Source organism: Periophthalmus magnuspinnatus, chromosome 11 (genome assembly GCF_009829125.3).
Source record: "Periophthalmus magnuspinnatus isolate fPerMag1 chromosome 11, fPerMag1.2.pri, whole genome shotgun sequence".
Taxonomy (NCBI): domain Eukaryota; kingdom Metazoa; phylum Chordata; class Actinopteri; order Gobiiformes; family Gobiidae; genus Periophthalmus; species Periophthalmus magnuspinnatus.
The window spans coordinates 6,341,834-6,486,012 of NC_047136.2; the positions used below are offsets into that span (position 1 = coordinate 6,341,834).

Here is a 144,179-nt window from a genome sequence, read left to right on the forward strand (position 1 = left end):
TACCTCCCTGTCCGGACTAGAGCGGCCGGCTGCCAGGACATTACAACAAAGGTGCTCCCGTCCCCCGGTAACCTTCCATGTCGCTGTGCGCTCTGGGCTCACATTTCACACTCCCAGTAACCAAGCCTGAGGACTTCCACGTTTGTCACATTAGCCGGCTCTATGCGGCTCACGGGTCGTTAGAGAGTACAAAACATTGTAAAACATCATTGTAGAAGTATGTCTAGGCATTTCATTTGACCATAAAGCATTGTGGTTCTTAACATACCAGAGATCTTTTCCTAGAGCTGCAGCCTACGTGTGAGTTCAACACAAGAGTGAGTTATAACATGCAACATAGAAGACTGTCATGACAATTACATCGACTTAACGTTTAATATATGAAAGAATTATGGAGCTCAATATTTATTGTATGTACATTTTCTTTATCTATTTTTGCCATTTTTATGTAACAACATAACACTTGAGTTGAAAAAGTAACTTCTATGGCAAATTACTGGTTCATTCTGTTGCAGCTCAGTCCTTTAAATGAAACAGTACATTTTAAAATATGTTTACTGAGATTATACTGCTTTGTGTCGGAGGTATAAAGTAGTATCAATATTATCGTTTATCACAGTATTTCTCTGTAGCTATATATCGTGTTTCAAAATGTGTTATAGTGACAGGCCTAACTGTTAAAATATTCAGTCTATTATTTACTATATACTCCATATAGATGGAATTGTCTTAAGACAAACATATGGTGCTCTCAGTAAGGAGCAGTATAATAGTCGTCTAAGCTTTGCCTTGATTTGCCTATCCATTTGGGTCAAGTTGTCAACAACCAACTCGATAAAACATTCCAAGACATGAGTAGAATTTCCATTGGATCATTTACATGTCAAAGGACTCACAGGTTATAGGAGTGTCACTGGCCGCTGAATGAAACGTTGGTCAGCTGGTCACGATGACAAATGTTAAAGCATGATATATTGCTGAAGAAAATATAGACGATAAATGATAATACTGAAACTCATTTAGGCCATTGACACAAAAACCCTGAAGTAGAATTATCCCCAAAAACTATTGTATTTTTTAACCATATTATACAAATTGCAATAAATAAACAACAGAATTAAACACTTAAGTATTTAGTTTGTACCTATAAAGTCATAGAAATAATTCATTCAACCCTCTACTGCTCAAATCTTATTGTAGCACAGAAAACTAACTAAAAAGTTCCACACTAGTGCAAAAAAAAGGAACAACGATAAAAATGATTGTTACATCGATCATGCACTGAACAATAACTCAATATAGTAATTATCTTGACAGGCTTAAGCTTTGGAACATACTAACTGAAGGCAGGCGCCATCGGCCACGCGAGTCCAAGCGGTGCCATTCAGAGTTAGGCCTGTAATATAGCTCACCACAGGCAATTTAGGTCACCTGGCTCTGAGTCACCAGAAGGAATGTGTAATTAGCTTACCTGTTGCACCAGTTACTCATTCACTCACAGTAGTAGGAGGGGCCACTGTTACTCATTTGTAGTAAATAGCGATTAAAAAGTTTTAAGTTGAACAGAGAAGACTTTTGGAAGGTCATAAATTGAAAAGTGAGAGCCATGGGAACGTGGTGTGGCCTTCGGTGTCACAGCTGCTTCAGCCTACTTCCTCTCCATGTGGGTTTCCTTCTATCAGTTGAAACCACATTAATCGCTGGATACAAGGCTAAATCATGAGCAACCTTTATTCTAGTTCAACATGACATCAATGTAACTGTAAGCTAAAAATTGTGTGTCAAAAGTAGGCCTGTCATGATGGTTACCATATCGACTCAATATATGAAAGCTGGAATATATTTTGGGTCTCAGTAGTTACTGTATGTACATTTTCTTTGCAATAGTGTGGACCCTTTTGTCATTTTTAAGTAATAACATAATATTTTAGATGCAGAGAGTAGAATACATAACTTCTTTTGTTAATCATTAGTTCACTCTACTGTTTATTTATGGCAGCTCTTTTTAATGATACAGTCTATTTACAAAATGAGTACCAGCCTGCTTTGTGTAAGTGTCATAAAGTAGTTTCAATCTTATCATTTACCGCAATATCTCGGTGTAGCAATATATCGTGCTAGAACACAAAACCGATACATAATAATACATAATAGTGATCATAATCAGTAATACGTGTAAGCATGAAGTAATGTCACAAAAGATGATAATTACAATAAATAACAGCGCAACACAGAAGATGGATTATGCAAATATTGATGACGACATACGTGAAAAGACAATATAGAAAACGGCAATATGAAATGAGTAATAACAGACAGTATCCAAACCCAAGTACAGGTTTATTCTATTAATAGTATCGTTCATATTTGCCATAGAGCAGGTATCAAGGGGTTAGTCATAGTCACGCATATGTTAACTATGTGTGCACGATCACAGGGCGGAAATGTGTTCAGCTCAGATTACGATTTAGCTTTAAAAACACACGGTAAACGACTTAAAACACAACATGATCACGCCCACGAGTTATAAATTACAAAGCCAAGTCGTGTGGTGTGTTTTCCATGTCCGAGGTTGTCTAAATGTTAACCCCAGGTCCGGATAACACATTACCTGGAGTGTGATCAGGGGCATGCTACTGTCTCACCGGGCGCATTCTCACCAGCGGCTAGCAAGGGCTCTGTGCTCAACAAAACACGGATATTTTGATCAAATAATGACACAATTAATCTCGTTAGATGTCAGAATTCCTACACAAACACAAAGCCTGTCCTTTTCCCCACGCTTTTATCTATAAACTGAAGCTTTTTGGCCCTGGAGGGAAGCTAGCGTAGCGCCTAACTAGCTAGCATGCTAACTGAAAAGATAGCAACAACTCGTTTATAATAAGCTTATAACAATCTCTTTATAGACGCAGACAGCGATGTTAAGGATGTAGTAAATGGGTCAGCACAGTTCTGTACATGAACACGAGAAAAACAAAGACGATGACAGGGTTTGTAATAGGCCAAGTACTTCGCGTTATATTCAGTTTAAACCGCAACTTTCGCGTCTCGCCCCTTGTGTTGGTCCAAACGGCGAAAAGCAACTTTTACCCACTGGGCTTTGTAGCGTTTACACTGTTAACTCACGATTTAAACAACGCTATTACAGAGTCCTAACAGTTCTTTAGAGTTTTGGTTACTTACAAAGAGCAGACTGAACATTGAAATCCCGTGACTACCCCGAAGAAAGTGGAGGGAGTGTAGAAAGCGATGTCAGGTCGCCTTTTTGTTCCTCTTCAATGTGGCAGCCTCGCTTCTCGTTGGAGGTCGGAATCTGTTGTTGGGGAGGAGCCTCGCCGTCAGTTTGACCAAACCTTTACGTTCTGTCGGAAATGGGAGTTTCAGACTAGTGTAACGTGGTTAACTGATACAGTTGTCAAAAATGAAAACACTACAACTTTCCCATCTCTTTTTAATCATACTAATTATATTAAAATATTACTATTAACTAGTGGCCTAAAACTTACTGAAATACAATAATAACCCAATGTATTTTCACTATACGTGTTACTGTTCGGATTTGAATACAGTCCCTCAAACGTAGCGCGGGGCAGTTGTCGTCAGTTCGACGTAAGACGGATCCGGGTGTATGATGACAGCTCACCATGGTGACGATAGTTCCAGAAAATAACTGGACTGAAAACCAAGCAAACCCCACGGGGCTGGCATGAGATCATCACGGAACCTGATTCTCACAGATAAAATATTATATATAATATAATAGATATTTCTTCAATAGACATAGAATAGTAACAGATGACAGAATGCATTAGTTATATTTTCTTTACTGATAATTAGGCCATGTATGGATTCATTAGACATGGAATAAGGGTTATTAAAGGTCTAACCTCAATCTTGGAATTCCATCTCCCTCTAGTGTTTGTTTCTGGAATGAGACGAATCAGGTGAACGCAATTTAAGAAAAGAACAAGGACAGGCCTGTTCCAGGTATTTCATGTTATTGGCTCCTTTGGAAATTAAGGCGAAGTATTTCTGAGAAACGGTTATGGAAAGGAGTGGTCCATTCTAAAGGAGTAGTACATTTGTGTAGTAAAAAAAAAACACCAACATAAAATGATATTTTCTTGGCAAGAGCATATAATTGAAAGTCTCACACAAACATGAGGGATGTAATTTATTGATATGATACTAATACAATCAAGTACTGCAGATTTTGTAAATGCAGACAAGTGTCTGTAATCAAAGAGTGCATTTTTAAAAACTATTGCTTGGAGTGCAATAGGTAATAACACATTGTATGCTGATAAATGGTAGCCTACATTACACAAACAAAACTTCACAAATAATCCTTCACAAACAACGCTTTAGTGCTAAGTACAAGTTGTAATGCTTTTTATGTATCATTGCTGTATTAAATATTTGTACGTTCCAAGCTTCGGTGGTCATGTGACATCCCTGTTAAATTATAATTTTGTATAAATACATCTTCATCAGTTTCATGTGCAAATGGGAATAACTGTTTGTATTTATTTAAATCAAACAAATATCCCTTAAACCAAAGTAAGATTTTTTCTGATTTACTTTTATATTTTTATTTTGAAAAATGATAAAAACTGACACTTTCTGCAAACAAGTGACATTGTCTATGAAAACATAAAATAGGAGTACATCTACAGTTTCAAATAGCCTACATCACTATCTTATGTTCAAAATGTAAGTTGTCAAAATGGCAACATACAGCACAGACATAATAATGTTTCAACAGCCTTCTCTGTGCTCATTAGGACAAACGCTCATATAACATGTCAAATAAATGCGAATACTGGTTTGATTTTACAAAGCTTTTTCTTATTTACAGAAGGTTTAGCAAGCGACACAGACTTGTGGTCCTTCAGATTGGACTGAATACATTCATTCTGACTGAAAGGGTCTTTTATAATTATGTTCCATTAATACAGTGTTGAGGAATTAGTTGTAATGAAATAGTCATTATGGAAATGTCTACTACAGACACATTATTTTGTATTTATTTTGCCACTGGGGCAGACGGAACGATGTTTATGGTTTTATTCCATGGAAATTAACAAATAGTCTAATATCCCTGTTCCAGAACAACACTTTACAAATACGAAGTAGCTACCTGCAAGCTTTACCTAATCCCTTTACCTATTAAGAGTAAACCCAGGTTCATCTTCACTAACTACAGTTCATGTTTACACAGATGTCCCATTAAAGGTTAAACAATAATCCTGTTATGGACACCATAAATATGTATGTATGAGGATGCAGCAATACACATGAAGATGAAGATACAAAAATTGCAAAATCTTTTGAATTTTAACCTTGTAGAGCTCTTAGTAATTGTTATTATGTATTAAGTATTGCTTTGCATCGCTAATCACTCTTTAGGGATTTCTTACCTAAACTTGTATGTAGTGCACACTACAGTAACTGTATGGATCCTGCTGTTTTCTATTCAAAAAGTAGCAAAATCAGCTTCTTATTTAAGAAGGGAATGACTGCAGCCAAAGAAACCAATCATGCCCTTAAGTCCGAATTGTGTTGCTCTTGTGGTGTCAGAGGATGCGGGCGAGATGTGCAGTCACATGGGAGTGCCTGTTACTAGCACATTACAAAGTTAGATAATTGACAGTCAGAAAACACAAACATCAATGACAACATCACATCATTCAATGTCAAAACATCAAAAATCTGACAATATAATTATTAAAAATATCACAAGAATCTAAAAAACACAATACAACACACACTTAAAGACACTAATGCCGAAATTCAGAATGGAACTCTTTTGTACTTATTTGCACTTAACTCCAGCCCCACACTCTATTCTCAGGGCACAGCACATCTGATTCTTAGCACCTGCTTTGTCAGTAGATGGGCTATTAACCAAACACTTGTAAATACGGCATAAATATGAACTCAAATTGCTTTTATTATGATTTATTTTAAATGTGCTGCTATTTAAAAATGTGTGTAATAGTAATCTGTTGGTTGTTCAGAGGTGACATACAAACAAGAACTGAAAATGTAAGACTGGGTTATGTGGGACAAAGTAAGAACCCTGAGAAGGATGAGTGTATGTATTCTGTAGAATAAAGGCCATTAGCCTGATCGGAGGGCATCTGAACATATACTTGATCACCCTCCTTCAGCTCGAGCACAGCACTACCAGACGCCTGGTCCATGTAGCCTTTCTTGTATTCATCATAGGTGTAGGTAGCTGGTACATTGTTTTTATATAGAGCAACCCACAAACTAGTTCCCTTTACATGCATGTGGTAAGCAAAGTAGTAGATGCCAGAGAGAGGTGCAGTGAACATGCCAGTAGACGTGCTGTAGGCGTTTTGCCCATTGTATAGAGTTCTGTCAAACTTGATTGGCATTCCAGAAGGAGGAAATGGTGTAGTCAGGATGGCTGTGAAGGCTGGTGCAACAGAGGCTGAGAGTGGTACCTGGCTGTATGCAGGTCCTTTCCTATCTCCTGGTACTTCGTCTCCTTCTAACTGAGAATCTGTGGGACCAGCGACAACTGTTTGCCCATTTCCTGCAGGACCTGGAGGCCCTGGTGGTCCTGGAGGCCCTGGGTTACCATTAAGACCTGCAGGTCCTGGTTTTCCTGGAGGACCCTGTGGACCAATAGGTCCCTTCTCACCAACTTTACCAGTCCCTGGAAGTCCTGGAAGACCAGGCTCACCCTTGGGTCCAGGTACACCCTGTGGCCCCATAGGACCCATGGGCCCTTGAAGACCAGGTATACCTGACTGGCCTCGAGGTCCTGGAGTACCCATAAATCCTGCTTCCCCTTTAGGTCCTGGAACACCACCTGGACCTGGATTTCCAGTTAAACCAGTATGTCCTGGCTCACCTTTAGGTCCAGGTTTTCCAATTGGGCCACTGAAACCAGGGTGGCCTTTTTCCCCAGGTATGCCAGGCTTTCCTGGGAGCCCGCTGTTTCCTTGTTCACCTCTAAGACCAGGTAACCCAGGAGGACCCTGAGGGCCAAGTTCCCCCTTTTGCCCTGGTAGGCCATGTTTTCCAGGAAGCCCCATTGGACCTTGTAGACCTGGTGGTCCCGGTTGTCCATCAAGGCCAGGTTCTCCAGATGGTCCAACCATTCCTGGCTCACCTTTATCACCTTGGAGACCAGGCAATCCATTATGACCCTTGTCTCCTTTCTGCCCATTTAGACCTGGTTTTCCAAAGCCAGGAGTCCCAGGGAATCCAGAAAGTCCTCTCAGACCAGGCTCACCTTTTGGACCAACAGGACCTGGCAGCCCTGGTAAACCATCTATACCAGGTTTTCCCAAACCCCCAGGCCCAGGTAGTCCTTGAGGACCTGGAGCCCCAGCCTCTCCTGGTTCGCCTTGATCTCCAGGAAGTCCTTGATCACCTTTAACACCTGGTGGTCCAGGTAAACCCTTTGGACCAGGTTTTCCAATTCCTGTGAGCCCAGGAGGGCCCATGCCGCCTTTAAGTCCTGGGGGTCCTCTAATTCCTGCAGGTCCAGGCTTTCCAATTCCATCTTCACCTTTAAGTCCACGGTCACCTGGTAGGCCAGCAGTGCCTTTAAGTCCTGGTTCTCCTCTTGCTCCAGGAGGACCCCTGGTACCTGGAAGTCCAGGTTTACCATTCAGTGAAAGGCCTGCAGGACCAGGCAAACCTGGTTGTCCTGGTTGACCTCGAGGACCTGGCTCACCACGAGGACCAACTTCACCCTTGTCCCCAGCTAAACCCTTTGGTCCAAGTTTTCCAGGTAGACCAGGGAGTCCAGGCTTTCCAATCCCTGGAAACCCAGGAGGTCCAGGAGGGCCTGGAGGTCCATTAACTCCAGGTTTCCCAAGTCCAGGCTTTCCTGTCAGTCCTGGAGGTCCAGCTGGACCTCTGGGTCCTGGCTTTCCTTGAGGGCCTGGCTCCCCCTTGACTTCTATCATGGGTGGCATGTCTGAAAAAAAGAATCCAAAATACAGTAAGAACTAGTAACAACATATTTGTAGTGGTACTTGTATCTTTGTCAATATATTTATAGAAGAGATGGCGATGGGCTTAAAACAAGCTGAGCAATATTAGTATATCAAATGATATACTGATGCTTGTTGTATTATAACAAACATATAAATCCCATACAGTTCAGAAATGACAAGTTCAAGATTAAATAGAGGCAATAATTAAAATAAGTAATTTACTAAATTTACTGAATTTGCTTTTTGAAGTTTGGTTGCTTCACTAGTAAGATGTGTTTCATTGGGTTGATTGTGAGATTTTAGGATCATCACTAATTAGCAGGTCCAGGAGGGTAAACAGGAGTGCTGTTTGTTCATCCGGTAGTCAAATAAATTAAATTCACCATGAAAGGACTTCTTTAATAATGAAAGGACTTTTGTCAGTACAGTCATATCATATGAGTGGTAACATATAATTACTGTGTTGTTATGTCCATGGTAAGAAAATAACATCTAGATCAAAGGGTGAATAATATTTGACAAAAGAAGACATCATTAAAATAAATTGTAAATAACATGCTGTTTCAGTTTTTATTATGTAGGTGTAACAGAATATGCACAAACAAACGCAAACCCTAAGGAGATCTCAGAGAGTTAAGACAGAGGGAAAGGAAGAAAGATGCAGGTACTATCCACTTAGTCCCTACTGGGCAAAAAGTGAACTCATGATTCATTATTTAATCTATCATCTATTTGCATGTAACACTGAAACCATTTTAAATCAAAATTTGAGCATGCACATGTATTATTTTCTTTATTTATCTTGACTATTATCTTGACGTTCATGTCTGTTTTTAGTCTTAGTGTTATTTGCATAAATGCAGTATGGTGGAATATATGTTTTGTTGTGTGTAGCTGGGATTTAATTATGTTCATGAAAGCCACTGTCTGTCACTTTTTAGCCCAAATATAGACTAAAAGAAAAGCATGTGATTTTGCATTTTGACTGTGTTTACTGGATTGAAGTCTTTGAGGGGGTATGCATCTCCACAAACGTAACTCCTATTTCGTATGGAAGCCCTCTCCTGTTGCTTCCATGGAAATGTTGTTCCTTTAATTATAATCCTGTATAGTATGGCATAAAATGCGCGACACCACCAGAAAGTTACACGCTGTACCTCTAATATGTACTGTTCCTTAAATGCTTGATATCCATTATGCATCTAAAATTTCCAAAACATTACTTGTCAATGGTCATACTAGGTACTATGAGATACTGCACTAACATGAAATAACCAGCAGAGGGGAGTAAATGCATTGTATTTTCTTCTTGTGCAATGAAAGAGTTGTTTACTTTGAAAACCTCTACAAAGAATATGTATGGTAGAGGTTTTCATCATCAGCCAAAAACAAAGTAAACCTACAAAAATACTTAAATTACTCACCAACATAATGTCCTTTTCCCTCTCGAAATGGAGGTCCGATTGGTCCTTTCATCATGGGCTGCATGTACTTCATGTGGGGTATAGGTGGATAGCCCCCTGCATGAGCACAGCCCCACAGCATCAGAAGCACACATAGATGGATAAACAGCATTGTCACCAGGATGGCAGCCTTTCAAAAGTCACGCACAACTGGAAACACAGACAAGAGAAGGAAACACTGTTCAAAATATGTAAAGCAGATGACATAATATGGAAAATTGAACATACATTTAACATCCATTGAGACAAATATAACAGGGACATTTATATGATAATACTGTTCCTGAGTATTTAAACTGAACTGCATGTTTCAAAGTATGTTAAAGCATAACAAGGGTGAAGCAGAAAATACCAGGACCTATGTACAAAAAAACATGTACAACAGGCCTGCAAAACATGTTCTCTGAAATAAACGCATCTTCAGCGACACAAACGACTGACAGGATGTACACTCATGAATATAATGTGTGCTGTCTGTCTCTGATCAAACATTATAATGGTATCGTTTAAGACAGTGGTGGAAATTAGAGAGGAAGGTGTTTGGGTCTGGCTGGGTGGCTGTTAGTGAGGCCTGTCTGCTAAAGGGGAGCACAGCTTTGAAAATGGTGTAATATTAGTCATCTCTGGATGCCCACTTGGTTCAGGGTCACACTGTGTGCAGAAGCTGAGGAAACACACTTCCAAACAGCAGCTGGGCTTTAATAGAGATCAGACCAGGCCAGGCATTTCACAGACTTCCACAATCTGTTTATCAAATATTTTCCCTGAAAAGCTCTGCAGACATTGTTTAAAAACCTCATGCAATCCTCTCTGGCTGGCATCTATGAGCCACTGTGAGAGCAAAACTACAGACTCACGCACATAGAACACCCACATGCCAAATCTCTACTGTACATGAAATCCCTGCCCATACAAGTACATACTGTACACAGGTACGGGGAGCTGCCTCCAAACATGATCATTTCAGACACATTTAAATGATCAAAAATGTGCATTGAAACTAGAACCTGTGGTTTGATTCCATTTATGTAAGCTCAGACTAAAATGTGTGATTCAAAATCATTTCCAAACAAGAATTCTTATTTTATATGAAAAAAAATGTTTTATTCTAATAGATTCTGTAGCAAATGACAGCATATCAGTAAAATTTATTTTACTTAGGCAGAGAAAGGCTGTGTGGGAAAAACTGTAATATAACAAAAACTATTTAAATTCAAGGGTAAGAATTTTTGTCTTGCCAGGATTAAAATTTTAAAACTAAAAACAGCAACAAAGGCAAATGCTTCAAGTGCTCTTCAAGGATTTAAGACTGATCATTTCGTTGTCGTTGTGTCCTTAGGCAAGACACTTCACCCACATTGCCTAGTATGAAAGTGGTGTGTGCGTGAATGATAGGTGGTGGTTGGAGGGGCCGATGGCGCAGATTGGCAGCCTTGCTTCCGTCAGTCTGCCCCAGGGCAGCTGTGGCTACAATAGTAGCTTACCATCACCAAGTGTGGAAATGAATGAATAATGACAATAGTGTAGTGCTTTGACAAGCCTGTAAAGCGCATTATCAGTGTACCAACCATTATTATATTATATAATAATAATAATAATGGTTATGCAACCATTATTATTATTATTAAGAACAGACGAGCTGAACATGGCTTTTGTGAAAAGTAGTGAGGCTAGAAAAGATCTGTGCCACTCTGTAAAGTGTACAAAAAGTGACAGGTCCTTAATTATGAAATGGACAACACTTTTCAATAGCATAGGATCATCCTCAGGACTCAGTGTCAATCACATCATAGTAAAGTGTCATAGTAAAGGGCTGATCCTAAAGGACCTCAGATGTCACTGGCACATGTTCAGCTCGTCATAATTTATTTTTGCTAGGCCTGTACAATATAAACAATGTATTATGATTATAATGATGGTGATGATGATGATGATGGTGGTGATGATGATGATGATGATGATGATTATTATTATTATTATTATAGTGTACACGAGAAAATGCATTTTGAGGTTCTGCTATTAATCCCAGCAGATATCAGGGCAGACTCTATTCCCAGGCAGCATCATTGAGTCTTTGCCAGACAGCAGCAGAGCTGAGTCAACTCATCATTGACACAATGAAGTAACGGAAGGTAAGATCAAACTTATTCTCAGCCAAAGGAAATTTGTCTTGACAGGGAGAGAAACTTGAGCTGCTAGCCAGTCAGTCAATGTACGATTGTACAATGTACAAAGAAAAAAGTGACGTTACTGTTCACATCTAATCACTGAGATTCATTTATCAGGATTAGGCTCCACATACAAAATATAAAAATAATTATTCAGCAGTAATTAAAAATATACATATACAATTGATTATTTGAGTGACACTAGGTCCCCTGCATTTGACCCATCCTTCAGTGCCGCTGGGGCACCTCATCAGGAGCAGTGTAGCACTGTGGGACCCATCTCCAGATGTTGCTGTTAGGCTTGGTCTTCACTGGAGGATTGCATCTACGGTACATGTTTTGGGTTAATGGGGGAAACTGAGGTGCCCAGGAGAAATCCACCTTGACAAAGTGTTAACATGCAAATTCCGCACCGAAAGGTCCAGGCAACCCGAGAATCGAGCCCAGAGACTTCTCGCTGTAAGTTTTGTCTGAGGACTAGCCTCTCACCCACCGTGCCACCAACATGTGTGCACAGAAAAAGAGACAAAGTAATGAGACTATCTCAATCATTTCAATCAAAATGTTCTTTAAAATCCAGTCCATGCGACTTTGACAGTTCAGGATCATGTCATTCACATTTCTTGAGTTGTGACGATGAGGGGACACGCTTGATGAGTGTGTGTGTGTCTGTGTGTCTGTGTCTGTGTCTGTGTCTGTGTCTGTGTCTGTGTCTGTGTCTGTGTCTGTGTCTGTGTCTGTGTCTGTGTCTGTGTCTGTGTCTGTGTCTGTGTCTGTGTCTGTGTCTGTGTCTGTGTCTGTGTCTGTGTCTGTGTCTGTGTCTGTGTCTGTGTGGGTTCGCTGCTCTCAAAGTGAGGAATGTTCTGGAGTGCAAAAATAACCCCGAGTAATCGCACACCATCAAATATTCCATTGTTTTGTGCCAGAGTCTGAAACACAATCTGAAAGTGTAGCTAAAGGTTACATGGGAGAATTTAGTGGTTTTAAAGTCTGTTCTATGTAATCAATTGATATGTGGAAATGTATATCAAATTGTGAGTAAACATGTGTTCCCCTCCGTCTCCTCGCCTGGCGACTCTAGAATGATCTCTTTGTATTTTTTCACTGATATCAGTCTGGTCCCCTGGTTGTGCCTCAAGCCAGAGCCAAACATGATTGTGCAATTAGGTTTGTTTTCTTTCAGTGTCACACGTCAAAGCAGTTCATCCATCACATTGAATAAAATTACATATTTCTCTCACCTCAGACTAACACAGTTTAGTGCTTTGCTCATTGATTCTATAGAAATCCACAATATTTTTCACTCCCCTTTCATTTTTCATTCATCATAAGCAGCCATATTTGTTTTGAGACTAATCCACATGTCAATCATGCCCATCTGAATTCAGGGGGATTCACTGGTGACTGGATTCACATAAAGTATTAAAGAACTGTGCTTTGTGGATCCTAGGCAATCTGTCTCCCAGGTGCCAAGTGGAATTGAAGTAGTGACTGATAGCACAGTGACTCAAGGGGAGGCGATTCCTGCAGAGGGCAGTGTTAGGCAGCTTTGGAACATAAATAGTAATATATAAATAAAGAAAAACATTGCTGGCTTAAAATATTGTGGATGAGTTCATGGTTCATTATAATACTAAGTGCTGTTGCATCCAGTTTGAGTAGAATGTTACAGTATGTGCTTCAACAAATGCCATTCTCACATGGTAAAGGAAAATTATTCTAAAAAAGTGAGACTTCAGACCCTCTTGTGGCCAAAACTGATCTTGGGTAGGTCAGTGCAATACATTATTTTCAGTCAAATCCTGATCAAATAGTTTCAAAACGTCAATGAGTAAAGGTATTACATTTCTATATGATACATGACACATTCGAACCACCGTGTTATCTTTAATGTTTAAAAAATGCTATATTCGCCAAAAACTCCATATTAAAATGCTTAATAAATGAGTCCCCACTTCCTTTGCTCCCTGTGCTAAGTCACTCTGAAGGTTACAGGTTCAATTCCCATTTTTCTGCGGAGTTTGCATGTTTTTTCCCGTGTCTGGTGGATTTCCTCCTGGTACTCCGGTTTCCCCCATCAACTCAAAACATGCACAAAAGGTAATATCTTCCAGCCAAGATACCAAGCCTAGCTCAAGATCTGGAGATGGGTCCCCGGGGGCTATGCTGCGACGCCCACTGCTCCTGATGAGGTGCCCCAGCAGCGATGAAGGACGGGGCCATAATCCCCTGCCACAACATTACTATCACGACACAATCCGGCTAAAATGTAGTGTGTTTTGTATAATGCTGTTGTATGGAGAATTGGCGTGCAGAATCAGGGGTGACATAGACTCGTGGGCTGAGTCTTGGACAGGATTGTACTTCTAACCATAAGGAAGGTTCGAACAGGGCCCAAGGGAGATCGCAAGATTATTAACATGCATGGATGACATATAAAACTTCTTCAGGAACGTTTTTGATGAGGAAACGACGTTATAACACAGTAGAAAGTGCCAAAAATTCAGTTCTGCATAATACCCCCTCTTTAACTTTTTGACAGGTCTGCAGCCAATCCCGCGGTAGGCCACATTGTTTGGAAGAATAAACCGGAATTTCCTTTGTGTTAAACGGCACTAGAGCGAAAAGCATTTATCTGTTTAAGTTGGGGTTTATGCTTGTCTGTTTAAGTCGTATCTGTGTTCACAAACCTCATTAGAGAAAGGCATATTTTTATATTTTAAAATCAAATCGAAAATCACAGTCAATCTATGGAAGGAAACTTTTGCTCAAATTTAAGTCCCAACAGAATATTCATCTGTATGGCAACTGTTTTTGTTTTGTACTAAGAGTTTACAGCAGACTTGGAGGTGTTGATTTGTACAAATTCAAAACTTTATTGGGTTGATCGCAAACAGATTTGGAAGCATATTGGCATGTCAAATGTTAGTTATGGGGCTATCAGGAGAATGGACAGTGAGGATTCCAAATGGGCGCACGCAGCTATTAATTACAGGAATAAAAGGACACACAGTAAATACACAACGGTCAAGCATTTGATCCCTCTGTTGACCCAGTTCAGCTCCATACGCCGCCAATCATCTCCCAAACTCCAGCCCAGCCAGCACCACTCCAGCGAGCACAACAAGACGCACCGTGACTGGCAGCAAAACAGAAAAGGAAGCTGATATTTTTCAGTCCTGAGCCGAAAGAAAGAGAAGGAGAGGGAGAAAAGAGATTATAATTTAATAAGGGGCAGGAAATCTTGGTCAAATCCCCCTGAAGCAGATGAAATGCCTCTACGCTCCAGGCTACTGGACTAGAGACGGACTGAGCTCCATCTGAATGGGCTTCTGGCAGAAGTAACAACGCAGATGACCAAAAAGCATATAATGGGCCAGAATGAAAGCCTTGAAAATGATGATTTAAAGCCAATTTTTGTATATAATTAAATATTAGATTATAATAAGGTCCAATTCATACGTGTTCACATTCACTATATGTAAAACACTTGGCACCAATGAAACAAATACTATAATCTAATCCACAAAATAACTCTGAGAATATACTGTTTAGAAGGAAAAAAGTGCAGCAATGTGAGGCGTTAGCTGTATCCACTTCTCTGCTGGTAATTATTCCTTTCTGATAACAACCAAAAAGCAGCCTCTTTAACCTTTGGACCATTGTTTCAAGTTTCGGATGGTTACAGATGGTTAGAGAGCAGCACCAGTGTTAATCATTTAAACTGTGGGTGGGTCAGGCTCCAGTTCTAAAACACAAAACACTTGCACACACATACATTAACCAGACCACCAGCACAGAACTGTCTGAAGCTCACCCCACCCATTTGGATCAATGCACCTCTTTATGGGCTTGTGGCTAAGAGTGTGGTTGGTGTAAGAGGACCCAAGCAGTTCTCCACGCTCACACCTTCAAAGATCCAGAAATGAGCTGAACAAACACGACCCAGCGCAAGACGCGTAGAGCAGCCTTCAACGAGGAGTGGCTGACGCTGGGGAAAACAAAGGCCCAAAGAGAATAATAAGACAAGCAAAAGTGTACAGTTAGAAGGAGTCGAACGCTCATTTGGAACATTTATTTACGATTGAGGCTTTACTGGTCTATGGTCTGTGTGGGTAGACGTCTGTGATCCACAAGAGAGCAGCAGAAGTCAAATTTGTCTACACGTGTTCAGTGATTCTTTGAAATAAAGTTAAAAAGGAGAAGCTATGCTAATGTAAATATTAAAAAATGATTAAAAACAAGTATGCTATGGCTAAACTCCAATGCTTTAACATGACGCAAATAGTTTCAAGTTTTATGGCTGAGGAACTTCTATATCTTGATGACCTTTTGTGTTTGTGAGGTGCTATTTGCAACCTGGGTGATATATGTAAGTGGATTTGAAATGTAGCTTGTCTAACAGTTCATGTCCTTAGCTATATATACACATAGACCTGTCAAGATGATTACTATATTGACTTATCGTTCAGTATATGAAAGCTGGAACAATATTTTTGGGGTCATAATTCATCATATGTACATTTTCTTTGCACTACTAGAACATTTTTGGTAATTCTTTAACAATATGATGAGACTAAATCACTTCTATGACTTGTTACAGACACAAACTAAGTACAAAGCGTTTCATTCCCCTGTTTATTTATTGCAGCTTGTGTTTTTTTTTTAACAGTATTCTACATTTCGAATAGTTTTTAGGGGATAGTACTGTTACAGGGCATTTGTGTCAGTGGCGTGAATTAGCTTCAATATTATTTATCGTCTATATTTTCTTCCGCAAACTGAATTATGAGCAATATTGTGCGTTACATTGGGGTTTAATTGTGAATGATTTATTGTTTTACTGTTGTGATTGGTTGACTGCTCTTAAAGGGGCAGTCTTTTAACTTATGAAAGAGGAGCATGTGAGAAAAAGGGAAAATGGACGACTGTTGGGGGCGCTGTGGGAGAATTTGGCCGTGTAGATGGTCCGGATACAGTTTCTCCAATGGGGTTGTAGTTATCTAAGTGTTTATAGCTCTAAAGAAGGCACAGAATGGCCACACACGAAGAAGAAGAGAAGGAAGCCACGCGTCGGTGTAATAAAACGACTGCTTTCCCGCGGCATCAGTTCAGCAAGTGTATGAAAATCCCCAAATAACTGATGTTTATAATGTTTTTTTTTCTAATAATTGCTTATAGATAGCACCCAAATCATCACTTTAGTTTTACAGGGACCTGTTTGAACACTCTAAACACAACTGTATATGACCATTTCATAAGATCATTTCATAAGACATACAATGAAGAAGCTCAGAGGGATCAAAACGCTATATTTATAAAACTGAACCAAGAGTAAGACAGTGTGCGGGAGTCTTCTTAAAACCTTTCAGTCGAGTGCCTCTCCTCCATCGCACCTGTCGCTCGGTCAGGTGTGCAGAGTCCGAGTTCACCGCTACATCGCACATCAAACTTCGTTATCGTGACAGACCTAACTGCACTTTTCCTTAAACATACCTCATAATCAAACAATCAAAACCAAACACCCTTTAAAAGAAGATGATTTTAAAAAGATGTTTTCACTAATTCCACTCTGGTTTGAATCAGCCATCTTCCACACTTGTGCAAACCAGACCAATTTCACATGTCGTTATTATCTAAGCTTTACCTCATTTAAACTAAACCTAATTGACTACACTTGCGTTTCCTCTTTGCTCCTAGACATATTTTCACATGTCAGGCAGAAAAGGTTTAGCCAAGAGCATCACAATTTGTTTCAATTATCACACTATGCTGGGAGAAGAAGACAAAACAAATGGTACAGCACATTTATTTAATGAGATAAATGTGTGTTTGCTGGGCCAATGCGCAGTCAGCACCAATTGTGAGTCTGTTTTAAAGATACTCGACAAGCTGAAGACTGGCCACACACTGCGCTAGATAGGATGGAGAAGAAATCCAGGTTTAACAAGGCCCTGTACTCCCTGTGTCACAGATAACTCAGCTAAACACATTATTCTTCCCATTCTTCCCATAAAAACACATTTGGGTTGGGTCCATACTCGTGTCTTCATGGAGCTGGTTAATTAAAGAAAATTGTTCTCGAGAAAATAGCGGTTAATTACACATGTGCCGCTGTAGTAAACACAAATAATCAAAGCAACTGTTCAGTGAATGGGCTGTGAATGAGTCTGGGGTGTTCCAATGAAAGCACAATTGTATATTTGTGAATGAAAATGTGTTTAGACTACAGCAGATATCTAGTGTAGACGGTACAAAAGATGTTCTGTCTCGTTTGATATGTACTAACACTTTGCCAAATCAAGGGAAATGGTAAAAAGCGGAAAGGCATTGACCAAAACAGTGGAAACATGTATATCTTACAGCTGTTCTGGGGTTACGCCTTCACCAAAATCACCCCAAAATTTGTTTACATTGATGCCGAGTTGATGAAACAACCTAAAATACTGGCTTGGTGAAACCGTTGCAACCTATACTCACTAACAAGCTCACAAGCAAACAAACCGACACAAGCTGCTCAAGTAGGAAATTGGCTCTCATTAAGAATCCAAACAGCATCATAATCCAGACTAACTGTGCACAAGAGGGCTTTTTGGACACGTTGGTCTTCTCACAACACCACTAAACAATGCCTCCCATTTAGGGTGATAATGACACCAAATTATGTTTTTGCAAGCCTCTAGAAATGTCCTAAAACGTGCCTATAAATATCTTGGACAAGGTTTGATTAGAGCACAAAATTCTGTTCAATTTCACACTAATCTGGAGTCTTAGCCAGTTTTAAAATAGACAAACACAGTGGTAAAGTAAGAAAAAGTTAGCCACACTAGCGTCTTGGACTGGTGACATAATGCACTGAGTCTTATATCAATGAATGACAACATATTCAGCCTACAAATACAATGTACCTCCCACCTCTACCGTTTGTAGACCAGAAGGAGGGAAATTCTTATTAGTCTGCACTTAGTTTGAGTAGATGGGCCATTGCTTGGATAATCGCAGGACCAAAGCAGGGCTGAAGTAGCGTCTTTGTCTGGACTTGGCAGCTCCGGGGATGGGAGGATTGGTGGGAGGACTGTGAGAGTCAGACTGGAATAAAACTTACACCACAGACATGAAAATGAGACACATCCTTGGACAGCACAGGGCCGAGGGGGAGGATGGAGACAGCTCCTAGCTCCGAGCCATTGAAAAATACAAACGGAAACATGGGCGCTCCTCGTGGACCACTTTACAGTTACTAAATAAACACCGACTACTTGGATGCGGAGGTGATGCAAGCTCATATTGGTGCATTACTGCGTGAGCACAGTGGACATGCAAATAAAAAAGAGAAAGTGAAGTTCAAATCATGGCAGTTTTATGTGTCTGAGATGTTCTGTTTTCTTTACATGGTTGAATTATTTAAAACAGGACATGACTGGCTACTATGGGATGGTAGTAACTTTAAACTTAATCCTAAAGACTTTGGGTATTAAGGAAGAACTGACTTTTTTTCTAAATGAGGCAAATAAACCAGACGTCTGCGGCTTTTGAAACTCCATGCAGCCAGGTGATGTCAGACAATCAAATCTCTTTAAATGGGAGTTTCAGCTGTGAGGAATGAGGACAGGTGATAAAGAATATTATTACACCATAACAACAATTTACTTCCACTCCACAAATAATAATATTCAGATACGAATTTATATCGGTTGGTTTTGTGCCACTAGAACCGAAATCCAAACAACCAGAATCCAAACAACCTGAATCCAAACACGCTTGATTATGATTAACCGTGTGGCCAAGAGTACATTCTGTGCATACACATGACACATACTCTGAGGGTCTGAGGGAACCTTGTGAGGGAAACGATCCCTTAACAGTTCTATCAATCAGTTTACTTTTCTGGCGCAGGAGAATTTCTACAACATCCATTTGTTCTCATTTGCAACTCGAATGAAACCTGTGTTTAAAATACACTTAATGCAGACAGTATTTTGTCCCTCGCCTGAACTCATGAACAATCAGAGAGTTATTTTGAGAAAGGGCGACACAGTTAATTACACATGATTACATATGCAGAAATACCTCCAGTGAGACAGAACTGTGCCCTGTGAGAGCTGATGAACTTCTACACGTTGAGACACACACGGCTTTCAATACGCTAAGCTGCTGTGATACATTTATGTCAGTGATGAACAAGTAATATCTATTCTTGTTCATTTTAAGTTACCATCTCTGTATCTAGTTTCATATTTCACAAAAAAAGCTCTTGATTGTTAAAACCGAGCATTCCATGTAAATCATTTTTTAAAAACTATAAAAAATAATGTGTACAAAACCACCTTTGACCACTCCAATAAAAATGACCAATTTTAACAGTAATCTCCGAGAAAGTGCAATTTGCGAGAGCATTGCTGGTGTAGCCTCCCTTTAATATAATGGAGTATGCAGCAAACAGACCCATCTCTGAGAAACAGCATGAGGGGGAGAGGGACTGCAGCCTGGAGCCTCTGCTAGAGCAATTATCTTGTTTCTCAAACCTGCCGCTTAATGGAAATCCTAAGCTGTAGCCAAACTACACGCCTGTCTTTAGGTATGAACCTCCTGGCCCATCCACGCCCCCTTCTTTCCTTCTCTCATTCCTCCAAATATTTTCATAGCAGATCTGAATTCACTGGCTCACTATTAGTTCCACAGGTGCAGAGAGACAAACTCCATTGAAGCGGCCTGGGACATTCCTCCACTGCACTTGCCATGGGTTACCTTCATGTCACTCTCCTATAGCATGCCTTTTTTATACAATGGGCCATTATAATGTATTTTCAAGACTGAGCATTTCCAAACAGTTTACCATTTTCATTCTCAAACTCGGGCTGAGTAAGTAGAAAAAGAGAAACTAGAAAGCGTGTGTGTTTATTATCGTTGCTACAGTAGCTGGAAATATGCAACTAGTCTCCTTGAGTATGAGCTGGTGTTGTTTTAAGCCCCTTGGAGGTCTGTGTATCACTCCTATTCGAACTGGCATGGACTACAAACTACAACCAGATGGACGACTTATGCCATTGTTTTTTACTTAAGAAAGTACCTGCAATAATATGGTGTAGAAAAGTACCGTATATATATAGAGAGAATGGATGACCTTCACATATGACTGCTAGAGAGAATAGATATACTTTTGAGCTGAGGTAAAATAAATGACGTGAGATGTGATTGGTTTACAGGCTTTGGAACGGCCCATTGGCAGCTTACCACTGACCCCAACGTGACCTTGTATTTGTGCATATGTAAACTACCCACAAACCTCTTCTTTCTTTCAGATTGCTCACCCTCTGCAAAGGAAGCCCTAACTCCAAGCCTGTCTGACATGTCTCTTTAGCACGGCGTTGTGGAGTTTGGACGCCGGTGTGTTTACATAGGTTTGGAGACACCGGAGCACTCATTTGTGTATGTTTTTTCAGTACAATTCCAAAATTTGAGCGGATTGCAAATCAAAAGCTTTAGACGTGTTCTGTCCATTAGTGTTTGAGGAACAGTAATAGAAACAATGTCCAAAATCAGATGTAATTATCCAAGGTCACTTAAAATCCCAAAAATGTGGGAATGATATAACCCTTCTTTCATTTTTATGGGGAAGTAAGAACAATACAAATATGTCATAGCCTAGTCATGACAGATGTGTGATTACGTTTATTTTGGACGATAGATGCTAATAAAACACTTGATCGAATGTGTGATTTGTTTGACAAATCCTGCCCTGTGAGATGCGTGAACAAGCCAAGCATTATTAATAATAAACATTTCCTCTGAGATGTCGATGTAATCCCTCAGTCGTCCAGGTATGATCCATAGTAAAAGAAAAATTTAAATCTGTCAACAGAGCAAAGAGTTGTAGGAGTGAGGACGGTTTTGCTGCTCATCCAAGTCGCTTCTTCAGTTCAGTTCAGTTTATGTAGGAAAGACAATCCTCATTTGAACAGGAATGTGGGCCTTAGACGTCATTTATCTCATATTTATAACTCCATCCTCAGACCTAAATATAAACAAAGAAAACAATAAGGCTAACCAGTATCCTAATAGGTGTGAGAGCAGCCATTAGGGGCCTGAATGATTATGATTTAATAGAACTATCCAACAAAAAGAAACTGTGAACAATAGTTGTGTTCGTTTCAGTGTAGTTCGGTCCTCCTTTCAGACAGATATAATTTCCACCAGAAACGTGACCAGAACTGAAGAAGCGGCTTGGATGAGCAGCGAAACGTCTTCACTCCTCTGAGAGATTGAGAATATATCAAATTAACAATATACCATTAAAACAAAATATAAAAATGATGAACAAAATAGACGATTACAAATAAAAATCCTGTTATCTTTTTGTTGTCTTTTCTCACTTCTGATATTCAAACCTCAACAAATACATTTAAAGACATGTTTTTAAAGACATGAGTATCATTCTATATCGAACTATATAATGAGAGATATACCTCGATATAACTCCCACTACCTTCTTTCTTGATGAACACATACACACTGCCAATAACGTCATGCAACCAGGTTTGGGAGAGAAAAAAAAAAACAACAGAACAGCAGTAGCATTCATTGTAGGTATGTTTACTACTGCTTCCATTAAAAGAGTCTATAAATGCCCATTAGTCTAGAAAGAGTGGTTATTAGTATGCTCCAAGTTCACCCTTGCTGAGCACTGGAAGCTCACGTCAGGATTCTGTGGTATGAGTGACTGTGTTTAGACTGCGTTTCACAGCCCCTTAGCTGAGAACAAAGCAAATAGACATGATGCCAAAAAAACACTCTACGGAATGTAATGTAGTTGTTGAGTTTGGATGAAGATTTAAGGTGGCGATGCAGATAGATAAACTCATTCATTATGCTGTTACACTGGGGTCTGGCCTGTCTTATTATCTATAAATGTGTGGGGGGAGGTGGTCTCTGCTGGTGGGAGATGTCCAGAACACAATGGGATCAGTTGTGGCTTACACACCAAGGTAAATAAATACTCTAAACCTTGAGTGAAGCGGCCGCACAAGGCCATACATAGCTGAAATATTTCCCAGCTATACACTGCCAACTTGGGGTCAGAAAGTGGGCACCTCTCATAACTATACCTGTGGGAAATATTAGAGATGTAGTGGAGAGCAAGAGGGAAGTGATGCTGATTAATAAAATCCAGCAGAAATATGCATTGGTATAGCTTTTTATGAGAGTAAAGCACTTTCCCAGATGCTCAGAAGGGTAAATGAGAGAAGAATCATAATCCAGACAATGTTTTTACCCCCTTTTTCTACTACTACCCCATGCGTGCCCATAACAAAACTCTCTCTCCCCTGTCTACCCTTGGACAACATCTTATAGGGGTTGTGGTTTTTATTGGAATGACTTTAAATAGCCCTTAAAATGCAAGTTTGAATGACGGCCACTGATGTCTGCGCTCTGTCTGTGCATTAGGCGAGATGTGTGTATGTGTTTACAGTAGAATGAGTGCCCTGGCTCCGGAGCTGTTTCCATAGGACATGCCAAATTTCTCTTACCCACAAAGACCCGGCCCACCACCACCTCCTCCGTTAAGCCCCCTCTTTCTTGATGTTCACCACATCTCCAGTAGTGGTCACGCTCATTTCTGCATTTTTCTCCACACTTTTCCTATTTTCTGCCTTCACTTCTTAACGTTTCAGGGGTAGAATGTGTCTAGACTCAAAATGGAAGGTTTGTGAGTCCAAAGACACTTCTACAACTTTCTGAGAAAAATGTTGCTTAATGGCTGACTAGTTGTAGCCCATTTTGCTTTGACCACAGTTTACTCAGCAGTTATGGACAATGACATGTTCATCTGTCATACATCTGCACATGCTTCCACTTACAATAGACACTTTGTGCTAGTGTTTAACTGGCTCACTTTTCATTTGTTGCACAAAAATGCACTGAAAGTCGTCACAGACACATACCAGATGCCCGCTGTGGCGTGCCAATACGGATATAGGGAAAGTAGCAGGAGAAAATGCCATGCCCTGCAGAGGTTTTAATAACTGTGCTTACCAACCTAATGAGTCGATTACGAGGAATTAAGACATTTTAAGAGCACACTGATTGTTAAACTGAAACTACATCCATGCAATAAATCTTGTTAAAAAAGAGGTTGTTGTCACACTGCTGAACAAAAAACATATAGTTTATCCAGATGTTCTTACCAAAATACCCACATTTTTCATTCCTGAATTTTGCTACGTTGTTACCATAATGTGAAATCCTTCCCCCATCAAACCCCAAAGAGTTTTGGATGCAGGGATAAGTTAATGAAACAGCAAACCATTCCATTTAAGGATTTCCAAACTTGATGCGTGGTTTTGTTGTGTTTGGGCTGTTCTGTTTGTTATTCATTTACACCTTAACAAAAGGATCGCCATTTCAAGATCATGTCAAGCCAACACACTGTATCATCATCATGAGATAGCTCTAATGTATGGCTTGGGCCTAAGAAAATAGGTGTTAATTAAAAGGAAAATAGTAATTTCCTTTTTCCCATATGTAAAAGAATACTTGATGAATGAGATGTAACAAAAGATGCCTGGCCAGCATCTGGTGTGAAAAGTCCTGTGGATGTTGTAAGTGAATTTAAACTATAGATTAGCTGTCACTCAGAAATACTTCAAAGGAACAAGTAAAATCATGTCAGTAGCAAAGTGTATTTATTATTCGATTATCTAAAAACTAGAAGAACTCAAACAGCAGAGTCATGCCCTTTTTTTTTCAGCCGATATCAGATATTTGACTTTCTGCTATGGCCAAAAACTGCATGATTTTTACAGGAAGATACAGCTACACGTTGAGCTTAATCGCTGTTTTATTCAAGGTTAAATTAAGAATGGCACATAGAGACTGGTGCACCTTGGAAAAAAACACAACCTGTACAAATGATCTTTTCAGTATCAAACTAATGCAATATCTGGGGATCGATATCGCTGATACTGATATAGGCATCAATAAATCAAACATACTGTATGTAACTCAAATCTCACAATGATAAACCTTTTATTTTAACCTTAAAGAAGTAACTGACCCTTTATGCATGAGGCAAATTGAAATATTATTTATACTTTCTACCACATAGACATATTTTAAAACCATTCATACACATTATTTTGTTTTTAGGGCTGGACAAAAAAAATGCATGAATCACTTTTAAAGTTCAAATTGATTTGTTTGGAAGAGAATCAATTTTTATTTTCCCCACTTTCTTATATTGGAAACGACACTGAAAGAGGCTGCTCACCGCATCATCAGTGACGTCAAATCAAATGCTGCGGCTGCATGTTTAATGCAATAGTTTGTTTTATCTCATTCATAAAATATTTCCCCACTGGCCGATGGGTTACATATGATCACTGAATACAATCTTTGACCATTGTCTGTAGTTTGTAGAACGGCCCAGCCCTGCTCCTCACATGAGGTTAGAATTAGCTTTATGTCCGGGACAGAATTCTTCCTCTGTAATGGTTTGGCGGACATGTCCAAAAGCTCGTCTTTATTTTACATCTTGTTTCCAAATCTGAGACAGAAATAAAAGATGAATCATGTGTCACTGTCACATGAGAGTAAATGCCTCAGTAATAGTTAAAGGGGTCATAGTAGGACTCGCCTGCCTGCTGAGTGCCTTAAGGCTAAAGATGCTAACTTATTCACAAACCAGTAGAGGGCATTGAGGGCATGGACTTTCAATGGATTTTCTTATTCAGCACAATCCTTTTTTGTGTAAATGGATGTATCAGAATATGTATCGTATGGTGAGGCCTTTAGCAATACCAAATCCTAGTCATAATAATGGAAGTGTGCTACAGCATTTAGAGCATTTACAGATTTAGAGCTTACCTTACGCCCCCCACCCCCAAAATACAGGTTTGTTTTCAACTTCTACTTTAACAATATTCACTCAGAAAGAATATTATACAGGAAAATCTACTCCATTTCTAAGTTCTCACACTCAATCAATAAGAGCCAAAGAATACTAAGAAGTTAGTTGCCAGCTATGAACAGTCTGGTTGGGCGGGCAGAGCAAACAAATAGAGGAAGATTGTAAGAGAAGTACTTCATATGAGTAAAACCCTTTGGCAGACAAAGAGTCTCTGGATATTTCCATTGACACTCACCAGAAAATCCTCGCTTAGATCAAAGACTCCACATGGTCCGACCAGGCTCCTCAGTCCTGTCTGCTGCTTTAATACTTCACAAAGGTTTAATTTCTCTATACCTCAGTTGAAACCTTCCCAGTTCAGTGCACTCTACATATTCTATTTTTTTGTTTTTCAGAGGCAGCAATGGATAAAATCAAAATGTTTGCATCTCTACTGGGATAATCACAGACAACACAAGATACAGGAATAAAATGGAGACACCAAGAAGATGCCATGATCTTAATTCTGAACCATTCAATAATTCAATCATTTATGAGATTTGTAAGGAGTTAATTATCATACAACTTGTAGAGCAAACAGGGGCCCACTGTAAGCAAATCCTCTGGTTCAAATTAGTCATGAGGCAACACAACATGGTTTTCTTGCTGGCAGTGCAACGAGGAAAAAGAAGGGAAATGGAGACAGAATCGATATCCATCTGCCAAACACATGAAACACAGAGGTAATTGGTTCAGAGCTCTTTATAATTAAGTAGCATATTGGTCGGCCAATAACAGCAACTTTGATGTAGTGGAACTTCTGTTAACTTGGCTGATGTGACAAGAGGAAGACATGCACTTTAGCCTGATGATGATAAATCTGGAAATATAAGAAAGAACTGGATATATTTTTCTCTGCAGTAGAAAGTAGAAGACAAACTTCTACTTGACCCAAATTCAAGGCAAATGTCAGATCTGTCTCAGAATGTTACATGAGCATAGATACAGCACACACAGACTTTATTATTAAGATATGTATCATTGTATTTGTATGGCTATAATTCTATCTAACATAAAGAGTAATGTCTCGAGAATACTGCTGTGTCCAGTCAGACTTGGTGTTGTTGCTGAACTGTCCACTCATTCACTCTGCCTGCCTCCAGTAAGTTGATGGCCCTGGCATTAGGTCTGACCAATGACATTCTTCCTTTCTCAGTTGACTGACCAACCAGCGCAAATATATTTATTTAGTCCCGCCTTTGCCTTCTCACAGGCCAGAGCTGTTCATGTCAAGGAAAAATTGCAGTGGTCACCAGCCAGGGTTGCCAGGCTTTGGCGTTCAAATCCAAAAAGTCACCCAATTCAACCAGCTGGCGCCTGTTTGTTTGTTTTCATGTAATAAAAGTTTATTGAGGGAGAGCTTGAACTGAGTTTAACAAATGTGCTGCTTTTATGCATTTAAGCGCTAAGATTGTCACGTAGTTTAATTTCTGGACGATGTCACAGAGGACATCAATGGTTGTGGAAAGTCAGTGCTGCGCATGTTCCACTATAATGTGGTTGTCACATGTGCCTTGTCCCCAGCGCACCTCCACAGGTGTGTGCAGGCTCTGAGAGGCTGCGCAGAGTCATTTTGACATCTTTACAGATAGTTGGATCTGTAAATATGTCTGAAGGTCCCATGAGCAACTTTCTCCACAATGAATAATAATCATGCTGCACAGCTGAGGCACATGGGAAGTAATATCTTTTTTTGCTTAGAGCACGTCGTCCACAGCAGGTCTAATAATGCATGAAATCAACAAAAATGTCTGACTTTCTCTTTGGCTTCTACAAGGAATAATTGGGACACGAGATTTTGACTGGTTTTGTTGTACACCACCTAATGCCTCTGGCCATTGCAATATGAAGCACATGTTGCTCAATGGGCTTAGAGTTTAAACTGTACGGATTAAGAGTCCAAAGCCAAGGCCAAATAAACGTAAGGTCTGAGAGGGAGAATGCTGCACAGGAAAATAACAGGGATTAATCCAGGTTGTCTGCAGCAGAATCTACACATGAGCTCTCCTTAAGATTTATGGACATACTACACCACTAGTCATTCTATGATGGATGAAGTACTCATAATCTGTTTTTTCAAGTAGTCATGGTCAAAATAATAGCTCGATTGGAAGTAAAAGAACTCACAAAAGCAAGTAGTAGTATAAAGTAAAAGTTATATATATATATATATATATATATATATATATATATATATATATATATATATATATATATATATATATATAAAACAAAACATGATCTTGAATTTCAAAATTCATCTTTAAAGGTGCACAGTGCATGTTTTCTGGTGACCTGAGACGTCACCAGAGTTAGGGGTTAGAACTGTTGAGAGGCATATCCACAGAGAATGCTTGCTCATCTTTGTATTTTTAATACTATTTAATAATAATTGTTGGATAGACATGTTTAATAGCATACCACCCCCTAGAAATGTTCTGTAGTGCACCTGTAACAAAAACATACATCATTCTACTCAAGCACTGATAATGTCTTTCTACTGGAAAGATTCCAGACCTAGTTTGAATACATGGCATTCTGCTGTGATGACTACCAAAGCTCATATAGTGTCTTTTAACAAGAATCTCTTTACACCAGGAAATCTGTCTGTGTGAAATAAAATACATTTTATGAGTGTCTCTGAAGGGACTGTAACACCATAATACCCCTGTCTCGAGGCTCTATTTTTACGAACACCTACGTACATATCAATCAAGCTCAGACTGAACAATAACAAAGTCTGGACTGATTCAAAGGTCTCAGCGGGTTGTTTTAAACCTCTTTCCCAATATGAACCAATCCCCAATCTCCATCTGTCCCATGTGTGACATAAAATACCCTCATAAAGCAGAAACCTTACGAGTGTGTGTTTGCGATAAGACGAGGCCATGATCATGTACATTTTCTGCTGAGGTGATGACCTCCGCTGAGAACTGAGCAAACATTGTACGACTGGAAATCTCAGACAAGAGTCCTGCCAGGAGTCGAGCTGTGAAGGGGGGAAATGTCTGTAGGATAGGCCAACAAAAAGTCAAAGCTAAAAATGGCATGTGCGTCTACCTGAACAAATGCGATCGTGTTATATGGGAGCACTTGCCCACATATTATAGCCAGCGGGAAAGAGTCAACCACTGCTGACAGACTCAATGGGCACTGGGGAGACATAACAAGAGGTTTGCAGAGAGACAAGCCTGGAAGAACCACCCCCTTTGGCCAGACGCTCGGGACGTGTTAGGAAACAAGTTGAGCAGTGGCAAACAAATGGTAGGTACAGTTGGTAAAGATCCATATTCTAAACTTTTTTTTTCAAGAGATATGTGGTAGAAATTGTCTTTTTAATTATTTCCTGCTCCATCTACTTCAGAGTGCCATCACTTAGTAAAAATGAAATACTTCTGACATCCTGCTCAAGAGCTCTCCCATAAATCAGCTGTGTAATGGTCTGGGAGGCTACTGGTCGTGAGCAAACAAGAGCGAAGAGCATGACGTAACCAGGGAGACCGAGACGCCAGCCAACTCAACACAATGTTTCTAAGTCTGGACCTCCTTCGGTTTTATACAATGAACAACAGCTTAGTAAGGTTTCATATTTGTGGTTGGAAGCAGAGGGGACTATAGTTTGTGAAACAGTTGAAGGATTGCAAAAAAAAAAAGTCTTATTTCAATTTATAACCAACTCTAAAATGAAAGAAGAAGATATCAAAGTTCAGGTTGTGTCGCTTGTCGTTAAAACCATGGAATAAGTTAGTTTGCTGATCAGTTAGGATGCTTTAATACTTATTGAAAGATGAGTTGGAAGGGCGCAGAGGAAAGGATGTTTGGAAGGAGTTAGAGCGATCAAAATTCTCAGCACAAAATTCAAATACAATCACTCTTCATGTTCTTCTCACACAGCAGAATAATTCGCTTCATTTTTTTTTACCAGCGTTTATAACTAAAACAAAACCGTTTTGTGTGAAGAAGACAAGTGTTTGTGGAGCCAAGTAGCATTGTAAGGAACAAAATGGGCCAATGTAAATGTAATCTCATGAATTAATGGGAAATATTGTGGTATTCAATTCTCCAAACCGTATAACAGTGAGTCAAAATATTTAAGGAAAAGAATACTATTTGGGGTTCTCAAAAATGTCCTACAGAGTTTTTGCCATATATGGTTCTCATACAAAACTACCATTCCATCCAAACTGCAGTTAAAATGTGTCTGACATACTGTACTTATTATGTGCTGGAGCTGGGGAAACACTTAAAACAAAGGAAAGAGAAGTGAAGGAATTTGTGGCGGTTACTGTTCCTGGAGAATGAGTGGCATTCTCCTTCATTTCCTGCTAGAATGGCAATACACAGAGGAGTGGAGGCACACGTGTGTTTGCCTAGTTCTCCCACACATGCAGACACACCTGCAGTGGCATAACCCCCCCCCAAAAAAACACAAGAACCTCGTTATAAGCATGTTTCAGTGAACCCCAACATTTGAAACTACTAGAAAGTCCTTGAACTTTAAGAACTAGTAATATGCAAAATATAGGACCAATAGACAGTGAATGCCACTCTGCCTCCTAGTGGCCAACATGTTTGCATTCCCAGTCTTGTGAAAACGCACACACAAGGTTTCGGAGTCATTTCCTGCTATGATTTCAAATGAGCATGACACCTGGTTTCTGAAAGAGCAGGGGGAAGCCGCAAACTCCTAAATCATTTTTTTGTATGTTAACTGTGTTGTTCTCACCTCAAGCTCAATATGTGCTGGCCTGTAAAGTGGCACCAGTGGGGAACAGCTGTAGTGAAGTATGCAAAGGCAGAGGTATGCTGTGTGTGCATTAGAGGGGATTGGGCATGACCACTGTTTGTATATGCTTGGTCAAACTCAATGCACAGCTAGCAGCTGGAGTGGATGTTTACACACTGTTTGATGTGGCCTGGATTTATTTATTTTACATACAAAGATACTTAAGGGTCACAATCACCAGATTCCCATAAAGTCTGCAATTACCACCTCAAGGTCCACAGGTTCTACACAGACTGTCATGGAAGATATTAACTTAACGCTGCAATTAGTACAAATGGACAGAATCCAAGTGAGGCAAATTTATGCTTCATTAAACATTTAGCGGCTTTACATGAGGAGAACAGGTGCCTTTCACTCACTGTCAGATCAGATGTACAGGAACATGGTTCTACTGGCACAAAATACTGTATGAAAATGAGCCGTTCTTACAATATCCTCAAGCTAAAACTTCTTGTATCAATCTGCTAACACAATCATCACAACCTCAGCATTTGGGTCCTTGAAATTCTTTATACTTTGCTCTGTCTAAACCACAGAGCCAAAGATTTAATGACATGTTTCCAAAATTTTCTGCATGAGCAAAGTCTCATAGATTGCCAGTGCCAGTGCAGAAATGACACAGGGACTTGGAGATGCATGAAACACAGCTGCAGTTCACACTGGAGCACCTACTCCCAGCCTGCGTCTGATTGTGTAATCTGTCTTTGATATTGCAGACCTATAGGAGGAAGCATGTGTGCAGACACACACCGGTCTGTCAGCTTCTCTCACCATAAGCCAGCAAAACACTGAGTGCTGCCAAGTCTTTTTGGACTTAGAGCTCTACTCCAGTCTTTTCCAGACTTTCCTCCCTCCTTCCCTCTGCACCCCCTTCACATGTGATTAGAAAGAAACTCCGAGGCAAGCCTTTTATATGCTGTCTGTATTTTTACTCTGAAATTGTGAATGTTCTTCATTACTACTTCCCTCATTGTGTATTTTATTAGAAATCCTCAGGACTGTGGCTATGCTGCGCTGTGCTGCTCAGGGATGTTGTTTCAGTGGAATGCACTGGAGCCTGCCAGAAGTCACTCCACTGGATGGACAGTGGAAATTGATCAACAGTTGTGAAGACACAACAGTAAATGGAAACTATTTATTATTATAATTTAAGAGTCTTTTGTTTATTTAAAACAAAAAGTCAAATATATTTCTTGTTCTAGCGTGTTTTGAATGCCCTTTGCCCCACCCCAACACTCCACAAATCAGTGCCATTTCAACATTCAATTTTTTCATGAAGTACTTCAGAAACTTCTTTGGGTCTGCTCTGCAGTACAATGTCAAAGCGTATAGTGTTATAATGCCTCTCTCATCAGAATACTTACTCTCAAACAAAAAGAATTCGTAGCATGTAAACCCCAAAGTGCCAGGTTTTAATAATCTGTGAGCAGTGAGTTATGTCTAAGTCCCATGACTGAGATATTATTTTGGTTTTGCTAAATTTCCAGTTGTAAATGCATGCTGCCAGAATAGACTTACCTTTTCCTCTGAGTGATGGGAGCAGGGGCAAAGCTTCAGGTCTGTCCCTCCTTCAGCCACGCCGGTCTCCCAAGGGGTGTGATGCCATTAAAAACTCAAGAGGCATGCAACCAAAATGCAAAAAACTTTCACTGGTTCCTTTCAGCGCTGCTTTCAGAAACAAAACTCTAAATAGTACGGCTTAAAAGTTAGTAAATTTTGAAATTTTATTTTTCTATTTCCAACAAAAATTGAAGTCCATCCATGTGCTTTCTGGCAAGTCAGAAAGAGTCAAAAAAGAAATTGGAGCTGAACAGCACCTTCCCGATGTGTGCCTTTTCACTCTAACAGTGGAAAAGTGAGGAGAGTGAGGCAGCAGGACAAAGAGGGATAAGGAGCAGAACATTGAGAGAGGCAGCGAGGCTGCTCTGAGCTCAGGGTCCGAGCAGGTCGGGCTTCACTCACACCACTTATAACCAGGGGCTGAGCACGCTGCTCCAATCTCCTTGACTTACTTGGCGATCTCTCCCACTGGCTTATTTTGGGAAAAGACAGACAGGATTGTTCACTGGCTTCACCCCCTTCCTCCAAAAACCAAGTGTCTGAGGCTGGCTCTCGGAGAGGAGGGAAGTGAGCAGGATGGGGTGGGGTAGTGCTCACATGGAGCTGGTGATGAGGAGAGAAGGTGAAAGCTGCGGGACAGGGGAACACACACTCTCCTACACTGCACTCACCACACTGTTTATCAGTTATGTATTCAAAGTACACAACATTCAGTAATCAAAGCGTTTATAGAGAAAACAGAGAAAAAATTGTCCTCTGGCCAAACTATAATTTCTGCATATTAAAGATACTTTTAAATGAAGATTGATGAGTCTGTGCTTTATGAACTTGTAAACTATTAAACACCAGTTTTAGTTTAATTACCAGAACATGGGTGTGAATGAGATATATAGACTGTAAACGATTCCAGGTTTTTGGTAAATACATACATTTTTTATTATTGAGGACTGTAAATTGCCCGTAATAATTTGCTCCCTACAGGACTGGTCTCGGGGAAGTAGCAGCAGTGTTCTCAAACAGGCTCAGTATTGATCGTGAGCTGTATTTGTTGGCCTTGTGTGGTGGGAGTAGATGTTAGAAAAGTTTTTTAGTGTTTGTTTTAGATTGTGATTGGATGAAACTCTGAAAGGTGTGCCAAACCCTTTTCTGCTGGCACTGAGATAAGATTTAGATACAGATAATAAATAAATGTGGGGGCCACTGAATCCAAAAATCCATTTTGGAAAACAAATTAAATTATGAATGTTATTTCTGGTGCCATAATCTTAATTACATCAATTAACACAATTATATCTAATGTACCTATTACATGGTTTAGAGGAATTATTTTGTTTTGTTCAAGGAGAAACATTTATTTGACTGAATATTGTGGAGACATAAATGAGCTGATTGTTTTGAGTGACCTCAGTGAGAAGAAGTTGATCCAGATGAATTGAATAATCTCTAGAACAAACAAGCAACGGCGTGAGGTTTGTGAAAGGACCATGGTGCTCCGTGGACTTGGTGGCACTCTGAACATGGAAAGGGTGGAGTGGCCAGGCGATGATGTCATCAATAGGAGCCCTGTGTAGTAGTGAGGTCTGCCATTCATCTGCAGGTGTGCGCCTCAGTGACGACGTGTGGCCCGGTCACACCCCACACAAAGCAATAGCCCTGTGTGGCTCTGGAAGAAAAACAGCCCCCATCAACGGCTTCTAACTATAACTCTCCAGTGATACACATTTGTCCTGGTTCCTCAAAGACATCAGAGCAAAAGACTCATTTTGATACCTTTTCTTTAGGCTACACTTTAAGAGCCGAGTTGTAGCAGCAGCAGTTCTGGGCTCCTCCTACTGCCTCAACTCTACAAGGTGAAATATTCCCAAGAAGGAAAAAACACCTGGTCGTCATAGGTTGCTTTTTTATTCTCTCCATTCCATTAGTAAGAGTAAAAATAAACATCACTCATTAACTGACTCACTTAAAACTACCGCATTGCATCACATAGGCCACTTGCCCTTGCCCAAAAATAAGCAGTGAAAGTGATGTTGGCAGTAATATTACAGACCCCACCCAGGACTCTGAACATAGCGCCCTATGTCCTCACCTATAAGCCTGTGTTCTCCTCTGAGGTGGGTCTGTGTGACTGAGCGGGGTGGGGTAAGCTTGTTCAACGTACATTGGCCTTGTATGTTCCCTAAGTGGCCTCTTTCAGTGATGGGAGTGTGTGAATGGGTGGAGCTGTTGTTTGTGAGCTCCAATAGAATAAACTTCCTGATGGATTACACCCCTGTTTACCTAAACATTTGTATCAGTTTAACACTGCTCAGTGTTGAATATATGATGTGATTGACTAAAACAAATATCAAACAATAGAGATACTTAAGGACTCTAGAATAATGGTTTCAGTGGGTAATTAGTGTAGTGTGACTGAATCTTAACTCATGTCTGAGTCTGAGAGCTCAATGCTCACTTCATCACAGAAACACCTGACTAAGATCAAGGCTCGGTATCTGGAAATGGGCCATGAACAGATCTGGAAAAACTACATTACAAAATAATGGCCCTGTTTCAAGAAGCAGGTTTAGCCCAAATTCAGACTTTGTCAAGTCAAGAAGTCATCTCAGTTTTCAGTTTCACAGAGAGTTAACCTAAACCCTGAGTCTGTGAACCTAACCTGGTCCAGAGGAGGTCTTATTCCTCTAACCCAGTGTTTAACCAGAGTCTGCTCTTAAAGGAGAGCGCTGATTGGACAGTTCACTTTCCCATTCACAGAATATGAACAGTTAAAACTAAGTTTAATGATACAGTTAATTGAAAGTGAATCTATTATTTATACAACATAATTTATGATACCACAGTTTATTTTACTACACTCCAAATGCTCAAACATATCAGACATCAGACATTTATGTGCAAAATGATGGTGTGTCAAATGAAGCTGTAAATGGTACTTAATGAGCAAAGTGCAAAAACAGCTTTGTTTTTTAATGCATCATTCTAATTATTTATTCAAGTATTACTTAACATTCCATTTTAAAATCAAACCTGAATTTAACCTGTCTGCAGTCACATGACTTCCTGTCCTTCTACGATGGAACTTGACCCTCCGCTGGTTTACCATGGCGCCATGGCGTAAATGTAAGCACAGTACTTGCCGTATTGTTAATAGCTAACCACACTCCAGAAGGGTAAACAAAACACAAAATATAACTCAAACAAAAGAGATCACTGAGCTGACTTCTGTAGCACACGCTCACATTCCTATTTAACTCAAAGGACACAAAATGGGCAACATAAAGGAGTGAAAGTCATTTAAACCATCCTTTTTCCAGTGGGCAAAGTACCAGAGGGTGCTCTTCTCACAAGTGAAGTAGTTCATCTTTTGTTTGTTCTAACCTTACAAAGGAATGCCAAGCATTCACCAGGCTGTGCCTACACAAGGTGAAGGAGAGTGGGAATGGCAGAAAGCAGGACCATGCACACACATGCATGGAAAGAAGTGCACATCCAAACACTAAAGTACCATCCTCAGCTTAAAAAGAGCATGGAATTAGGCAAAAAGGACTAGTGTATGAACAGGGCTGTGATGGTTGAGTTCACAACAGCCATAGCAGCCTTGATAGGACAATACTCCCAAAGGGGATGGATGTCTTTTAGAGCCCAAACAGGAGCACACACCTGAGACCGCTGCTGGCAGCCTCTGTGTTTCCCAGGGTAATTGTCTGACACATAAAAGACGGAGGAGCACAAGGGGCTGAGGGGTGGCACTGTTTCACTCTGGGAATGATTCTATCAAGTTCAGAAGACATTCAAAGACAGACAAAAGAAGCAAAAATATGTGATATAGACGTTAAGCTAGAAACACTGTGGTGAAGTGTGAAGATATAAAGCTGGTATTGTTTTGGTTTGAGGGATGAGTGAGTGCTGGCTGTTTGTGCTGATATACAGCACACAGCCACATGGCCTGTTAGCTCATACATGTGTAAATAAGAGAGTGGCGACTGAATGGTATGTTGCTGCTTCTGTATTTATGGTGGCTTATTTTGACCCTGGGTGGTCTCTGCTGAAAGACCTTGAGTCATTAATCATCAGTAAGGAGTCAGATGTCAGGTGTGTTGAGATTTCAACAAAGAAGACGTGCCTACTGTAAAAAAGAAACAGAATATGTTTTAGGTTTCGCTGCAGTAGATCTGCTAATCAGCTGGGCCAAGGTATCAGGATGTTAGGATATGGCTCGATAATTGTTTCCAGAGAGAGTTTTATTTAACTGTGCAGACCTGTCATTTTGTACACCAAAATAAAAAATTGAAAACCAATGTTATGCTTATGAAGCTATTTCAGAACTTTGTAACACTGAAAAAGTATAAATAGTGTGTTTTTGTCTGTTTAGTTTGTATCTATCTACAGAATAAAAACACTGTGCCAACACTTTTGTTTAAATTACTAAAAGAAAATCAATAAAAATTAAAAAATGGTCTCCTTTTGCCTGTCTATGCTGCAGCCTGTCACATGTCTCCAACATATCCCAAGCAAAGAAAAAACAGAAAAGCCATTTCCTTTACAGGAGAGGCACCAAATCTCCAGACCTAAACAATAAGATTAGAATAAATAAAGTGATTTGAAATTTCAGAAGCACAATTATTACTCCAGAACTTGCTCACATAACACTTCTAACTTATACAGCAGACCGACTCAAACCTCAGCCATCCCAAAGCGGCTGTCTCACCTGGTTTCCTGTCACTCTGAATGTGTCCTGACCTTAACCTAAAAGGAAGCTCTTCCCAAACAGCTGCTTCCGTGAGTTTAACACACCACTGCTCAATAAGTCATTAACTGTGAAAATGATGTGAAGGCTGCACTTAAACTGAAATATTTGACCTCACTGCACTGATAAATGTATGGGGAAATGGGTTCATAAGAACGCAAACATTCATAAAGCACTGAAAGGAAATTACAAATGATGAAAAGTTGGAAAAGATTGGGTTGGCCTTTGAACGTTACGCCAGCATAAAGAGAAAACATCATTATGCATAGCAGACATGACACCATTAAGTACTCTGATGGACTAGGTGTTTGAGCCATACTTATGACTTTCTGTTATTGCTTTCTGAAAAACAGGACCAAGAGCTTTGAAACTGAGAATTCAAATTTCATGGGGATAAAATGCAGAAGTGCCAGAATGCAGAATGAATGGTGTGCCCGCGGTTAGCCTCTGCCACTGAACCACAGTTTATGACTTTCACATAACGCGGCAGGAGAAAGCGCTAACTTGGTTGTGATGGTAAAGATTTGTTGTTTTTCCTTGTTTTGTGTTTTCTGTCTGGTCTTTTGAAAAGCCTGCAGATGTGTGACTGTGTCAGAGAAAACAAGGCAGCGGGCCTCCAGCTTTGGTGAGCATTGAGAGACGTGCCAGAAAAACAGACATCTGAACTACGCAAACAGCACCACAAAGGGCTTTACAGAGACCACCCACTGCCACGGCAACAGAACAACCCAGACCCAAAACCATTTTTGGATTATGGCACTGTCCGTTTATTACCAGGACCAGCCACATGGGTTCAGCAGCATCAGAGACACATCACTAGGGTCAGAAGAGGTAGGAATGCTAAGGTAAAGGAAGTTCATCTGTTGTTGGGCTTTTTTTTTCAAAGCAAAGAAACACATTTTTTAAAGTTCATGCAAGTGCACCTCCTTAGACTATTGCATCATTGCACAATAGAAGCTCTGATGATAAGTGATGAATGGCTCTGCTTTGGTCTTCAGTAGTCTCCAAAAATCATTGTTATGTAGACAAACAATGTCTTTTTTCAATTGGGAATTGCCAAGTTTTAGAGGACAGTAGAAAGTGCAGGACAGACACTGTGGTCATGTGACCCATTAGCACAGAAGCCTCGTGCAGTGGCCTCCGGCCTCTCTCTATCTGATTGCACACCTCTTGCTTGTTTATATGTGGAGATGTAAGCTCGAGCATGTTCAGGATGTCCACATTTTCTCTAATAGATTTCCTGCTTTGACTAGCCGCTAGCAGCAGGCATGTCTTTGTTTCCTGAAACAGATGAACAAACATTATTGTTGGAACTAGCACCAGAGGCAAGTAAGTGACATTTAACATTGTAGTTGTAGTGGGCTGTAAAATCTAAACAACTTGTGGCTAATATATTTTGGGAAAAGGAGCAGACGATGATTTACAAGGAAAGAATGTTTAAACAAATTCATTCTAGTCCAATAATATAGAGAGTCATTAATGTTTATGTTCAGTGCAGGGACTTCTGTATCAAGCTATACATGTACATTACTTCATAAACAATGAGTGCCTTGATCAGATATTAAGACATGGGAAAAGCTTGGATTGTGCTCTCTCCCTTTGCCCTCTCACTTCTTGTCTGACATTTCAACCCACACACTCTTTGTTCTTGGCCTACTCCACAATGTCAATCCTGTATATATTTCTTCCTTAGTTGATATTAAGAGTGAACCCTCGACCCAACCAGGAGCTGTGGCTCCCTCCTAAACCATTCACATGGAACTAGTTAGAAAGACATTCCTTCCATGGAGAGAATGTCTGGCACGAGCGCCTGTAATACAGAAATCATAAAGTGGAGGTCCAACCTAATCACATCCTGTGGCACTCTCACCCATGTCTTCCTCTTCCTCTGTCCCTCTCGGGCCATTATTAAGGAGGGAAGGGTGGCTAAAAGCATGGAATAATAATGCTTTCCGTTAAACAGAATCCAGTTTTTTCTACTTTTGTTTTGTTAATTTGCACAGGCATGTCCTGTGATTTTTGGGCAAAAGAGAAAGTACAGCATAAAAAGTATTGATGATCTTGGAGCAGATGCTGAAAGTGACACCAGTCACAACATTAACATAACATTATCAGCACAGGCAGGTGAAGTTAATATTAGCATATAATTTCATTTTCTTTTGAGCCCTTGTATGTGGGAGGTCTAACAAAGCCAATGTGTTACTGAGTGATGTGTGTGATGAGCCATGATTCTTCGTTTGCACATGTGACTCATGTTATTCATTATCAATACTGTACTGCAATATCACCTTGAGAGTACCTTGTCTCCTCAAAGCTTGACAGCTATGCAGGGTTGGGCCTGGTTAGTTCTGCCATGGGCAACTCTCCACCAGCCATTCTTCTTTTTATCTCTGGTCATTTCAAATCTATGTTACCTTTCTCCTCTGTGTAAATGGCGTTGTCCACCTGAGACGCCTTAAAACTCCTCTACATTTGAAGTCTGTACCTAAACAGCCTGATGTCCTCTCAGTAGCACACTTGTCCTCCTCACCATTCTCTTACCTTAGTTTCACCCCTCTCGTCTGTCTTATCACTCGGTCGTCCTAAATACTAACAGTATGTAGGAACGCAGGGTGATGCGTCTGGGCCAATGTGCGGCCTGTGCATAGGCTCACATTGGGGCCAGCCTAATCACCTTTCGGATCAGCACTGAGAACAGAGAAGGCTGCACCTTTTATCCCAAACCAAAATCAACAAGGCAAGATTCCTGGGAAACATTGCAGACATTCTTGAAAGCTAAAGCGACCAGTTAAAAGAAGAGTCATTATCCCCCTTATAAAATCTTTTAAAAAAGTTAAAAGTTTCAGGGTAGGTACATTAAAAAGTCTGTACCTTGATACGAAATGATAATAAAAGTATCTAAACTTTCCAACTTTTTTAGTATCTCCAAAAACTTAACACATATTGATACTAAAAAAAATGCATAATTAGAGCCAAAATGACAAATAATTATATTGATCTATATCACCTTTGTAAGACCATAAAGTACTGCTATTTTGCGTTGAAAATTACATTACTTTGTCTGAAAAAAGACCGGTTTTCATCAAGCTGGTACAGAACACATGCCTATTCAATTAATATAAGTTTTCAATTGATGCTTTTCTCTTAAAACTCAAAACAATGTTGTACAATTAGCATAAGTAAATTTAGCCTCATAGCGGTGGTAGTAAAGACTGGTGGCTGCAGAAGTGTGGGGTTTGGCGTGTTCTGGCCTGGGATGTCAGGGAAGAATCAGTGAATATCTTGGCTTTCTCCTTGTGGTCAGAGCTGCATGGGCTGTGTGTTGGAGCCAGAGCCCACAATGTCTAGCCTGGAAGGTTCTGTCATTAGAAAGGCTGCGGAGCGTAGCCTCCCGGGAGCTGGAACATGGGAATGCTGGGAAGACTCACTGACAATGCCATATCAGGTAAAGCGTTATTGTGGATTATGGATGGACTATTGTTTGATTTTCTGTTTGTTTATCCGTTTAATGTCCCTGATGTCTTTTGTCTTTCTACACCTAGTGCCAGCAGTTTGCGATAATAGCTTGAAAATGTTCCGCTGAAATGTACTTTGTTGATTGAGCAAATTCAAACAAACAAAAGAGGTCTCTATTCTTTAAATGCAATGTTCTTTTTGGTTTAAAACAGTAACTTTTGTTTCCTTTTCGACGTTAGGTTATGTGGCTGGAATGAATATGAAAATAATAGCGTGGGGGAAAAAAAGGTGAATTCACTTCTAACATCAGGTCCACCAATCACCAATCATCAACATCTGCAGCAAGGCCTCAGAGGCAACTTTTAATGTTCTCCTCAAATGAGCAGGAAAAAGATTTGAACCTGTGTACTCAGCCGGAAACCATAAATGCTTAGGGGCTTTAACAAGAGCCATGCATTTGCAATTACAACAATCAGAAAGTCATAGGCATACACAAGCACAGACCCTGCACTCAGCTACACAACCTGTGGCTCTGCTGGGTCGGCAGTTTAGGTCATAAAAAATTAAAACTTGTGCAACTATAGAATTGGTTTAACAGCTAGGGATGTCAAGACTATTTGGTCATCATCATTTTTCAGGACACTGTAAATAAAAATGGGGGAATTTTAAGCAAGAAGCAAAATTTTATCATTTACATTTAATTTCTACACAAAATACAAATGTACTTACAAATACAAGTACTTTTTATCTGCCTGTTTTTCACTTAATCACTGTGTCTGTAAATGGAGGCGCATTAGAGCTGGACACATTTATAGTCTGCCTGTCCTGGTTCAGTCTTGGTTCAGTCCTGGTTAAGTCTTGGTTCAGTCCTGATTCAGTCCCGGTTTAGTCCTGGTTTAGTCCTGGTTTAGTCCTGGTTTAATCCTGGTTTAGTCCAGGTTCAGTCCTGGTTTAGTCCTGGGTTAATCCTGTTTTAGTCCTGATTTACTCCTGGTCTAATCCTGGTTCAGTCCTAGTTTAATCCTGGTGTAGTTTTGGTTTAGCCCTGGTTTAATCCTGGTTTAGTCCTGGTTTAGTCTTGGTTCAGTCTTTGTTTAGTCCTAGTTCAGTCCTGGTTTAGTCCTGGTTCAGTCCTGGTTTAGTCCTGGGATAATTTTGGTTTAGTCTTGATTTACTCCTGGTCTAATCCTGGTTTAGTCCTGGTTTAATCCTGGTTCAGTCCTAGTTTAATCCTGGTGTAGTCTTGGTTTAGCCCTGGTTTAGTCCTGCATTAGTCTTGGTTCAGGCCTGGTTTAGTCCTTGCTTAGTCCTAGTTTAGTCCTAGTTTAATCCTGGTTTATTTCTGGTTTAGTCTTGGTTCAGTCCTGGTTTAGTCCTAGTTTAATCCTGGTTTAGTCCTGGTTTAGTCCTGGTTTAGTCTTGGTTTGGTCTTAGTTTAGGCCTGGTTTACTCCTGGTTTAGTCCTGGTTTAGTCCTGATTCAGTCCTGGTTTAGTCCTGGTTTAATCCTGGTTTAGTCTTGGTTCAGTCCTGGTTTGGTTCTGGTTTAGTCTTGGTTCAGTCTGGATTTAGTCCTGGTTTAGTCCTGATTCAGTCCCGGTTTAGTCCTGGTTTAATCCTGGTTTAGTCTTGGTTCAATCCTGGTTTAATCCTGGTTTAATCCATGGGAGTTGATCTCTCCTTCACTGTGGTTCTCCTCGAGGTTTCTCTTTTTCCCCACTGTTTTTTGTTTTTGTTTTTCTTTGCTGAGAAAGAGGCTCAGGACAGGGGGCGCTCTGGGCCAGTTCTCCATGTTCATGTTTTCTGTTGATTCATTTGCTCGTCTGTTATTGACCAATGTCTGTTTCATTGTTGATCTTCAAACTCTCTGCTGGTTAAATCATTTATCTTGTTCAGCCCTACGAGGCAACTGCTGTTATGATTTTGGACTTAACAAAAATAAATTGAGTTGAATTGAATCATGCAGAACGTTTGATTTAATAAAGGGCATGTTTTTGTAAAGGTAACATTGGTAACATAAAAGCCCACAAGAGTCAATTTTGCATAATATGGGACCTTTAAACACACAATAATCTTAATTTACAATAATCTTAACTCTAAAATTGATAGTGTGACATCCCTATTAACAACTAATAATCAACTAAGCGAAAAGATCGTACTTTTTTCAGCTGTGAAGTCTCCTGAAGAGCCACAGGTGTGTGAGGGAGGCAGTGGTACAGTCTCTATTGTACACACAGGACTCTTAAAGCACCCTAGTATTTATTAGTGTGTTGTCAGACTTCATAAAGACAACGCTTTCTGATTGAGGTAAAAGATTGAAGCTCTGGACACCGCCGCTGCTCGTGTGATTTCTGCAGACACCTCGAAGTCAAACGTGGGCACAAGCTCCTAGAACAACACACATAAATACTACGTCTTGTCAGCAGTGTGACATGGAGACCAAACAGAAGCAAATGAGTTCTGCTTATGTCAGCGGCTTCTCCCCAGACTTAATATTGCACTAATACAAAAAACACTGAACTGCACAGACTGGCTCTTTTACTTCAAAGTCTTGGTAGCTTTTGCGTCATGACTGTTTGCTGTCAGGTGGATTCATTATAAATTCCATGGAAGTAACAGCTCTTTTTAATAGCACGCCTATTACATTTTCAAAATATTCTAAGTTGAGCAACAGCATATTTTGCCGCTTGTGCTCTGTGAAATAGGAATTTGTCTGCGCGCTGCAAGCTGTCATGAGTAGAATTAACCCTACTGCCCTTGTTGACAGTGAGTAAGAGGAACTACTGCTGTTCTTTACTTACTGTATATCTAGATTAGAACGTGTGTGCTTGAAACAACAATATATTCACTTTGGCCCAGGGTTGTTTAAGTACTTATCTGCAGAGTAATTATAAAACAATACTACAAAATGTTAAAGAAGTGGACTAAGGAAGAGTTATGTCACGCGTAGTGTTCAAATCCAGTCAAATTAACCTAGTTGAGGCTCACCCGCTATGGGGTGAATATGGACCCGAGTTTCATTTTTGTAATTCTCACCGCGAGTATCATAGCAACCAAAGAGCCAATCCGGAGCGGGGCTGTTGAAGGTAACGCCTCTTCCCGCTCACACCACTGGTTTAGCAGGGAGCGGGCGCTTTGCAGTGCTGTCACTCAAACCTCTTGTCGGGGAAAGAAGGTGACTGATTTGTCTATCTTGAGTTACAGACACAAAAGTGTAACACAGTAGCAGGTTAATACAGGTTAATACAGACCAAAATAATGGGTCCAACAGCAGCAGTTACAGAGAGAGTAAATAGAAAGTGAGTTGGAGCCGGAAGCGCGCTCATGCTCATTTCCTATTTTGGTTGGCTATTTATATTTACAGTGTTTCCTCGTTTATCATGGAGGTTACGTTCCAAAAATAACCCGCAATAGGCAAAATTATTGTATATGTTTAAAGGCTGTAAAACCTGCAGGTGACTTTGTCGGTGCAGAACGTTTCATTGATATTGTGGGTTTTGTCGAGGAGAAAACTTGCAAACATACAGCACTTCAGAGTCACACTGCGATCCAACATGTATGTAAATTTGTCTGAACACATTCTGTACTGTACAGGAGACACGGCACGGAGGAGACTGATGGACAATGGTCTACAGTCTCTTTTACAATCAGGACACAGAACACAATGCACGTTCATACACTGTGAAAAAGCATGAAAAATTACACACACAAAAATCTGCGAAACAGCGAGACTGCGAAAGGTGAACCGCGATATAGCGAGGGACAACTGTACGGTCTATGGTGTGAACAAACACGACAGCATGGCCTATAAAAAGATGCTATCCTACCTAAAGCACAGGGCTAGACTGTTGATTTTTCTCTCATTAACTATGGGCATTCGATCAGTCCTATGTTCATCTCTTCAGTAAAGCCAAGAGAAGAGGTTGTTGGTTAAACGTTTTAAGGTAATGTGTTTTATTACACATAGTTTGCCAGTGGTTCTTGCAGACTAAGGCCGTGGGCAGCGAGGAGAAGTCATGGGCCAGCTAATCATTTGCGGAATGTGGTGTGGATATAAGATAGGCCAGATTGGGAATGCACAGAGCCAGAGGAATGGTAATTACTGTGGAAATCAAACACCATCAATTGTGAGGTTTTTCAACATTTCACAGTGTCCCTCTACGCACCCCTCCCCAAGCCCCTAGTGCTCCGCTCCAACTCAAACGACCCTCTGCCACTCCCTCAGGCTTCCACACAGCTTCTTATACAGTTCCACCCCTTTCAGTTCCGTGCCCGCTTGCACCTCCTTTACTACGCTGCTATTATTATCATTAATTTCTTCAGTTTCCCATGTAGTTTTCCATCCTCATTAATCAACAGTTAAGAAATTACCATCATCACTCAATGTCTAAATTTTCCCACCGCATACAAATGGTCTCATGCAGATGAATGAATTCCTCTCTTCTGTCGACCTGTTGCACAGCTTCAAATACATTCATTCAGATGCTACTAATTCACATGCCAATTTCCTAAAAATCATCCAAACTTATCTCAGTGACTCCACAATTCACCTTGCCTGGCAAATCTAGAATGATATGTCTCTGTATTTTTATACAGATTGACTCTGGTCCCCACATCCTCAGTTGCGTCTCAAGCCCAGTCAGAAGTGATCATCCAGTCAGATTCGTCATTTGTTCAGTGACACATGTGAAATTAAGGTGCTCAGTGGTCACCTGTGATTTACAAGTAAAATCGAATTGATCTCACCTCAGATTAACAGAGTTTAGTTCTTCACTCATTGATTCAGCAGAAAACCCCATGTTTTTTAGCCTCCTGTGACATTATTTATTTATATTTTCTGATATAGGGACCACGCATATACCCCCAAAGTCCCCCTAACCTGTCAATCATTCTTATTTAAAACAGGGAAATTCACCGGTGACCAGACTCACATCTTTGTAAAATATTGCAGAAATATGTATTCTAGATCCCAGGCAATAATTCAGTTAGCACACAGACATGTTTGGATATGACAGAAGTCTATTTATAATATTAAAAATATTGACCTTAAATATAACTGAACTTTTACAAAAATCCTTGTAATTTTGGTGGGGAGGCACAAGTTTCATCTGGGAGTAAACTTAGTACTTAAGTTGTGTTTTTCAACCTCTTGCACACGCCATAATAGCTCTTCTTAAGTATGTCTGGTATGTTCCATCACTTCAACAAGCAGTCCTATCAAAATAAGCAATGAGCACAATCAAGATACTTTTATGAAGACTAAACAAGCATCCCAATCAGGAATTAATGGCAGTGTGATTAGATTAAAACACTTCCTGTTTGTGAGAGAGTTCTTATCATAACTGACATTGTGTAGCCAAAGACAAAGGAGAAAGATCAGAGAAAGGGGTACAAAATCAGGTTTAGCACAAAAAAAGTGTGTCAAAGGGAGTAATTTGAGTTGACAAAGTAATAACAAAATTCTGCACTGTCAACAAACTCAACCTCAACATATTAAACACATGCTGTATCAATATTGTCAATACTTGATGGAGCACGGAATTACACAAAACTAATAGGGCCATTATAATGTGTTTATAGCAACGTAACCAACATGGGGTTTCAAATTGAATCTACAGGAGAGCAGAAAGATAAACGAGATTTGATATTTGAAAGAGAGATTTTTGGAAAGAACAGCATGTATCGAAAACAGCCCAAGGCATCTAATGATAGCAATGTGCACATTTCAGGATGATCTGCCTCCTTCTGGGGCCTCTCCATGACTTCTCAGATTAACATGGTTCTGAAAGTAAACCCGTCCTGTCATCTTTAAGGCCTTATAAGGTATAGTCCCACTTCACAAGAGGAAGATGGTGCTGAAAAAGTCATAATACAGCTGCCCTACACATGCCAGTAAAATGCACTAAAATTATGTTTCTGCTTGAGAACAACAGATCAACTACTAATTATGCAATAATGCAATTTTAGTATTATGATTAAATACACTTACAGTAGCCTATGTAAAATGCAATACGCTAAAATGTAAAGAAAAAATGAAATATACATAACCTATTGAAAACCTATTGTTGTGGATAGTGACTGTAGGTAAGCTGTGGTTGTCCTAATCATGGTTTACCTACAGTCACTATCCACAACGATGATGAGTTAGTGTTGAACATGTGGACCAAGGGACCAAAAATCCAAGGGACTGAGGGACCAAGGGACCAGGGGCCAGACGGACCAAGAGACTCCAGATGATCTTCAGCTTCAGCTGTAGTTTACAAAAATGTAATTGAAGGTTTCTTGAACATTGATCACATTTTGTTTTGACTAGCATTTTAGAGTTTTACTGACATGTTATTTAATCTGTAATATCACCTAAACATTTTTAAACTACTCAAATGTAGCTTCTCTGCAGCACTGTGGACCACACGATACACTGTTACTGTGGCCAAATGGAAAGTGCTTCAAACACAGGCTACCAAACTGGAGACGAATTGCCCTGGTCCAATTCTTCTTTGGTTACTACAGTGGTTTCTTGAGTCTGCATAAAAATAGCAGACTACATCCCTAAAAAAACAGCATGAGTGTACGTCACTTTTTCACAGTTCATCGTTATGATACCACACAGTCCTTTGTACGTCTGCTGTACTGCAGTTTAATGCCTGCATTGAGCAGAGACTCCATGCAACGGAAGGATGGCTGATCACTTCTGGCCCATTATAATAAGGGCAATTTTATTGGCACATAAAAGCAGCAGGGTCGGTCTGTTATACTGCTACTGTGTGGTGAGGCTAAGAATTGACATTTTAACAGAAAATATTAGGCCTATTAGACTATCCACATCCCAATGGGCGAAATAGGGGAAGTATGGTACTTCAGTCATTTCTGAAATGATCTAAATGAAAGAAAGGCCCTAAAATACACAACAGGCTCTGTAATGCAGACTCAAAAAGGCCAACTGCAAAAAGTATAAAGACTTTACTTAGTTTCTTTATTTCCACTACATCAGTCCAAAGTCAGGGATATATTTCATTGGATAAAATACAAAAACACACATATTGATATGAGAAGACACACATAAAAGATGTTAAATATCAAACAGGGCAGACATGGCCTGAAGGACTGCTCAGCTGCATCACAGATGTGATGAAGAGGGGAGATTGACAAAACGCACAACCACAGCACATGCACAAAGCCCCATTAGAAAATCCTCTTGACTATGGAAAATACATCGGTGAGCCAGGGATGTGTTTCTTACTTATTAACCTATTTGTTTTCAACTGATGGAATAGAATTGGTCTAAATATATCCTTTAGAGACAAAGAGTAGACCTTATTTTGTTTTTCAAGCAGAACATAAGTGAAATATCTTCCTGTCACATAAGACATATGTCTAGGGACCAGTCCAGGTGGACAAGAGACAGAATGTGAGGACAGGGACAGTACATGGGCTACTCGAGGGGACAGCAGCACTGGCCAGAACCAGCAGGTGTATCATCATCACGCTTCAGACAGGCCAAAACATGAGTAATGGGACCAGGTCTAATTGTGGTGTTTAGTGGAACAGATGTGACGACGGGACAAGGACCGGACACAAAGACTGTCCCATGTGGTCACACTCATCTTCTGAGCCAGATGTTGTAAAGAGTTAGATTATAATCTTTCAATCATGTAATATATATAATTATGCTTTTAATCATTTTGATTTTCTGGCATTAAGTTCTATATATTCCATATATAATCCATACAGCCTCCGGAGCAACTGGCACTGATCAGAAAAGAAAAAAAAAATAGCCTAAAGGCCTCTTCTTAATTTACCTGACAGTCCCTCCTGCTTTCTGTTTGAATGCAAAGTAAAAGCGTGTGGTTTTGGTTGGCCAGGCAAACTCCTTACGGATGTGTATCAATTAGGCGTACATGATACTGCATCTGCACAAACGTGCTAAATGGTCCATCTCCAATGCGCCTCCTGTTGGTCAGCTGGAGAGCAGCACAGCATAGAAACCACACTGTTCAGTATATTTCCTTCACCGATAATAATCAGTGAGGAAGATTCGGCTCCAGTCTGTTTCCCATTTGAAACCTCAATAACTCCTCTCCTCACCAGCGCTGCACACACCATGGCCTTGTGATGGCAAGCACTCGGTGGAAAATCTCAAAACCACAAAAACAATAGCAGAAATAGCAGAATCAAAGACAAGGAACATATTAAGTGATTATTAGTTTATAACTGTTTGAATGTGGTGTATTTAGTTAACAAACATTCAGATAAACAAGATAAAATGAACATATGACATATGTGAAGCATATGCACACATTCTAAACAACATCATATGACAACAATTATGTATTTATTTAGAAATAGTAACGAACATTAGTTCAGCTCAAGTTAGGCACATCCTGAGATGAGTGTGAGCACATCTTTTAAAATAATTACATCAAAGTGTTTTTCCAGAGTTTTGCTAAAACATGTGAAAGATGTAAAACATAAAAATGAACACAAAAGCTGTTTCCTGCACGCTCTCCTGCAGCACAGCACAAAAACATGTTACAGTGACACTCTCTCATATGAGCTTGTTTGAAATCAGCTCTTGGCCCGGGCCCTGTGTTTCCAGAGTGGGCTGTGTGAATCAAAATGGAAACATATTGAACTTTTAGCTCAGATCCAGTACTCTTTTAGTTGTGTACATTCTTCCACACTGTGCTGATTCAGAGAGTTGCATAACAAAGTTGTGAAATCTGTCCTTGATCAATGCCCAAATATAATGCAAGGTCTTTTTGGGGCAAAACATATCGAATCTTGAGTACAGTGGTAGCCATTTTTGTAAAAAGCCTTCAGACATCTGTTAAAGCTGAACAGAATTGTTGCTCATATTGTTCTCATACAGCGTCAAATCAAAGCCATTTGCAAGCGGACATGACATCACAGCGAGGAGCTGATTTGACCAGGATCTTTGAGAGACGAAAAGAGCCATCTCTGTTCCTGCAGCGCACAGTGGCAGAGTGGTTAACATGCCTGAATCGGACTTTTGAGGTGGTGGATTTGATCCTCAGCTCCGCCGTCCCCATGTTCATGAAGCAACATCTGCAGGAGCTCTGTTTATGTCACTGCAGGTTCATTATACTTTTCTAAAAACAACACACATAGGTCTAAATAGTGCCTTTCTATGCGTCAGCCACAGTCCTAGGTGTAAATCAGATAAGCCCCACAGATACTACCCACATGTCTCAAGCCTCGCAAGAGGCAGAAGATCAAACCATTTTAAACTGTATGTTAAGATTCTTTAAGTAAATTGATAAATAATACTTTTGTCATAATTTAATTTTACATTTTGAAGTTTACTGGCCAAAGCTGGACAAACATGAGGATGTAGGATTTTGGAGCATCAAAAAAACAAAAAAATAAAAAAAAAACTCTAACCTTTCTGCTATGAGATTTGCTGCTTCCACAGCAACTTCAAAGTAATCCATGAACAGTCTGGGATCCTGTCTATTCCAGATTTTCTTAAGCTCTTGGCACACACCACATTTCTATCAAAGCAGGATTTTTACTAAACCAAATTTTTTATCCCAATACATCAAACATGCTGTAATTATGTCCAACAGTGTGCGTGCCTTTTCAAGCCAAGAAAATAGTTCCTTTCAGAACACCATCTGGGACAAGGTGATAGAGGTGTTAAACAAGCTTGAAGGAATGTTTCCCGATCACGTTTTTCTGATTCATCGACGCTTTTAATGAGATGCAAGACTGATAAAGAATTCTTATTGTTTTCATCATGGCAAATAACATTGGCATTGTCTGGTCAACAGGTCCGAGGTCAGGTTCATGCGTGTATAAAAAGGTCTCTTTAGGTAAAGGACAAACGCAGGCTCAGAAGTCCAACATGTTCAATTTTAACTGTTCTTGGCGCTTGCAAACAGCAGCCAAGGCTACCACAGCTGTTCTCAGCATGGTTCTCAGTTTGGGAAACCGATTTGACAGAACAGGTCCAAGACAGAAGTGAGATCCAGTGGACGCGATGCAACCTGGACTACCTCAACTCTGGTTCAAACTATCAGAGTGAGAAGAATAACACAGCCATGGAAACAGGAGGAGGCGTGGCAAAAGGAAATTGATCTCCCGATGGTAACAGACTGACCGAAACACGTCTATCTAAAAGGTTTTGTCATTCCTTGCACTCAACTCCTCCACTTCGCCTATTTATTAGCGGTTCTTTGTATTTTGTATCCAAATATATGATTGCCTGAAAACACTTGCTGCCGTGGTAACAAAAACTCAACGGCACTGAACAATATCATCACGTTCATCAGGGCGGCCGTTTTATTTTCGAGCTGTTGATTGTGGCTGATTGGAGGCCAAGTTACGTTTGATTTCATTCAGGCGTTCATTTGCCAATTCAAGCGCTTGTCTTTCTGAATCAATGAAGAAGAAATGTTGACCAACTCCAAAATCCAACCGCTCCTCGCTCAAAAGGACCTGTAATAAAGATTGAAAGCAAGGAAAGGCAAGTTTATCTGTAATTCGAAGTTCTTTCCAGAATAAGAAAGGCGCTAAAATCACAATTCCACAAATTGAATCATAAAGAATCACAAATAATCATCGTCTTTATGAAGCTATGAAGAAGAAATGTTGACCAAAATCCAACCGTTCTTCATTCAAACAGACCTGCGATCAAGTTTGAAGGAAAAAAGATCATTTTTCAGTGCTCCTAAAAGCCTTTTTCTTTAAATAATCCCCAAATAAATATTAACTTGCTTAGTCATTTTATTTAAGTTTGCAGCAGCCTAATTACACTTAAAGGCAAAGTTTATAAAATGTCTGCAAAAAACAAATGAAAGGATAGTATGAAAACATAAGAAATCCCCACGGACTCCGTCACACTGGACATTTGAACATAAGACAATATTTGGTTTGATCTCGTCATGGTCTTTTCACAAGGAGCCAATGTGCAAAATGGAAACATTAGATTATGTTTTCCTTCTCTAATTTTAGCTCCTGCATTTACCTTATACACAGCACCGTTCCAAGGACTTTAATAATGTCTCCACCCAGAAATGGCTCCCAACATAACAACATTTTGGTCAGAACGTCTCCAAGAACATGCCCTGTACTGAGTATATATTAAAACATACCTTATTAATCCTATTTTATTACAGTATTGAAAATGAATACTTGGGTTTCATACTGGTATTACGCAGTTACGCAGTATCATTGTCAGCTCAACTGCACAAATCGTATCAGAAGAATGAAACAGGACATCTCTGAAATGTGTTCAGCCTTAAAAATATGATTGGTAGATCAGTCAAATCTACTGACACACAGGTTAGCAGTGCGATTCCAGCTCCCACACATGAATCCTGTCGTTTTCTCCTTGGGCAAGACACTTAACCCACCTCAGCGTCTGCGTCTGCGTACACTGGTGTATGAATGTGTGTGTGAACGGGTGAGTGATTCCTCGATGTGAAGCGTTTTTGAGTGACTTGAAGGTGGAAAAGCGTCTTTGGCTTAAACCATGCGTTGGTCCTATGCATAATGGACACTATTTTTGTCCATTTACACAAGTTTTGGAGTGAGAATCATTCAGACACAACGCCCTGTGACTGTCGTTGTTTCTCTATCGTGATTCATCATTACAGTGAAAGGAGGGGCTAAGGGGGCGGGGCTAACAGCTGACATGTTCTTCACCCATGATTCAAATGTGGGTATTGTATATTATAGCATTGCCATGGCTGTAGTAGTAGTAGTAGTAGTAGTAGTAGTAGTAGTAGTAGTAGTAGTAGCATTTAGGCCTAATAGCAGCAATAACTGTTGAGTTATGGCCACAAACTATAATAGATTTTAACAGCAGGGGCATATGGGTTCTGGAAAAATCCTTTCACCTTTCTCCATAACAAACGGCGTGGTGTTTTCAAGTTGTTTTTAGTCCTTTACGGTAAATGAGCCAGAACAGGTATTTTAGCAAATGACCTTAAGAGGCATATTTAGTCACGTATTTCTTTCAGTGGCCATATTAAGTGGTGGAAAAACCAAGAGCTCACACTCAATCACTTGGCCTTATGATGTCATGGGCTCTAATCCTGCTAAACGCTTGTGCCAGTGCTCTCCTGAGGTTGTTTGCCACTGCGTAACATTTTTTGGAGGTGCTGTAGTGACAAGTATGTTGCAGAGACCCGCCCCCACACCCCATTTGAAATTGTAAAATTGAAGCAGACCATGCAGGACCAGCATTGGGCGTGTCACGGAACAGGCAGCCTTTAAGTTCTGCACGTAGCATCATAAAGCATTCACGGAGGGTTTTGAGTTTGCTCGGGACGGGGTCATTTGTGACTAGAGTTTAGTAAATGACATTAATAAAAGTAAAGGATTATTGACGAAAGTTTTGGTATTGAGTAACAACCCAGGAACAATTTGTGATACGGGGCATGAAGAGTAAGAACTGAGTTTTTGGGGTCTTGAAATTGCCTCTGTGAATAACATCGCCCTGCAACTCATGGAGCAGCCTCACTGTTAGCGTCACTACTTCCTGTTCAGTTTGATCTCTATGAGGGTTTTACAGGCTCATGCTAAAATGAATAAATACTTAAATATCAGGCAGTGAACAGGGAGCTGCGGGTGGATGTTACTGACCCTAACCCTAAACTTATCCCTAGCTAGCATGTTTTGCACAGAGCATATTCCGTGGCCTATTCTGACAGCAGTAAACACGGTTGGCAGTTTGATTCTTGTTCCCTTTTTAAACTAGGCCACATGTGTCAAACTCAAGGCCCGTGGGCCAAATGCAGCCCGCCATGTCATTTTATGTGGCCCGTGGCAAAGAAAATTAAAAGGTTTGACTGTCTTAAAATATCAGTTTATCAGGAGATACACAGTTACACAGCCATTTTTTCATATCTATGCAAATCCATATGCAATATTTGTAACATGAACAAGTAATAAATATAGAAATGTTTAATTAACAAGATTAAAAAGTAGTTGCATTTATTTTACATTACATTTGGTTACATTTAGTTACATTTATCTTACAGTTACATTCGGCCCTTTGACAGCAACCATTTTGTTGATGTGGCCCTCTGTGAAAATGAGTTTGACACCCATGAACTAGGCAATCTATTTATCTATCTATCTATTATCCACTGGAAAGACATTCCACTTGCTTCGCTTCTTATGTCTGTATGTAATTGTAAACTTGAGGGTTCCTTCTAGTAAGCTAAGGCACACTTTATTGAAATTTGTCTTCTGCATTTGACCCATTTGAACCTGTCAGGAGCAGATATCAGCAACTATAGGCTATATAAAGATAATTACTGTATATATACAAGCTATGTCGCCAGGTCTTGAGCTCAGTTGAGTCAGTTTTACAGTATTTAAGGAATAATTCAGTACGGAAGGAGGTAAATGAAACAAACACTGCGTACCACCAGAAAAAATAGATTAGACTATTGTGTGTTGAGCTAAACTGTTAATCCATTCACTCCCTAACCTTTATCTCCAAGTAAAACCAACAACAAGAACAGAACAGAACGAACCCACTGTAGCATGCTCTTCCATACGCCTTTTTACTGTATCTAGGACATACTTTTTTTTTTTATCTCAGAGCATCAGCGCGTCAGTCATTTCCAACACACTCCCACCACAGATGACTTGGCTGTCCTCTAGGTGATGATGATGATGTCCAGGAGTTGACCTTCGCACATGGGACCACCCCACACAGTTTCACACTGGTTTCCACCTCTTCCTGCCTGTATGTGGGCCTTGTACATGTCCACAGAGTGTGTTTTGTCTGCACTATATTTACAGTAGATCTGACCAGCGCTGGGCCAGCACCGGATGCCTAATTGGAACAAGGTGGAAGTGTTACATGACCCTTTCAACGTGAATGAGTTAAAATCACACTGGGAGACTTCATGGGGAGGCACGGAGATAAATCCTTAAAAGTAGCAACTTAATGTTATGAATATCTTAAAAACAACTTCTCCCAACTGTCAGTAGAACATTTACAGTGGCATGAAAATTATAGGTTAAAGATGTACTATGTAAACGGTTGCATTTTTATATAGCGCTTTTCCACTTTCAAGGCACTCAAAGCGCTTTACATCAAGGAACCACTCACACACGCATACACCTGGGTATGCAGACACTGAGGGTGAAGTGGGTTAAGTGTCTTGCCCAAGGACACAACGACAGTATTCATCTGTGGGAGCTGGAATCGCATGGATTAGTGGATCTGGACTGCTCTAGCGATGATGTTTTAGCAGGATTTGAACCGTCAACCTTCGAATCAGTGGACAAACACTCTACCAACTGAGCTATTATCATCCTTATCTAACTTTCTCATGCTTCACTGCATTGCTTTGCCTGGAATGTGCCGCAATATGACATTAAATACTGTATATCTTTCTCTATGGAGATGAGAAGTGTAGCGCCACCAGGCTACCAAGTTACAGGTCAGATCTGTAGAGAGGTGATCCCACTCACAGTAATGCATGCAGGTATTTTCGATTTTAAAAAAAAAACCTGCAACTAAATGGTATAACATACAGTATCCATGGAGACGAGCAGGTGAAACCCAAACCAGAAAAGCTACATAGTGTGCATTAAAATGTAAAGACTTCACCTTTAATGGCCAGTAACTGTAACGTCTCTGTCCACATGAAACAAATTATTCATAATACTTCAGAACATTAAGCCCCATAAGTTTTCAGGACAATAAAAACTAATCTGATCCATCTTTCGTTTCATCATATACTGTACCGAGTTTGCACAGAGCAGACTTATTTTGTTTGGCACCTGTATCGGAACTTGAAAGGAGAATATTTGCATTATTTCCATTTAATAAGAGAGGGAAAATTACTTTTTGCGGGAAGAAACTATTCCTGACTCATTTGCTGTTCTAATTTTGCAGGAGTGTGGTGTGAAGGGACACAGACAGGACTTATTGTAATATCTCAGCTGCATAAATGGCTGCAGGGTCAAAATAAACGAAGAAAGAAAACACAAGGCAGAAGGTAAAAGTGCACTCATCAGATAAAGGAAATTGGAAGCACGGCAGACGTTCAAAGGAGAAGAGAGGGGTTTGTAAAGTTCCCGTAGTCCCAGATCTGTGATTCACTGACATTATGAGAGACAGGAGCGGGTCTGCACAGTCTTCTGCTCTCCCTCTTTGTTGACAGGAGTCTGTGATGCACGGGATCCAGGTCAGATGGACAAGAGCCACACTTCACCGGACGTTTTTGTTTTTGTACTTCCAGACTAGCCAAAAACAAAAGAGGGCGTATCAATTTCTGTGTGAAGAAAGATAGCTTGATCGTGTTTCAATACCAGTGATAATAACACAGTGCTCTATTGTTTTGGTGTAGCAGGAGAAAGCTAACTGGAATTGTATGTAAAATTTACAGCACCAAAAGCCTGTAAATCAACTAATGCAATGATCTCACATAAAATAAATCCATGATACGGGTTGTTAAGAGTTCCAAAGTATCAAGTTAAAGTACTGTATTCTCTCTGTAGATAAATTTGCCTGCTGCGTTTGGCAACTTGTCAGGATCCATCTCAAGCAAGTAAGTAAACCCAGCAATATATAAGGCACAAGGCAGTTTTTTACCTGTATAGTAATGCTAGGATAACTTCAAACATTTAAACATCTAAACCATGCCACAGTTCCCCATCTGTCGGTAGGTAGCGTGGTACAGGGAACAATAACAGAAATACTTCATTGGTCAGTTTGGGCCAGTGTGCTGGGCTCTACAGTTGCAGCATGCCTTTTGCCATTTGTTTCCCATGAAAACCACATGGAAACATTTAGCTAGCCTGAAGCATATCAGTGCAGGCCCATAACATTCGCTACTTGTTTTCAAAATCAAACTTAATATTATTTTTATCTGCACCTGTAGTCTATCTTTACATGAAAGGTTCTTATCGTTAACAATGAATTCAATTGAACCATCACGTATGAATGTTTCTGAATAAACTATAAACCAGAATTAGATTTGAGGGCAGATTGTATTTTTGTACTTTGTTTAATCATAATCAAGTCATAATGACCAACTGTATGTAAAATACCACGTTTACATTATCTGGCACATTATCTGCACTCTATCGGACAAAAACTATTTTGTCCTACGTCTGACACTGGGCACATTTACATGGCCAGGACAGATCAGATGGAATAATCAGCTAACCCAGTGATTACATTTAATTTTTAGTGTGTGTTTACATGTACAAAACAAATGTGATCATCAAAAACACCTGACATGTCAGTGTTTTAGAGTAATATTTTTTTGCAAGATTTTTCCTGTAAAAACTTGCACAGGTGTGAATGATCAGAACTCACATGAGTAACCTTTTATTACAGAAATCAGATTATTCTTATTCGATTTTTGGTGCGTATGTAAACACAGCTACTGTTGCTCAGTAAAGTTGCAGAACTTACATATCATCAGCATCAAAGGTTGACAGAATGTATTTAGCACCCTCTGGTGGTCCCCTGAACATGTGCAACTGACAATTGTAGATAAGATGAATTTCAGAAACAGTTTAATTACAATAAAAAGCTATACAAGATAAAGGATAAAGGTTTAGTAGATATTTTATAAAGATATTAAAGGTACACTATGTAACCTTTGTGGTGGAGGATCCACTGCATTTTTGTCTGGAGTTACTGCTTTGTCTGGAATGTTTCAAATCCATGTTACAGGTTAGATCTATGGAGCAATAACTCTACTTGCAGTAAGATTGTATGTTTTTCAAGGTATTTATGATCAATGCCAAAAGCCTGTGATGAAATAAATACATCGATATATATATATATATATATATATATATATATATATATATATATATATATATATATATATATAATGTTTAGCATCATACTGTGGAACATTCCTGACAAAGCAGCAACATCTCCATGGAGATAGCAGCAGATGGCAGACCCACCACTGGAAAAGTTACATAGTGCACCTTTAAAACAACAAACAACAAGACGTTTTACCACACAAATGGAGGGAAACACATTGTAGTTAATCATGGTCGTGATCTTCATCTTTACAACTGCTGTAAGTTGATTATGTTCATTCATCCTCAGTGTTTGACCAGTCTCGATACAAGGTTGAAAATCTTCTTCATTGTACAAAAGATGTGTTAGTTTAGTAGGACTCCTCACTCGTCTCCTGCTGGAAGGTTCTCCTCGATCCTTTTAATGAACCTCATACGGATTTCTGTCACATTGTCCCCTCTCAGAGTGTCCTGGGCAAACCTGACATCTACAGCCATCTGGACCTAAGACACAAGACAACATTTTTAATATCAAGGTAGTAAAATATAAAACAAATCAAGCAATGCACCTGTTCTGTTATAGATTGTGATGTGTAAACATTATAGTTTAAAGTTAGGTTACATTATCTGATCAAACTAAGTAAATAGTGATGTATGATGTGGGTAGAGAGTGAAAATGGTGGTTGTTTTAATGGAGAAGCTACTGAAGCAGATATTCTAAGGAAGCAATATCTGGTGTTAAAAGAAAGATTTTTAAAAAGTATAGAAAGTAGCATATGCAATACACAATCAAATACTTTGGGGAAATATTTAGTTATCTGATTAACAACAGCCAACATTAGACAGGGGTGATAATAAGATTGGGTCAAAGATTGGTGGTGGCAAGGTCAAAGATTAAAAGGTGTTTGGAGGTTACCATCTCTAGAGCTCCTCGGAGGATGCCACAGAGCAGGTTGGAGTAGATGAGGGTGCTGTGGTTGTCCGGCAGCTCCACAAAGTCCACCAGAGGGTTGTTCTCGAGAATTAGAGAGAACTCATCTCCTGCTGGGCTCCAATTAGTCACACTTGGAGTTATCCCCAGGTACATTTTAAAAGCAACCTGACAAAATCAACCAGTTTAATTGAAGCAACATGACAACAGTGTTTTAAATAAATGTAGCTCTTCCTGCAAATAAATTTAAATAATTTTGATGCTTTTTGGTGCTGCTTTTTCAGCCAGAAGGAGAGTCCAATTCAGCTTCATTCTTCCTAGCTATGATTGCTACCAAAAATGTCATCGGCAATCTAGGCTTTAAATTAATCTACAATAAAACAGAAGCTTGGCTGACCTCTAATGTGACATATATTGAAAAGTTGCAAAATACTTACTAAAAAAACAAGCTCAACACCAATTAGAAACAAGTTCTTTACAAATGAAATACAGAAATGACGTTTTGTTCTGGGATTTTTTGATTAACTCTAATCATTTCCATTTACCTTAGCGATTACATCAGCCGTTTCTCGGAAATCCTGACACCTGCCAATACTGGAGCGGGCCAGAAAGTCCTCAATCAAGCGGACTCCAATGTTATAACCCCTGAAGAGAAGAGACAAAGGAAAGCAAGTCAGATCATTATCTCATCCTTTTACTTCTCAGAAAAGAAAAAGACAAAGCAAAACAATTCTTCTATAATACACCGATTGCAGTTGTATTCACACTCAAAATTGGGTTATTTTTTGGAGTTCTAAGACTATAAAAATGAAATGTAAACAGCAAAATCTGATCATGGTCTCTCCGATTACTCACATCAAATCATTTAAACAACCTTAAAGGTCTAGAAATCAGTGTATGTGAACATCATTATAATAAAATATAAATATTACGTGGTCAAATTAGAATTAAAATAACCAATCAATGCATGAAACAAAAGAAGCACATATACAGTACAGTGTAAAGGTTTTAGATAGAAAGTATACTTACATTTTATCTAACTGCTTGTTGACTTCCTCATCATTCTCATAGTCTTTACAAAGTTGTGTGACTAAGGCCCCATATGTCAAAGTGAACAACTCTGAGTTCTTAAACATAAAAATAATAATAATAATAATATCACAAAATGTTTAGATTCACAAGAACAATTGCTTGCTTATAAACATGTAGTCTATCAGTTATAATAAATAGGTAACTAATCTGAAATGTACAATATGTTTTACTGCAGATTTGGCTAGGTAAACAAGATAAATGTGTGTATCGATCAATTCGCTTACATACCATTTAAAAAAACCTAGTGACACTCATCCATAACTGAAATGTTGTTAGTAGTGTTAGCATGCTATAAGCTACATGGCTGTGTAAAGGCTCGTTTAAAGCGGCTTCCTACCATTTTCTTGCTGTCTGTCGCTCGGTTGGATTGCCTGGACATTGTGGACAGTGTTACAGGCTTACACCGTTAGAAAGGTGAGAAGTAATCCTTTATTTATTTGATTGTTACTGAATCTTCCGCAAATTCCCACCGCTAATGGGGTTAGAAGCGTCAAGCGAACACGGAAAGACAAAGTACTTCCGGTCAGAATCATTGGGAGGATTAATAAAAAAATATTTGATATGCTTTTCATTCCTGGATATTGTTTGTTTAAGACGTGCAATGCATGAGAAATGATTATGTAGCTGCCTTTTTCTTACACAAATAACTATTGAATATGTATAGCAGTCACAAGGTTTATTTTGAAAGGGCTGAGATGTGCTCTGGATGTGCTGCACGAGTACAAGTATTTTTATCAAAAGAACAATAAATTGCTTTCGCGAAACACTGTGATAAATTAGCAATGACATTTTGTGAAAATTATCTTTTCAGTCATATTGTAATCTACACATTATTTACAAATGTCATAATATTATCGCCTCTTTCTTGCGCAGATAAGAAACAATCTCCTCTTATACAGAATATCTGATTGACCTTCGCCCGCTTTCTAACTGACGCTTGTGCGACCTCTAGTGGTATGGCGACGTGTTACAGCACATATTAGTCAAATTAATCCCTGTTATCTACTTAAATAATTAGCTGTTCATCTGTAAACAGACACTTACAAATGAAATATATATTTTTGTTATTAAGACATTTGGTTTTAGTAGACAGGCTGTTTTAAAACGGCAACCAGTCATAATTTGGTGACTCATAGAGATGGAGGCATAATGAGTGGGTCTTGGAGGGGCCAGAGAGAGGCTGGAATCAGTACAACACACCGGAATACGCCGTTAAAAGTCGACATTTTAAACCACTTTTCACGATACACCTGCCTCAGAGAAGCTAAGCCCGCGTCGGTTGGGTTGGAGGCGCTCGTCCCATCTTGTTCTGAGGAACGCGCACCGCTTTGTGACGAGAGAAGACGAACAGAACGCACCGCTGCGGCTCTGCTTCATTTTGAGAAACTATACAGACTGTTTGTGATAGCTCGAGAAGAGGAGACGGAGACTCGTGATAATGACGGGCAAATCTGTGAAAGACATTGACCGATACCAATCTGTCCTCAACTCACTCCTGGCGCTGGACGAGAATAAATTCTGCGCGGACTGCGAATCCAAAGGTAAAGGTGCTCATTTATATAATGCTGTGGTGTTGCTGTGGTGTGGATGGACTAGGTCCCTGCTCGGTGTGTCCATCACACGGACCGTCCTTTTCTCAGTCCAGCTGTAGCCCACGCACAAAATGAACATGTAGACTGATGTCTGTCAAATAATAATGAGCCCGGGGCTCGTGTCTACACCTGCCACGCTCCAACAGCACGAGTTCATTCATTGGCAAAATGAATAAACTCTCCATGTGTAAGTGTAATGACAGTGACTGAGAAACAATACGCCTACAGACAGTGCCCCTGTCCCACTGTAAAAGCCTCACTGGCACCTGTTTAGACTGTTGGACAAAATGTACTTATAGGCCAATACATTTAGATCAGATCCAGGTTGGTGGCCTATGATGGCAAAGGTCAGCATCCCTATTGGCATTTAGAACTAGAATACAGATGTTGGTCTTTCCAGGACATTATAGGGCTTATCTTTAACTATTACACCTGGTTTGAGGGCTATGGCATGGATCTGTTACAATAATCTAGACTCTGGCCACAGAACACTACAGACACCGGATGTAGACTTGTGTCTGCAGCCTTATACCGTATCATGAACTCTTGGGAGAACCTGTTCTGCCTTAGGCCACTACTGAGTGTAAACACGACTGTTTAGAGACAAACAGCACAGCCAGCGGGTGATTTGAACATGTCAAGTGACAATATTTGCTCATTCACTGCCCAAAGTATCAACACAACATCTCTTAAAGTAAACTACATTATGAGACTTTTAGCTGGGTATGTTTAGTCGCCCATTGTTTTGTGTCCGGATGTGTATCCTTTCTGCTATAACAGTCAGTTTGAATAGGAGCCCAGAACAATGTGTGATGAAAATAGAGATATTTGCACTTTTAAGCGTATTGACTATCGGCCGTAAATCTCCAGCATAAGCCAATACTTTATTTTGACCAACCAGCTGCCTAAAGAATACACATAAAGGTTTATTGAACACTTTACTACGAAGAGAACACTGCTCAAAATGTGACTACACTGCTCTCTGATACAGTTTGTAGTAAAAACAGGGTTGTGGGTGAATTTGTACTCAATTCAAAGAATATAATTTGGGGAAAATAATCAAAATCGTCCCTACATATCGGCATAAAAATATCGGCAGACCTTATTGGCCATCGGTTTCTCTGGATTCTAAATAATCAGTACTGGCATTCACCATTAAAAAAAACAAAAAAAAAAACATATCAGTCAATCTATAGATGAAAGTTGTATGAACTTAATAAACCTGAGCATGAGATAGAAACCTGAAATACTTCAATGTAATACTGGGCTCTTTGCTAAAATGATGCTAACATATTTAATAAACTAGCTATATATAGACTCCTCTACCTAAGGCAAATAGAACACCTCCCACATTAAAGGTCTACAGGAGAAGCACTTAAGGCTTTGAAAACAGGACGCCACGTCTGATGGATTTGCTCTTTTTGACCCTGCTACAGTGAAATTTGATCTCAGACTGTGATCTTCCTGTTTTCATACTTCTCATTTAGTCCCTATGGTTCAGCAGATGGATGTTGAGTGCTGCAGCCAGGTCTAATCACTGCAGATGGGATTAAGTGGCTAAGAGAAGAAAATAGCCACAATGCACATGTATGCTCCACAGTACACGGGGCATTGCTCACCACTTCTGCTGCGAGCCCAAGCCACAGTCCTTCATGTTTATGTCAGGTATAAACAGGTATCACACAGTGACTACTTAGGCTACAAGTAGTCAAAGGGGAATAGTCCTAGAATGCAGGTTCTCTATGTATTTTTACATTGCAAGACGGCATTTGAACTGACAGACTCAACACTTATTTAATGTTGCCATTATATTGTTCAAAGGACCTATTGGAGTATCCCATATGGATTGGGACGGGTTTGATTCATCTTTTATGACTTGCCATACAATGGACAGTATAACATACAAGCCTAACACTGCATCTATATATCATAAATATTTACAAATACACAAAGATTGTTGCATTGTAGCATATGCTCTTTATTGACCTTTGTGAAGTGGGAAGTGTAGCAGGTGTATCCATATTTACTTTTAGCATCCTCTGGCTATGCATGTGTACACACTGCAATAATAGCATCCCCTCCTGAATTTCCTATCGTTGTAATTGTGTTTATGTGCTGTGGTTGCCATGGACACATCACCTGGTTACACCAAAACCTCAGTCAGTCTGGCGTCCTGTCGAGGGCTGTCAGAGGAGCAGCGGGTCCCTATAGGCTCAGCTGGATACTGATGAGATACACAACATTTCACTGGAAAACAATTCACATTGTGTCATAACAAGGCGTTATTGAATTATTGTTTCGGGCAGAGAGGAAGCTTCTCTTTGGCACGGCTACTTTATGAGGCAATAAAGACTGTCCAAATCCACCTCACCCAGTTCATACATTTGTGTTTTTGTTTGGACTCTCTCACCCATAATGATGAAGATACCATCATCAAGACGAAGCTGCACCTCTCAGCCTGCCCCAGGGCAGCTGTGACCAGAGCAGGATCTCTCCATCACAGTCTGTAATGGACTATATGTGACAGAGGAGAGAAAGAGCAATGTGGTGTCCAGTGTCACACAATCTGAGCCTCCAAAATGCTTCATTTTATTCACACAAAGCTGCAGGCTGAGCGTGCAGAGTCTTCTATGTGAGTGTTTGGTGCACAGCTTTACAAATGTGTAATTATGCCATTAACACCAAATGTGTTATGTGGATATAAGATATGTTAAATTTTGTGTTGGCAACAACACAGTTACAAAGTAAAAAAAAAAAAAAAAGATGACAGTTTTTCCTGATCCTTGCATCTCTCCATAAATGAATAATGTATCCACCACAGACGTGCGCTGATGCCGTGTACTGTATTATTTTTCCATATTGCATGTTCTGCTGTATCCTGCACTCTCGTACAGCGTGAGTCACAGCCTGGAGGAGCACAGAGCCACTTCACTGGTGCCAAACATATTGTTGTGGTCACATTCTAAATAATGAGGAAGGTCCATCTGCTCATTGAGCCACTGTGGACCAAGATGGCTGAATATGAACATGCCATTTTACTTGAGGGTAAGCTCTTGCATATGGCATGAGCTTTGAGATTAACACAGGCCAAAGTATTTATCCCTGTGAGAAATGGGTTAATGAACGCCAGGCACCTGCTCGTGTTCAATCAGTCTGCATAACAATTGTTAAAGTGGCAAAAGTAAAAATCACTGTAGTTCTGTACCATTATATGTCATGGTGAACAGTATGGTTAGATAACAGTGCATTGTGTTTACATTATTCAGGTCATATTCACCCAGTTACACAAGACTGTATGTGGAGTTACACAGAGTCGCCTTTGCGTTCTTATTACTGGGCTTCATCACAATATTGTATAGGCCAATATTATGTAACACAGATGGGGGCAGCTAAAATTAATAGTTTTACAATGCAATTACAATGTTTTTTGTTGCGATACAGTGAGTTCTTGGGTCCCCTCACTAACAGGAATGATCAGGTTCAACATTTGTAAATTTACCTTTCAAATATTTCCTGGAAAAGCACAGTGTCATCAGTTTAGTTGCAAAATTTGGTTATTCTTCAGGTGACCTCAAATGCTCAGTGACCCAACCAACCAGCTTCCGCTCTGTTCAAACTTTGGATTTTATTTTCCAGCAAAAACAGGAAGGAAAAAAAAAAGTTACACAAGCATTTTAATTATTTATGTATGAGAGGGGCTAGTACTTAGTGACTAAAGTAATAATTAACGTCAAATCGTGTAGAGATCTGTTATTTTCAAGGTGTAACTAAAAAGTACATTTGACGTAACGCAAAATATATCAGCTAATAGTTGAAATCTTGATTAAATGCTTGGAATGTTGGCCCAAAGTTGATGTGAAAGAGGAAGAGAGGAAATTTCACAAGAGGGTAACTTCATGGTGACAACAAAGAGTGTGTAGGCGCAGGATTGTTACAAGACTATACCTACAATTTATGAGACTGTAAGACCTCACTAAACGTCTAGAACACACTGCATACTACTTTATTCTGTATCCTCTATGTAAGAAATGATTAATAGCTTTCGATAATGTTGTGCCGTCCGTCCCTCTAGGGGGCAGCAGGACATTTGCATGGACAAGGTCAAAACAAGGTCTGCTGTCTCTGTGCAAGATAAGCCAAGCGGTGGAGTCTGGTGGTTCTCCAACGAACGTGGGCAAAACATGGAACAGAAGGATGGGGGGTTGGCTTCGGGGCGTCATAAACGGTGCAGCATTGGGTTGATGTCTTCTATTGTTTTCCTACAAACTTGCAGAAAAGTTGAAACATTGTTTTTGTTTCAAAGTTTGGAGGGTGATTTACTCTCAGTGAATCGACTATTTCTTAATGTAGTTTCTTTGTATTGTCTTCTAATGGGAAAAAAAACCCCAAAACACTAGTATTTATAACTTTAAGTGGGGCTAAACAAATAAACTAAACAGGTAAACCACATTTCAACTAATAGAGCTATTAAACTGGGCTGTAACTGGAGGACTAAAGGGTGTAAGTGAGGAGGGAGGAGGGGTGCTGAGTCTAGAAGTATAAGGAACAGTGTGATTGGTCCTAAAATGTGTCCACACTTCAAACTCCGCCCCTCCAGCCAGATGTTAATAATCAGAAACACCTGGCAGTAATCGAGGCAGTGTTGTGTGATGTCACATAGTACTTGGAATTACACTGGAGGCAGCACACACGTTTTTGACTGTTAAAACACCATATACGCAGTTTAGTAGCAAAAAAAAAAATAAATACAGTTTTAATATCCACATGCTCTAGGAGATGGACACATTTTAAATATTTACAACCCACATTCACACATTACACAGCAACTCCACTCCAGTTATTTTATTTATTTATTTATTTATTATTTATTATTTATTATTTATTATTTTTATTTTTATTTTTATTTGTTTATTCATTCATTTATTTTTTATTTTATTTTTTTTCTTTAGGACCACGATGGGCGTCTTGGAACCTCGGCGTGTTTGTGTGTATCAGATGTGCCGGGATCCATCGAAACCTGGGAGTTCACATCTCCAAAGTCAAATCTGTCAATCTGGACCAGTGGACCGAAGAACAGGTCCAGGTGAGTCCCCCGAGCACTACACTTAAACCACTTTCATAACCGTATATCATTTTTTTTTAGTATCACACCAGCTGGTTGAGCTACTAACTCAGTGAAGTGCATTGTTCCAGTGTGTTCAGGAGATGGGAAATGCCAAGGCCAAACGTCTCTATGAGGCTTTCCTTCCCGAGTGCTTCCAGCGCCCAGAGACCGACCAGTCAGCTGAGATCTTTATACGAGACAAGTACGAGAAGAAGAAGTACATGGATAAAGTCATTGATATACAGATGCTCAGGGTAAGGCCACAACAAATGAAATGAAGATGTTTTGACTTTGATTATGGTAATTACTGGTACAAGCCACATGAAACAAAAGTTCAGTGTCTCCTCCATCAGCACATTTAGGTCCTTTTTACATAAGAGTTCCTTTTAAATTATTAAGTGAGGTACAATAGCTGTAAGTTGAAAGCACTTTAAGATGAATGTCAAGTTAGTCGACCTAAACAACAAAAACTATGAGGTTCAGCATATATGGATTTCATGTTTATGTTATGTGGGCCAAAGCTCTCCATCTGAAACATCAAATGCAGGTCTGTCATTGTAAATATTATATTGTTTTATTTTCAATATATTTTAGATGGAGCGATATGTTTTTGGGGTCAGTATTTATTATAGGGGCTTTTTCTTTGCACAGCTGGAAAACTGTTGTTCATTTTGTGTCTGTATGATAAGATCTGAGCTGTAGAAGGTTGAATTAATAACTTTTATGACTTCCAGACCAAGGTTTAGTTTGTTTTCATACCTGAGACCAGCGTTCTTCCTCAGAGTGGTCACGTGATGTTGCTGTGATGTGTCAGGTCAGCTGATTTAAACAGGTTTTGGCGCTGTCTTCGTACCGGTGGAGGCAGGACGACAGCGCCATCTGCAGTCTGACTTTTTCAGGGCAGTATCTCAGGTGTGTGAGAGTAAAAAGTCCCCTCATCCCGGTTTATAGTGAGCAGTCGAAACAGTCAGGTATGAAAACAAAATAAACCTTGGACTGGAAAAAGAATCTATTAAAATAGTTTCATTATTATCATTTATTGTCTATATTTACTTCAGCAATGCATCAAACTTCAAAATTTGTTATTGTGACAGGCCTAATTCTAGTGCTGCCCCCGGAACCATATGTAAAAGGTGGAAAGTACGTTACTATTTCTCACATCAGATCGTTGCTTCTGGGCGATACTGTCTGTTGTTGCGCTGTCTCCTGTGTATAGAATACAATAGATCTGGATCTTTTGTTGATTGTGCCACTACAATTATAATAATTATACTTTACAGAAAGAAAAAAGCTGTGACAATATACCAAAGGAGCCAGTGGTGTTTGAGAAGATGAAATTGGTAAGTCCATAATAACACATTCAAAGCAATTATTATCAACTAACTATCTCAATTATTTATATGAAAGAAAAAAGATACCAGCCCAAAAACGGATTCTGAGGCGGTCACAGATCTGCTCGGATTAGGTACATTTTTAACATGCCATACTATTCTATATTTTTTATAGTAATGTGTAGATAGAGAGGACGTATTATTATGTGTAATGTGTGTTTCAGACACTCCAAGTCCCTCTCTATCAAATGGTCAAATGCCTATTTCAGACAGTTTTGAGAGCCCAGCCTTAAACCACACAGGGTTAGATCTTTTCAACTCTTTGCCATTGTCCTCTTCCACTAAAACCACAGTAAGGACAGCTATTTTTGTTCTTTCAAAAAAAAAATTCTATTTTCAGATCACTTGCAACATATCGGTAACTCTTTATACCTCTTCCCTCTTCAGCCCGTCACCAGCTCTCTGCCACACAGCCGAGTGACTGCATCAGTGCCTGAAAACCTCAGTCTGTTTTTAGATCCAGCTCCAAAGAAAGAGGAGGTCAAGAAGCTCTCCAAGGACTCCATTCTCTCCCTGTACGCATCAACTCCCTCAGTGCACGCCAACAGCATGGCCGCTCATGGTGAGGAGTGACACTGCCAGCAGTGTTTGTTTGTTGGGCTGAAGCAGGAAAGATAAATCATTCATGTCGGATTATAAAACAATATAATATAACATTTTCAGCAAATGTGTAAGAAAGAGGCCGAGAAAGATGTCCTTAACATGGACAAACCTATGACATTCATGTTTCCTTCCTCTGAGTCTTGTTTACTTTAACTGAATATTGTCAGTTTTATCATAATGCATGAATTTCTTTTGGCAAAGACACAGTCTGAAGACATCCTTTGTAAACTCTTGTTGTCTCTTCTTGTCATGCCTCTGTGTGTCTCTGAAGGTTTGTACATGAACCAGATGGGATATGCAGCCCAGACTTTTGGCTCGTACCATTCCTTGGTCCAGCATGCGCCCATGCCAGGGGGGATGATGCCATCACAAATGCCTCTGATGGGACAACAGCAGAGCAGTATGGTGGCAGCTCAGCAGAACATGGGGCTGGGAGTTCAGAACAGCCTAATAGGGCAACAGCAGCATGGCCTTGTGGGTGCTCAGGGTGTCCTGCCTCAGTCAAACTCAGCTCCTCCTGGGTACATGAGCGGGATGGCCCCCGGCATGGTGTCACAGCAGCACTGCGGCATGATGGGAGCTCAGCCGCAGAGCGGGGTATTAGGGCAGCAGCAAATGTACGGACAACAGGCTCAGCAGCTGCAGTGGAACATCGCACAGGTGAAATGGACACTTTCAGCTGGAGGGGTTTTAGAACAACATGATGCCATTGACCTTATTACTAGGCCTGTCATAAGAATGACTATATCGACTTATTATTCAATATATGAAACCTGGAAGAATATTTTTGGGGGCTCAATATTCATTATGAGTACATTTTCTTTGCGCTACTGGGAAATCTTTGGTTATTTTTGGGGTTATATGAAAAGATTTAAGCAGTAAAAGCTTGAATAAATCACTTTTGTGACTCATTAAAGACACAAACTAAGTACTAAAGCATTTCAATCTGCTGTTTATTTATTGCATGTTTTTTTTTTTTTTTACAATAAAGTCTAGTTTTTGGTAGTTTCTATTTTCATCAATAAACAATTTGTCATCGTGACAGGTCTACTTATTACTTTTGTAAAAGCATAAATGCATAGTAGCAAAGCTTGTTACTGATCATTTAATAACTTTATGCATACATTTATTGGATGTATTTTATATTGAGACAGACTTTTGTACAGATAATACACAGGAAGTTGTACAAATGGATATTAGGAGGAACCAGTCGTCAAAATCTATTGTCAGGGCTACATGTCTAGTGTTTAATTGACTTATAAAGATGTTATTTTTGTATTTCAGATCACCCAGCACATGGCGGGCCTGAACGCATACCACTCTAACAATATGATGAGCTACAACAATCAGCACATGGGAGGATCTGCGGCTCCGAGCTCGTCACACATGACCGCACATGTATGGAAATGATCTGCTCCCAGACCACACAAACCAGGGAGTGACATCACAGCAGGTGGATAAATTAACTGTGTGAATCTAAGGACGAGACTCACCATTGGACATCACCAGAGGAGCAGTACCAGAGGTGGGGTGACCTCTCCTACCTCCTCCAATCAACCTTTTCCGCCTCGTGGTTCTGCGTTTCTGGTCTGTCGATATTGTCTGCTATGTTCTGCGAGAGTCAGTGCTTGCCTTTGATTGTTTTGGGTTTTTTGTTGTTTTTTCAAATGAACAAAACAAGCTGTATTTTTGCACATTGATCAAGGAATATTTGCTTTGTTGTGATTCAACTTCTGGATGCATACGAATGAACTTGAGTGGAGAGTTGATGCAGCCTAGCCTAGCTTAACCCTGCGTGTGCCTGAAGTGCAAGGTTGTTTTTTCTTTACAACATGATGCAATATATAATTTGTTGAATGTTTTTACTGCATGTTGTTCAGTCTAAGTTTTTAGCCTTGTGCTTTGCATGAATCCGTCTATGCAGCATTACACTGTTATTTTTGCTGTAGCAAGTGTGTTTCATAAGCAATACTTTTTAGTTTAATTCCTTTTTGATTTAGTCTTTATGTGTGTAAAGCACTTATACAATAGACAATGCTTAGCTAGGTAAGGCTAAATCCACGAATCATCATGTAATTTATTATAGTAATTAATGAATGATAAATATTCTAAAAGTACCGTGTTATTATTACTGCTTTTATTTATCTAGGTTTACCTGTAGATCCACATGTTGCATTCTATAAAGGATCTAAAAGGGCTTGCTAAAGTTATACCTTCACTCATTATCCAGCAGTGAATTTGGCATGACCAAAGAGGACTATGTGTCCTGGTTTTGCAGTACTCACAAATATTTCTAATTTTTAAGAGATTAGTATTAGTACATTTTGCATTGCAGCTCTTTACCTCTGACCATAACCGCTCACACAGTTCAGTCACTGTGCTGCTTCCATAAAGGGCCGGGCGCGTTGTTGAAATGTAAAATCTACCTGTGTAAAATGGAGACCTCTTGCTCTGTTGAATGTGTGTATAGATCAAACAGGGCAGATGCATAAATGAGGTCTTTCTGTGAATTGCATGAATGTAAATACCAGTCTGACTGTGTCTCTGCAATCTGGTTTTCTGACTATCTTCTGAATGTCTTTTCCTGTCGAGACCAACACTGACCATATCTTGAATGTGTACGGCGTAAACTTGTGATGCTGTCGTTGTTTTTTGAGGTTTCTGTATGTCCTTTCACTTTGTATTGATTGAGTTTTTTATCAATAGCGTTTCCTGGTTAATATTATTTCATATTTTAATTAAAAAACAAAGTATTTATTTATTGCTGCAGATTAATTGAGCCCAAAGACACTTTCTTATGCGCTTGGGTCAAGTCCAAAAATCTAGATATTTGGGCAATAATGCTTCAATTACAAGTGTATGCTATACTTTAAGACATGTAGTACATCACACAACGAATGTATGTTTCTTTGTACTTTATGACAGAAACTAGCGTCACTGGATATTTTAGCTTAAATTGTTTCAAAAAAGTTCATTTTCAATTCTCTCACTTTCACTTGAGTACATTAGTGGCATAACTGTATTAGTGAAAAATATTAAAAATTACAATATTGATTTGCTTTTTGGACTGTTTTATAAAGACACTGTGATATATACACAATACAACACAGGACACAGTGTGACGACAACAGAAACACACTTCAAATAATTTAAAAAAAGGGCAGGTTGGGGGAAAAGAGGAGGGGCACAGTGTTTTCCGTGACTTAGGTTGTGTTTTCTTCTCTTTTTATGATACTACTACTACTACTACTACTACTACTACTACTACTACTACTACTACTAATAATAATAATAATAATAATAATAATAATAATAATAATAATAATAATAATAATAATAATAATAATAATAATAATAATAATAATAATATCACTATTATTATTATTATGCTACTGGTACAATCCCCTTTGCTAGGTAACTTTTAACAATAGATTTTAGGCAAGGCAAGTTTATTTGTACAGCACAAGTGGTACACAAAGTAATTCAAAGTGTTTTACAGAATAAGAAAGACATTAAAAGACACAATAAACCAAAACATGACCTTTCAGTCATATGCACAGCTAAACAGAACCGTTAGGAGCCTGAATTTAAACATTGTCAAAGTAGAGGCCTGTCTCACATCTTCAGGAAGACTGTTCCAGATTCCCCATATTTAGTCCTGGTTCAGTCCTGGTTCAGTCCTGGTTCAGTCCTGGTTCAGTCCTGGTTTAGTCCTGGTTTAGTCCTCAGAGTGTAGATGGTTCATGTGGCTCTAACTTGTGGGGGATGTTCTTTGGTGCTGGTCCATGGAGAGACTTGTTCACACAGAGCTGCTTTAAAGTCTATTCTCTGAGCCACAGGAGCCAGAGACCTGAGCAGGACTTATACTTCCTGGTTCTAGTCAGGACCTGAGCAGCAGTGTTCTGGATGTACTGCAGTTGTCTTAATGCTTGTTTGGAGAGGCCAGTCTTGCCTACCGAAGACAAACACATGGATAAGTTTCTATAAGTCTGGTTTTGACTGTATATTTTTAATTTTTGCAAGTTTTTTAGATGGTAAAAAGCTGCAGATGTTATTGATTTGGTGTGGTCAGTTTAAGTCTGAGTCCATTATTACCCCCATTACCCCCATTTTAAATTGAAGTACTGAAATATCCCAGATTCTTTTAAGTTGAATTGTGGTCAGAAAAAAGGTTTCATATCTCCATCCTTTACTATTTGACCAATGTGTGTGATCCTCTGACAGAACAGAGGACCCTTTACATTGATTTACACAGAAGAAAACACAACACAGCACTGCATTGGTGATTGATAAACTTTATTGACATTGTGTCCAGATGTCCGAGGGCATGCAAATACAGGCTTTTGAATCCCCAAAGTTTTTTACCTTTTAATTCCATTTTCTTAAAAAACTACGTGCACCTTAAGTAATCAATTGGGCAGCGTACAAACCACAAAAATACCAGTTTTACATTATCAAATACTGCACATAGAAAACATTTACAAAGCACAGGTAGAAAAGTACAGCTTCCTGTTCCTTTATGCCATAAACAACCCACTTGCATCAGTCTGCTTCGCTTAGCCTTTGAAAACACATTATAAAGACTTTAGATTGTAGGAGTATGCCAATTAGTGAGACATCTACATACACCAGCATTCAACACCAGGATACGCTGTGCCTACTTTGAGTTTTTGCTTTTAACATGTGATGAGAATTTTCTTTGTGCTTGGCTGGTTTCTTTTTCTCTTTTAAAGATTTCAGTCTTAAGAGAAGACTTGGCTGCCTGCAGTTTGTGCTGATTTCACACAGAACATTTTAAACAATTACAACAGCTCATGATTTCACAAAGCAACAAATAACTGGGGAGTGTTTGGATCGAGTTTCAAAGCTGCTACATTGATCTGAAAGGCAAATATTCAATTGAAATTTGCGCCTGTCGAAGGCTAGAGCTGATTGGGTTTGTTAGGAGCGGCTGTGCCCTCAGCTACAGAGTAAAGAACAGGTCAATAATAACCTACAGTAAGAGGCTACAGCCGAGGCTTATTGCCACCATTAATAATTCAGAGTGTGGAAGGCTAAGAGTTTGCTACCATGTGATACAGCATTTTGAAAAAGTGAATTTGCATCTGTAGAAATTCCAGTAAGCACATGGCCTTTGCAATGTGTTAGACTCATCATCACAGAATCTTAAAAAAGATTGAACTAAAAATATTTGAAATGGAATATATCTCATAACTATGGTTATAGGGTTGGAAAGTGCAATCCTTCTGCTGCAAATGTAAATAAATCAAAGAATTGTTTGCAAAACAGAAGTGATGCTCTTTTTACACTGTGCTAAGAATGAAAAATATCAGAGTAAGTGTACAGTACAGGGTCAGCCTGCTCCAGTGCAGGACAGCTCCCTGAAAGTTCTCAAAGAGACAGTAGTAAACTATAAGACAAAACTCAGACTCAGTCCTTGTTGAAAGATTTGTAAATACATTCAGAAAACTATGTAAACACACATATATATATATAAGTTCATACAATATTTCAAGCAAAATATATTGGTCAGAACCTTCAGTTGTGTGCTACAATATTGAAACAATGTCCACACAAAATAAGGCCATTGTAAACTGAAAAAGCCCTCAATTTTGCAAGAGATTTGCCAACCTCGCCGTGCTCAAACCATTAGCGCTCTGAATAGAACTTTCCTTTGTACAAAAATAAAACTGAGACATTTCAACAATAGTTTTTGCACAATTTGGGTTTCATATAGAGTAAATAAGCGAGCAATTTACATTCCAAGTGCCCTCATCATTTCAGAGAGATGCTTCTTCCTGCCACAAGTAGCTTTTTTGCAACTAAAGACCCGTCATAAACGCACATCACCATGCTCTGCACAGTCCAACTGTCTTTACAGCCAAAGCTTGTGTGTATCAAGTGTCAAACCAAAGCTCCTCAATGCAGCAAACTCATGCCCTTCTATGTGACCACCTGCCTCTGTGACTGGGAAGATGCCAAGACATGAACTAATATTACTGACAAAACACACTCAGTACAAACAGGAATTTCATGTTTGCGAAAAGTAGTGTGTTATAGCAAAACAATGGTGAGCCATAACTCATTTACATTTACAAGGGTGTCCACATTTTTGGATTGAGTGTTTCCTACTAAAAACACACTCCATAAACATGAGATCTAATTCACATGTCCATTCACAATCTACTTCTGTGGTCGTAGGACAGGGATAAAGAGACCGTACAAAGGTGGAATGTAAAGAGACCGTACGAAGGTGGAATGTAAGACATATTTCCCTCATAGACTCATTTATTAAGCCTTAGGTGAGAGGCTGGCTGCTTAAATGGTGCTGTGGCTAAGGTTTAGACACCTCTGATAAAGTAACACAGTTAAGACTACGAAGCATTAGATCAAAGCCCTGTATTCAGTTCTCAGAATTCTCTTCCTGACTCTTGCAGCACACTATATTACATGCAGCTCTTAAGGAGACACACACAACACACTTTAGAAAAGGTCAGGTACAACTCTCCTTTTAGTTCCCACGTCAAACAATTCAGATCTGTCACATCAAATGCAACAGATGAAGTCTTTCAGAAAGCATCGCTTCCTTTACACAAATAGTTCAGGATATTTTGGGCTACAATATACAACAAAAGGGGCAAACTGTATACACCCCAAGATAAGTCTGAATATATTCTTTGTTCTTTAAATATTGAGACAAAACATTCAGCACCCAACAGGGATGTAAAACAAGCCAACTGTTTCTCTTATGCTAAACTCCCTTTGAAATTAGCATGTTCCTTCAATGCTGCCACTTGCAAGTAACATTTTGAATCAAATGTTTACAGAAATTTAAATGTCATGCCAGCTGCTCACAAAATATACATACATTTATTTAATATAAAGACACTAAAACATTAAATAGCCAGCAAGGAATTGGTCAATATAAGTTTGAACCACAGACCTTGGGGCTCTATACAATATATATTTATTTGTAAAATGGGAGGTGCCAAATGACTGCCAAGCTCCTCCCAAAAATTCAAGATTATCAGAGATTATTCCCTTTGATCAAAATGTGTTACGTGGGTTATTTTGGTCTGAGTTATCCCTTATTGTAAAAAACACACACGATTACAGAAACAAATGTGTTATTCTGCTCTTGTAACTGGAAAGCAAAACTAATGAAAAAATAGGCTGCCCTTGAACAAACTCATTTGATGCATTTTATATACGTTAAATCCAATGCCTACTGTAGGCTTCTCTATCCATTGCAATCAAAGGAAGAGGTTTATAATTTTCTCAATAAACTGATAATAAAAGTTTCAAATAGACTTTAAAAATGTGACATAAGTTTGTATAGTTCTCAGTACAGAGTATACCTTAAATATTCCATAATTAGAATGTTATTAAAATAATTCATACATCTGAAGTCACTGCAGCAGCTGTTATTAATAAAACAGGGTAAAGTGCCTTTTTTTAAAAATCAAAATAGTTTGACAGAAAACGGCACAGAAGTAAAACCTAATTTCATGTTGTGTTGACACCCTGCTGGCCAGTTCACACTGACAAGAAGTCAGTGAAATGGAAATGACTTTCCAAAGAGACTTAAAGGTTTGAATTGGTTGAAGCTGTGTGCATATCATCAGGTTATTCTGTCTAATACTTTACTATCATAATATGTAAAGTGCAAAAAAGATAATGCCATTGGTAACTTTTACACCTATGAACCAAGAACTAAAAACTCTCCACACAAAACGCACCAAATAAAATCCTCCACACCGAATCTTCCAAACAAAACCCTCCAAACTGAACCCTTCACACTGAACCCTGCAAACAAAACCCTTCCATGCAAAACCCTTCAAACAAAACCCTCCACGCAAAATCCTCCATACAAAACTCTCCAGACTAAACCTTCCAAACCGAATCCTCCAGACTGAACCCTCCTTTACACTATATGTCTGTTTCCAATATCTTGCATGTGGCAATGCATCAGATATTGTTGTCATCTTCTTGTTATATCCCTTCATAAGATTCACAACCGCAAAAGAAAGTGGCACTATATTTTTTTTACAGCAGTAAAACAAGCTAAAAAATATATAAAGCACTTGCGCTTTTTATCAAATGTCTCTTAGAGGGTAGCAAGCAAACATGCAGAATTCAGCTGGTACATACAGCAACACAAATAGAGATTATATCCACTCTGTGGTGAGAAATAATACAATAGCAGAGCATGTGGCTACTTCACATAATCATCATTATGTGGATCCTTATTTAAGCCATGGTCATGTTCTGTCTGTTATTTTCAGCTCATGGGTTTAGGATGCTTTGTCTTTTTTGCATTACATCTAAGTCACTGACTTTGCTACATATCCATTTGATACTACTACTCATCTACAATAATAAGAGTAACAACAATGACAATTGCTTTGGTTTTAAAAAATAAAGATTTCTTAGTTTGGCATAGAGTTTATAAATTGGCATTGGGATGGCCCTGGGATGAGATCTCAAAATGGCTGACATGGCACCGGGTGAGTCCTTGTTTGAGATGGTGAAATGTTAATGCTACATCTTCTAATTCATTGTGTCCACCTGAAGGAGGCGCTAACCAAAGTCAGACAGTGTGTAGTGTGAGACACATCTAAATGTACAGTTCTGGATGGCAGTAGTTGAATGTTGAGTGTGCATTTCCCTTTGCAGGCCCCAGCACAGCACAAATGTGTGTCAGAGTCTAGGGGCAGGTGGGGCTGGTGGCACTCTCCAGAGACGACTGAGAGAGGCGTCTGGTCAGGGGGCCGATGTTGGGGTCTGCCAGAGAGGAGGTAGGGAACAGCTTATACCAGCCACTGACAGTGGCAGACAGGTCCAAGTCCTCCAGGAGGATCTGAGCCATTCCCATGAAGCACTTGTGGTCCATACGCCCATAATCCCCCCACACTATTACCTGGGAATCACATAATAACTTTGTCAAAACAAGAAACTGCATAATGAATGTAGTACAGATGTAACTAGTACCTGCACAACTTTGCCCTGAGGACTTTCATCGAACAGCAGAGTCTGCTGGTATGTGGGATCCAGGTTTCTCTTTACTACTTTGGTTTTCTTCTTGGCCAAGCACATGCCATTTTCCAAAAGATACACCTTCACGTAGGTTGCTGCAGAAACAAAATGGCAGAAATTGTAACATCTGTTTGGAAACTCAGACATTCACACACAGTTGTTACCTGGTAAGTTCTTGGAGCCCGGTTTTGGGGTCAGGCTTCTGGCTTGAGTGACTTCCACTTCCAGTTGCCCTCCTCTGTCCACCATGCCAACATAAACATCCCCTAGAACAAAACACATTGATTGAAAACTTGCATTCATATTTCTGACCATGTTTGCGACTGCCTCCTTAACATTTTGTCCCTGTACACTTTGCATAAAATGTTTGAGGACACAGCAGGGCCAGCAAACAATACCAAGTTGAATAGATATAAGATTTTTGTGGATTTCCATGCCCCTTGCGACAATTTCCCCACTAAAAACAAGTGAGCTTTTGTCGTGAAATGTATTCCATTGGATCGTATCAGGTTCACATGAAAGCCGCCCCTGCTGTGCTGATGCTGTATGACTGAATATGCATTGATATAAATGTCTACTGTCTGTCCTCTGCGTCTCTAATTTCTCAGTAAAGACGCGGTAATGGCTAATGTAATCTAATCCAATATTCAGCAGCACATTCCACAGTAATGCAACACGATCAAGTACAGGCTTCTACCAGCAGAGGGAGACACAACTGCTCTATATCTCTCCATGAATCCTCTTTAATGTGATTTTACAAGTTAAAACCTTTGTATTAAGATGCACAGAAAAATATAAATGGTAGATGAATAAAATAAATGATTCTGTTTAGTATTAAATTGCATCTTTATGAATCTTTCTGCCACATGACAGGAATGAGCCGCTCTACCTTTAGTATTTCAAACGTGATAATGATCAAGCTACAAGGGTAAGCTACTAAAACAGTTAGTAGAAGTATAGTTATAGTTAGTATTTAGCACCCAAAGGACAATGACGCATAAAAACTAAACTGGAATGGGAAGCTTGGCGTCTTCCGCAACATGTTTATGATAAAAAATAAATGAGCAAAGAAGCACGAAGCATGAGAACACTCTGTACTATTTGTGAGAATGTGACTTCTGCTCATTCTTCTGCTTACCTTCAAATCTATTTTAATCTTTTGTTTGTTCTAAGATGAACTGGAAGCTGGGTAATATTTTGGAGGCCTGCTTTATATACTTAATAGGACTTAAACATTGTCTAGTCCAGATTCATTCAAAGGTCATTCATTCTTGGTTCCCCGTTACAAAGGTCAGTTATTTATTCATGGCTCAAGACTTACCCATGGGGGGTGTAGCTAGAGTTTGCCGACCCACAATCTGAGCGGGGCCGAGTCCGTCCAGAAAGTCACTGAACTGCCGGTCCGGCGCTTGACGTGGGGTTGGGAAGACAAACCTGACAGCGGGACGCACTTGTTAAAAGACTTATCGACTGTGTGAAAGGCCGTATTTCTCTGGTTACTTACGTTCCGTCGGAGCTGTTGGAGTTGGTGCTGCCGTCAGTTGAGTCCTTGCTCCCCTGCCGCGTCACTCTGCTTCTCATTTCAACCGCAAAACCCGTCTCTGTGCTCCGCCGGATCGTGCTGCGTAGCTTCTTTGTCCCATTATCTGCGTGAAACATAAAACAAATTATAAAGCGGACAGCGAATAAGTGAGCCGTTTATCTTAAGTTGTTTCAGAGTCCATGAGCACATTCTAGTATAAAACATCCCATATATCTAAGGAAGTCGCACAGGTAAATGATGAACTAGGGCCATAATAAAGCCAGAATTGTGCAGTTGTGAATAACATGTCAACATTTCATATAGGATCGGAGCAGAGACAGTGACCAGTACCAAAGCGCAGGTATATTAACAAGTACTGAGCCCAAAACTGAATAATGACAGATACAGGGGGTGAGAAGGATACTCATGCAGCGTTCTATTTATAATCCTGCAGGCTGTATGTATGTGTGTTTGTAGCATCACGTCGAGACAGACCCCATGCACCTGCTGCCATGGCAACCTCCGCATCAGATCAGGACCAGACAATGCCACTTGAGAAATGGCACCATGGCGACAGTCTCGGCCTCCCTCCATCATTTCAAAATATACTTAATGACACAGCAATTTAGTCATAGCTCACTTAAAAATGTGTCGGTCATGTTCGAAGGAGGGTTTTCACATTTGTGTAGTCTAGCTAGCTGATTAGCGGACCATTACGTCAAGTGTTGCGTTAGAAAAAGAGAAATAATAGTGTCTATCAGGAGGAAAATTCACACATTTCTACATTGTGCAGGTCCCAGACTCAAATAAATGAAACTGAAAACTATCCGTAGAAAAAGACAAACTTTGCGATGGTAAGAAACTAGAACTAGAGTGTACACAACTCAAGTGGATCTCCATCTTGTCATTGCACTTGATATGAACACTTGTTACTCGCCCCTCCTCTTCTGGTCACACACACACACACACACACACCCCCCCCTCATCCCAACCCCACCTTCTTCTAACACAGTACGAAGCACCGCTGATCTGCTCCATCCTATTTATTCCCCTCCTCCTCATCTGCGCTTTCCCTCCGCGCGTTTCCATGGCAATCCGCTCTGCATTGCACCAAGAGCAGCGGCCGGTGCACAAGACTTCTCCCCCTCTGTCTTCGCTGCTGTGGCCTTTGCATGACTCTCACTTCTTAATCACAGACAAGTCTACTCTGCAACATAAAACCAGACCTAACAACAATCCCTTTTGTTTATAATTAGCCTTTAATAATAACCATTGAATTGTACAACCTTCTGGGCGTAGGGTTTTATGGAGACAAGTGGATCTACAGTGAATCCATACAGTATGTACTTATATAACATGCGCACTCAACAAGTTCATTGACCACACTAATATTATTACATAAGTAGCAATCACTGCATTGGAGGACACGTTTCTTTTGTCAAACAATGAGTTCTTGAAGTAACAAGTTTACCGAGACAATAGCGAGCAGTTACATACAAACTAAACCAATACAGAGATAGAAAAAATACAAAACACTTATATAACTTGCATAAAGGTATTGACTCGTTTATACAAGGCAGAAACACGTGATAAACATGTAGGTCTGTGTCTGTGCAATCATTAGAGCTTCCCTGACATTTGGAGGCAGCACTGATGAAGGCCCCCTCATTATATGCTGTAATATAGGAAACTGTTTTTAGACTCCCCGGACGCCCGATCGCTGACGTGCCGATCGAATGCACCGGTGACGGCAACAATCCGGCAAGCATAGCAACAGTAACCAGGGACGGGTGTTAAGGGTAGATAAAAGATGTGTTGTGGTATCTTCGACAGTAGTGCATTTGCTAAATTTGGACCAAAGAGGATGCAAAGTAGAGCAGTGGGATTGATCTGTGTGTTTATAAATGATTCAGTGGAGGCATGAGGATCCGAGTGGTTTAAACGTCAAATAATGCAATAGCACCTATAAATGGAAAGTTTTCTATAACGATCTCATTTCAGACATTTCAGACGTAAGTTTAGAGTGTTGGTGTAACTGGAACAAGACACGCAGGTCAAATCTATGGAAAGGCAAGCCCACTCAGTGTAATAATGCATGTTTTGCTATGTAGCTATAATCTATGACACCCGTGGATCATTCTATATCTATTAAATATTATAATTTGGACATTTTACATTTGATATTAATCTAAAATGACTGAATGAAAAAGAAACAAGTCCGATGATTTCCACGTTAGAAATCTGAAGTGCCCAACGGGAGCTAACGCCGCCGTAAACAACTTCACAACAAAGAACAGGCACCACCGATGGAAAGCTGCACATCACGCTCGCAAGCAGCAGATTTTTATTTTCATTTGTATCAAAATTATGAATGGATACTACACGTTTTACCGATTATGAAAATAAAATTGGAGAATGAAGTAAGTACAGAGCAGGGGACTGATTGGCAATATGGAGTCTTGAAAATAAATGGTTAAAGATTGCTCCAACATGCACGAATCACTGCAAATACAACTTCAGGTGAGTAAATGGTGAGGGGAAACAACCATAACATTATTTAAAAGCTCTGAAAAATAGATTTTGCAGAATAGATTGCTTTAAAGAGGAGGTATTAACTACTGACACATAACACCTGTAGATCACCATGTTACGTTTTATTGTTTTGAAAAGGCTATATTCGCAGTGTTTTATAAGTTTAACATAAATTTTTGACACTGAGTCTCCCCTCCCTTTGCTCTCTGTGCTAATTCACTCCGTCTTAAGAGCACAATTAGCATGCATCCCTCTAATGCTGCATATCGTTTGTAAAGTTGTTGTGCACAGTTTTGTATTATGTTTTTGTATATTTATGGAAAATTGTCACGTGGGAGCATGGATGATGTAAGTTTGTGGGCAGAGCATTGGACAGGATCATATATAGCTAACCATAAAGAAGGTTCGAATAGGCCTCTTGAGAGATCACTAAATGACTTAAATATGCAAAGATGACATCTAGGTACAAAATAAAAAAAAAAAATTACCCCTGCTTTACATTTTGTTTTGGGGGTTTTTCGCAACAGGAACTAGACACACATGGAAATAAATGCTAGATGGGTAAGTTTAATGTCATACAGTTGAACCACCTAGAGCCTAGATGCAGGTGGCAAACCTTCCACTAGAAAAGCTATACAGTGCACCTTTACATTTTATTGCCCAAAAAGCTGCTATAGTTCAACTTTTCCTCATTGTCACAAAGACCATGGCTGAGAAAACCCTTCACCTTGCACAACAGGATATTTCCTGGGACTGAGTCACACGCTGCAATCTACAGAGTAATCAAAGGTAATTTCACTGTGATGAACTCTGCATCTAATGGGCTAATTCTGCTGCCACAGCGACCTCCTGCTTTCATTAAACTTGTTAATGCATAATTTTTGAATAAGAGCCAGGGCTCTGTTAGAAACTGGTACAACACACAACAAATATGTATGCTGGCCGTCTTCTCAATACTGGATGTCGTCTCATCTCAGAAGATAGGCACAACTGGAACTGGATATTTTAGCCTTGCCAACAAGATGAATTCTTTCAAGAGTTTACAAACTTTTGAAAGAATCCGGCTGAAGCACCATCCGTGTGGGACTAGTCACATGCAAATGATATATCTTTTTTTGAAGAACAAGCAGAGGGATGTGCTTTGTGGATTTGTTTACAGGTAAGATACATGTGCTTTTCTCTAAACTGGATTTAACTAAAGTTAGAATTTTTTTTGCCTAGACTCCTTTTTGTTATTGCTTTTACTGGTACTAAAACTGTTTTACATATTATGCACAACGCAGCCCGAAATAATTAAGTGCAGAGTATATTTTGGCCGAGAAAAAATGCTTGCCCCAGGAGCCATTTAAAAGGAAATAACAGCAAAACTAGGAGTAACTGGCAACTCGCTGGAGCTATTTTCGGTCCCGCCAATACTGGCACTACTGTGGTCCAAATATCCGAGGATCTATCAGTGTGGGCGCACTACAGTTAAAAAAAAACAACTTCCTTGTTAAATATCGGTTGCCTCACATACACAGCTGTGAGGAGGTAGGCCTCGTCTTAGTTCTCTGGGATTATCCTGCTCAGGAGATAAAACCAGAGTGAGTCATCCATTAGACCTGAGATACTGCTGCGCTTTCTCCTCACCAAACTAATAATAGAAAGCAATAAATAGCCCACAGACAGCTTCAAAATAGGCTTGACACTAGCACAGGTCTGTCACTAAACCAGCCGAGGAAAGTGACACTCGCAGAAATACAGTGGAGTGTTCCTATTGTACATGGTGATTTGGACTATCACAATGGGTTTACTGGTCTGCGTCATGAGTCCACTTGATCTGGCCTACTTACTGACATGAGATTACTGTACCTGGAGTGGAGATGCGCTCTGCTGGGACAAGGAGTCAAACAGAAAATGAGGGAATCATTTTTATGACAATTTTACAGATGTCAGTATCAATATGACTAATAGTTCAACAGATTTTTGAGCGTAAATCATGTAATAAATTCAAAACTGGGGGAAAGGTCCATTTAGTATTGTGTTTCAAGAAAGTTAAGTTATCATATAGATTGTATGTTTCAAAAATTCTGATCTAAATGTGTTCAGAGTTGTTATGTTTTATCTGTGACTTTGCAGACGACGGTATTAACTAAAGACCCCGATCAGTGCCCAGTCCCATAAACTGATCTAACACAAAACTAACTCAGACTCTTGTTGCAAAATGAGCTATGTTGTAATACTGGCTGGAAATATACAGCACAGTCAACACTTTAGCTTGCTGTATGTGTTGTTATGGACATTAAAGAGCTCTACAATGAAATATACACTGACTGGCCAAAAAAAAAAAGTCACCACCTGGATTTAACTAAGCAAATAGGTCTTCTCCTCCTGCAGTTGGTCAGGTCTATGTTCAGCAACAGTCTGTGCTCAAAGAATGAGGTCAGCTGACACCTGAATGTACTGAATGACCAGGTTATTCCATCAATGGATTTTTTCTTCCCTGATGACACGGGCATATTCCAAGATGACAATGCCAGGATTCATCAGGCTCAAATTGTGACAGAGTGGATCAGGAGCTTGAGACATCATTTTCACACATGGATTGTCCACCACAGAGTCCAGACCTTAACCCCATTGAGAATCTTTGGGATGTGCTGGAGAAGCTTTGTGCAGCGTCAGACTCCACCATCATCAATGCAACATCTTGGTGGAAAATTAATGCAACACTGGATGGAAATAAATCTTGTGACATTGCAGAAGCGAAATAAAAACAATGTCACAGCATTTAATCAAAACTAAAGGAGGTTCAACGAAATGTTAGTGTGACCTTTTTTTTGCCCAGGCAGTGTATTTTAATATTATGGCTTCTGAGCAAATATGTGTACTGTGGGCCTTTAGTCGTTTGGTCCATTAGTCAGTTGATGCAGTCGTACTCGACGCCAAAACTGGTTATTACTCCACCAATCACTTTGTTTAGATTATACGGACTTAGAAGACACTAGAAGTTAGTGAGCGAGTTAGCTGAAGATTTTGTATTTTGTTGGTATTTATAGGTAAAAAGGCAAATGATTGGCCATGTCTTTAGCTGACCAAGATTTTTTTAGTGGACTACATCCCTAGTATAGAGTTATAAAGTGCTGGACTAAGGTAACAAGCGCCCAGCTAATTTTGAAAATGTGGAAAGAACTGAAGATTTGGGGAGGATAAACGCAAATGGGGGGTTAAGGGTACAGTTTACCCAGAGCCCAGATCAGGAACGGGCCCTTCACAACATCTGTAATATACAATTTTCATATAGAGAACATGTAATACAGACCCACCAAAATTATCTGATTTAAACCCAGTACCCTGAAATTTGACTGACTGAGCGGGATAGTTTTATTCTTATCTGTCTTAATGTGTAAGTTTGTTTTTAGTTTAACAAAAAAAAATCTATAAATATTTGAACTATAAAAATATAATGCACTTTGACGCATGCACGCTGAGTTGCACCATGTAAGGCTATCATATCGCTATGCTGTTTTCATTGGAATATATTCATGGTGTTTCTGAAGCCTCAAAACGTCACTGTGATGCGGCTCTAAAAAAGGATTTGGTCCGGTTCCAGGAATCTGCCTCGCATCCACAGAGCATGAGTGTCTTGCATCATGATCTCTTCCTCTCTGCGGCTCTGGTTAAAGCTACACACAGCAGGCAACACATCAGATGGACACAATGCTGGCGCGTTCACAGGTTTACTTTCAAACACAATCTGCAGTGCTACATGGGGTGACAGAATGACAAGTACAGAGGAACTTTCTTGCACTGTATTCTTGAGAACAAACATGTTGAACTGTGAAGCTGCTATTCTCCAACTTCATGTTAGAAAAACGCAGAAAAGGTTATGCAGCCGTCTGAGCCTGTGTAGGTTGTAATTTACTGTAATTTATTCTGTGCTATTCATACATAATTCACAGTGGCCATTACGAGCAACAATAGTCTGAAAATTTGATAGAAAATCAGTATCCGCTTTTATTTACTAAACCTGAAAAGAAAACATGTAGGTCAACCAAATCTGACCTGTTTTTTCTACAGATTAGTCATTTATTTTGCACAAGGATGGATCAATAGCAATACTGGTGTGGTATCAGGTCTGTTAAACATCTATATAGTAGGGGGGTACATTGGCTTATGCTCTACGGATCCTGGCTCAGTATTAATATAAAATTCATTACAATCAATACATTACATTACAAATACAATCTAATAACAACTGGCAGTACACATTTAAGCACAGAACACACAGTAAATTAATTCCAACACCTTCCATGACTACTGGGAGTGACTAAATAATTATAAACAATGTATGCATAGGGTCAGTGTGTGTTTCTATCGTAGACTGTGTAAAGAAGTCGACTAAGTGAGTGTGACGTCTGCCATAGCGTTTGGCTCCAATCAAATGAAGCTCATAGAGACTAGCAGATATAGGGGCGAATTTCAAGCCGAGATCCATATTTGGAAGTCCGACCACGAGTATCATAGCAACCAAAGTGCCAATCCAGAGGAAGGGTGTTGAAGGTAACGCCCCTTCCCGCCCGCATCACTGGTTTAGCAGGGAGCGGGTACTTCGTGATCTTGTCAATCAAATCTGTTGCTCATGCTAGCGGGGGCGACCTCGGGGAATGAAAGCAGCTGATTTGTCTCTTTTAAATGTTTATGTCTTGATTTACGGACACAATAGTGACATAAAAATAACTGGATCATGTAGAGAGGGTTAATACTGTCACGCAGGTGAACTGGACTCAAATGCAACACAAAGAGAACAGTCAAACAAAAATACAACAGAAAGTGTCCTTTAAAGAGGTAACTCAGAATATGGCAAATCAGGGACTAAACAACTGAGGAATATTGTCTTATTTAATAACAATGAAAATCTCATCCAACACTGGGAATTCAAAAAGGGGAAACACACTGAGGAACAGGTAACTCAAACAGGGATAAATGCAGGTTCAGGATTTCAGAAATGCAACAGGGTATTACAGATATAGGGATGAGAGTTGCTTTTGAGTGTTCAACAATGTAGCAAGAACTGGCAGAATAGAAGCAATATATATAGACGACCCTGGGCTGATTAACAAAACGAGAGGCAGTTGCAGGGAAAACAGGGAGGTAACAAAAGAAGGGCCAGAACAGGCTGAAAAATGGAGCCGGACTGGCGAATAAACATGCAAACAAAGGCAGAAGTGTGACAAATACAAACACTTTAAGACCAAAATGATGAGTCTGACACCAGCAGTTACAAAGAGACGGACCACAGTTTTCTTCTGTAAAATGAATTGGAACCAGAGTCAATGGACCAATGGAAGTGCAGCCCATGAACACTTCCTATTTGGAACACAGCGGCTAGCAGGTTAACTATGTCCATTCATATATATATAGAATCTGCTCATGCATTTATTTAACTACACTTAACTATAACAGCTGATCTGGTCACAATACACCTCCCCTAACCTAAGCACCAGAACTACACAGTGAGAAATCAAGAAGCAGAACGGTTGAGATGGACACGCTGTTCTATAAAAGGTGAGGTTTCAGTTCACATCAGGACAAAACGTCATGTACAACAGGAATGTAAGCAATACGCTAAAAGGCCCATACCAAAGAATGAAGAAGTGAGGTCACATCAGACGCACAACACAATATTTACTCAGGTTTACCTACGTCTGACTGTGTGCTTACGGCTGATAACAGACACCACACCATCATTTCAAACTACTGTTCAGTCCACGTAAAAAAGAAAAGGATATAAAAACGGTGGCAATCAGTACATGTGTGCATTCAATTTTATATGGTTAATGGAATAATAGGGTTAATGTTAGTTTTCACACTAAACACAGTGGCGTCTCTGTCATGGATAAGAGAATTAAACAGAAATGCCATTTATTTGGTTGAGGCTGCAGCCCAAACCCAGACCAAGGTGCTTTTCACTCCACATAGGCAGATGTATCAAAAACTAATAATATCTCTTATGTGTTTTAAATTTTTCCTTGTCAAATACAACAGGTCTCTCTAAAACATTGTGCTCAAGTTACTGACATATGCATATTTGACTTTTTATTTTGACTTTTAATGAGCTCCAGTGAAACAAAAGACATCATATCTAAAGGCAGTTCATCTGTTTCTAATACTAACCTTGTTGATTGAGCTGCTGCGTGCTCTTGCTCCACTGCGACAGACCCACGATTGCGACCATTTTGGCTCCCAGGCTGGACCTCCTCTTCTTGTTTCCGGACAGTGATGCCGTGTCAGGCCCTCCGCTGCCAGGGCTCTTCTCCAGGTTGTACATGGCCCCTGAGATACTGGAGGAGCGCACCACGTTCAGACCGCCAACGCTGCTCATGGTGATGCTGGTGGAAGGCCGAACAGTAGAAGCAGCACTGAGGGAGAGGACAGGGGAAGTCAGGGTATACGCAAAATGAAAACTCATAGATTGTACTTCCTCATGGATATATCACTGATTATTATTATTATACAAATTTAAAGGTGCACTGTGTAACTTTTCTTCGTTTGCTTCTCTCTGTGGAGTTGTTATGGTGAAGCCACAAGCAAATTCACAGCAAAGATTTTTGTTTTCAATTTATTTTTGAGCAAATAAAATAAAACACCTGTAAATGAAATCAAAATGCAATGCAATAAATTCAAGACAGATGCGTTTAATGCCATACTGTGGAATATTTCAGGGTCGAAGCAATAACATTTACATAGAGAAGCAGGTGGTGGACCTACGAGTCACCATAAAAATGATGTATTGGACCTCTAAACTATGTAACATGTTCCATATATATATACACAAATATACAAAAAGGTACTGCAGTTATACACACTAATTTTCAAAAGTGAATGTCCACTTTCAGCCACGAATGTTACATAAATGCTTCCTATGTGATGCTGTGATGCCCCAGATGTTGACTGGTCACAGAAGATCGGACCCTTAGACTCAGGTTTGCCCTTTCCTTTGTACTACCCACAGCATTTCAAAGGAGGACACGATCAGAGCAACAAGCCGGAAGAATTTCACCAAACTATTTCGAAGTTCATGACCAGAATATAAAGGTTAAAAGCAGACCTCATAGCAGGTGAACTGCTTTTGATGCCGTTCTCACAAAAGTCAACATTCAAGTCATCATTTACAGTTTTAGCTTGTAAAGGTCAATGTTAAGTAAACAGGCTACACATGGCCATACCCAGCTCTGTGGTCGTAGGTGTGTAATGTACATGCAGCCATCTGCCCGGCCTTCACACCTCAGCGGGAGCTTGGCCTGTCTCAATGTGGTACAGGTCTCATAGTAGGACACAAGACCAACATGAGCTTGTAGTCAAATACAATAACTAAAGCCTAGTAAGTCATCCAAATGCACGCACAAACACACACACATACACAAACACACACAATGCAATAATAACAACAATAATAACATTCAGCCAAAACAACTTAAAACTGTGTTATTGTATTTGGACAAGTGGTTCTTTTCCAAACAAATGCAGCAAAGTTTTTAATGAATTCATTTCTGTGATCAGGGTCAGGTGCATGGCTGTTCTGGGGGTACAGCCTGATCACTTTGAGAAGCCCATGCTCTAAAGCAGAAACGGCTTTGACTTGGGGCAGGTTATTACGGCCAATCTCATTTGAATGGTTTAAGTTGAGCGATAAGTAGAGTAATGCCAGGCACATGTCAGGCCAATGCCAGGCACACAAAACGTCATCTGTACAAACACAAAGCTTGGTCATCACTTCTGCAGACACATGGCATCAGTCTTCTCCAGAAAACACCAGCCCAAAAGTCAAACACCAGCCTAGATGACTAACATGACAGTGTGAAATTACATTTATTCAACAAATACATTAGGAAATGTTTTTCAGATGGAGTGGCAGGGCTACAGTCCAAACAATAACCCAATTGAGCATTTGTTTAGAAGACCACGGTATTTTTGAGGAAGATTTTTAGAGCATAAAAAGTACTCAAAAATGTATTGGGATTATGGAAAAACTCTACTTCAACAATCACAAAATATCTTTTGAACACAATGATGTAAAATAAATGCTTTGCAAATACACAAAGGTGTGAATAGTAGAATGTGAACCATGTATTTTTGAAAAGGCCTGTTTAAAAATGTAATTATTCTGTTCTCACACAGTTTTAAGTCAGTTTGTTGTCCCATTAAAATAATGGATTTGGGCTTCTGTTTGTGATAATGAAAACTCAAAACTTGTATTTTAATCAGTTACAGTAAGAGTCTACCCATTTCATTAACTTAATTCATACAGTTTGTGCTTCCTGGTTAAAGCAGAGTTGAAGCGGGTGACCCTAACCCAGTTTGGTTTCCTCTTGAGGCCTACCTGGGGCTTGGGTTAGATAAGTGCGTAGAGGGACATCACAATTATGAAGATTGTATCTGCTGCCAGTAAAAATATAATAAAACAATATGAAAAAAAAAAACCAACAAAACTGAAAACGCACTACAAATACATTTACAGACTAGATATTCAGAAAACAGACACGTTAACCGGCAAGTCAATTAAATATGCGCTGCGTGCAGTGCTGATGCGTGTCACTCCTCATCAGTGTCTGCTGCACCCTGTGTGCGGTGACATTTGTGGCTAATATGACGAAACTACAGCTGCAAGAAGAGCCCTTTGACTTTCACTTAAAATCATTTCAAAGCGTTGCAAATCCGGCTTGCATCTTAAGAATGAGCCTGTCCCCAGCGAAGGACCTGTGCAGAAACAGCATAGCGCACCTTGTACAAGAGGAAAAAAGACACTCACCCGGGAGCGAGGCAGTGGCAGCGCTTAGGTGGTCAGACAAGAGTATGCTTTTGTGCTCTGTGTATTAATGTCATCGTTTGTTCTTGATATCGCTGCTTGGTGTGCGGATGGTGGAGCTCCTGGTCACACTGCGTCCGAGGCGCGGCTGTGGAGTGCGTCCTGCTGAAGAAAGAGACGAGGGAGGGGAGCGCGCACACGTGTGGCTATGTTTGGGAACTGCAGCTCAAATGCAACCAATGACTTCAAGTGATACAGATTTTTATATGTTTTCATGTCAATGTTGTAAATCTTAACACCAAGACATAATTGTATTTATTTAACATAATCAATCATTAGTGGTTGTGACAGGTGTAAAAAGTTTAAAGCTGATATTCCATCCATACATTTTCTTCTGCGTTACCCAAATCTCCTGACCATAGGCGAAAGTGAAAACATACATTGACCTGTAACTCGAGACCTTTGTCTTTCGACTCAGCTCCCTCTTCAACAACACATCACTGCAGATACTGCACCGTTCCACCTGTCAATCTCTCGCTCCATCCTTCTTTAATCATGATCAAAGCTGACATAGTATTGTAATTTTGGAGCAATTGGGTGAACTAAGTCTGTAAAGATGTGACAAACTGTTAAAAGCAAAAACTCTTTGTGATTTGGTAACTGCAATAGGCAAAGAAAAATTTTAGAAAATTTGTTTGGTGTATTTCTGTGTTAGGACTGCAAACACTTTTAGGGTTATTGTGTTTCAGTCAAGATTATAAGCAAATACAGTAGTAATACAGTATTAAAGTTCAGTCTTTTACATCAGTCTTTTATAATGAAAACAAATAAACAATTTGAAAATAAAATAATTTAATGGTGTAGATATTTACTATGCAGATATATTGTTTAAAATGTTAATATGTCATTGAGTTTTGCTGTATGAGTAATTACTTTAATCATACAATTTAAATGAATTACACTACAAGCAGGTTAGCAGGAGGAGGTTTCAGTGGAATCTGACCAAGTGTAAATCTTTTAGCTTTGAATTGATTGAGCTCCTCTGAAGTCAAACTGCTTTCAGTAGAAAACAGAGAGTCTGTCGCTCCACTGGCAGGGACAGCAGGAGCAGGCACAGATGTGCTTGGTTGTCCAAATGCACTGGTAGATCCAAAGGTGGAAGTTGTAGTGGCAGTAGCCCCAAAGCCAGTGCCAAACCCTCCTCCAGTGCCGGCAGAAAAACTGAAACCTGATGCAGACCCAAAACCTGAAGGGGCTGCGTTGGAGGTTTTGTCTGAGGCAGCAAAAGAAAAGGAGGAAGCTGTAGGAGGTGATGTAGCTCCAAAACCGGTGGGGGGTGGTGCTGTGGGGGCACCGCCAAAACCAGGGGGTGGTGGTGCTGTAGGGGCACCAGCGAAACCAGAAGTGGGTGGTGCTGATGAAGCACTACCAAATCCTGTGGAGGGAAGAACTGATGGAGATCCAAATCCAGTCGCAGGGGCTCCAGGAAAGCTAAAAGTACTCAGCTGGTCAGACGCCCCAAAGCCTAGAAAAGTCAGAAAAAAATATACTGTAAAAAGATACCTCTACACGGGCAAAGCATGTGAATTTTAAATCAACAGCTACTTTTGCTGCCAAATGCTGATCCAGTGTCAGTTGAACCAAAGCCTGTTGAAGATTCTTGAGACACAGTGCTGTTTAGTTCTGTTATCTGCCAGAAAATGGAAGCAATCTGTAAATTGACTCGTAAAGTATTTGCAAAAAAGAACAGATGTATTTTTTGTGTCTTACCAAGGCTGCTCTAGTTGAGGCATTCATTACTTTGAGTTCCCGAACTCTACTCCTCCACTGGCTGAGGAGCTGATTTATGCCATTGATCTACGAAACGGAGTAAATACTTTTCTAAGCAAGTAAAAACTATCAGTAATGGATTCAAATTTGAAAAATGTGGTGAACCTACATAATTTTGGAGATTTCCTGAGGCTCTTGAAGTGTAATACTCCAATCTTAGCTCTTCTGGGGAGAGGTCTGAAAAACCTAGAAGGAATTTTAAATATTAGAAGGAAATTACCTACATAATAATAAAAGCAAAGTTACTGGCAGAATGTAAATCTACAAACCAGAGAGTGGATTCTTGGCATGAGAATAAGTGGAAAAGCCCCATTGTCCTGAGCTCTCCCAGACCTCCATGTCACTTTGAATAGTTTCACTAAATAACAAACAAAAAGAGCAATACTATATGAAGCCATGCGATGTTGTTAGTATTATTATCACGTCAAGATGAGTGAACAAACCATATTCTGCTATTGTCCTCATCGCCTCTTGTTGTTGTGGCTGCTCTTCTGCCTTTATCAAACGTGCTTGGAGTGTCAAGAGCAGAAAATCGGTTTTGTGAAAAGCCAAATTCAGAACTCTTAATGTTTTCTCTTCTCCCAAAGCTTCCTCCTCCTCCTCCACCACCACCTCTGCCCCAGTCTGACCCACCACCTCCACCATCTCTGCGGCTCCACTGATCATTGTTCCGAGAGCCAAAAGACGAAGGCTGTACGTATCCTCCTCTCTGTTGGGAAGGATTCACCCAAACCTTATTACCAAACCCTGAAACAAAACGTTGGGGGGAGGGGGGGGATACAGGTGTTAGTTTATGATCCTGTGAAAGGCGAACAAGTTATCTGTAACCACATAGCTTATTGAATAGTTTTGCTATAAGGGCATAAATCATAGCCTTTTTAAAACTCGTAGTAACCCACCTCCTCCGCCTCGGTTCTGCTGTGGTGGAGGACCGCGGTTGTTGCTGTTGTAGCCGCCGCCGCCTCCTCCTCTTCCTCCTTCTCTGCTATGTTCATTCCAACAATCATCGCCAAATTTACAGCGGCCTTGGAGGAAAAACTGGCAAACGGGCATTTTTGTAATATAAAATTGATTTAAACCAGCTCCAAAATGCTACTTTTCAGCACTAAACCGCGGTCAAGAGCTTTCCCCGTGGATTGTTTTGAGCGGAGCGTCGCGGAATTATTACGTCACAACGTCAGTCACGTCAGCGCTCTCTATAGGCTGGACATGTGTTTGTGAAAAGAAAGCTTGATATAAACCTACAATTTGAGACAAAACACATTATTTTTGGTGTTTTCGAAAAGATCTAATAAAATAAAGATAAAAAAATATATACGTATTGAATCTAATCCTAATCCTCTCAAAATATCATATTCATTGTTGTAAATTTTCTAACCAGAAACCCAAACTTGCTGTATTTAAATCCCTTTTGTCCTCTTATATAATTTCTTTAAACTATTGTACAAACCCAAAAGCCCTGAAAACAAAAGCATTTTACACAGAATTTTTTTTTATTTAAAACGTACTATTGTGTTTATTTTTTTTATATTATATTATATATTTATATTATATATTTATATATTTGCACATGCCATATGAATCCAATGTAATGTAATTCTTAAGCCTCTTGCCGTTGTTCACTGTTTATATATTTGTATATTTGTTAAAAAATTGAATTGAAAAAAAAAAAAAAATTATAGGTTGTCGAGTGTGACTTTTTTTTTTAATTTTATGTTTTTTATCAAACACAAGTATTATTTCAGTGCCATCGTCGATTACTATCCAACTTGTACTATGTATTAAATCACATAGGGCAGCCTTATATGCCTTATGAACGTAGAAAGAAACATTTCATGAGCTTTTGGAAGTGGACACTAGAGGGCGCACTAAACTAAACCCAAAATCCTGCCTATTATGATTAAGATACTGAGAATAAATGTTTGAAAGCCAAAAATATTGGTCAGTTATTGTTCGGTGACAAATGAAGAAAAAAATGACAGTGTTAGACGTTTATTGAGCAGAGAAAGTCACAGAAACCTAATAAAATGGTTGAGTGTAGTGCATTGCCTGAACTAAAATAGATAATTACAGGTATAATGCAACAGAATTCTGTATTTACAATGTGTTTCATATTGGTCATAAGTTTCATATTGTACAACATGTATATATCATTACAGGTACATTTATCCTTTATTGTTTACGTAATGTGATGTCTCATAAATTTACACGAGCTTAAAATATGGATCAGAATTCAGATATAAAATGTGTGTACATTCCCACATTCTTTTTCTAGTTTATCTATAATGAACTAGATTCCATGACATTGTACAATCAACACAGTGACAGTAAATGTAAGTGCAGTAAATAAAAATAACAAATGAAATAAGCAAAGAGGAAATCAAACATTTTTTGCAGCAGAAGCCCAATCAATGAGCACTGATCACATCAAAGCAAAACTGTGTTCCAAGAAGTGATCATCATCAAAATATATCTTCTTGCAAATGTTAAGACAACAGTCAGGTCCTTACAATGGAGAGGTGCAAATTTTTGTGGCACTGAATTTGTACAAATGCTTTCACTTTTTTGCTGCCCACCAGATCAGAAGACTTAGTACAATAATAACTATTACACAAACCAATATCAGAATGCACATCTTCTTGCGGGACTTTTGCTGTGTACATAGAAACACAGTATTATTATAATGAATGAGTATTTTCTCTGTATCTTACAAATTGGTGTAAACTCACTTGGTAATGGGTGGCTCTCTGAAGCTGTTCTGTTCCTCTCTCAACATGGACCTCAGCATTCTCCACGTTCGCCTCGATGCTGTCTGCATTTACAGAAAAAAAGGGGGAAAAAAATCAACTCAATGAAGAAACAGTGAAGAAATTAAGTTCAATACTTTTTACAGTAAATGTCACTTACCAATCATCTCTCCTTGGTCATGGATCATCACTGCTAGATCTTTGAAGATTTGATTGACATCTAAAATGTCAGACTTGAATAGAAAAAGGAAAATATGCCATTAGTGGATATTTTAATATAGATTAGAATATGAATAAGAATATGTAGTAGAGTAATAGTGTAATAGTGTATGTTATAGTTTAAGCTCAAATTTAAATCACAGGCATTTACACTCACAAGTTTCATAATTTCTCCTTACGAACTGAGACTGTGTTCTTTCATGTAATGTTGTTAAACATCAACAGAGCACATACCTCAAGCTGTCTAATGTTGGTTTCCCTCTCTCTGATAAGCTCCAGGTCCTCCTCAGTAATGGCTACTTCTTCTGTCTGAGTGGTCATCTGACCCCAGTCCTCTTGACTTTAAAACAAACCAAGATAAGATTTCAAATGCATGACCAATAGTTAATAAAAATAAGTGCCATGGCAAGCACATTAAATTATTATTATGGCTGACTGGGTACCAAATTATTCAAATATTCAAAGAGTTTAAGGTTAGTTTGTTGGTTTAAATAATACTTGGTTTATGGTGGTATATGAACAGTATTTTTACCTTTTAACTGCAGCCAGCTCAGCCAAAGACATCTTGCTACAGGCCAATTCATACAGACATATTTACACACTCACATATATTATATATATTTATCTTTAATTGAGTTCTGATACTATACATATCTTCAATGGTATCACTGACATTTGCCTTCAGTGCAAATCTACAGCTGAATTTTGGCTTCAATGTCATTTTAACAAGGAAGAATTAATTCTATGATTCTTCTTTAACACTTAATGATTCTAGATGTGTAATAAAGAGATATGCAACCCAATTCCTCCTAGTTCAGTGTCAGTGGAATTGAGTGGTTCCAAGTCCCAAACTAAAACATATAAAATAACAGTGGTTTTCACACTAAAGAGCTTTTCTTAGCCTTACAAGTATCATATCTAAACCAGGTCAGTTTCAGGACATTCTCAGGTATAAACCTATGACTACAGCAGTTCTAAACTAGGATAAGATAAAAATGTACCTGTCCTTATATAAACAATACTTTTAAATCTTTGCTGTAGCATTTCTCATATTGTATTTTACATGAATCTTGTTAATGACATGAATCTTGTTAATGTGACACTACCTGTCAAATGACACAAGTTTTTCATCACGAAAGGGGTCATCAGCCTGTAAAGAGAAAGCAGTAAACAATCAGTAGTAGAACCTGTGTTGAAATAAACTGTTTACTTACTGAAAGACGAGATCCTGCTCTTGCACGAGCCACCGATTCCTTCTCTTTCTCAGCTGCTAGACGTTGTATCGCCTGGAAGTTGTTCAGAGCCGCAGAGAATTCATTCATAAGTCGCTCCCTTTGGATTTTTTGTTGCCTCTGGTACAGATGAAAAGAGAGTTAATCTACATGAAAATACTACCTGATGATAACACCCAGAAAGTACAGTGGTCAAACACACATGAAAAACAAATCCATTGTACGTACATCCTTCAATGTATCCTTACCTGTTCAGCCGGAGATAAAGGTGGAGGAACGGAGCCCAATTCCTTAAGGTGCTTGTTAGTTTCTTTAGCCAGTTGGTTGGTAGAGTGTTGTATCTGTTGCCTGGAAAGACATTTCAACTGATATTACATTAAGCCAAAAAAAAAACCAAGCTATTTTATCAATGACAACTGCAAATCCGTGAACTAGTTTACAAATTGCAGTCAATGAGTCTAAAACGTACAACTGCTCTTGGAGTGTGGTAGTGTCCTGTCTGGTCCCCAGTTGGTTCACCATACTTTTGATTTGTCCAGCTGAAAGAAAAATGTTCATTTTTTAATTGTATTTCAGAATAAAGGTTTGTGACAGAGGCACAACAACAACAATCTGTCAGAGGAGAACTTTATTGCATACTACTTACTATTTTGTGTGATTTTCTGGATATTGGAGCTGCATGTTTGTGTGAGGGACTGGAAGTCCCGTGGGGCAGGACGATAACTGTCTGTTTTACCATAAGACATGGTTGGCTGTCACTGGTGATGCCCAAGGCGATCTGCTGAGCTTTGCTACAAAAAGACAACAATACGTTATGTTCAAAGCAGAACCGAGCCCTAGACAAAACGATTTTAGGCTTCTAGAACCAAGCATGGACTAATCACATACTAAAAATAACAAAACAGTTTCTGTTTGTCTCCATATCTCATTCATGACTAGTTATTGCCCATTTATTATCATGTGGAGGATGACGCCCATAAAAAATAAAAGTCCACAGAGTGATCAACACAACGCAGACAAAAGAAATGACAACATATTACAAGCATTCTGACTGACTTCAATTTAAACACACCACAGTAAAGCTCTACAAATAAAACTCCCTTCGCTAAACAGAAAAATGTTTAATTATGTTAGCTCAAGAGCTAATGATGCTAACCTGAGACCCTGTCGAAAGAGCAGAAAGAGTCAAATGACCAGATTCTACTGATATGACAAGACTACAGCCTAAACAAGAACAAATACGATCATCGCGAAGATATATCACTTACATTTAAGCTGATTTAGGATCAATCATAGGTTCAATATTGACACCCAAAACAGCTTCTTTTCCCGGAGCAATGACGTAGCGTCAGGCTTGTTCTTCGGCGTTTGGAGCCTCCACATCCCGCTGCACTGCCCCAAGCGCCCGGAGCGTGTCACTGCCCCCAGCGCCCGGAGCGTGTTACTGCACTCATGGGCCTCACGTGGCCGGGGCCAGGGGTGTTTATCAGACTAGGCTACTATTTACTTTATACGAATGTTTGTGTGTTTGTGATTTGTTTGTGTAAATCACAGGGACCTTAAAATAGCAGGAACTCACCATAGACGGCAGGTCACGATTAGCCTTAACTTTACTGTATTTGCAACACAATCAAGTAGTTTTTTCACTGTGTGTTTTTTTTCAGTTTGTTTCATAATATTTGTATTTTTTTTTGTTACTTTTTCCCCTTTTTGTATCATGTGCATCATGACTGAAAACCAAGACTGGACATCCTGGGTGAGTTTTTTTTGTTTGTTTTTTTTAATGTTGAGTGGCTTGTCAAAAAATGGACTGTAATGTTACTTTTCCTGTAACAGTTATCTAACTAATCTGGCCTCTCAGTTGATATCTGAAGCACTTTCTGAGGGGTGCTGGTGTGGAACAGGAAGTTCATCTGAGGATACATTCCATCAGATTTTTATTTTATTTTTATTTTTTTTATTTTTTTTATTTTTTTGCTCAAATGTGGCTTGGATCAGATTTTGTCATGTCAGTGAGAACAGACCAAATCAGATTATTTACAAATGTGACCCAGGACACTTTCATATTTGGAAATGAGATTCAAATCTGATCTGACTGAAGTGTGAACACACAAGTCACATTTATCTGACTTTTACAGCTCTGAAATGCTACAGGTGCTATAATTTTTCACTGGAAAAGGCGAAAATAAAACAGAATTAAACATTCAAACGTCTGCCAGACAACAGCAGTGAAGGTAAAAACAGTAACGAGTTTTAAATAAAGCTTATCGATATATTGGGAAAGAATGTGAGTGAAATATAAAACATCAAACAGCCTTTTTTAAGGTTTTACTCACATCTAAGGCTGTATACCTGCTTAACTCAAATTTGTACTTGCCAACTAATCATTTTGCTGGGATTATAAGGGTTTATATGGGACAACAGCAGGAAGGAGAAGTGAGTGAAGATTTGGTATTTTTTAGTATTTATGTGTAAAAGGCAAATTAAAGTCAGGATTCATAAATCTAATCTATGTTTATATAAACATAGATTAAACATTAGATCTTTTTCTGCATACATAGTTGTTTTTGCATGAACTCCCGTGCAGGTGTGGTTTTGTGAGTGCAGATTGGGTCAGATTCATAGAGATAAATAATAGTTTTGAGAGCTTTTGCCACGCTCCCTTTTTAGTCGACTACAGCCCCACTAAAATCGCACCTAAAAAGACCTGAGCATATCAGTGACGAATAGAGCTGACTGAATCTTGGCCTGATTAAAATGTGATTACAGTTTTTCCCAGTTGCTTAATGTGTTTCTCTAAAGAAGAGCAAAAATAATATATCAATTGCAAAATGAAAGAATCTACTTAAAATCTTCTGTTGATTTCTAAAACCGTCTCACAAATTTGTGTCAGTGAAGATGTCAGAACACACAGGCCTATGTGCAGCATTTATGAAGAGGACCATAAAATGCTTTTTTGTTTTTGTTTTTATACATAATCTGTGAGGCTCATGGTTGAACGATGTTTAAAAGAAGGAACAGGACTTGTCATTTTTTACGTATATATCTTAGTAAAGTCATTTACTGACACTAACATTGGCCCTGACACTGTCTATTTCAACATAGAAATTCAAACTCAACAGCAAAAAATGACAATTTGTGAGAATATTGCCTATGTATCCAGTGAGATGTTGGTATAAATGTCTGAGTTTTACATTTTATTTTTCTTTGGCACACTAAATATGTACAGTACATTAGCAAAACACCTCACTATTCTCAAACAAAATTTTGAGAAAATGCAGTTTTCCATTCAAAACTGATCTATTGTCCCCCAAAAGCCAGTTTTACCATGTCTTAAAGTTTGGTCATGTGTTTTCTCTGCTCTTTCATTCATGTGACAGAGCTGATCTCAGTGACCACTGAGAATCACAGGTTTACTGCAGTTGGCCATTGGGGTTCACACTTTATACAGATGAATCTGGAGCTGAACCAGTCACTATATACATTTTTGTAATAATTGTAGCACATTTTTTGAAGGTTTATTTTGATAATTTGATTGAACAGAACATGCAGAAATATACACGATCAGTGAATTCTCCTTGTTTCTTTAATTTCACAGGCCACGTGGTAAAAACTAACACTGTCACTTTCAATATAGAAACTCAAACATAACAACAAAAAACTTCTATTTGTGAGTGCCCAAAATGTAACAACAAATGATGTTACATAGGGAGAAGGAGCTGCTGTCAGCAGAGACAGCCTGAATGAATAAAACTGTGTGATGTAGTGTAAATGTCTGATTGTCCATAACACACTTCATTTTGCAAAAGCAATTTTGATGTATTTGCTATTCCGACATCTCTCAGTTTTTTTTAAATTTATAAAATACTGTAAAATCCAGTTTTCAAATTGATTGTATAGATTTGTGTATGAATGACATTTTTAACAAAAAAATAATAATATAGTGACAGTAGACAAAAAACGCAGCATTTTCAGCCACAGATTCATATGTGAAAAGTGTTAACCACAATGACTGACTGCAGTTCACCTGTGACTCTCTGTGGTCACTGAGAGTAGCACTGAGGAGTCTGAGCTCCAGCAGACAGTAGTTTATCCAAATATAAGGGATATCAGAATAGACATAAACACTGCTTTTGCAATACGTACAAACTGTTTGGAGGATGTCTCTATTCATACAGTCTGTGCTCTCTCCTGAGTCGCTTCTGTCTGTTTGATTCTTGTGCGAGATCCTTTATTGTTAGATTATGGGTGCTCACAGATTGTAGTTTTTTTGTTGTTATGTTTGAGTTTACTTTCTGAGTTTGGGCCCGTGGACATGTATGAGAGCTGTGTCCAGTGTTCTGAGATAGAGCCTGCTCTGTGTGAACTGATGAGAAATACATCCAAATGATTTGATCAAATGTTCAAACTGGTCTCTCAGTGAACAAACACAAACTATTTAAACACAATTACACTCTATTTGCACATATTATAGTCTATAGTCTACTATACTCTTTCGAAAGTCTACAGACCAAAGACACAATGGACAAAGAGAACACACAGGAATCACACCATAAAGGTATTCTATAATGAGACTATGGAAGTACAAGGAAGCACTGTGTAAAAGACATCTGTCTTTAACTCCCTCACACTACATGCATCTAAAAGCTGGTTTATAGTCCAGCGTCAAAGACCACTCAGCTGAGAGCCAGCGTCCTGATGCAGACATGAACCATTTGAGCTTCTATGGAGCAAAGTTATTTATTTACTCTGACAATAAACATAATAATAGGCTCATATGCAGACATATCTGTGTCAAACTTAAGCTGTTCCAATCTGTTTTTAATCAGTTGTCCGTATAGTCTTTGTGGATCAACCAACCACAGCTCTTGTGTTCGGCTGAAATTCAATATGTAGTAACATTTCTGCGTAGGTGCACATACACAGCACAAACCAGCCTTAAAAGTGTTGCAGTATGTTCTGTGTAGAGTATAAACCAGCCTTAAAAGTGTTGCAGTATGTTCTGTGTAGAGTATAAACCAGCCTTAAAAGTGTTGCAGTATGTTCTGTGTAGAGTATAAACCAGCCTTAAAAGTGTTGCAGTATGTTCTGTGTAGAGAATAAACCAGCCTTAAAAGTGTTAGAGTATTTTCTGTGCAGTGTCTTGATGATGCTTTAGAAAGCTGATGATGGTGCTTATTAATCGCAAAGTGTTCTTTTTACAAGAGTGTTTTTATCTGAGTTATTTTGTGTGAATTGTTTTGCAAAGTTTGCTAAAGATTTGCCAGATTTATAAAAGGTTTCAGAAAATGTTCCAAAGTTATTCAATAAAAACGGTATGTGACAGTCACAACCTGGATTATGATACAAGTTTTTCTCAATATATGCAAGGCCACATTCTGATTAATGATTGGCTGTGTCGATTCAGATCAGAGTATTTCATCAGAGTCCTGGATTTTTTCATTTCACCTGGCACACGCTCATTCTGCTTTCTGATTGGAACCAAAACACACAAACTCTTGAGAACCAAAGCACCAAATTTTTTATTTTTTTCATTTTTTGTAAATAATAATTCAGCATTAGAATTGTAAAAGCTATATTTGCTTTGAATTGATTTGAAAAATCTTACATACAGTTCTCTTTGCTCATGCAGTCAGCGTTGCAAAGCCAATAAGGGCTTAGGCCTAATAATATTTGGAAAAGTGTGTTCCAGATTTTTTATAATTTAATAAACGAAACATTTTCGGAAAGCAATCCGACATCACAGTGAGGTTCCCTGATCACTGACTGATCAGTGACTTTCACATGGGCTCTGCTCCTTTTTGGTTGTTTGCAAAAATAATGTTTCATTTTCATTATACTTTTATATGGTCGAGACAGGCACTCACTTTTGGCTCTGTTCATGGTAACTCAGAGATCTTCACAATAGTTTAACCCAAAACAGTGACAGGACACACAAACATAAATAGTATTTTAAAACCACATCTAGCTGCAATATTTGCAGTGGGAATTCAAAGTTTTTGGTATTCAAAAGGTTGGAACAAAAGGTTGTGTTTAAATATCTTGGAATAGTTTAGATAATGTGTGCTGCTGTTTTTTTATAGACAATGGTTGGATTCAGAATGAGTACATCACAGACGAGGACTGAGAGATATTTGCTGTCAGTTGTTCTTGTGTCACAAGAAAGTGACACAAGAACAACACTGTGAAACCACTGTCCTCAGCATCAACAGAGCGAGTCAGGCCTTAGACACTATTGCAAAAAATGACTTTCAGGAAACTGAATGATTCATGATCTTAAGAGTAAGTCTACATTCTGTGCTGTTTCCTCTCAAATTCAAACATTTGGTAATTCCTCCAAATGTTGGACATTGTTTTAGGACAGCCTGAGGGGTTGTGTTTTTTCAACAATGTTCAGTACATAGTGACTGTCCATTTTGTCCATGGAAAATGATAAAAGATTTGTACATGATGAATCAGTATGACCTGGATCTATACACAAGTAAGTTAGGCCTACTGCTTTCTTGCCTCTTTACAAATCCACTCCAAACATGGAAAGTATTGTACAAAAATACATAATTACAAAATATCACCAAAATTAAAAAGTGCATGTTTAATGACAGGCAGGTCATAGTGTAATTTTGTAATTATTTGTGTGATATGACTTATCATAATTGTTATCTGGACTATACAAACTGTAACGCACATGCCAAAAGATCATTTATAAAAGACAGCAACAGCATTAAATCAAAATGTCAAAAAAGGTTGAACCATTTGGGATTGTTTACAATAATACAATGCATTATTCTCTATATACTCACTATATTCTCACTATACTCTCAATATACTCTCAGTATACTCACACTATATACTCATTATATTCTCACTATATTCTCAATATACTTTCAATATAATCTTGCTATATTCTCATTATATTCTCACTATACACTCCCTATACTCTCAGTATACTCTGACTATATTCTCACTATACACTCACTATAATCACTATTTTCTCACTATTTTCTCCCTATAATCCCTATATATTCACTATATGCTCACTATACGCTTACTATACACTCACTATAATCACTATATATTCACTATATTCTCACTATACGCTCACTATAATCACTATATTCTCACTATACACTCACTATAATCACTATATTCTCACTATTTTCTCCCTATAATCCCTATATATTCACTATATGCTCACTATACGCTTACTATACACTCACTATAATCACTATATATTCACTATATTCTCACTATACACTCACTATAATCACTATATTCTCACTATACGCTCACTATAATCACTATATTCTCACTATACACTCACTATATATTCACTATATTCTCCCTATATTCTTACTATACACTCACTATAACCACTATATTCTCACTATATTCTCCCTATATTCTCACTATACGCTCACTATACACTCACTATAATCACTATATATTCACTATATTCTCACTATACGCTCACTATAATCACTGTATTCTCACTATACGCTCACTATAATCACTATATTCTCACTATATTCTCCCTATAATCACTATATATTCACTATATACTCACTATACGCTTACTATACGCTCACTATAATCACTATATACTCACTATATTCTCACTATACGTGCACTATATGCTCACTATAATCCCTATATATTCACTATATACTCCCTATATTCTCACTATACGCTCACTATAATCACTATATTCTCACTATACACTTACTAAAATTACTATATTCTCACTATAATCACTATATATTCACTATATACTCACTATACGCTTACTATACGCTCACTATAATCACTATATATTCACTATATACTCCCTATATTCTCACTATACGCTCACTATAATCACTATATTCTCACTATACACTCACTATAATCACTATATATTCACTATATTCTCACTATACGGTCACTATAATCACTATATTCTCACTATACACTCACTATAATCACTATATATTTACTATATTCTCACTGTACACTCACTATAATCACTATATTTACTATATTCTCACTATACGCTCACTATAATCACTATATATTGACTATATTCTCACTATACGCTCACTATACGCTCACTATAATCACTATATTCTCACTATAATCACTATACTCTCACTATATACTCTATCTAGAACCCCATTTCAACCTTTGTTTCATTTAAAGAGCACTAATTCAACTCAGTGTAAATATCATTTGACCAGTTGATTAACTGAAAAATAACCACTAACTGATGGAGGACTAAAACTGATGATAGATCACAGCAGCTCACACTGATGGAAGGAGTTAGGCAGGTTGTCAGTCTGAGCTGTAAACAAGAACATTACAAGAACCTATAAAAAACATTAGAATCAAATGTTCATAGTGTTTCTATTTATAAAAACCTCCATTAACACCCCTGTCTGTATGTCCACCATCCCGGGGCCCTGTGTCAGCTGAGGGGGCAGTGTCCGGCTCTGGCCACAGCTGGTCCATCAGGCCGGAGAGTTGGGGGAGGACAGCATCCTTCTGATTAAATGAATATCAATCACAGCTCACAGCCACGGTCAAGCTGCCACCCCTCCACCAAACGCTACGCTCTGATTGGCTGAGAGGAGACCAACCTGCTAGCGGCCGGTGAGAGCTATCTGTGTTCGCTCTGTGACAACAATGAAGCTGCATAACTAATGATGTGTATCCCGGCAGAGGTGTCCCACTAGCATCATTCTAACACTGGCTTTGGACATGACCAGCAGCTTTCCCTGGCCCCAACGCAGGACCAAGGACTAAAAGAGGAGCGATGCTTTAACAAAAACATAACATTTTTTAGCTTTACCACCAAAGAACTGTTGAAGAATTTTTACAACCATTTTGTTGAGGTTGGATTAACTTTTTGATTTTGCCGATTTGTTTGGGACGAAGTTTTAACTGAAGACTAAAGAAAAGGAACCAAAATGAAACCAAGGCTCTGTGTAACCTACCTAACAGTTTTATACTGTTTAAGTGAGTATTTTATTCATCTTTATTGCACTAAATTAAAGTTAGACAATTTGAGCTAAACTTTTACTGTGCAATTTACTATTCTACTCAAACATAATACTAGCTAGACATATTTTGTGTATACTGGTCATTTTTGCAACAATATAAGCAGTGTCTCTGTCTTGTCTCTTTTAAATATCAACTTTTTTGCCATGTGACATCTTTGTAAATGTTTATTTCCATATTTTTTCATGCTATAGAGTTTATAGTTCACTCTTTACCATAGTACTACAGAGCTTTTGACAACCAGAGTTTTAGTTATCATACTTTTACTTTCTCATTTTCCAAGTTATACATTTTTTATTTTGATCCCAAACAACCCAAGATGGCTCCCTACTGTGAAGCTGTATGGATCCATCTTTGACACTTTTGGTGCTATAATAATATATTTTTAAGATCCTTTTAGTACCTCAGAGTTATATTGAAATATCAGTGTGATATTTGTGAGATCTTTCCATCCAGACAAAGCGAACCCCCGTCCTGAGCCCAGACCACAGTGCGAGGCGAGGAGTCAGTGGCCTTTGACCTTTAAGGGGGTTGGGTCTGCCTCAGCCTGGTCAGCTGTAGGATGGTGATATGGTGATGGGGGGATGCTGAAATTGAAGGGCAAAAAAAGACAATAGCTACGTCTCCTGTGTGCCCCCTGACCTGACCCTCGCACCCTCATCTCCATAACACTACCCCAGTCTGTATTCAGATTGGGGACGTGTTCAAGATGGGTGCACAAGGGCTAATCCTGCTACAGCTGCCCGTGGGTGTCCTAATGCATATTACAAACAATGGACACATGAAAAGAGAGCACCCTGTGTGTCCAAATGTCCAGAGTAAACAACTCTATTCTCTATTCTCAACTTTATGTAATGACAGTTATTGACTATAACATGAAAACATTTTGTGACAGGATCAGATTGAAAGTGAGATTTTGATTAAATCATATCTAACCAAGATAACACCACAAATATATGCACAGCACAGGGTATCTCTGTGTGCACTATGCATCTATGAGCTATTTTTACAGAACAAAAACTTTGCCCATTGAACATTTTATAACTTGGTGAATTGACCTGGTTCACTCTTGATGCCTCTGTGACTATCACACTGGAGTAAAAGACTGTGTTTAGATCATTTTGTCATGAGTTGGTGACATATTGTGAGATGTGATGTTGTGAGACATTGAACTTGAAATATGATCCAGTGATCATTATTGCATGTTTACATAACAGCCTAAAGTGTTTCTCTCAAGTGCAGGAGGCATTCTGCTGAGGAGGAGAGGCCTGAGGCTCCTGGAGTTAAACACTATCTTCTATAGAAGCATGACTAGCCAAGTGCAGCTGACAGATCTTCATTTTTACACTGACATGAATCTATCAGTATTTTAGTTTTATACACATATAAAGCTTATATCATTTTCAAAACACACACTGACTGATCTAACTGACTCTTGGACTGAGTCTACGAGACAGATGTGTAAAGGGAAACCATTACAAAAGTGGCCATGATGTTCTCAGACCTTTTCTGTCTGTTCATCTGTGGGGGTCACAAAACTGTGAAGTTCAAGTGAAATGAGCCTAAACAATAGCATTGTGAATGTTGGGGGGTGCAGAAGTGACTGGACACAATCTGTCCCCTCCCTCATCTGCACATCCATCCTTTGGCCTGGACTCTCTCATGACCCTGAGGGGCTCAGCATTATGAGGAGGCTGCTGGGTGGGGGTTGCTGGACAACTGGCTTGTTTAAAAAATCTCATTATCGCAGCCTTATATTGAACACACTGAGAGCTGTGCACTTTATCACACCCCATGTAGCTCAAAGCTTGTTGGAACTTGTAGCAAGCATTTCTAATCATCTGGCCTGGAGGTGTTTTGAAGGGTGTTGTAGTTTGTATTGATGGACTCTGGTGCCAACATCAAAAGCAAAACACTGACACAGGATTACAAGCAACACAGTTATACCGCCTTAAAATCACAATTTGGGAGCTGACGATCTTACAATTTCTAACGAAGGGGCAACTCTCTCCTTTACTTTTATACTTTGATTATATTTTATAACTGTAACAAACTGTTAGATCACAAGCCCATGGCATAAACGAAACAAACCAGAATGAAGGAGCTGATACAGGAAGTTGAAAAGCAGCATTGTGTTTGTTGATGCAATATAGTAATTTGAGTTAAACTATTGTACCACTCACACTAGGGACTGTCCAAATATCATCTTCCAAACACAAGAATCAGGACATAGATACCATTCATCATGTCACTGTTTTAAAAGAATCAAAATAATTGCAGGCCAAAGTCAAGTTCAGCTGCAGCTGCTGTGTGGGAAGTGGTATAAAAAGATGACGAGGACAATAGAAGCTGTCGTAGAACTCACAACAGAGATGAGACATGGAGAGCAGATGCAAAAGCTTAAAATGGCATTGATAATGAATCATGCAAGTTCAAGAGCAGGGGTTTTTCACAGCTGTGAGCAAGACACAGGCATTTGCACCTGATTTGCATACAGAGGCTCCAAAACAGCCAAGAGAAAAGCGAAAGAGTCCAAGTGTCACAAAGGTCAGGAAGGAGAGGGGACAAGGGTGGCATGGGAAAGTCACCTCTGAAACCAAACTGAAAGGACTGAAGGAGACCAGGGGGTGGAGGAGGCACGGGGGGGGGGCAGATGGTGTCCCTGGACTGAGCTGCTGCAGCATAGGTCTTCACTGAAGTCACAGGGGGCGGGGTGCAAATAAGGACTCACAATACTATTGTTGCGATCAGTCACCCTTTCTAAAGAAATGTTGGGAAATTGACCTTCAGACTCGGGGCATTGTTGTCAGCCCGTCAGCCGTTTTCTATTCAACAGATACACCAACAACTGCATGATAAAGTTCAAGTTCACTTACATATTTTATTTATAGATAAACATTTAAAGAATAAGTTTTATTATTTGAGTTTCAGTCACACACCAACTTGTATCCACATGTCCCTAACCCAGTTTTCTATTTGTTGTTGTGTGCAGGTGCATGTCTTGCCTCAGAGCTGTCATTCTTATTGGAGCCCAGTGATGTAATAGCAGTGCGGGATCGTCCTCTTCTGCTGGACTGCCGGGTACAAGGAGAAGAGCCCATAATGGTGACGTGGAGGAGGAATGGTGTACCCGTACCCCGCAGTCCCAGGATTCAGGTCCTGGAAAACGGCACGTTATGTATCCAAAACTTTCAGAAACGTAAAGAAGGAACTGAGTCAGATGTGGGCGAGTATGAGTGTGCTGCCCAAAACCGATACGGCTTGCTGGTCAGTCGCAAAGCCAGAGTTCAAATGGCATGTAAGTACAAGTCACACTGATATAGACTATATAAGGCCTGTTTGATTATACTGTGTTACTATAGAAATGCAACAATGCTGTACACAAAGCAAACCACAAAAATGAAAAAAATAGAGACACATTTGAGCTAACTTGGCTGCATTGTCCTGTTCTTTTCTGTTTATTTTCAGCTCTGCCAAAGTTCCACACTCACCCAGTGTCCATGAAGGTGGACGAGGGAGGGGTGGCTCGCTTTCAGTGTCAGATCAACGGAGTACCTGAAGCCAACATTACCTGGGAGAGAGACAGGGTCGCACTTAACACTGCAGACAACAGGTAACACACCAAGTGCCACTATGAACAATAAAAACATGGGATGATATGTTCAGCTTAACTCTTTCTCTGCAAGTGATTTGATTATTCCTAAAACAAAATTCAGATGATTTTTTGCAAGTCAAATAGAAATGTGCATGAATGTGCCTGTAAGTTCTGAAGGTCAAGTCTTGCACAAAACTTGGTGGATTGTAAAATGAAACATAAAAGAAGAAACATCACTTTATACCCTTGTTTAGAAGATTACACTGCATGATTTATTTATTTTTATTTATTGATCTGCTTTTTATTTCAAGTTTTTACAATATACTCAATATACACAAAGTTTGCATAGCTCCAAAACATTTTTTCTTGTTTAATAATCTGTTTTGTGTCGACAGTAGACATGCACCGATCCAGCTTTTTCAGTTCTGGTTTCAATACTTAAAATAGCTTCAAGTATTTGTCTATAACTCGAGATCAACCGATAACAATGTAGAGACTGAAAATTATGTTTAATTTCTTGACTAAGATTAAACTGATTCAAATGTGTTATGTAGCTGTTCCGTATGTCTCAAGTAACTGCTGAACAACTGTGTGTAAATACAAACAACTATGATCAGTAAATAGTCGTATTACATCGATTCATATGTCCAACCAGGATATCGATCTGATATCTGAACCAATATTTGAAACCTAATATCTGATCCAGCAATTTTTTTTCAGTATTGGTGAATCTCTAGATGGCAGCTCGCGTATATATCAGGAATATGATGTTGTCATATGTGTAGAAATGTGAACACTGGAGACTGAATCATCAAATGTAGATTGTGTGCTCAGTTTACGAAGTCGAAAACTGTTTGTTGTCATAGTTTGTCGTGTTTAGATCGCTCACTTCCAGCAGTCCAACATAAAATATAATATTGTGGTTATTAAACTGAGCAGTATTCATTGTTCAAGTTCATCACAGTGGTTGATATGGATAGAATTTATGTTGAAATGGAAACAAAAACAGTTATTATAAGTGACATTTTGAAGACTTAGAATATTTTGTTTATTATTGATCGCTATGACAACAGTGCTAAACCCATGGACACTTTATTCCAACCTTATTGTATTAATAACATCTCCCTTCCAGGTACACCCTGCTCCCGATGGGTATCCTGCAGGTGACTGGCGTGAGGCAGGTTGATGCTGGCGTGTTTCGATGTGTGGCCACTAACATCGCTAACACGCGCTACAGCCACGATGCTACGCTCAACGTCACTGGTGAGAGCACAAGCAAAGCACTATCTACCGTCATATTACTGTTCTCACACGTACAATAACATATTCACTTATACGTTACACAAATCTATCTTCTTTTTACGAAGGTGGAGCTGTGAAAACCTACAAGGAGCCAGTCATCTTGTCAGGACCCCAAAATCTGACCCTCACTGTCCATCAGACCGCCATCTTGGAGTGCATAGCCACAGGAAACCCAAAGCCCATAGTTTCCTGGAGCAGGCTGGGTACCACTGCAGATTTTGAACTAACTAACTACACTAAACAAATACTAGATCTATGTATAACAACCACTGACTTGACTGCCTTGTGTGTCTCAGATGGTCGGTCTATCGGAGTGGAAGGCATACAGGTTCTTGGGACAGGGAACCTCATGATTTCAGACGTGACACTGCAGCATTCGGGAGTGTATGTGTGTGCTGCCAACCGCCCTGGCACCAGAATGAGAAGAACTGCACTGGGAAGACTTGTGGTGCAAGGTAAGGGCGGAGCTGAAAATACTACTTCAATTCTACACTGCGTTGTCCAGATAAGGTGTTTCAGAGCTTTTTCAACCTCATTTAACTTTCACCTTAAGGTTCTTGATATTGGTTTAGTCTTCTTGATTTTTATTTAAATCCCAGCTGACAAAATGAATCCAAAGTCAAGTCTCAAAACACTGGTTAGCCTGTATCCCCAGTACTCAAATGGCCTCCTCCATTAGCAATAACTGTGTGTAAATTGTACTTGGATAGCAGGGCCTAAAGCCAATCAGATGATCCCCCTTTTTACTTTAAAGGCTGTAATTTAGTTTTATCAGATATTAAATATTTAGTATCAACACACACAAAAAAAAATCCTTCCAATGAAAAAAACTTTCTTGATAGAGCGATTCAGATTAAAATATTTCTGTAATATTTTAAATTAGGTCTGTAAAAGTAATTTTGTCCCAGACCAATAGTAAAACCCGGGTGAATAAATTATCTTATCAATGAACTGATTGATAACATATAAAGCTGTTCACAACAAATGCATTTAGGTTGACCATTATAACAAGTGTAATGTTTTGGAAGTTGAAAATTAGCATATTTGTGACACTAACTGTGTTTGCTTTGAAAATACTATCCAAAACTCATATTATCACTTATCCTATCCCATCCTCCTTCTTTATTCAAGTCATATTTGTTTTAAACCAATTTCACTATAATAGTTTGCTATAAAATCATATTCTGAGCAAAAAACATCTATAAAAGCTAAACTGGATGTAACCTCTTTGTTTATTGCCCTTAGTGTGGACAGTTGTTCATTACATTTGCCCCATAACACAACCGTATGCAGTCAGCTCGGGGTCAATAGTCAGGCTCCACCTTCTCTCCTCACCTTTGCCCCTTCAGGGTGGGGGTAGCAGCTGGGACCCCTCCCCACTCTAACGCCACTCTCAATTTCACTGCTACAATTAAGCATCGAGCAGATCGGTTTGTGTTTGTATATGGGGGTTGCGTGGGGATGGGCTGCCCCGTGTGACGTGGGCTCATCCATCAAACACAAGCTATCCATAAATAGGGCCGACTCATATTTCTCTCTGTCATTATCTGCCCTTTAATTGGCCATACACAGAGCCACTCATTAGCAGGTTCCTTCTGTGTTGAGTTTTAGGGCCACACTTTGTATTTTGCCAGAGAAAAATCTATATTTCAATATCAGGAAAGTTTATTTCGCCTCTTATTTATGTTAAGATGTTAGTATTGTTTGTAATAGTCAACGGTTCCAAGAGTGAAAAGTAGTTAGTAGTGAGTTAGTCAAGAAAAGCAAGTATATAGTCTAAAAATATATAGTCTTTCTCTGATTGAAACCTCAGGAAGTACAGCTGGTTGTAAATATTATCCTATGACGGGACTATTGGATATGATTATTATAAGTATGTAGTAACACAAAAAAGTCACTGTTGGTTTTCATTACGTTAAACTGTAAACTCTCCAATTTAAAGAAACTAATGCTTAAAATTGCTCTCTCAAACAAAACTAGTCACATGTTTCCACTATGTTTCAGGATCAGGAGAGAACAAAATTAGAAATGTTTCCAGGCAGTATTTTACATTTATTTCAATAGATTAAAATTATATCATGAATAGTGTTTCTAAACCTCCAGTGTTCTAAAGCAGCATGGACAAATTGGACATTGAAATTGTAACACTGAAGTGACAGTTTCAATTTGATGGAAAAAACAAGATAAAATAGGTTATTATGCTAAGATCCAAAGTCAGCTTCCACTCCAATGAAACAATAACAAAAGAACAATAGGCATGCATTCATCAGTTCCACTTGTGTTGCTGGTGATTGGTGTCTTGACTGGATCAATATATACTTCCTTCTGTCAATCCTGAGATTGGCATTGCCTTTAGTTCAATATTGTTAAAGTGTGGGGGTGATCTCAAATATATGCATTTGTTTATTGATCTTTTTCTTCATTATTGAGCTCCAAACAGAACAAAGATGACCTTTTAGGGTTTGATTCATGGTCAACATCATCTTATTTGAGAATGCCAAACTGTCACTGCTTATATTACGACTATTGAAACATTCTTAAAGTCTAGAGATATAATTATAATGCATTTGAAACTTTTAACCAGTGGTGGAAGAAGTGCTCAAGTTCTTGTAAATATAATAAAATAAATATAAAAGTAAAAATACTTCATCCAGAATTTGAGTTCTTATAAAGCTTCAAATGTAGTGATTTTGCTAAAGATTTTTGAATCAAACATTTTTTCTAGCTGTTTTTATTTATATATTTTTATTTGCTCAAACGACGAACACTTATTTCCTGAGATGAAAAAATACTTTTACTTTTCAGCCGTGTTCCAAAATGAGAGAGTAGAAAGTACAGATACCTGCTTCAAATGTAGTGAAGTAAAAGTAAAAAAGTATCTAATTTAAAGTACAGATAACTAAAATTCAAACTTAAATACAGTACTTTTACTTTGTTGTATTCTTCCACTGCTATTAACTTTATCAGTTATTGCCAAGTGACTGTTTCATGTTGTGTGTAAGTCTGTCTCCTCCATCAAGTGAATAAATGTCATTTATGTTGGATATGGTGTAATAGATTAGATTTGAGGTTTAGTACCACCAGCATTTTGTTAAACTACACAACATGCTTCTTACTTGATCTACTGACACATTCACTTTCCCACAGTATGTATTTCCCAGCTGCACCTGCCGTATAAAAGATGTATATTTTGGATTGACCCTATTTATAAATGTTGAATTTCGTAATGCTGGGTGAGGGGTGAGAGTGACGTGCAGCCGGCGGTGACACTGACCGTGACAGAAGGAGTGAGTGCGTGTGTGGGTGCTTCTGTCCCGAGGGTGGGGGGTGTGGTTTCTCTCAGGGTTAATTAAGGACGGCTGTGAGATGAATGAGCCCAGGCAGTGGTGTCACCAAATCGGGATGTGCACAAAGGGGGTCAGGCCTTTAGAGGATGGTCAGTTAAATATGGCCACCGCCCCGCCCCTGCTCCATATGCCTGCCGCTCTACGCGCTCAGATGAGATGCACAACTTTTATAATGCAGATCCCACTTCCTCATTTCTCACAATTTATATGAGGAGCCTTTCCCACATCCAGAGAATATGTCTCCCTCTCTCTGCGGGGAACTGTCTAACCATTCATACATTTTATATGCACTCCTACAATGTGCGGGTTTTAGGAGCTGGCTGTTAAGTTCAGCTAATGGGGATCCTAATAATAAACTAAACTGAACAATGACTGAATGACTGAACAAGTGCTGTCTCATAAAGCAGACATGGCAAAACTCTAGTCTAAGACGTAAAGTTGCAAAGTAGTAAAGGACTGAAAATGTTTGATATGAGATGTTGTTTAAGTTAATATCCAAAATCTCTTTTTAAATTTTGTGACAGTTCTCAGAGCTCAGTGTGTTAAATAAATAAAATGCATTATTGAATGAATTCCATGAACTATGTAGAACATTTTTAGGAAACTGGCAGTTATGCTTGTGATACAAGCTTATTGTGGTTCTTAATATATTATTTAAGTGAATGCAATATTGATTGAAGTGCATGTGGCCAAAACATTGTCAGATGAAATAGATCTCTGGCCACAGCACAAACAAAAGGCCATAATAACATTAGAGCAGAGTGAAATTCAAGGTCAACTGAATCACAGATCAATACTGAGTATGGATCCGCACAGGGACAATCAGCTAAGGACACTTGACACGTCCAGCAGCGGGACAGCTGAGCAGCTGAAGGGGTGGACAGCCACACACCAGAGACATAATGAACACAAAACACCATAAACCATCAACTTTAAAACCTGGGGACTGTATCTGAGAAATCAAAGTCTGTCTCCCTGAGCTATTATTCCATTTTCTCCACCAGTGATGTCTATCAGCAGGGACACTGAAATACTATGTATCCGCAATATTTGCTGTGTGTCCATAAGCTCCTTACTCGGGGTTCATGCTTAGCATCTCATTGATCTATTGACCCTAACCCCCAGCATGACCCCACACCCCCAACCATCTCTCCACAAGGGGGTGGTGGCAACAAAATGGCCATTTCAATAAGAACTCATCTATCACAGCAGCCATGGATTATTCTGGTTTTAAGCATCTCTTTTGTTAGATGTGCAACAAGAATGAAGGAAAGAAACATGCAGTTGTATATTTTAGAGATGAGCAGTTTGGTTTATTTAGAAAGAACAATATTTTCAGAAATACACTGGGTGTTATCAAAGTTATAATGGTTATTTTAAGGTTATTTATCCTGTGTTACAACATTAGACTGATACACAAAAGACCAAAAAATACTGATGAAAATGTGTTTTAATTAAGTACTCAGCTTCTTTTATGCTGTAGATTATTGGATTTGTAATTTAATGTTAAATGTGCATCTGTCCTCACATGATTTGAACAAATATTTCTGAAAATGTGTGTCCATATTTTACCTTTAGCTCCTCCAGAATTCCTGCAATGGCCGCAGTCTGTGTCCAAACCAGCAGGAGGCAGTGCTGTGTTCACATGTCTGGCTCAGGGTGTCCCAGAGCCACACCTCATATGGCTCAAGAATGGCAAAGTGCTTGTCCCTGGAAACAATGTTAAACTGACAAACAACAACAGGTAAGAGTTTATATGTTATATGTAGAACAAGGTTATTTCCATCATGCCAAGGTGGGTTATCTTACCTGAAAATATTTTAATGTGGCTTGTGTTTTCTTTTGTAGTACTCTGGCATTGACCCGTATCAGCTCTGAAGATGAAGCCATTTACCAGTGCATTGCAGAGAACAGTGCAGGCACCAACCAGGCCAGTGCTCGTTTGGCTGTAGCTCAAGCTAAAGACCTCCCGGCCGCCCCCCAGAGCCTCACAGCCAGTGTCCTCTCCAGCAACACCATCCAGCTCACATGGAACCAGCCTCCAGCCGCCATCATTGACGCCATCATCGGCTACGTCCTGCACATACGCAAGATGGGAGGTAAGTTACCACTCAGTCAGAAAGCTCCAAAAAGTATAAAGTTTGGTTAGATCTGTCACGATTACATATTTTTAAGTGTGATATATTGCAATAGAAAGTATCACGATAAATGATACTATATAAACACTCATGTTACAGCAGGATTTTCTGGGAAGGCAAGTTTATTTGTATACCACCGGGTTATTTTGTCTAGCATTCGTACACAGTAGTAAGTAATTTAAAGTGTTTCACAAAATAAGAATGACATTAAAATACAATACAAATCAAAACATAAATGATCATCATAAAATTATCGTTAAAAGAGAAGAGTACAGAATAAAAACCTGTCAGTCATATGCACAGCTAAACAGAACCCCTTTGAGCCTGGATTTAATCATTGTCAAAGTAGAGGCCTGTCTCACATCTTCAGGAAGACTGTTCCAGGTTTTAGCTGCATAAATCTGAAACGCTGATTCTCCATGTTTAGTCCTGCCTCTGGGCACCAGCAGGAGGCTGGTTCCTGAGGTCCTCAGAGTGTGAGATGGTTCATATGGCACTAACATGTGGGAGATGTACTTTTGTGCTAGGCCATGGAGAGAATTGAACACAAGCAGAGCTGCTTTAAAGTCTATTCTCTGAGCCACAGGAGCCAGTGCAGAGACCTGAGCACAGGATTTATGTGCTTATACTTCCTGATTCTAGTCAAGACCTGAGCAGCAGTGTTCTGGATGTTCTGCAGCTGTCTGACAGTGAGCAGGCTGTTACAGTAGTCTAACCTACTGGAGACAAATGGATAGGCCTCTCAAAGTTTAGACAGTATATCTCTGATGTTTGCAATGTCTTTAGATGATAAAAACCCTTTTCTATGTACAATATTTTCTAAAAACATTTAGCAGATATAATAGCACAGTGAAACATTTTATCGTTTAGTCAATGTATATGATGATTAGTCATAGAAGTTACTTTATTTTGACCCTCTACAACTCAAATCTTGTTGTACTACAAAAAATAACAAAAATGTCCCCTCTAAAAATATAGTTCCGCATTACATTTATTGAACCAATTTATCATGACAGGCCAAGATATAGAATGATATAATGTATATCCTTTGTTCAATAGAACCAGACAGCATGGAGCTTCAAGAGGCCATAAGTAAAGGCAACTTTCAGCATGACTTGACCAACCTGGAGCCAGCTACCACCTACTCCATCTACCTGAAGGCCTACTCTCCTATGGGAGCCAGCGACCAGTCGAACACAGTGGTGGCTACTACACTAGGAGGAGGTTAGAAAGTGTTCCTTATATCACATCCTTGTATTGGGACGCAGAGTCATTAGTGAGCCTGCATCAACTAAAGAAGCTGGTGTGATTCTTTTGTGTACGTAGATTGATAAACACAATGTCAGACTGTATTATTTTTAAGTGTAAGATACGATTCTGCAAGTCTCAGTAATAAGGACATGACTAAGTAGGATTTCTGTTCTCTTGTTTTTCTTGAACTGTGGGTTGTAACACTCGAATTTCCCCATTCTGGAGCAAATAAAAGTTCTCTTATCTTAGCTTGATAAGATCAGTAAGGTCCAAAAATACACAAGCTTCAATAGTACATTTTTGTTCTTGATGTCGTCATGGGTGTAAAATGGAGCTCATGATCTTCCACAACTATTTTTTTAATTTTACTACAATTAATGTCTTTCAAATTTCTAACCAGGATGTAATTTACCATATATTTATCTTCTTCATCCAGTACCCAGCGCCCCCACTTACTTCACCAAGGTGGTCAACTCCACCGCTGTGCAAGTGCTGTGGCAGCTCCCCTCTAAGCCAGGCAAGATTGAGGGTTTCCGGCTGTACTACCGCAGGGTCCCCAGTGCCGATTTCCAGGGGCCCATCCAAACAGCCTTCCATGTTAATGCCTTCACCATCACTAACCTGGGTGAGTCTGCAAACAGGAATTATAGTGTTATAGTCACATGTATATTTATGTACATTATCAAATTCAATCATTTTATGTTTGACTCTTGTGTAGAACGAGAGGCAGTGTATGAGATCAAGCTGGTGGCCTACAACGGGAACGGAGAGAGTGACTGCTCCAAAAGACTTGTTTCACTGGAAGAAGAAGCACCCAGTGCCAAAACCACTGGTGAGTTGAGTACATGTGGTACACGATATTCATTGCAATAGTGTCTTTTTTTTTATTTATAGCTGTTAAAGGTCTTATATTACGCAAAATTGTTTTAAGCCATGTTAGAATGTTGTTACCTCATAAAAAACATGTGTGGAGTTGTGTTTTGTTTGTTTGTTTGTTTGTTCACAAATGTTTGAGTAACACTTTATTGTTAGTCTGTTTACATCTCTAAAGCTCAAAATGCTCTCTTCCACCTTGTGATGTCATGCAGTGGTAGTTTTCAAGTCCACCGTTACCTTTTACCTTTTGTTCAGTAGAGATTGGCGATTCTGGGGCTGAAATAATTAAAATGATTCTAGTGAAGGTGTGTGGAGTTTTAAAACACCGTGGAGCACTTCCTGTATTACCACATGACATCACAAGGTGGAACAGAGTGTTTTCTGTTTGAGAGAAGAACTCCCTAAATATACTGGGATTGTGTGTCAAACATGCGTGAATTAACTAAACCAAAACTCCACGTGTTATAACATTATAACATCGATCAAAAAATAGCATAATATTTGCCCTTTAAGCAATTTAAATATTGAGTATATTTTTGTAGATTTTGTGCTAAGAATGAATTGAAGATGTTTTGGATGTTGTAAATGGATTATTGTGTGCCATAGGATGCCAGTGTCGCGAGGGAGACGCCTCTCTGGGCAGTGTGGTCATTGGTATTCACATTGGCACCGCCTGCATTATCTTCTGTGTTCTCTTCCTCATGTTTGGATACCGCCACAGGTGCCCACTATTAACAAAATCATATTATGTCTATATAGATGTTTCATATTTCTTTGCATCAAAACAAATGTATTCATATTTGAAACCATTTTTCCAGTCTGTTTTGCAATAAAGGAACCCAAGACAGCTGGTCTGTTCCCCGAGAAAATGCAGGACTCAATGGTATTCCCAAAGATCGAGCTAATTTGTCAAAAGTGGAATCACAGCCTCAGGTATTTAGTAACATTAATTATCTGTACTATTGTGTGAAATCCCACTAGTTTTGCTTATTGTTACTTCTATAAGCTTCCTCATAATGTGAACATTTGTTTCTGTCTTTTCAACAGGTGGCACAATGTCAGGTGGACATAGAGCGAAACACAGCAGGTTTGCCTGGCACTGGCTAACACTGATCAGTAATACATTCATACCCCATACCCCCATACACCCATACCCCCATACCCCCATACTCCCATACCCTCATACCTTACTTTCCCTTCAACAGATACCATTGACCCCACAGTAAACCTAAGCCTTTGCTGAGCTCTTGAGAATATTCTTCTCAGCTCATGCTGCTAACTTCAGCTGTAAAACAGAATAGTAATAGTTCTGCAGTATTCATCTCTAGCCCTCAGCCTCTTACTACCTCTCTCTCTCTCTGACCAGTCCTACCTCAAACCAAAGTGAATGCCTCTATTGCCTGTGCACATGCAGATGTGCATGTTATAAAGCCTTTAAACCTACTACCAAGCTGTCAAAGCTGTGCTTTGTGTGCACCAAATATTCTAGTGTCACTTTCCTCTGGTGTCTGCGCCTAACCAAAATAATATTTTTATTCAGATGTTTCCAGATAGAGTGACATGTGAAATGTGCGCTATATTTAAAATGATGCCAAATAACCTCACTTGATGTGGACTTTATAATGCTTTGCGGTGCATTATGTTGAAATAGCCTTCAGTGTCTGCAATAAGAAAGGGAATAGTACGTAGTGGCCTTGCTCTTGTAGATGTCGGCCTTTTGCCATACAAACCATTTAAAGCCATATTTCTACTTCCTCACCTAACTGCTGCTCATCTCGAAAGAACGCTACCTCAGTCTGAAAAGCCATACTTTTTTGCTGCTTGTTCTTGTCCTACCTCACCTAAAAATACCACAGTCCATCACTGATCAGTGCCAGTGTCCAGTGTCTGCCTATAACACCTGTCTGCTGTTTGTTCTCTGATGTCCACCCCTGAGAGGACTCCACTGTCCCACTGTGCTGCACTGGAACCTGAATGAGTCTACCTCCTCCCTGAGCACTTCTGCTTAAGGGAAACTTTGACCTGCTCTACAAATGTGTGGTCCCTACATCACACACCTGAAACCCTATATTTGCAGAAGAAGTAAACGATGGCCATATATGGACCTATGTATGCTTCCTGTGTATTTGAAGCCATTGATGTTGGGTACAACACCTGACAACACAAAACCTACAAAGAAGCTAAAACTGTATTCTTCTTCTGGACCGACAAGCCATATTAACCCCATACGTGCCAAGTGTGAGCTGGCAGGTTAGAAAGTGAAGGAAGAGAATGTGTGCCTGACTGCACAGACGAGGCTTTTTCTTCCCTGTGTCAGTCTCCCCAAAAAGACAAAAGTTTCTTGAAAACCCAGTGACACCCAAAGATGTAATTTTGGACGGTTTTCTTTTATCTTTTATAAAATTGACTAGTTTCGCTTTGTTAGAGTTTTGTAAAGTGCTTTAACTAAACTCATGCCAAATATTTCTCTCAGATCTCACTGGAAACCTTTAACAAGTAGTCTCTATGTAGAATGTAACACTTACAACATAAGAAATAGTGGCCAAAAGGAAATATGAAAATATTGAATAGACCATGTATGTCAAAAGTCATTGGAATAGGTGCCAAAAATATATAGAACCTGATGAATTGTAACCAAAAACCCATTTATTTTTACATTCATGGTCTTAACAATATTCATAGCCAAAGCACAAAAACAACCTTAATAAACCTTGAGGAGAGCATTTTCACATTTTCAATGCCAAACTGTGTTAAAAGAAAATGTGTTTTGCTTTAAGCTTGTCCTTGAGGCTAGTTCTTGTTCTGAGGTTTGCCAAAAGCAGTGATGTTTTTAAGAAGTGTCTCCATTATTTTTTCTACTCCATAAAAAGCTGTAAAACAAACATGAAACCAAAAAGTGTATTTGATATGAAAGACCTATAAATTTTAGATTTTGTAGGGTGAAGTGTGTAGAGCTTTAACTAGTTTTAAAATAGGTCTATTTGAAATAATTCTCCTTTTATATTTTCATTTGAGTCTGCTGTTCTTTCTTTCACAAAAGCTGCCAAACCAAGTTCGTTCATGAATGTTACTATTAGATTTGATAAGATGTTTCAAGTTATTTTTGTTTGTATGTAAGAATGGAGTTTTTGTCTTTGAATTGGAGAAATGATTTTTTATCAAAGGCAATATATTTAATGCTCTTACAGTAGACAAGAAATAACTGGTTTAAAATTTTGAAATGTAGGTATGTAGAAAATGGCCGCTTGTACCAACCACACACAATGCTTTAAAATATATGAGAAATGTTATGAAGTGCTTTAACTGTTTAGATTTTCTCTGGTCTGTTATGGCCAAATGAAAATGGAAAAAGCATCAACATGGTCCAGATTGTGAGAGGAGCAAAGTCAGAGAGTGAGCTGTGAAGTTATGTCACCAGGCATAGTTCAACATCATTATAATGGTGTTTATTTATTTATGTAGCATTAGGGTGTAACTTAATACTAGTTTACGTTTATAATAAGAAGAACAACACTAGCACTTGACACTTACATGTTGTACACTTAACATAGAAACAAGTGCATACAGACCAAGTCCGTACTGCATCTTTCACTTGACCCTGAAGACCTAGGCACTTACAGAAAGCACTGTTTAGATGATTAAGCTAATATAATTGGTTTTGTAGTGTAAAAGATAAGTATATATTGTTACTTACAGGGCATACAAATGCTGTCTCCAGCTCGGTCTCTGCTTTTCTCCCTTCTCAGTCTGGACTCGTGCTTGCTCTCTTGCCTTCAACAAAATGCCTGAAACCAAATAAACCAACTGTGCTCAATGAATTTTCTCTGTGTGAATTATTTATGATGCATTTGAAATATGTTTATACACTTTTATATAAAGTTCATCTTAAGACAATTTGCCTGCAAATAAAATAATTCTGAGCTATAGCTTATAGAGGCTTTAGCCTGTACTGGGATAGTTAAAGAGTGTTGTTACTTGAAAATAATTTTCAAATACACGTTCATAAATTATAAATAAATAATAAATAATAGTAAATTATAGAGTAAAAAAGTATTTCCAAAAAACACATATTCAGTAAGAGGAATTGTATGATTAACTGTCTGGTTGTGACATCTGATGTAATTAGAAAGACATCAGACAGACAAAACAATAATAATAATTATAATGCACATATTCTGTTTAGGAGCAGTACAAGAAGCACATGTTTCATGTTTAATGTTAGAAACATCACTTTGTCACTTTTACTTGAGGGTGCTCTTAGACTGTCAAATTTATTTTTATTTATTTATCTTTATTTATACAGGGGGACCCAGTGAGAGCACTTGGGCTCTCTTTTTCATGGGTGCCCTGTTTAAAATACAACACAAACCGAAAAAACAATCAAAACAAATAAGTCCATATAAAAACATCAATAACAAGTGCAGGTGTGTGTATAAAAGTTTGTTATCAGATTATTAAATTGAAATTGTGTCACCAACGTGTCCAGTTTTGATTTTCCTTGGAGCATATTCCATTTTTGTGAAGCAAAACAGCTAAAAGCCTCTTTCCCAGCTCAGTTCTGGTGCGGCTCGTCCTTAGCTCGTCCTTATACCTAAATGTATAATGTATAATTATACATTTATATAATTATATACAGTATGGTGTCTGAAAATTACACCAAGAAGCACATTTAATGATAAAAAGTTACTAATTGTGCTTCAGTAAATGTACTACCACCTTTACCAAGAAGTGCTTTGTTTAGTGAATTGGAGATATGTGTATAAATATTCCTGGTTTAGACTTGGGTTAGTTTGGTGAAAAAGTTTGCTGGCCTGAAAATATCACAGACTACAATTTGTAGGATTTATTCTTCTATTGTGGATTTTTCTATCATGGATTCTCATGGTTTATTATAATTAGAAATGCCTGGAATAATATCTCTTCGCCTTTCTGTCATTTACGTATTTACAATATTTCATTATATTATGTTAAGTTAGATGTACCTTAGAGAAATATGTCATTTTCATAAGAACTATCATCCAGTAAAAGAGCTTTGGTTAGGACTATGTAGCTGGGGATTAGACTAATGTGAATGTTTTAGCTTCAACAACATGCAAACTCGCGGCCCATGAACGATTACATTTATAAAACTAAAGATAAAGTGGCATGACATACTATTCTTCTCATTGTCACCAGCTCTTTGGCCCAGGAGCCTCTGAAATTTGATCCAACAGAATTTGATGTGTTTGCGTCATCTAGTGGCGAGTTGTGGCAGTTATTTTTCTTTTTTTCCACAAGTCTCAGACTCTTCACTTAACAACTGCCTTGGGGAACGTATGCTTTGTATGTTTGTATTTTATTTATTGATTTATTTATTTATTTATTTATTTATTTAAGAAATAAATGACATATCCTGGATCTGGGCCTATTCAAACGGCGTCTATCGCCATAAGGAGCAGACAGTAAATATCAGGGACAATGTCTGTAACAGTATACAGTAATAGAGATGTGCTGCCCTTGTGCCATTTGTAAAGTGGAATGATTCCGGAGGTTTATAATGTTACTGTGACAGACATAAAGACAAACGGAGATGCTGACGCCAGATGGCGCAATGTCCTTGCGCATCGCTCATTTTTCAATGGCCACATGACCTACATAGTTAGGTTACATGATTAGGTTACATGGTGGGCCTTATGGAGCTTATTGATGCATATGTGCGTGTTACATGCTGTACAATTCTGCATCGTGCGTTTCATGTAAACCATGCTCCATTTTCTATAATGTGACCCTAATAGGCGCAGTACGAGTCTACATAACAATCACTTCAGCATAATGTCATTAAATAGGTTAGATGGGTTTGAGTGAGGTTTGATACAGTTAAAAGAGATATTAGAGCATTATGATGGATTAACAAACAGGTATGTCTAATCAAAAACTGTGCAGCTGTAGCAAATTTTAAACTCCTAAACAGTTCTGTGCAGGACCTGGACACTGAGGATTACACAGACAGTCCTGTAAGGAACATTCTGCTCGTCTGCTTTTAGGCGGCTCCGTTTTGCTCTCTGCTTCAGCTTCCTCATTAATTAGTCTGGGTCAGAGCGTTGTCTTTTCGTAAAGCAGTCCTCCCATCTTTAACCGGTCGTTAACGTGTTAATCAGCCGCTGCTCCAGCCCCATGCGCAATAAAGCCACGTAAAAATATAAGCAATATGAATGCCTTTCCATTTTCTATCCCGGTCCTTCCTTGTCCCATCAAGGTAAGATATAACTAGGCAATGCAATAGGCCTCATTGACAGAAGTTTACAGTCTGATCTAACGCTGCACTTGACACAGCTCAGTGTCATGGTCGAGCTCTATTGTACAGCCTCCATCCTGCTCCAGACACAGACAACAACAAGCCCACAGACCGATGTGTCGTCTCTCTCTACGCCGTGGAACAGCATCCAATTAACCATTCGGCTGTCTCCGCCGACATGGGATTTCAAACCAACCAGGGTCTTGTCTGGGTTTTCTGTGGAGCTGAGCAGCCAATCACGTGTCACTGAGTCTGTACCACCGCGCGCGCCTGTCCAATGAGCTGCGCGCGTGGCGTCAGCGAGGGGAAGGGGGATTGTGTAGGCCCAATAGGCTGTTCAGTGCTGCCTGCCGGTGCCGGGAGCTGGTGGTGAGGTGCCTCCGCAGCGACAGGACCGGACCGTGAACCCGGAGACTGTACACACAGAGGGGAAGGACGCACAGGTGAGCCCGAGGATGTGCGCGCGGCCTGCTCCCGCTCAAATGTGTTTGTGTCTGTAGCTGCGCGGCTCGTGTAACGGTATAGTGCTAGCTGTTGTGTTTTCTTCCCATTTCAGTGCTTGGACAGACAATAGAGGGCCTTTGCGTTGCTGTTTATTGATTCAGGCTGACATGTTGGCCACCAGCAGCCGTCGCCGACAGCTGCTCAATTCCTTTGAAAGCCTCTTGTTGTTTCTTGCTGTCAGCAGAAATGCAACAATAGGTGAACCTTAATGCGCCCTTGTTTGAATCATTTCTTCACTGTAAATGCAAATGTTGTGACGGCATCGTGATGAAGCGTCGTGCGGAATGCTTCTTCATTGTTTGATCCACAGTCTCTAGAGGTTAAATCAGAGCGAACAGAAAGCCACTCTCTCCAAAAACACCTTCTACTGAGAGAATGTGGGTGCATCGGGGTTAAAAAGGGTTTGGAAGGAGGTTTGGACGGGGTGAAGTGGTGGGACGTGGCGGGTTAAGCGTCGCAAGCGCAAGACCTGGAGGTTGATGATGGTTCAGCAATTAGGAAGAAACATTGCAAATGCATCAGCCATTTACGTAGCCTCCATATGCACCTAAATGGCTGCCTGGCGCCTCACAGCATCAGGAGCGCTGGGCTGTTAAGGCCGTGCATTATTCGCGTCCACTGTTTAATGAGCAGCACATAAACGTAGTGACGCTAGAGATCCTCAGATAATCAATATGAATGAATGTTCAGCCTGTTATTCTGCGCATAGTAGTATGACATTACCCAGAAGCGCCCGGCTTTCTTCCAACTGAAGAGTAGCCTATGATTTTACTCACTCCTTTTTAACTTTGTTAAAAAATAATAACTTTAAGAAGAGGAGAATAGGCCTACACCAGCTGTACACATAGGCTACTTTGTTCAGTGGCACTTTAGAGGTCATGACAATGTTTTCAGCTTTCAGCTGTCAAAACTATTTAGAAGCTGCATTTTAAACTCTAGGTTGTTTAATGACACAGTGTAGCCTAATATTTTTATGCTATTTTGTTTTGACTTTTTTAAGCAGGTTTAACCTTGAAAATCAAGTCTAATTTACAATGGTGACCTGGCAGCAGTGTAAAACTTTGCCATACGTTGTAATAGGCCTTCCCAACTCTACTGTCAAACTGTCTCTATGAATGAAAGGGCCATGCCTCTGAAGTCTGTGAATGAACTGAAGGATTTTCAATGGAGGAGACTGAACGAGCCCTTACACAGCCACACACATGTGGAGCTCATGTGCCCTAACACTAATAGTGCAGTAGTTTACCTAAAGAGGGACTAAGCTTTAATCAATGTAAATGTATGCTTTAATAATATGAATGTACATTACAGAGGGAGGCTCCAAATGCTGTGTAGTGTGTATAACGGAGGTAGAAATGTTAAAACAGCAGACATGAGCCAATCAGCATTTTTGTCCATTTTATTGACACAACACCATTGTCTTTTACATATTTGTATTGTGTCATATGTAGACACTTGATATTGTGAGGAGTACAATGCAGTGGTATGAGCAGAAGTTGGTTACAGAGTGTGGCTGTTGTCTGGGGAGTTTCTGGGTTAGCCACCAGGTGTCATGACGCTGTGCACTGGATAAAGATGTCACTGTTTCAAGACACAAAAACATTTCGAGCCTCCATAGGTTTATAGCACCTAAAATAGTAAAACTGTAATGCCAGATGATAAGATAAACTCCATTTCTTCAGGCTTTACTTGCCGCTCTGCTGATTCAGCATTGCTGTTGCAGTTTCAAAAAGCTGCACACAACTGCCATCTTTGTTACTGGCCTGTGCCGCCAATCCATATTTACAGATGCCATACTCCTTAATTACTTCCATATGAGCCACACGAAGTCTATCAAAGCTCCTCCATTGGCCAGAACCCCTTTGTCTTGTAGCCTCAAGCCACTAAATTATCTCAGTGATCAAATTCTTCCATGTTTTGGCCTCATAAAATTGGGGAACCTTCAGGTGTCATCTTACACAAATAAATGGAGAACTAGTTTATTATAGAATTACGGCGCAGTAACGACAGAAAGTATGAGTCACTGTGGTGTGTGAGTTGGCTCTCATTCGCTCCCTCTGGTCCCGTTCAAACTGGGCATTAAAATGTGTTAGCGGTTATCAGATTTTGAGAGGTGGCATTCACTTAAAATGTGCTTCAGTAATAAGAATGTATATACAAACTACAGTTGTGTGTTTTCAAAAAGTTAAAATTAATCAGACATTGATTAGAATTTGGCTACTCAAGAGTTTCCCCGAACATTTTTAGGTAGAGCAAAAACTGTAATGTCCTACAAACAAGTGGAGTTCTCAGAGGAAACTCTTGAAGAGCATAAGTTTATAAGTCACTTTGTCTAACTGAAAGTTATGCTCTGATGTGCACCGGGATAGCAGAGGGGTTTGCCATCTTGCCAAGGGCTGCGCCAGTCTCAATGTCATGGGACCAGTTCCCAACTTTGACCATTTTTGACCTACTCTTTGTTTACCCCAATTTATACAGTGTTTTCTGTAAACCTCTCAGAGATATCATTATGGCTTTTGGTTGTGATTACTGACCTCTGTGTTATTTTATTCTGACAATTTGTACTATTTCTACAATAAATCACTTCTGCTAATGGTCAGCACTGGATCTCACCTGGACTCACCTGGACTCACCTGGAAGATAAGAGCACAAGCCGTCTACCTCAGCCGTCTGAGTTTAAAATGTTTGGGTTTGACTTTGTGATTTCTTCCCCTCTTCCTCATTCCTTGTCTCTAGAATCTGCCAAATATTGTACAGACGCGTGAATAATTAAATTAAATATTGATACCAGTATAATAATATAAATTGCCCTGATTGCTCTGTTGTAATTATAATGTGTCAAGAAGTGACACATCATTACTGTCCCTCTCCCACAGAACCACTTTTCACTGGACAGTGGTTCTGTAGGAGTTAATGAAATTAACAATGTATAAACTTGTTTTTAGGTAGTGGGTTACGTATTCTCCATAAAATTTGTCATAAATAGTATACATGTTTTGCATAGATAATTTTATTAGTATGCCTAAGGTGCCTTTTAAACAGGCTTTTTTATTTGAAGTTCACGTTGCATAACTGGGGCAGCACAGGACTTGTGGGTGAGCAAATTGTTCACTGGGAATACTTGTTTTTGTGATTTATAGATGTAATCAAAACGCACAGGACGGCCTCTGATTCTGGACGTTGTGTAAATTGTCCTCTGCCTATGGATTGCCTACATACACATATAATTCTTTCACCTCCTATAAACTGCGGTTCTGCCCGGGCCATTGATGGGTTGTATATTGGCATAGATTAGAATTAATGGAATCCATTTCGACCATTGGCGACTTGGCGTCTTAAAGGAACACATTGTTCTAAGGGCGTATGTGGCTTGTTGATTTGAGGATTGTAATAAAATGCAAATAAGTCTAGTAGTTATTGTAGTTGTCCCCAAAATACCCAGAATGCAGTTTAATTATGCATTCTATCCGTGTAATTTGGCAGGGATTAGCTGATTGGCTTAAGGCCTGATCTGAACAATTGATGTCTACGGAGATATTGATTGTGCTCCTGGCTGCCATGTTCCTCTCCATTCTAAGATGTCTGTTACTTCTGCCTCGCTCTCACTAAATGTCTCATGTTCCAGCTGCTATTTTTCTCTCATTTGACTGGAGAAACGGTATGCCCCACCCTGTGGTCTAAAGTTGTGCACTCAGCCTTGTCCCAGTGCCAGGTCTTAGAGGAAGACATTTTCCTCTTTGTGCTCTGAAACACATGGACCGCTGCTCCTACCTCTGGCCCTCTGCTCCCCTTTACCATTCCTCTCACTGACTTTATGCAGAGATTAATAATTACTCATGCATTTCCACAAAGTCTGATCTAGGCATGAATCAAATTTACAATCCAGAGATGCATCTCCAGTTTTAACAAATCAAACACTGTGTACAGCTAAAGAAGATGTACAGTAAGTTGTTGCATATATTTTTCTTAGCAAATTTTTAAGGCTGTTTATTCAGACAGGAACTGACATGGGGTCTGTAAATACCTCATAAGCAGACTGTACAAATGCCCAATACAGTATTTCCAATCCAATGCCTCTTTTTCAAAGGTGCATGTAGTTCATGTTGAAGTGACCTAGTGCTGACACATTGTGCTAGAGACAGCTGTGTGTATGACAGCACAGTAAACCCCAGTAGTGCTGTTTCTCTAGAGGCCCAGGTCTCTTTGGCCTGATCCCCACAGGGCTCTGAACTGCTCTGCTCCACAGCCTGCTACTGACATTGGCTGTTTGTACGTGTCATCGTAAAGCAACAGTGTAAATAATATTATAGTGTGCACTCTACTAGTCTCAGTAAGAAGGTATCAAGAAATACAGTTTGAAGTTATCCATACCTCGGCCTTCATTTCACTCGACTACATCAGGCTTTGATCTGGTTATGATGGTATTAGGTTACAATGTGGAACTGTGCATAAATTAAATTAATCAAATAATCATGTTTATTACAGTGATTACAAAAACCACATCACAACCAAGATTACTGACACAAACATTAGTGTGTTCTATGCGCGCACATGTTTCCAGGAGAGAAAAGTTGCCTGGGGGTTGTAGCTTCTTACTTAGAATGCTTCAATAAGTGCTTGTTTTGTGTTGGATACATCTCCTGCTTTCAAGTCATCAGTTTGTTTTATTCATTTTAATCTCGCTGATGTACTAACCTGATAGTTTGAATAATCATGATTTCCATTATAATTAAAACAATTGGGATTATTATTTTTCTAATACGCAGTTCTATTACAACACTTCCTTGTCAAAATAATGTTTTAGTAATGAGCATTTTTAAATGGAGGCCATCTACATCTTGAGCTCCCCCCCCTCGTGATGTCATCTGGTGGTCCTCCATGCTTGCTCCTCTGGGATTTTATAGTCCATCCTTCAGCAGCTAACCTTTAACTTCAATGCTTGACACGTAAAGTATTAAGCCTCATTTCAACTGCTGCACTCATCAGTGCACCACCTGAGTCTATGCTTCATTGGCTGTTGTTACTTGTTTGTAAAGACTTGTGGTTTTACATACTCATTGTATACGGTGTAAAGGTCAGAAGTAGTTAAGTCTAAATCTTGCATGAAATAGGACCTTATGACAATGGATTGATGCTTTTTAGTTTTTTTCCCTATTCAGTATTTGTATTTATTCATTAATAATCACATGCACAAAAGATTAGAAATATAGCAGTAAGAAGGCAGGTTCATCTGAGTCTTACAAATCTGAGCCTCTCCATTGCAAATCCCTTTACTGACCATGTGAACCACTGGGGCTTCTTTGCATTTTTTCTGCGATGACCAAAACTTAATGTGTGTATTTGTATAATTATGTTATTATGGGTGGGTAATATGACAAAAAATTATTTTTATCTTAATATTTCTGGGGATTATCTCTAACAATAATTAGATTATATATGTCTGCAATCCATAACAAATGTGCTGCAGTGTGACTTTTATGTCTTGTTTGAGGTATTGCAGAATTACCACTTTTCCCTACTTGACAAGATAACAATACACATCAAAACGTGCATGATGGGTTCCATCCATCTTCTCCCACTTATCGAGGGCTGGATTGTGGGGCAGCAGTCTAAGCAGGGACTCCCAGACTTCCCTCACCCCGGACACTTCCTCAAACTTCTCCGGTGGGACTCCAAGATGTTCCCAGGCCATCCCAGAGACATAGTCCCTTCAGTATCTCCTGGGTCGTCCCCAAGGTCTCCATCCAGTGGGATATGCGAAGAACACCTCCTCAGGGAGGCATCTGGGCTGTGGCTCTACTCTGAGCTCCTCCCACATGACTGAGCTTCTCACTCTATCTTTAAGGGAGCGTCCAGCCACTCTGCAGAGGGAACTCATTTCGACTGCTTGTATCTTTACCACAGCAGTCCAACACGGTAGCTGCAACACTGCGGACTTACTGATCCAAGAGCATCCCCAAAGGACACCACGAGGAACACAGTCAAAGCACATCTGGACTGATTGGGCAAACTCCTATGAACCCTGGAGCAGCTGATGGAGGGTATAGAGCTGGTCGAGTGTTCCATGACCAGGACAAAAACCACACTGCTCCACCTGAGTCCAAGGTTTGACTATTGGTCAAATTCTCCCCTACAGTTCTCTGGAATAGGCCTTACCAGGGAAGCTGAGGAGTGTGGTTCTTCAGGAGTTGGAACACACCTTCCGGTCCTCCTTAAACAGAAGGACCACCACCCCAGTCTGCAGGTCCAGAGGTACAGTCTACGACCTGCATGCAACATTGCAAAGGCGTGTAAGCAAAGACAGTCCCACAACATCCAGAGACTTAAGATACTCAGGGCAGCAGCTTACAAGTACTAAAACATAGGACTGAGAAACAGCACATTCTGTGCAACTAGCAAAGCACCAAACTCTTGTGTATCTGAGGTAAAAAATAGTTAGAGATTTCATTCTGACTGTTTCAATGATATTCAAGGGATATCTTCCGCATTTCAGAGATGATTTCTACAAAATTATATCTTAGATTGGACGGTCCCAAATTTGGACGGTTGTCTGAGACACACTATGGTTTAGTAGTCCCAGACTCTCCTGCATTGCAACAGAAAGTAGGAGTGACTTGCTCGCCAGGCATGCTCTTCTTGTTATCTGAATTTATTTTAGCCACTGGCATTTGTGACTCCAAACACCACAAAATAGGCTATACCTGCAAAATGATCTAATGTGTTTTTTTTCATTTTCAGGACAGGGCTAGATATTTATTTGGTATAGGCCACTGGATAGGAATTTATTTTGACACCCCTCAAACCCTAAGATTATTGTTACCTTTTACATTTTTTCCATATCATCTGAGAGCCCCTGAAATCATGTTACAACCCTCAGGTTGAGAATTGCTGAGCTGACAGATATTTCTGTAAACATTAGATGAGAAACCCCGAGGACCCCTTGATGCAGTATTTACTGAAATTTCATTCACTTTAAAACACAAAATTTGGCTGTAATCAATGCTCTGTCTTAGGGCTGGGCAATTAATCGAATCAATTTGATTAATTCAGGTTTTTAATCAAGATTTTTTTAATCATTGAGGATTATTATGAAACAGGTTTACTCCTTACTTTCTTACTTAAGCAAGTACCATGTATTAACTTTTATCATCAGAAATACCTTCACGTCCTGGGCCCTGACCCGACACTACCTACATCTGATGTTGAACTTTGCACTAAATCTAAAATTCCAAAAGAACACAAGTATGTTTAGGGACAGGCACGTTGAAAATGTGTAATGTTGTTTTGTCACACTTAAATCTCAACCATTATGTTTACAGGCACTTTTTTTTTTTTTTTTTACCATATTTCCGATGGAATTCAATGTCACCTATTTCTAAACAGACTATACAATATGTAACTTAAACAAAATACCGTGTCGAGTACAGCTGGAGTGCTGAAGCATCCACTGCTGTAATTATAATATATTCACTAACATTTATTTCAGAAATAATCACTACTACTACAAGGTGGTGGGAGAGGCCTGTCAGCACTTAGTTTTTTTTTGGTACCGCTCATTCAGACACATGCTACCTTAAAAACCCTGGTGACTGCAACTCTGCACTTAATTACTTACATAGCATATTGTACAGTGAACATGTACACGTTTGGTGAGGTCCAGTTTCAACTAATTGTGTTTTTCTCAATATTTAGAGTGGTCTCACGCTGATGCTGTGGACTCAGTGAGAAGATTTTAATTTGGATGTATAGTATTGGAATCAGACATTTCCCTTTCGTTGTCTGTGCTCTTTGTCTCCAGGTTCACCCCCCTCCCCCTCCCAATTGCCCCCCTACAACCCCATCACTCCCCTCGCCCCCGCCCCACACACACACCCACACCCCTCAGGCGACAGCAGAGCAGGAATTGATTAGTGACACGGCTTAAAAATAGACGACCGGTTGTCATGGAAACGCCCACAATGAGCTGTTGTCTAGTTTAATAAAGAGCAGCTTTGTGTTTAAGGTGTGCGTTGCTCCTTACAGGCAGGTGAGCCATGCGCGTGTGTGTTTCGACCAACAACTACCAGCTTCAGACGCCACCATCTGATTGGCTGGAGCCGGCATCCCGCAACTATCAAGTCTTAAGCGACCAATTACAGCTCTGTTGCTATGGCCTTCGTTGTTATTGGCCTCAACAGCGTCCAAAACTTGCCTTTACAAATAATGATCGTTTTTCCCGCCGCATCTCATCTGCATCCCTCATGGTTCACGGCATTGACCAATTTTATATTAAAGATGTCCCCGTTTATTGAATTCACTTTCTCCACACAATTGTTTTTTATTCATTTTTAGTTTTTTGGCCAAATTATAATCAGTTTTTCACTCTCGCAAAGCTTTTCTTCTCTATGGTGGTTCAAGATCTATTTGTTTAAGGCAATGAGTATAGACTTCAAGGTACTGGCGCTGATTGGTGAGTTGGCCTGAACATTTTGCTGTCATGAAATCACTGCTTTTGTTTGTGTCTTCTCAACCCTAGGATTAAAGGGAAAGTAAATATAACAATTACAGTATATGAAAGTCAGCCACGTTGGAAAAGTATCATCTTTTTCTTTGCTTTTAAACTGTTGTCAAGTGTTTTGTTTTTTTGACTGGACTAAAACAGTTTTAATATATACCAGGTTCAGGACTGAACTATCTAAACCAAATGTTTATTCTTTTCGCAACTAGAGCTTGAAAGTGGGTTTCTAGGATCCTACCTTAACATCGAGACCACAGTTTATTGTTGTTTTCCAGTGATTGTAACTTAATTCATGTTGCTCCTTTTCTGATGGAGGATCCCACACTATGGAATTATCACCATGGCGACAACCTCATTCTGTTGAGATTTTATATAAGAACAAATGTTTTTTTAAGGCAATTCAGAACCTTTGTTAAATTAATTGAACAAATAAAATTTAGATACATTTACTGCCATACTGTGGAAAGCCTAAAAGACAAGCAGTTGGCAGATCATACAACATAAAGTTACGTGGTGCGTCATAACTTGTTTTTTAGCTTCTAGGGTATTGTTTTTCCCGTAGTGTCAGAGGTAGAAAAACAGATGTTTCAGAATTTTTTTACTGTGGCATTTGTGGAAAATAAAAATGAACACGAATGTCACTACTCAAGACTTAAACTGTTGTAGTTAATTTTTTATAAAGGTGCTATATTTAACCCTTGCTTGGTAAATCCAGACTGAAATCCTATGTACAGGATTTACAGTGTGGTCATCATTCCTTCCCCTTGTTTCAGGCCAACCTCAAACAGAGCCAAGTATTCAGGCTTGTTTATTTCTGTGACAAACAAACAAACTCATTGGTCATGTGTCAGTTACAATAAAATCGTTTATTTTCTCTCACCTATTTTCTCTGGTTAAATTACACCCATACACCCGTGTTAAAATGTCCACAAAGACATGCATCAAACCTACCAGCGATAAAAATCACAAGTTCTTTCACAATGCAGAATGGTCTCGAGTCATAGGACCCACAATACGCTGTTGACAAAAGTCTGCGATCAATTAATATCAATGCTAAATATTTTATATATATACATATCCATGTGTCATTTACCCCCTGGAAAGTTTTTTAAATGGTAAGTCAAATGTGAAGTATGGTATTATTTATGTTTCATGGCACAGAGGAGGTGACGTCAATGTTGTATCTTTACACGCTTACCAGATTACCATGACACATAGACTTCCACACACACTCTGTCGTGTAGGAAGAAAGATCCCAGGGCTGGAAATGGACCCACTTTAAATGTCTCAAATCTGACATTACATATTCCGCTCTTTATAAAACCTTGAGGAGTCATTCTTCATACGATCATATTTTTTAATATGCATCAAAAACAAATCTATGTTTACCGAACCTCTTGAGGCAGAAATATGTTTAAACAACATTCTGTTTACTTAATTTTACAAATACTGTGGTTTTGTGTCCGTTGACTCCCTTTTCTTGGTGGTAGATGAAAAAATAAACTGCTGGCCCTTCTCTTAATGTAAGGAATGTGCTGAATGTACTAAAAGAGAGGCACCTTTGGGCAACATGTGTGTGGATGGTGTCAGTGGAGATTTGAAAGTTCATTTTCAGACAAAGAACTGTTGTGGAGGTTTAAAATGATTAACATTACCAATATGAGCATTTCAGGAAGTAAGGGGAGAAGATATGTTTGCATGAGTGTACCCTCTTCTCTTATCTTAACCCAGAAGTAAATAATTTAATATGTAAAGATTGAGCCTATACATCCTGATCTAGAAACAATCTCTGTTTTTGTAGTGCAGGAATTTGGTTTGGTTGCGGCCTTTTTATTAGAGATAAACAGATATAGCGTTTGGGTGATATATTGCACCGATATTATCCGTTTTTAGCAGATCTGCTATCGGCCTTAAATCTCCACCAGAAGCCAATATTTGCTTTGTGCTCACCAACTGCCTAAAAATATGTATAAAGCTTCATTTGAACACTTAAATCCAAAGATGATACCGCATAAAATGGGACTACACTCTTCTCTTATCCAATTATGACAGGGTTGTGGGTGAGTTTGTAGTAATGTAATATAATACTTAGATAAGATCATCTAAATCAGCCTCGAATATCAACCCAAAAATATTGGTTAAAGATTGGTTTCTCTGGATTCTAAACAATCGGCATCGGCCATGAAAAAAAACCATTTCAGTCGACCTCTACTTTGTATATTTATTTCCTCTTATCCTCCACATTCTCCCTCTTTTCTAATTTTTATGTCATTTGACCTCAAAACTATACACTTGTCCCTTTTATTTAATAGCAACAGGCACAATCTTGCTTTTGACTGGGATGCAGGTGAATTTTTGTTTTTTATTTGACCCTTTTTACCGTCTTGTCTTTGTGCTTAAAGTAATTGTGTTGCTTTACATTATAGTACCATTCATGTCTATTGTTCTTCACTGTTGCACCACTAAATCAAAAGAGATTGGCAGGGATAAAAGACACGTGTTGATAGTCTGAAGTGTATGGACTGTACAAAACAAAAGAGTGCTGACATATATTTCTATTGTTATTGTGATATTAAATGTGTAATTATTAGGGAATCTATTAATTACACTCATCAAACTGTAACTTATTATTGCATGCTAGCTTTTACAGCGCTGCTCCACGTGAAACCACCATTGGGCTGACATTTTTCGTAGATTTTTTTATCAATTAAGATTTTACTTACCTAATGTTTTAAATAATGCTAATTAAATTTATCCTGTAATGACACAGTGACATGCTGAGGCAACTGCATACACAGTGCAGTGCTCTGGCCTAAACCCAGACTTGACACTACATACTGCCGGTGTGCATGGACTACAGGGCATTCAGGGTTGGCAGTTGGCACATGTGGTTTCCTTGCTAAGTCTCTGTGAAGCCGGTGACACGAGGACAGTAAATGGCACAATGCAGATGCAAATGGATTTAATATCATTAGAGTTAATCAAATGATATTCATACATTCAGACCCATTATTTAACCAGTCATTTTAATTTGGTGTTGACAGGCACAAAGGGCTCTTCTGTAGCGGGCTATTATTAAGACGTGTGGTTGGTTTATTGTAAGGAGGACATTTTAGCAGCAGCCATCTGATCGACAGGGCGCACTGTGCATAAAGAACATGGTGTGTGTGGGGGATGGGAGAAGGGAATTAAGAGTTGGCATTATGTCAGCAGAGAGCTGCCATCTCTGTCTCCGCTCTGCGAGTGTACACACACAACCTCTCCAGTGTGGGCATGCAGCACAAGACAAAGACATTTCCCTGGTTCTTACTGTATCTTCAAAGTGTCACTCTTTACTACACCTCCCTCGGATCTCGCGCAAGTCCTGGATGCCTGCACACACATGCCTACACAGTGAATGTCCGCAGCTGATTGGCCAATGTAACGTGAACAAATGAACCCCTCCGCTCCAGCCACATTTAAGGGGCCCCTGAAAGTAAGCATGTGTTTATTTTTACAGTGAAAGAGGGAGAACGGCTTGAGGAACTGGGGGAGGGTAGAGGAGCAGGGAGGGGTTTCTTTGTGGTACTTTACAGCTGGATCAAGAAGGGACCTCACAAAATTCTGCCTACTGTTGGAAAGTGTTAAAAATTTGTACATAATCAATCCATCAGCCTCGTATGCTTCATCCCAGTTTTTGTAAAGGAATATTGTTGTAAACACACTTTACCAGAGAAACTTTTTCTGGTTCAACTTGTATACATTTTTCTATGGGAATTGTTTGCATCAGTGTCTAGCATTTTTTACCTCACCTTTTTTATTGTCTCTCCTGCTTCTCTTTGCATTGGGTTGGCAGAGCCCAGAGGGGTTGGTAGTCACGAGTGGGAGGGCCTTGGTGAAGGCAAAGAGGGCGGGGCTGAGGACTGAGACCCAAGCAGAGCGAGTGTGTGGCTTGTGTAGCAGCTGAGTGAAACAGTCATTTTATTATGTAAAGGCGGTCGGCAGTGGTGGAGGGAGGGGGAAGGAGGGATGGGGGGGTGATGGTGCGAGGTGCCAGTTGGTGACGTCCAGTTGGTAGCGGCCCGCGATTGGCCCGGCAGCATTCTTCCAGGCGCTCCATGCCTTATTAAAGGTGGAGGCTCAGCAGCAAGGTTTTCTGTCAGCAAATGGAGGCACAAGTCTGCTCCCTGCTGCGTCACAAATGAATTAGAGAAGAAGTAGTGTCAGGGAGGGCTGTTGTATGCCATCATTAAGACTCCTCCTTGCGCTAAAGAGGCTGCCAGAGATATGAGCAGGATAACAGAGACATCGGAGGAGAGACAGCCCCTGCATCCTTCTCCATGCTTACAATACACCAGCGGAAATGATACGATCAGATTTGGGATGAATAATTACGAAGCCGATTAAGTAACAAAAGAAACAATTAGATGTGCTTGATATACTACTGTGAATACAAATGCTCTGAATTTGCGCATTTGCTCTGTCTCATTGAAGTAAATCTCTAAATTAGTTTACAAAATCAAAAGAGTTGTTAGACGTTTTCAGACAGAACTATGATTTTATAAATTGGGGTTGCTTTGCTCCTTGTTCTCCACCTTTTTTGAAAATGATCAGTGAACTACTGGGAGTATCAACAACTTTAAAATGCATGTATTTCTGTGTGTATGTGTGATTTTATATGTGTGTATATATGTATATATATGTGTATATATATGTGTGTATATATATATATATATATATATATATATATATATATATATATATATATATATATATATATATATATATATATATATATATATATATATATATATATATATATATATATATATATATATATATATATATATATATATATATATGTGTGTATGTGTATACCCTAATTACACTGTCCCTAGCTTGTATCCACCTTAATGCATTGCTGTAGTCTGAGTCTGGCTGGACCCAGGTGCAGAGCAATGGCCTGAATGAACAGATTCAGTGCACACTGTAGAGCTGGTTTAACCCTGGTCATAGCGGGGCACCGTGTTAGCACTTTCTCTTGTCTTCATTCCTGAAAGGCCGCTTTAAAAAGATGTGGGTCATCGCCTTCAGACTAGAGGCAATTTTTGTTTGTTGGACAGTAGTGCAGATATCAGAGAAGCTTTCTCTATAGACTTTCATACGAAGACCTTTAATGTCTTTTGCATGAAATATATTTTGGTTGCCATAAAGTCATTACTAAACAACACTTGTTATGTGCATATATTAGAGTTTATGATACCTGTTTAATGTAGTGTTGATGTTGTCTTCCTAGGATGGAGCGGATGTCTGAGGAGGCGCTCAGGCTGAACCTGCTGAAGAGGGGGTTAGACTCCAGTGAGCGCGATGAGGCTCTGGCCAAGCGGCTGAAGATGGAGGGCCACGAGGCCATGGAGCGCCTGAAGATGCTGGCACTGCTGAAACGGAAAGACCTTGCTGATCTAGCAGGTCTGGATGTAGCAGGACCCCTTGGAGACGGGAAGGGCCCTGGAGGTAGCACCTTGCACCACCAAAGCACCATGGGTACTGGATCTTATGAGGAAAAGATAAATGGGAGCCTGCGGCTTGGGGGACACAGCAGCCATGCTGTACAGACCAAGAATGGAAAGGAGAATATCCTGGATGAACCAGTGGATATGAGTGCTGGGAGACGAGGGTGAGTGCTTCCATAATTCTCTTTAGTTTTTTACAGTCAACAGTTGTTTCCACTGAGTATTCCAGTACTTCCCTATGAACCTGAATCATGCCACAGGTTAATTCTTCAGCTTGGTTGTCCTGACCAAACCTAGCTCAACATCTGCGTCACTTCACTGCTATAGCTCTCTGTTGTCTGCAAGTTGCCTCAATGGTAATGAAGGATCTGTCAAATGCAAAAGGACGGACCTTACAGTATATATTAACTGTTATGCTCACCGTTTTAGTTTGGGTTTGTTTCTTTAACAAAATGTTTAATAATTTCCCAGGGAAATTAGTTATACACTCTTTCAAACAGTTGAGGATACACGCATGAAACTTGTCATCTCTACCCACAGTGATGCAGACCATGTAAGAAGAACTCCATCACCAGACGTCATTATTTTGTCAGACAATGAAGCATCCAGCCCAAGAGCAACCCCTCGTCCCGAAGAGAAGATGCACCGTGCCAACCTCGAAATGTTTAAGGTAGAGTTCTATTGCAGTTAAGGTCTAAGCCCTTTTCAGACCAACAAAGCCAAAGCATGCACTGTTCCTCATTTTTATTTAATAAAATGTGCCTTGCTCATTTTAATGATAATATTAAATTACAAAAAACTACAGTACAGAAAAAAACTACCACATGTTCACTGAATTTACACATATATCCTATATTATACCAGATTGTTTTCCCTGGTCAGACAGCTCACAGGCAACACTGATTCATATAGTCATTTGTAAACAGATCTGTAAACATTTGAGACTTCAGAATTCTTATTCTTCATAATTCTTATTCAGAAAATATTGCTTAAATGTATTTAATTGCTGCACAATGTAACATAAAATTGGAGAATTGTATGACTAAAGAAAATAAATATATTAATATATAATATTAATATTGCTAAGATGGGGGAAAATAAAATGTATACAAAACTCATATTTGAGTAATGATTTGATCAGAATTACGTATTTAATCTTAACTTACAGTGTGTTGGTTTTACTGTTAGACTTTTATTTTAACATTATAAAAATTTTGTTCAGCCCATAAGACACATTTGATCAGGGATAACATTTGTTTTGGGGAGATAAAATATATTTTACTGTGGCTCACTTCATATCGGACACCTTTGGTTTACAAATGTTTTGTTCTGATTCGTGAGGTACAGCAGCAATTAGGAAAATCACTAATTCTAAGTTAATTGTCCTGACTCAAAGTACTTATTTCTATGAATGTAATATCTTGTTATTAGAATCCCATTTCCTCTTCATAGAACCCATTCCTTGTACCTAAATACCCAACACAAGCTTGCATCTCAATTCATGGGAGCAATGGGAAATTGGTAGCATTGCTATAGCAGTAATCTATTCAAATTTAAATATTAATCTTTTTAAAGGTCAAATGTTCTCAATAAGTCCTTGAAAACAGGAAGAAGCTGTGTGATTATGAAACCCATGAACACAGATTCTTACATTTGATGTAACTGATACAACTGAAGCACTTCATTGGCAGAGTAAACACAGCCTAGCAGAGCTAAGTGTTAATGCTTTATTCTGCTACCTCCAGAAGTGCTTGTTACTCGCTGCCCTGTGCTATTTCTCTCCCTTGCTTTTTTTCTCATCTTCTCCTTTCCCCTGATTTCCTCTCTGCATCATCCATGCGCTCTTATTGTGGCTCTGAACCCTAGACCCGAGCCCAGTCCGGTCTGACAACTCAAAATCCAGACTTTATCCCAGCCTGTATTTGGGTCTAGTTTGGGTCTTTGTCGACGCAAGAAAAGAATCTAAACTCTACTACTTCTTATGTCTAAATAAATGACATCTTATTATTAGTTGGTCATGGAGGCCCCTGCTTTGCCAGTAATGAGGTAGAAAATGTCACTGTGTTGTGCTTCAGGGTAAAACTGGAGAGGAGCGGCAGCAGATGATCAAAGCCCTGAGAGAGGAGCTGCGTCTGGAGGAGGCCCGTCTGGTGCTGCTCAAGAAGCTCCGCCAAAGTCAGATGCAGAAGGAGAACATGGTGCAGAAGGTGAGAATGGCTGCTCCGCTACTGCTCAATGTTTCAGATCTGGAGCACCACCTTGGTCTTCTGGTCCAATCCAAATGAGGGGTGTCGGCATCAATACAGTTTACATTTAAGTATGGTTAGGTGTCACAATCATAGGAATTTAGGAGAAACCGTATTTAAATTAATGTAAATCTGTGCTTCCAATAATATATATGACCTTTTTAAAGTTGTAGGGTCAAAGGGAAAGCATGACATAAGATTTTTTAAAATACAATATGTAGTAATAATAATATAATAATGGTATTGAACATTTGACTATGAATAAAAGAGAATGTGGTTTCATTACGTATTTTACTATTAGGCTAGCTGTAACAATTGTAAAATTTTAATACTTAAACTTGTAATACTGTAAATGTTTTGCAGTAGTAGTTTACATTTTAACCTTTTACATATTGTCTAATTCAAGTTGATACGAGAACAGCACTCATCAATCTCTTAAAGCAGCATTACGTAACTTTGTGGTGATTAGCATGCCACCTGTATGACTCCATAGACATAGACTGCTGAAGCCAAATTTGCATATGGAACATTCTCCATGGTAATAAGTTTAACTATGGAAGATTCCAGATGAAGATTTTTTTTTTTTAAGGAATAAAAATATCCATAATAAACTAAATGCGTTTTCAGTAGTCACTTTTTTTGGTTCTAAAGTTAAGAGATCAATGAATTGTATTAGGACACATGTGCGGGAATCTCTTCAATCGGTTGATTCAAGTAACTATTAACTATTTTGTCACAATATTGACTCTGTTTTCATTAGTTATTGGATTTTTAATTTGTTAGTTTTGCTTACAGGTGCCAGTGGTCCAGAATGCTAGCTCTGCGCAGCCTCCACCACTGCACAGCTCTTCGGGACTCAGTAAGCTGCCAGCACGCCCCGGCATGCACAACCCAGAGCCCCAGAACCTACGCACTGCTCAGGTTAGTCAACTGTCTAAGATCTACTAGAACTCATCATCCCCAATAACATGCATTTTGTTCAAATGAAGGAAAAGTGTATGTTTATGAATGTTGATATGTTTCATTTTGGTTTTATACTGTAATTGCGTTTTAAAATTAAATTGGTACATTTTCATGGTCTCTGTGCTGCAATCACAGAACTTAATACAAGTGAGCTTATAATGGCTATCTGAGAGTTCCAACTATTGAAAAAAAATGTATCAAAGAGGAGGACTAAAATAAAGACAAAGTCAGCTCTCGTGCAGTGATCCTGCTTTTGATGGGTGGGCAGGTCTGAGAGCAACACTTGTGTTGGCTGATGCCTCAGATTATCTTCACAGTATAGATCAAATTACTTAAATTTAAAACAGTTTCACATATTTTAAATGCATATTATCCTATGTAATAAGGATTTTAACCCTTCTTGGTGGTTCTTTTCCATGATGGGCACGTCTTGCTCTGAAATGTAGCTGTAAATTGGCCAACAGTCTTGTAGCGCATGCACTGGTGGTTAGATATTCGTCATTATGACTTTTCCTTCTGTTGAGTCTTTATTCATGCATGGCATTGCCTCACTCCTCCATTTCATGATGAGCAGGATTAAATATTCAGCACATCTTTGTGTTTGTGTATAGAGAGGCCTTTGTGTAGTGGATCGTCTTATTGGCTAAACGAGAGCTTTACTGTACATGTGCTGCCCCCTGGTGTCCATAATATACTATGCACCTGAGATTAGTGCCTGGAGAGTAAACTTCAATATGCATCATCTTCTCCATATCTATTTTTATTTTATTGAAGCTTAGCTACTTCTCTCTTACTTATGGCATTATGTATAATTTATTAGTAACTGAGTTTTTGTTTCCAGGGCCACACAGTCATCAGGTCAGCGGCCAACGCCAGCCTGCCTCCAATGCTGATGTCTCAGCGAGTGATCGCACCGAACCCTGCCCAGTTACATGGACAAAGAGGACTCTCCAAGCCTGGCATGGGCCGCTCCGGCAGTATGGCCAATGCTGTCAGCTACCAGGTTTGAGTGTCTTCTAATCTCTAATTCACATGAATAACTCCAGTCAGTAGTTCAACATAGACTTAGCCTTTGGTATATATTTGCATTTGTGGATTATTGATATAAAACCAGTTTATAATGTGAAATGCAGTGATTTCAAGAGAAATCCATTATTATGATTATTACCAGTAAGGGTCCCTGAGAAAGTTCAACACACATCATAAGAGGTACTAGATAAACAGGGTTATGCTTGACTAAAGATATGGTTATTGGCACCTAAACATAAACATTAATACAGATAGAACTTTATGAGTTTAATCCAAGTCCTTGCTGCTATGTCCTCAAAAGACTTTGCTCAAAGGATATATTTCTCAATTTTTGTGATACAATGCAATACAATGCTTTTACACAGGACATATAAGACTGAGAAAGTTGCCTTTTGATGGACACATGAAACCTCTAAGCCATTGTTTAAGTAGCTGTGTTTTTCTGTGCAGACCGGTCAACAGGTGTCATCTCAGCACTCCAGCTCCAGTGCCATCTACATGAACCTGGCCCACATGCAAGCAGCAGCCGCAGCAGGCGCAGGGGCTTTAGGCGGGGCCTCTGCTGTCAGTCCATCCACCGGAGTGGGTGGCATAACCGACCAGGCCAGCAGCCAAGCAGCAGCCAAACTGGCTCTGAGAAAACAACTAGAGAAAACCCTCCTGGAGATTCCGCCGCCTAAACCCCCGGCCCCACTCCTTCACTTCTTGCCCTCTGCAGCCAATAGTGAGTTTATTTACATGGTAGGACTGGAGGAAGTGGTGCAGAGCGTCCTTGACAGTCAGGGTAAGTAATTATAATCAGGATTTCAAAGTGATAAAGCTATAGAATGGATCAGGTTTAGCATGCATTTATTTTGGTATTTGTTTAGGTAAATTCAGAGGGTCATTGTCCCGCATGGAGCCTTTCTTCTGCGCCCAGTGCAGAACTGACTTCACACCCCACTGGAAGAGAGAAAAGACTGGACGAATTCTATGTGAACAATGCATGACATCCAATCAGAAGAAGGCTTTGAAGGCTGAACACACCAACCGACTGAAGAATGCCTTTGTGAAAGCCCTCCAGCAGGAGCAGGTCTGTATAAGGCTCATTATTTATTTATTTATTTATTTATTTATTTTTATTATTTATGTTTTATTCATAGCAGAGACAAAGTAAATATATGTTTATATATAATCAATTTTATTGAAGTGGAAATTTGCAAACTTAAGGTCATAATTGTGTAGAGAGCAATGACTGATATCGCAGGTCTCACTCTGTGTGTTTGCTTCCATAACAGGAGATCGAGCAGAGACTGCAGCAGCAGGCCACGCTCTCCCCCAGCTCCTCCTCAACTGGCTCCAACTCTTCAAAGACAGACTCGATGATCCGACACCATGCACTCCGCCAGGTACCTATATTCTACGCTGTAATGATGTACTGAATCTTGATCTACTTATAGAATTGCCATTGTTAGTGCGTAACATTTAGTATATTATTGATTCTTTATGACATCAAAAGATGGACAGTACTCTATAACTGTGTGTTCAGGCATCCCAGCCTCAAGCCCAGGCATCCCTCCAGCGAGGCCTGTCAAACTCTGCACGGGGCGTCCTGTCTAATTTCGCCCAGGCCTCCCAATTGTCTGTGGCCAGCAGCCTCATGGGTATGACTAGTGCTAAGCATTGTGGCAGTGGGAGCAGCAGTAGCAGCAACAGACTCCAGCATGACAGCCATCGTCAGATATACAACATCCCAGGTAATAGCCACATCCTCAGACACCCAATGAGCCTAACCTTAGTGCATGTCCTGACATGTGTGTCATACTCCACAGGACTAAATATTGCGTACCTGAATCCAGCGGCCGTCGGCGCCCACAAGAGCTCCAGCCTAGCAGATCGACAGAGAGAGTACCTGTTGGACATGATCCCACCACGCTCCATATCACAGTCCATTACTGGACAGAAATGAGCCCCATTGCCCTCTGAGCCACACTAAAGCACTCCCAATCAGCCAAACCCCAGCCTCCCCGACGCATGCAGTGCCTGTCGTGTGCCTACCTTTACCACCCCATAAGTTCCTGCTCAGACAAATTAATTGTCCAGGCATTTCAAAGTTCTTTATTGTAGTTAAAATTATTTGTCCATATTATTCATATCATTCTTAGTAGCACTA

General features: G+C 39.4%; 9 protein-coding genes across 10 annotated transcripts in view; 3 read left to right on the forward strand and 6 right to left on the reverse strand.

The window, feature by feature from the left end:
* ptp4a2b (protein tyrosine phosphatase 4A2b) overlaps positions 1-3,336 on the reverse strand; it is an 11,623-nt gene extending 8,287 nt beyond the window's left edge. The window contains exon 1 of the mRNA XM_033975546.2: positions 3,187-3,336. The gene's annotated coding sequence lies outside the window, so the exon portion shown is untranslated. The remainder of the gene's footprint in view (positions 1-3,186) is intronic.
* Positions 3,337-5,810: 2,474 nt separating this feature from the next.
* On the reverse strand, positions 5,811-32,445 carry col8a2 (collagen, type VIII, alpha 2). The gene is made up of 3 exons (XM_033975496.2): positions 31,866-32,445; positions 9,410-9,598; positions 5,811-7,966 (listed from the first exon to the last, which is right to left on the reverse strand). The coding sequence occupies exons 2-3, from the start codon at positions 9,558-9,560 to the stop codon at positions 6,063-6,065; spliced, it is 2,055 nt and encodes a 684-aa protein (XP_033831387.1). The 5' UTR covers positions 9,561-9,598; positions 31,866-32,445; the 3' UTR covers positions 5,811-6,062.
* Positions 32,446-57,030: 24,585 nt separating this feature from the next.
* On the reverse strand, positions 57,031-59,406 carry trappc3 (trafficking protein particle complex subunit 3). The gene is made up of 5 exons (XM_033975545.2): positions 59,225-59,406; positions 58,825-58,922; positions 58,341-58,440; positions 57,781-57,963; positions 57,031-57,368 (listed from the first exon to the last, which is right to left on the reverse strand). The coding sequence occupies exons 1-5, from the start codon at positions 59,264-59,266 to the stop codon at positions 57,249-57,251; spliced, it is 543 nt and encodes a 180-aa protein (XP_033831436.1). The 5' UTR covers positions 59,267-59,406; the 3' UTR covers positions 57,031-57,248.
* A 600-nt stretch (positions 59,407-60,006) lies between these two features.
* On the forward strand, positions 60,007-70,635 carry smap2 (small ArfGAP2). Its single transcript, XM_033975523.2, has 9 exons — positions 60,007-60,428; positions 65,429-65,562; positions 65,673-65,837; positions 66,864-66,923; positions 66,991-67,048; positions 67,139-67,266; positions 67,362-67,536; positions 67,849-68,237; positions 68,862-70,635. The coding sequence occupies exons 1-9, from the start codon at positions 60,326-60,328 to the stop codon at positions 68,985-68,987; spliced, it is 1,338 nt and encodes a 445-aa protein (XP_033831414.1). The 5' UTR covers positions 60,007-60,325; the 3' UTR covers positions 68,988-70,635.
* Positions 70,636-71,857: 1,222 nt separating this feature from the next.
* Positions 71,858-89,586, reverse strand: rims3 (regulating synaptic membrane exocytosis 3). Its single transcript, XM_033975536.2, has 7 exons — positions 89,456-89,586; positions 86,821-87,065; positions 78,118-78,259; positions 77,935-78,047; positions 76,778-76,879; positions 76,569-76,708; positions 71,858-76,497 (listed from the first exon to the last, which is right to left on the reverse strand). The coding sequence occupies exons 2-7, from the start codon at positions 87,026-87,028 to the stop codon at positions 76,285-76,287; spliced, it is 918 nt and encodes a 305-aa protein (XP_033831427.1). The 5' UTR covers positions 87,029-87,065; positions 89,456-89,586; the 3' UTR covers positions 71,858-76,284.
* Positions 89,587-90,294: 708 nt separating this feature from the next.
* On the reverse strand, positions 90,295-92,415 carry nup42 (nucleoporin 42). Its single transcript, XM_033975553.2, has 7 exons — positions 92,182-92,415; positions 91,726-92,029; positions 91,552-91,640; positions 91,392-91,468; positions 91,223-91,309; positions 91,058-91,142; positions 90,295-90,977 (listed from the first exon to the last, which is right to left on the reverse strand). The coding sequence occupies exons 1-7, from the start codon at positions 92,333-92,335 to the stop codon at positions 90,409-90,411; spliced, it is 1,365 nt and encodes a 454-aa protein (XP_033831444.1). The 5' UTR covers positions 92,336-92,415; the 3' UTR covers positions 90,295-90,408.
* An 846-nt stretch (positions 92,416-93,261) lies between these two features.
* On the reverse strand, positions 93,262-96,859 carry LOC117378846 (syntaxin-12-like). The gene is made up of 10 exons (XM_033975539.2): positions 96,749-96,859; positions 96,127-96,271; positions 95,950-96,019; positions 95,729-95,828; positions 95,463-95,600; positions 95,355-95,398; positions 94,483-94,588; positions 94,190-94,262; positions 94,012-94,094; positions 93,262-93,935 (listed from the first exon to the last, which is right to left on the reverse strand). Exons 2-10 carry the CDS (start codon positions 96,224-96,226, stop codon positions 93,840-93,842), a joined length of 810 nt encoding a protein of 269 aa, XP_033831430.1. The 5' UTR covers positions 96,227-96,271; positions 96,749-96,859; the 3' UTR covers positions 93,262-93,839.
* Positions 96,860-104,422: 7,563 nt separating this feature from the next.
* si:ch211-57n23.4 (immunoglobulin superfamily DCC subclass member 3) lies at positions 104,423-118,129 on the forward strand. The gene is made up of 14 exons (XM_055225476.1): positions 104,423-104,471; positions 107,506-107,811; positions 107,982-108,126; positions 109,241-109,371; positions 109,476-109,613; positions 109,707-109,865; positions 114,336-114,501; positions 114,606-114,856; positions 115,955-116,119; positions 116,583-116,771; positions 116,865-116,996; positions 117,629-117,743; positions 117,841-117,955; positions 118,070-118,129. The coding sequence occupies exons 1-14, from the start codon at positions 104,423-104,425 to the stop codon at positions 118,127-118,129; spliced, it is 2,121 nt and encodes a 706-aa protein (XP_055081451.1).
* Positions 118,130-123,600: 5,471 nt separating this feature from the next.
* gatad2b (GATA zinc finger domain containing 2B) overlaps positions 123,601-144,179 on the forward strand; it is a 24,178-nt gene continuing 3,599 nt past the window's right edge. Inside the window, exons 1-11 of one of the 2 annotated variants that reach the window (XM_033975498.2) lie at positions 123,601-123,739; positions 137,573-137,953; positions 138,330-138,459; positions 139,865-139,996; positions 140,831-140,956; positions 141,840-142,001; positions 142,478-142,811; positions 142,897-143,099; positions 143,305-143,415; positions 143,556-143,763; positions 143,839-144,179. The exon at positions 143,839-144,179 is cut by the window's right edge and continues 3,599 nt beyond it. In XM_033975498.2, coding sequence (XP_033831389.1) covers positions 137,574-137,953; positions 138,330-138,459; positions 139,865-139,996; positions 140,831-140,956; positions 141,840-142,001; positions 142,478-142,811; positions 142,897-143,099; positions 143,305-143,415; positions 143,556-143,763; positions 143,839-143,975 — 1,923 coding nt within the window. In that variant the 5' untranslated portion in view covers positions 123,601-123,739; position 137,573 and the 3' untranslated portion in view covers positions 143,976-144,179. Of the gene's footprint in view, positions 123,740-137,572; positions 137,954-138,329; positions 138,460-139,864; positions 139,997-140,830; positions 140,957-141,839; positions 142,002-142,477; positions 142,812-142,896; positions 143,100-143,304; positions 143,416-143,555 lie in introns of both variants that reach the window. The other variant, XM_033975497.2, reaches the window with a different exon arrangement.

Excerpts from the sequence above, each read along its gene's own strand:
- LOC117378846 (XM_033975539.2), bottom strand. The coding sequence starts at position 96,226 with ATGTCTTATGGTAAAACAGACAGTTATCGTCCTGCCCCACGGGACTTC. Across the intron at positions 95,829-95,949 it reads ACCACACTCCAAGAGCAGTT|GCAACAGATACAACACTCTA; the intron begins GTACGTTTTAGA and ends ATGTCTTTCCAG. Across the intron at positions 95,399-95,462 it reads GAGCAGGATCTCGTCTTTCA|GCTGATGACCCCTTTCGTGA; the intron begins GTAAGTAAACAG and ends TTCTCTTTACAG.
- col8a2 (XM_033975496.2), bottom strand. The coding sequence starts at position 9,560 with ATGCTGTTTATCCATCTATGTGTGCTTCTGATGCTGTGGGGCTGTGCT. Across the intron at positions 7,967-9,409 it reads GGGAAAAGGACATTATGTTG|ACATGCCACCCATGATAGAA; the intron begins GTGAGTAATTTA and ends TCTTTTTTTCAG.
- smap2 (XM_033975523.2), top strand. The coding sequence starts at position 60,326 with ATGACGGGCAAATCTGTGAAAGACATTGACCGATACCAATCTGTCCTC. Across the intron at positions 60,429-65,428 it reads CGCGGACTGCGAATCCAAAG|GACCACGATGGGCGTCTTGG; the intron begins GTAAAGGTGCTC and ends TTTTTTCTTTAG. Across the intron at positions 65,838-66,863 it reads TTGATATACAGATGCTCAGG|AAAGAAAAAAGCTGTGACAA; the intron begins GTAAGGCCACAA and ends TATACTTTACAG.
- trappc3 (XM_033975545.2), bottom strand. The coding sequence starts at position 59,266 with ATGTCCAGGCAATCCAACCGAGCGACAGACAGCAAGAAAATG. Across the intron at positions 58,441-58,824 it reads AACAAGCAGTTAGATAAAAT|GGGTTATAACATTGGAGTCC; the intron begins GTAAGTATACTT and ends TCTTCTCTTCAG. Across the intron at positions 57,369-57,780 it reads TCCGAGGAGCTCTAGAGATG|GTCCAGATGGCTGTAGATGT; the intron begins GTAACCTCCAAA and ends CTTGTGTCTTAG.
- nup42 (XM_033975553.2), bottom strand. The coding sequence starts at position 92,335 with ATGCCCGTTTGCCAGTTTTTCCTCCAAGGCCGCTGTAAATTTGGCGAT. Across the intron at positions 91,641-91,725 it reads GAGGACAATAGCAGAATATG|TGAAACTATTCAAAGTGACA; the intron begins GTTTGTTCACTC and ends TTTGTTATTTAG. Across the intron at positions 91,310-91,391 it reads CAGGAAATCTCCAAAATTAT|ATCAATGGCATAAATCAGCT; the intron begins GTAGGTTCACCA and ends TCCGTTTCGTAG.
- rims3 (XM_033975536.2), bottom strand. The coding sequence starts at position 87,028 with ATGAGCAGCGTTGGCGGTCTGAACGTGGTGCGCTCCTCCAGTATCTCA. Across the intron at positions 76,880-77,934 it reads TCTAGCTACACCCCCCATGG|GGGATGTTTATGTTGGCATG; the intron begins GTAAGTCTTGAG and ends GTTTTGTTCTAG. Across the intron at positions 76,498-76,568 it reads CTCAGGGCAAAGTTGTGCAG|GTAATAGTGTGGGGGGATTA; the intron begins GTACTAGTTACA and ends TGTGATTCCCAG.
- si:ch211-57n23.4 (XM_055225476.1), top strand. The coding sequence starts at position 104,423 with ATGAAACCAAGGCTCTGTGTAACCTACCTAACAGTTTTATACTGTTTA. Across the intron at positions 109,614-109,706 it reads AGTTTCCTGGAGCAGGCTGG|ATGGTCGGTCTATCGGAGTG; the intron begins GTACCACTGCAG and ends TGTGTGTCTCAG. Across the intron at positions 117,956-118,069 it reads AAGTGGAATCACAGCCTCAG|GTGGCACAATGTCAGGTGGA; the intron begins GTATTTAGTAAC and ends TCTTTTCAACAG.